The 144,179-nt window shown below is 42.9% G+C and overlaps 2 protein-coding genes and 1 pseudogene across 6 annotated transcripts; 2 read left to right on the plus strand and 1 right to left on the minus strand.

Moving 5' to 3' along the window:
* The first annotated feature begins 10,620 nt into the window (after window positions 1-10,620).
* On the plus strand, window positions 10,621-29,163 carry LOC133903023 (uncharacterized). 3 transcript variants are annotated; one of them, XM_062344358.1, is made up of 32 exons: window positions 10,625-10,949; window positions 11,867-11,954; window positions 13,487-13,595; window positions 13,684-13,782; window positions 15,385-15,427; window positions 15,817-15,888; window positions 15,998-16,093; window positions 16,191-16,424; window positions 16,491-16,674; window positions 17,192-17,303; window positions 17,391-17,477; window positions 19,824-19,962; window positions 20,927-21,017; window positions 21,158-21,220; window positions 21,301-21,410; window positions 21,559-21,663; window positions 21,943-22,016; window positions 22,281-22,356; window positions 22,548-22,784; window positions 23,208-23,279; window positions 23,841-23,912; window positions 24,002-24,066; window positions 24,152-24,254; window positions 24,325-24,456; window positions 24,550-24,693; window positions 25,926-26,033; window positions 26,118-26,168; window positions 26,692-26,769; window positions 26,859-26,972; window positions 27,842-28,035; window positions 28,179-28,260; window positions 28,469-29,163. In XM_062344358.1, exons 1-32 carry the CDS (start codon window positions 10,863-10,865, stop codon window positions 28,655-28,657), a joined length of 3,510 nt encoding a protein of 1,169 aa, XP_062200342.1. In that variant the 5' UTR covers window positions 10,625-10,862; the 3' UTR covers window positions 28,658-29,163. The 3 variants fall into 3 exon arrangements, with proteins under 3 accessions (XP_062200344.1, XP_062200342.1, XP_062200343.1); XM_062344359.1 differs by having other exon boundaries at window positions 10,626-10,949; window positions 28,191-28,260; XM_062344360.1 differs by lacking the exons at window positions 17,192-17,303; window positions 17,391-17,477; window positions 19,824-19,962; ... (18 more) ...; window positions 28,179-28,260; window positions 28,469-29,163 and having other exon boundaries at window positions 10,621-10,949; window positions 16,495-16,668.
* A 1,576-nt stretch (window positions 29,164-30,739) lies between these two features.
* LOC133903364 (probable methyltransferase PMT3) lies at window positions 30,740-36,200 on the plus strand. 3 transcript variants are annotated; one of them, XM_062344707.1, is made up of 9 exons: window positions 31,266-31,546; window positions 31,711-31,796; window positions 31,925-32,260; window positions 32,341-32,505; window positions 32,893-33,075; window positions 33,195-33,789; window positions 34,220-34,332; window positions 34,447-34,667; window positions 35,593-36,200. In XM_062344707.1, the coding sequence occupies exons 3-9, from the start codon at window positions 32,009-32,011 to the stop codon at window positions 35,915-35,917; spliced, it is 1,854 nt and encodes a 617-aa protein (XP_062200691.1). In that variant the 5' UTR covers window positions 31,266-31,546; window positions 31,711-31,796; window positions 31,925-32,008; the 3' UTR covers window positions 35,918-36,200. The 3 variants fall into 3 exon arrangements, with proteins under 3 accessions (XP_062200692.1, XP_062200691.1, XP_062200690.1); XM_062344708.1 differs by lacking the exons at window positions 31,266-31,546; window positions 31,711-31,796 and adding an exon at window positions 30,740-30,896; XM_062344706.1 differs by having other exon boundaries at window positions 31,266-31,796.
* A 1,641-nt stretch (window positions 36,201-37,841) lies between these two features.
* On the minus strand, window positions 37,842-75,922 carry LOC133903106 (pentatricopeptide repeat-containing protein At3g63370, chloroplastic-like; annotated as a pseudogene).
* Window positions 75,923-144,179: the final 68,257 nt, after the last annotated feature.

The following is a 144,179-nucleotide window of genomic DNA, read 5'->3' on the forward strand; positions in this document are numbered from 1 at the left end:
GGTCACTTACCGCCGTCTTCACTTCAGAACTTGAACCACCAAAGTAAGTGTCTTCCTGTCCCCATAAAAGCTCCTTACTTCTACTCCATACTAAGTTGAGGGGTTAACAAGCTTGAACTACCAATGCTCACGGTATCGACGAGTCACCAAGACTCTAAGATGTCGATGTACCACTTGATACAAGGTAGGATCACTCATTTATTTTCTCTCTATGCAACAATACCTAACAACAACTCTCTCTCTAGAGCTAATAGCACTAATCATTTTCTAATCTTGTGCTAATTATCTTAGATGATAACTTTTAGCATTTTATGGATTGGATGTCTTCTCAGATGTATGAGTCTTAGATGATAACTTTTAGCATTGTATGGTTTGGATGTATTCTCAGGTGTATGTGAGCATCTCTGGACTTTAGCACACACAAATGATCGAGTGGCGGATATTTATAGCCTTAACGCCACGAACTAGCCGTTGCTCTAATAGTCATATTTTGTTATACTCACCGGATGATCTGGTATGTGTAACATTACAAACACTGGACCATTTAATGTGTACTCTCCAAAAACTAAATATTAGAACTCCACTTTCTTTTTTTTTAACACCGGATGGTCCTCTAAGTTTATTTTTGAACACTGGATCATCTTATGTGCATGTGGTGTCAACCGAGCTATTTTGGAGTCCCTTTGGAAGATTTGTGGTCCAAACAGTATTTGAATTAATCATTAAGTCGATCATTTACTTAATCACAACTTTAACGATTAACCCGAATACCGCTCCGGTAATCCCGGCACGTGTTTTGTGCCCAAGATCGAAACACATGCCTTTCAACATGATACATCACAACATAGCTTAATAAAGAGTGAATAATTAACATTATATTACAAGTTATTTAAACATGCAAAGGTTTCCAATAATTTACAGCAAAAGGAAAACAACAACTACACAGCGGAAGAAACTTATACAACAAAAGAGAGAGCGATGCCACATGCCCTTAGGCACCATCCCAAAAGCACGACCTTCTAGAGTAGGATGAACTACTCTTGCCAGTCACCCTGATCGGTAGGCACGAAGTAGCCAAAGACAGTCTCTTCCTCGGCAGCAGCAATACTTATATCAACTTAAGGGCAGCACCCTGAAGGTACTCGCAAGACTTACACAATATGTGTATATAATATTCTGACTCCAAGGATTATGCATTGAGCTATTAGCAATGACAGGTCATAAGGTTAACTAAAACATATGCGGTAAGCAACCTAGACATATATATGTGAGCACCTATACTTAACCAAACATGTCATTCTACCCTGCAATAACCAACTGAACATAAATGAACTGTAATATAAATGTAACATAAGTACTTGAACATATAAGTAAATTGAACCAACTCATCCACCACCATAATAACCGAACCATCAACCACAAATCTGAACCATCACCCACAAATAAGAACTCTATGACCAAGTGCAAATGAACAATACCATGCTCATGACCGAGAGCGCGGCAGTTCGAACGGTTTATACACTCTGCAGGGGATACTCTTGGACCCACACGACACGAGGACCATACGGCTTGTGCCACCCACTAAAGTGCACACAGGGGGTACTCGTGACAACCTTTTTCAACCAGCCCCAATCATGTAGATCGTGCATCGCTCAGCGCGGTGGTACTAAAACTACTCCCGGAGCAAACTAGTACCACTTACAAGCCCGCCCCCCCACACCGTCGATGTTTAGGCCCACAAAGTCACAGCTGCGAAGGTATTCGGCTCGCCTTACCATTAGATCTCGGCATGTGATGAGTAAGGTAAGTGCTAAAGCCAACTACCCCAACGATTGGCCTTAAACGATGCAAGCGGTCTACGGTGCCCGGATTCCTCTCCTGAACTGCCCCTAGGACTGTCCTTCGGGGCAAACATCACCCCTAACACCGCCCACATCTCGTCTCATACTCACCACTCATCCAACCAACATCCACATAACCATATACGTAAACAAGTAGTAAGCCCTAAGCTCGTGAACAACGGTCGAACCATTGCTCGTCTTCTACCGAGGACATATATATTGCTAAGCATTTCGATCGACTCTTAGACATTTACCACGTTACCAAGGCTACAAGGATATAGATGAACAATTCAAGGTAGGGATCATGCAATCAACATAGGTTCTACCCATAAAAACCCGATATTAACTCACTATACATGCAAACCTATACATAAGCGTAGTTTATCAATATTTAGATTTCATTCAATTTGATAAATGTGCAATATAATAGATGATTGCCTGACTGCTCAGGTGGCTGCCTAAAGTTACCCACGCAACACTCACAGAAATCCGAAAGATTGGAGTCGTCTTCGACCACGGTTGTCTCCTGCTCCAGCTCCTTGTTCGCTAAGCAAGAACGCGTGCAATGATGAGCATGAATGAATACAACAAGGTATGCCACAATGCTCAACAACATACTAGAAGTATAAGATATGCGAAATGATGCAATACTAAATGATCTAAACGAAATCCAGAAAATAACAGCCATCCAGAGTATTCGGGTTGGTTCGGAGTATCCGGGTTCGGACCCTCCGGGTGAGCCTCCGGAAGAGGCACTCTGTTACTGTATTTTGCTTGTCTGACCCAGAGTATCCCGGTGAATCTGAAATATCTAGGTTCCGGAGCCTCCAGGCCACCCTCCGGTGAAGGCTCTCGGTTAGCCACTATTCTAACTTAACCCAGAACCTCTGGGTTGGTCCGGACTATCCGAGGTGTGCCGGACACTCCAGGTGAGGCTCCGAGAGAGGCTCTCAGTTATTCGAATTATCCGGGTGATACAAACTTGGGTCCTACCATAACTCCCCCCCGGTGATTCGACTCACTTTACAAATCTGTACTACACAAACGTGTATATGTCGTATTCAAAGGATTCTAAACCCATCTTGCATTCTAAATCCTAACCAATTTTGAACACAATTCGATGGACGATTTTTGCTGAACTCGGAGTATTCGATGGACGATTTTTGCTGAACCCAGAGTATCCGGGCGAGGCCGGAATATCCGGGTCAGCCCAGAAAACTGCTCTCGAGTGGATTTTTGGTCGATTCAAGTTGCGATCTTTTCCAAGCCTAAAGGGGACATGTTAGGGATAGTCCAAAGGTCTTGGAGCTTACTCATCAACTAGCAACACAACTCTATAGCTCATATTAGCTCAAAACTCCATTTTTGCTTAAAAAAGCCCAAGAACACTAAGAACTTCAAGAACTACTTGAATCTTCCACGAAAATGAAAATGAATTGGATAGATGAACAACTCATGAGCTAGAGAATACAATGTTACCACATGCATACCTTAATTCCTCCTCTTGAGCTCGAATTTGAGGGAGGAAGAGAGAGTTTGAGAGAGAGGGGGGGTGAGAGGGGGGAGCTCCCAACTGCTGCACGGGTGGAGAGAGAGCACGGGAGAGTGAGGGAGGAGAGAGAGAGGGCAGGTGGGGCTTCTGCCCATAGAGAGGTGGGGTGGTTGGCCCACATGTGGGGTTCACATTTTAGAGAAAAAGGTCTGTTTTGACTGCGAATTTTCTTCTTTTCCCTCCCAAATTTCTTTTCTCCCATCCAATCGACTTTTAACAAAGTGCATTAGTGTTCCGAATTACAATTATGCAAAATTAAACATAATGCTTAAAAAGTATGATTATGCTTGATTGCGTGATTAAGGATTTGGGACGTAACAAACCTCCCCCCCTTAAAAGAATCTCGTCCCAAGATTTGGTACGAGTCGGAGGAAGAGACATCATGCTATGAGAGATGGAATCCAATGCACACCTTTTTATTCCACATGGTGATGAACACATACATGCGAAATGTTCCAACTGTGCAGAATTTACAACGACTTTTACAAGCCTGCAAAGAGCTCAAGATACTTAGAGCAGATCTTATCCTCACGCTCCCAAGTTGCCTCGTCTTCCGAGTGGTTGCTCCATTGGACTTTGATGAATTTGATGGAACTTTGCTGCGTCTTGCGCTCGATTTCACCCAAAATCCTTATCGGCCGCTCGCAATACGACAAATCTGGCTGCAACTCCTGAGGTGCAATATCAATGACCTCAGTTGGAACTCGGAGGCATTTATTTAGCTGCGACACGTAGAAGACGTTATGCACGGTGGAGAGAGACGGAGGCAAGTCCAGTTGATATGCCACCTCTCCACGTCGAGCAACAATCTGGAATGGTCCCACGTATCGAGGCGCTAACTTGCCTTGGACTTGGAATCGACGAACACCCTTGAGCGGTGAAACCTTGAGGTACACATGATCTCCAATTACGAACTCGAGGTCTTGGCAGTGACGATCAGCATAGCTCTTTTGCCAGGATTGAGCCGTGAGAGGACTCTTGCGGGTATTCAGAACATGATCTTCCGCCTCCTTGACCAAATCTAGACCTAGGAAAGCCCATTCGCCGGATTCAGATCAATTCAACGGTGTTAGGCACCTTCAGCCATATAGAGCTTCAAACGGCGACATCTCCATACTCGCTTGGAAACTATTGTTGTAAGAGAACTCCGTGAAGGGCAAGCATATGTCCCACCTCTTCCCATAAGTGAGAACACAAGCTCGAAGCATGTCTTCCAAAATCTGATTTACTCTCTCGGTTTGGTCGTCGGTCTGAGGATGGTATACCGGCTATGAAAGAGCTCGATTTGCATAGCCTCTTGAAAGCTCCTCCAGAAGTGAGAAGTGAATTGTGTGCCTCGATCAGAAATGGTCTTCCTTGGAACCCCATGTAGGCACACAATCTGAGTGAGATACAACTTTGCATACTGCTTTGCATTGTAATGGGTATTCACGGAAAGAAAATGTGCTGACTTCATGAGTCGGTTCACAATGACCCATATGGAGTCGTACCCATTCGAGGTCTTCGGCAAGACAGTAATGAAATCCATTCCAATTTCCTCCCACTTTCAGGAAGGAATGGGCAAAGGCTGAAGTGTACCGGCTGGCTTGAGGTGCTCGGCCTTCACTCTTCGGCAGATATCACACTCAGCTACATATTGAGCGATCTCTCGCTTTATGCGAGTCCACCAAAATCATGGCTTGAGGTCTTGATACATTTTCGTGCTCCCTAGATGAATGGATAGCAAAGAGTTATGAGCCTTATCAAGAATCTTCTTCCTTAGCGCTTCGACCCTTGGAACCACTATTCAGTTCCCAAACCACAAAATGTCCTGATCATCTTTAGAAAAGCATACGGCCTTGCCGATCTCCATCTTCTCCTGGATTTGGGACATACCCTTATCATCCTTTTGAGCTGCTTTGATATTGTCCAGGAGAGTGGATTTGATCTCTAAATTGGCAAGGAAGCCATCCGGAACCATTTTGAGCCCAAGCCCGCGAAAATCATCACAAAGTGTGGCATTCCCGGGCTCGACTCTAAGGCAATGACAATGAGCCTTCCGGCTTAGTGTATTGACGACCACATTCGTTTTGCCTGGATAATAATGAACCTCCAGTTCGTAATATTTGATCAACTCGAGCCATCTTCGCTGCGCCATGCTCAGATCGGCTTGAGTGAAAATATACTTCAAACTCTTGTGATCCGTATAGATACGAGACAAGTTCCCCATCAGATAATGACGCTAGATCTTCAGAATGTGCACGACTGTAGCCAGCTCTAAGTCATGTGTCGAATAACTCTCCTCGTGGCGCTTCAACTGTCGTGAGGCATAAGCAACAACACTGCCTTCTTGCATAAGGACACATCCAAGGCCTATGCGAGAAGCGTCGCAATAGACATCGAAACCCTTGCTCATATCTGGCTGAGTGAGAACTAGAGCGGCCGTGAGCAACTTCTTTAAAGTCTAAAAAGCGGACTCACACTCACTTAACCACTCGAACTTGTTGCCTTGCTTCAATAACTCGGTCATTGGCTTGGCAATCTTAGAGGAATTTTTGATGAACCGGTGGTAATAGCCAGCAAGTTTGAGAAAACTCCAAATGTTCGTGACATTCTTGGGTTGTACCCATTTAATTGCACCTTGCTTGGGTCAACTGCAACACTGTTTTCTGACAAAACATGACCCGAAAAGCTACCTCCCTAAGCCAGAACTCACACTTGCTGAACTTGGCATAAAGCTGATGATCTCTGAGTCGGCCAAGAATAATACGGAGGTGCTCAACATGCTCTTCATCAGTCTTGGAGTATATGAGGATGTCATTGATGAAAATCACGACAAACTTATCCAATTCCTCCATGAATACCGTGTTCATCAAATACATGAAAAATCCCGACGCATTCGTCAATCCGAAGGACATGACGCTGAATTCATATAGCCCATAGCGGGTTGAGAAAGCCGTCTTTGGAATATCCTCCGGTCGGACCTTAATCTGATGATAGTCCAGTCTCAAGTCAATCTTCGAGAAGACCTTGGCTCTAGTTAGCTGATCGAACAAGATGTCAATCCTAGGGAGAGTATACTTGTTCTTCACTGTGACTTCATTCAGCGGGCGGTAATCAACACACATCCGCAGAGTGTCATCCTTCTTCTTCACAAAGAGTGCTAAACATCCCCAGGATGAGGAGCTCGGACGAATGAATTCCTTTACAAGCAACTTTTGTAATTGCTTCTTCAACTCAGCTAGCTCAACTGGCGACATCTTATATGACTTCTTCGAAATTGGGGCCGCACCAGGCATGAGATCAATCGAGAACTCCACTGCACGGTCAGGCGACATCCCTAGCAATTCATCCGAGAAGACATTCGGGAATTCCCACACCACAGGAATACTCAACAGATCTATAGTGGGGACAACCTTCAAAGCAAAAAGACAAGAATCTAGCAACCTCCAAACAAAAGGACAGATGGTCACTTAACTGCTCGCTGCTCTCAGCCTCCTAGTATGATGCCTAACTCAGTCCGGTGAAAGAAAGTCAAGTCTTGCCCATTCAGGATGCAGGATTGCATGGGGGTTGCTAAGGCATGACTGTGAAATGACTCGGTCCTTAAACGGCCAAGACAAGTATCTTCCAGCAATGAATACCATAAAGCTAACTCAAGCTCTCAAGAGCATCCTCATTCAGAGTACTACTCTATATGCCTGCCCCTGTCAAAGCAGTTTTCACCCTTTTTACACATCTCTCACCATATCCCACATGACATCAAGGATTTCACAACCATCACAGTATTTATAAACATCAAGGATCCATGGTATATGAATTATCATTGATAAAAATAAATCTTATCCCTGAGGAGAGATGTTTTAAAAGCGATGTCTCCGAGGAAACTTATTTAATCCTAAACGTGCTAGACATCAAGACGTTGTGTGTCATTAATATAGATAACAACAAGTAATCCTAACGTGATATGTATTTTAGATGATAACATTTATAGCATAGTAAGTGTTCATAGGATTAACTACTACAAGTAGTTTGTAAAGGCGCAATACATAGCACATACGATATAAGTCCAATTTTAAATTGATCATATAGATTATTTGAAAATATAGGTTCAATATGATCAAGAAAATATGACTTGCCTTCTTTGGAGTTTTTTTTTTCAAATTCTTGGTTGTAGTCGTGATCTTTCTCTCTCTTGACACTTCGCGCGCAGAACTCACAAAAATCGTGTGCTTCTGTAATTACAGCTACGATCAACAACTAGCTATACTAGAGAAGAATCAAATAACACCAAATAAAAACCTAAATGAGCCTTAAATATCACAATATGATAGATTAGTAGATCTTGATTTTAGATGAATTTTGGTGAAAGAATCGCCGAAATCAAAGCCAGAACGGAGAAGTTATGGCTCTTGAAAGATTTAATCTAAAATTAAATTAGAAAATTACAAAATTATACTATTTATAGGTGGGACCCACAGGTGGGGCCCACTGAACAGTAGCCTGGACCCCCATGAACGGTGATTTAGTGGGACCCACATGAACAATGCTGGATTGGGCTTAGATGGGCTGGGTCCGGGCCTGGATGGACCGGGTTGGGCTTTGAGCTGCACAGTGCTGGCTTAGCGGGATGTAGAGCTAGGTCGGCCCACTGGGGCGCGGCCTTTGGCAGTTGGGCCGACCTAGCTGGCCAATGACGCGCTGGGCTGAGCCATAGCCCACTCGGCTAGGCTGAGCTATGGCCCGTGGTTGTTTTCATGTGCGTGCGCTAGCACGGAGCAAGGCTACGCTAGTATAAAATAGGCCGGCAATGAGTGATCCTGGTGGAGCCACACTAGAAGGCTCACCAGAGACGCACTCCCGCCAGAGTTCCTCGATTGGAAGCTCATGCCGGGTACCTAGGCACTACGGGGAACACAACTAGGGGCTCATCGACGGCCAGTGATGGTCGGAACAGTGCCAGACGGCGATCGAAGAGGGCGGTGGCGACAGAGAAAGCTCAAGCAACACCTCCCCAATACAACGAGCTACCTCCTTGCAAAGAAAAGATGCCAAAGGCAACCTGGACGTCACGACATGAAGGTTGTCCTCACACACAACGCATATGCACGCCGGCGACGAGCGATTGCACGGTGGTGGAAACAAGAGCACGGCGGCCCACGGCTACGTGCTAAGAGGTAGAGCTCAGGCAGCTATACACTACCTAGGTGAACACGCGAGGGGATTGGAAGGCTCACCGAGCGCAAAAACGGTGACAGGCGGGACAACGGCTGGTGGCTCATCGCAGAGGCAATGACGGCGCTGCTCGACTACTGGCTTGGGCGGGCTCCCTTTGGGCTTCCGGTGAACGGACGATGGCATAGGGACGGCGTTAAGGGCCTGAGGCTTCACGACAGCACATGGTCGGTGGATTGACGACGGGGAACTACGGTGGCGTACAATGGCGGCGGTGGCAGTGGAATGGGGGAAAATGGAAGAAGAGAGGCCGGGGCTGCGCTATTTATAGCGGGGAAGGGAGCTGCAGAGAGGCAGTGCACGCACGTGACGTTAGGCGCAGGTCGGCGGATGACGCCCACCATTTTCCCCGCGGTATGGGTGGCCTGCGTCATCCATGCGTGTGTGCGGTCGCGAAAGTCGAGGGCACCAGGGGCTTTGGGTTGTGGGGGGGGGGGAGAGAGAGAGAGAGAGAGAGAGAGAGAGAGAGAGAGAGAGAGAGAGAGAGAGAGAGAGAGAGAGAGAGAGAGAGAGGGAGGGAAGGGAGCGGGAGCGTGCGACGGGACGGTGAGAGAGGCAAGTGGCTCGCCGGCCGTCACGGTGGTGAGAGACAGCGAGACGCGGTGTGGGCTCGCGTTGGAGGAGAGGGAGGAAAAGCGCGGGTGCGCTCGTCGGATGGCCAACACGTGGATGGCCATGCAACGCACTACGTGGGAGCGCGCGGGAGCAGGTCGGCGCAGCGCGGTGCAGGCGAGGCCAGAAACACAGATTTAACTCATTTATTGGTCAGGGATCTTACATTTCTCAAGTCTGACTTTAGAGGGTTGATTTCATTTTTTATGCTTGATTGTTTGATCAATTACAAGCAACTATTTCTATAGACAATTTCGTTAATTTGTTTGATAGAAGCTACATCGGTTCACTAATTATATAAACTTAGAGAAGCCAATGTTAAGTCATGCTTTTTTTTTCAAGTTTCCCCCTACTTTGGGAGATATTACAAAACACCATGTTTTTCATTTGCGAGTTTGCCTATTTTTTTATAGTAAAAGATACCCTAATATGCTGCTCATCATCGTCTTCTTTGACCCCCTCCCTCTTACCGTGTCGTCGCTACACGTGTACACTCGTTGGCTTCTCTCGTCACTGTGGACTGGCCTCTCTCTCGATTTCTTTAGCAAAGCAGAAAAACTATATACCCCTTTAGACCTAAACCATAACAAGCTTAGTAAGTGTCACTTTGAGATCATATGAGCCGATAGTGTAATTTGATTCTTCAATAGTGCTACTAACGAGATTGAAGAAAAAACCCCTAAGTTTTTATACTTCTATAAAATATACGAGTTACGGCAGATCCGATCGATCCCCACTGTCCACTCAAGTTGATCAAACGATCATCATGCAAAGTTGGATTCCGTTTGCCCATCTAAAAACACGTTCAATCTTCTATTATTTGCTTTCCATATCTATATATCTAATATTTACCTTCTATATATTTTAAAAATACATTTAATATCTCATTATTTGTCCTATATACCTACACATTTAATATTTAACTCCTATATATTCATCGTCGGGTTTCTCCAGAGGGTGTGTCATATCCCGCATATCGCATACAACGTCGATTTCTCCAGAGGCTACGTCACCTCCTGCATTTTGCCTACTATGCCAGTTTTCTGGAGATGGTATGTCGTTGTCCGCATGTCGCCTCCACCGACGTCTACCACGGAGATCGTCTCCATCACACTATTTTTATACTAATATACTATACATGAATTATTTTCATCTCCTCACACATCGGTCACCATCTAGATCTTACTCACAACATTTTTTTTACCTTTTCAAATTACTATATCCTAAATCGATTCTATATAAGTGTGCTATTACTAGTAACAAATAAGAGAGTACAACTTTTCTCTTCTGAAAATTCGCCAACATTCAGTTTTTTTTAAAAGAAAATCGCGAACACTCCGTAAAAAAAAGAAATTCACGAACACTCCGCTAAAAAAAAATCGCTAACACTTGGATCGATGACTACACAGAACTCGGAGTGCCAGCAAAGCACGCCGGCTGCGTCTCTTCCATCCCAACTCCGCACTCCGGCCCAAAGCCGAAGCGAAACCATCCAGCTACTCATCCAGCCCCACCGCTGCCTCACTCCCCTCGCCAACTCCTCCAGTCCTCCACGCCCGGCGGGGTGGCCGCGCGCCGGCGGCCGAACCCTAGGCGATCGCGGAGACCCAACCACCCGCCAGGCGCGATCGGGAGCCGCCGCCATGCAGGGCTTCCCCGGCGGCGCCCCCGACCCGCAGCAGCTCCAGGCCACCATGCTCGCCATCGAGCAGGCCTGCTCCCTCATCCAGGTCTGGTTCCGCAGCCCGCACCCTCGTCGGCGGCTTAATTCCGTGTATTCCGTGCCCTTGTGCGTGGTTTAGGGCAGTGCTCTTCGGTGCGCGCGTGGGCGTTTCTGCTCGACTTGATTGTGCTCTTACGCCATTTCACGTTTGGTTGGTGATGATTTGCTTGTGCTATGCTGAGTTTGCGGCACTTTGTTTATTTAGTCATCGCTTGCTGGGCTGATTCGTTGTGCGTCTCATGCGCTGCTGACCAGTGCTTCTGTGTGGATTTGGTGACAGGATTCAGTTTGATGTGGTTGGGATGAGGTTTAAGCGAGGATAGGGTGTTTTTTTGGGACTTTGAATTGATTACTTAATTTTAGGTGGTTTTGGGTTCCTCAATTGGTTTCTTAGGGTGAGTTTTTGGTACCTCAATCAGTTCGAACACATTTTAATTTGTTCTGAATATTAAACTCGTCATTAGTGATGATTTTTTAGTTTGATTTTGTGTTTCTCAAGTATGCGATCTCTGTGCTAGGAAATACTGATTCAATTTGGTGTGGGGAGGCTTCAACGATATTTTGATCCAATTCGCTGGGTAGCCAGAAGCTCTTCAATTCAGATGTTGTGGAATCTCCATGTAGTGATTGTTAGGAGTTCTAAACACCACCAGGATAGCATGTGCTAAACACATTAATCTGCACCTGAGCCATGTTAAACACTTACTGCTTCTCACTGAAACATATTCTTTTGTTGTGATTTTGGATGCTTAATCTATTCCATGTCATTGAACAAGTTCTCTGAATTATGTGAAAATTTGTGAACAGGGGGTGTTATGGTACTTTACGTGCTTAGCATAATATGGCACTGGTGTTAATGAACTTGCCACCTTTCTGGTTATTGACTGCCATTCAATGCTTCAACGTTCATTTACCATTTTGCAGCTGCATATGAATCCATCTGAAGCAGAGAAAGTGATAAGTTCGTTGCATTCATCTCTGATGCCCTATCAAGCATGCAGATTCATTCTCGGTATGTGATCTATAGTTGTGCCTCTATGAAGAACTGGAATTGTTTCAAAATAGCAGATATTCACATTTTTCTGCTGACTGCCGAGTTAAATTTAGGACTTACTAGCAGAAACAATGACAAACATGTATTGAATATGTTCTTGCTATGTATATATATCTAACACTTTGCACTATACTGTAAAGTTTATTCTCTCTGATGCTACGCTGATTTCCTTTTCGGTGAGAAATGCATTTTTATTTGTTTGCATCTGCATTGTTGTTCTGCAGACTGCAAGTAATAAGTTTCATCCTTTTAGTTTCCCCCCCTATCTGGGGGTGTTTTCCGGCTATTTCAAGCAAAATGAGCTTAGTTTGGCAGACTTCTCGTAAGATCAATGCAAGAATCAATTGAAACCACTGCCACAAGCGCCCTTCGAAATACACAAGCTGTTTTCCCCCATCTTCAATTGGCCTATACTATTGCTTCTGTTCACATAATTTGTGATTGTGCTCTGTTTTGCATTGTGGTAGCTTTTCAGAGCACTTGTTTTCCACTTTCGGATGCAATAATTGGTTGAGACATCTTTGGATCCATAGCAGAAAATATCTTATAACGATTGGTGAAATTTCCATGATGAACTAGATTCCAAAGCAACACAGCACAGAAACTGCATACTGGCCCTTCGTAGTGTTAAATTTGTCAGTTGTAATTGTGAATGGTGATTGTTTTTGTTCACTTATTGTGAGCTTGTTCTCCAATCGTTGATTGTTTTTGTTTTTATCTGATACAAATGAGAACCATACTTATAGTGACAGGGGGGCTAAATGTCTTGAACTTGGAATGGTATAATCAATTAATCATGGTGAAAGTGTTTACCTGGATCAAAGCCATCATCTTCTGTATTTTTTCTCCTTATCCATCTCCCTTTGTGTGCATACTTCGTGGCTGTTTTCACAAAAGACCATTTTGAGAGGATGCTACAACCTTTTTTTCAGCCTTTCGGATATTTGTTCCGATTTTTGTACCTGTAGTGCCCTAAGAAGATCTTTTTGATGCCACAAGCATAAGCCTCAAAATTAGCAGGCCAGCAACCATCTACCTGGCATGTAGTTTCTAAATGAGCTTTAAGCTAAAAGACCTAAGCTTATTATTTGATATTTGAACTGCTGACTAACTATTGATATATCAATTGCTAAAAAAGGCTCAAATCAAGTTATTACTAATAGCCTACTAGCGTTTTATCAACTAAATGCTAGCATGGAACTAAAATGAGCTATCTGGAGTGTCATTATATTCATGTGCTGCAAAACTTACATCCACAATGAAGGTTGTCGATATGCTGTATGTTGTTCCATTCTACAAACTAACCATTCTATCCATTTCTTATCCGAATCGAGAAGCTTTGCTTAGCTAGCTTCATGGAGCTAGTCTTACAGATTTGCTTGAGAACTAAGTATTCTGTTCATTTCTCATCCTAATAATTAAGCCTTGCTCTTCTGTTGTGTAAAGTACTCAAGTTACTTGAAAAGAGCTGAAACATTGTTTTCTCCCAGAGAAATCCCAAATGCCGAATGCAAGATTCCAAGCTGCCGGTACAATTGGTGATGCGGCAGTAAGGGAATGGGGAATCCTTACAGACGACAACAAAAGAAGCTTAATACTGTGAGTTCTCAATTCGAGGGTGAAAGCTTGCATTTATTGTGAGAGCATCACATTTTTAGCGCTTACTACAATTCTCCTAACATTGTAGATATTGCTTGAGCTACATTATGGAGCATGCAAGTTCCCCTGATGGCTATGTGCAATCAAAAGTTTCTGCTGTGGCGGCTAGACTATTGAAAAGAGGGTGGTAAGTTTATATGTTTCTGCTTATTTTAGCAGTGTAATTTCAAATGAATCTCTTGTGTCTGGTGCTGTGTGTCTTCATAAAATGTCTTCAAATAGGTACAATAATCATGGGCATGCTGTGGATAATCGTCTTCACATATTTTTTTCACACATTGGTCTGTTGGGTTGGACGTGATTTTGTTCATGGGGTGGTTTGCGATTCATGCACACAATCCTTCCTGGAGATAGATTCACAGAATAAGGGCTGATTAGTTATCTTAGCTTATCCCTTCTCCACCCTGTACTGGAAAAAGGTTGGATATGGTGTTTGGGTGGGTAGTTCACACACACACACCCAAACACACATGGCGAGTCTATTATGCGCTTAGATGCACTGCAATTCACTGTTGCACCATCCCTAGTTACAACTCAAAAACTATCAGTTATGACTAAGAAAATAGTTAGTTACGACATCACAAATAGTTGAGTTACGATCACATGACAAAAAGGTATATAATTACGACTAGAGAAGGTATCCAAGTTACGACTATATATATTTGTAGTAACTGACATTTCTTGTGGATCACAACTATACTGCATTTGGGATCGTAACTAGGGGTGTGCACAGAGGTAAACAAGTTACGATCACATGACAAAAAGTACATAATTACAGCTAGAGAAAGTATCTGAGTTACAACTATATATATTTGTAGTAACTGATATATCTTGTAGATTGCAATTATATTGCTTTTGGGATCGTAACTGGGGGTGTGCGCAAAGGTGAACTACGTTGTGCCTAGGCAGCTCAACTCTAGTTACTGTTGCGTCACCCCTAGTTATAATCCAAAAAATAGTAGAGTTACAATTCGCAAGACAGGAAGTTATAACCAGATGTAAATAAAAAAATGAGTTGCAATTGCGTTATGGATGAACATAACTCCTAACGAATTTCTTGCCTAATGATGTACAACCTAAGGAACACGATTGTAATTATAGTACTCTAAAATGTAACTCTGATTCTTATATATATATATTAATTATAACTGATTGTAACTTGTTAGCTTCTCATGTTGCAATTATGTACTTCTGGACGCGTAGTTGTAACTGACAATTTTTTCAGTTGTAACTGGGGGTGTGCGCAGCGGTAAACTATTTTTACGGTTGTTGACGTGTGTTTGCTTGGTTTGGTGGTCAGCGTGCTAAATAGCTTATTCAACACGTTGGGAGTTAAATAGTAGTTATATATATTATTAAATAAAGTGATCCCTTATATTTTATTAAATAAAGTGATCCCTTTTATATCTTGCTCTTGTCAAGTATTTACTATGTGTGAAGTTAAAAGGGGAATATCGTATACATCTTTTGGGTGGCTCATCAACATTGTAATTTTAGCCTAGGTTCCTTGTCCAACTTGTAGTAGTGCCTAGATGCTATATAAATGCCTTTATTATATATGGCGATGCTTAAACGGCAGTGACATCATGAGGGTTACACAATACGGTCACCATGTTAGAAGTGTCCTTACAAAAGGGATTGTGATGAAGTAGAGATCTTTCTCCAAACCTACATCAACTAATCTTTTGGGATCCAAGTATATTTGTTTTGACATGGAACATATCTGCAGGGTTGAGTTTCCAGACCAAGACAAAGCAACTATCTTCTTTGAGGTACATACTTTTCTGGATGTTGACAGCTACGACCTGACCAATCAGGATTGACCTAAGATTTTTGTGCTTATGGATCTATATATAACAGAGATATACGTCATCTGAATTGGCTGCTAGACAAAAAAAGATATGTAACAGGAACAAATCCAAGCTGTTATTACTTTAAGTGGATCAGCTAGATGGATGAGATGATTTATCATTTTTGTGAATTTGTGGGACCTTTCCACCCGTGAGCAAACACAGAGCCTCCAATCTAAACACTCATTTTATTTTGATAATCATTTTTATTTTTATTGTGTCTTTCTTATCTGAATTTTAATCACTTCAATGTCACAGTGAAATTCTTTTTAAAACGCTTCTGTAAGTGCACTGTTTGATATCCTTTTCAGGTTGAGCAATCCATCCGTGGTATCCATGGGCCTAATCGACAGTTTGCTGGGATCAATTTCTTGGAAAACTTGGTATACCAAATTTCGTTAGGATGATATGATTGCTTGATTTGCTTCTTCATTTTTTGTATCCTTTCCCAAGTCCCAACTACTCCCTAATTGCATTTCATATCTGGTCTAGGTTTCAGAATTTTCCCCTTCGACTGCTTCTGCTATGGGCCTTCCTAAGGAATTCCACGAACAATGCGAATGGTCACTTGAAGTGCACTTTTTGAAGGTGGTTAACTTCCTTCCCAAATAATTAGGAGTTTCTGCAGGCATACTCTTTTACATGATAATATTTGTAGTTTTGACATGCCACTTCCTTTTGCAAGGACTTCTATTGCTGGGCACAAGCTGCTGTATTTAGCACCTTGGACAAAATTGTGAATTCAAATGTAAGTATACCGGAGGAGAGAGCATGTTCAGTGGCACTGCGCCTCATGTTTCAGATATTAAGCTGGAATTTCAAGCATACTGTGGAGCATGAGAATTCAGATGTGAAGATAAATTCTGGCTTGAGGAGCGATACCATAAATCTGAAGAAATTTGAACGTTCATTGGTGAAGGTAAATCCTTTGTTACTTGCATATTTGCTTGGTCCGCCTTATAAAGGTTTGCATTTTCCATTGTAGCCAGGGTCTGCGTGGAGAGATATTCTAATATCAAGTGGGCACACAACCTGGGTTTTGAACTTCTATACCACCCTGCGCCAAAAGTACTCATATGATACACTATGGGGTGATTCTCCTCTTGCTGTCTCCTGCAGACAGGTCATAGTGCAGTTATGCTCCTTGGCAGGCTCTGTGTTTCCTAATGGTATACTCTTATTTCAAACAGTTATTGTTTGTTTAAGAATTGGAAGAAGTCCACTTTTCAACCTTGAACTCGTCGGTTTGATTTTCAACCATGAACTATGAAACTGTCCACTTTACAACCTTGAACTCTCAAGACCGTCTAAAACACAACCCTGACCTAAACCTCAGTGGTTTTCGATGACAGATGGCATAAGTTAGCCCACAACAGCCCATCTCAGTGCTACACTACCAAGTCAGGTAAAACCACTCTTGTTTAGGTTAGAGTGGGGTAAAGTGGGCGGTTTGGATAGTTATGGTTTGAGAGTTCAAGGTTTAAAGCCAAACTGAGGCTAGAGTTCAAGCTTCAGAACTGAACTTTTTTCCTTAATAATTTACAAATTCGATATCCATGAAAACCTGTTGATGTTTTTTTAATTAAATGAAAACCTGCTTAATACTATCTCAACCTGGAAAGCATGTTAATATTTGCTTATGTGATCTATCTTAGCTAACCTTTTCAACTTGATTTCTATTCTCAGATAATGGAGATTCACAGGTTAAACACCTTATGCACATATTATCTGCTACCGTTCTATGGATCGAACCTCCTGATGCCATTGCAGCATCAATCCGAAATGGAGGAAGTGAAAGGTCCTCTTAGGATCCATATTTGCAATCTTTCTAAAAATTGAGCGAAACTTGAGAAATGCTGATGTACGGGATTCACTATTTTTGCAGTGAGTTCATAGATGGTTGCCATGTGCTGCTTTCAATGGCATCTTTGACTACTACCTTACTTTTTGATAACCTACTAAAGTCAATAAGGTCAGTTGTATTAAAGGTTTAGTCATTTTTTGGTAGTTTAGTGTTTAGTCCCACATTGCAGCTTAGGTCATGTTTGGGTAGCTTAGACCATTTGTTGTACTCCTATATATTAGCCAATTAGGCCTCGATACAACACTAGTCTATGTTTCGGTAGCTTAGACCATTTATTGTACTAATATATATTAGTCAATTGGGCCTCGATACAACACTAGTCTATCTGATCTGTAAGATGTTATCATAGCCAAGATCCCATAGTTACACCTCTCTTTTAAGGTTTGGCACACGACATCATAAGTTCAACAACTATATTTAATAACAAATGCATAATGACTGTTAAGGGTATAATAGTCAAGGGTATTATGATAATTTACTGGTCCTAGGGTTTCCTGACCAGCCTATGAAAGAAGCGGAAATGCGACTCTATATATTGCCCCTATGAGGCTATCATTGAATACAAGTTGCTACTCCTAATAGGATATTAGGGCTAGGTTTTCTTCTCCGGGGACGTCGCAACTCATCTCGATCTAGCCCACCCGCCCGCCGGCTCTCTCTTCCCGTCGACCTACCTTTTGTCTGTCAAATTACATGTCTTGCTAACTGGCTACCTCCCGCCCACCCGCTCGGTTTATTGGCTCCTCTCCCTTTGCCGCTGCTCCCGACGCTGCTCAGAGTCGGGCTCCTCTTCAGCGTGGATCTACAATTCGGCACCCGGATCTGCCACGCTAACACGTCATCGCATATGGATTTGCATGGGCGACCGATGTTGCGCATGGCCGCCACAGGCTGATCAGACCTCCCCTCAGAGCTCCTCACTAACATCGCGCGCTTTCGTTCGGCTTGCTCCTCCTGGCATCCACCATGCCCTCGCCGCTCGGCCCAACGTTCCGCTGGTCCCAGCCACCTTCTTCGACGTCTCCACCTCCCGCCCCCCCCCCCCGGTGGGATTCACTCTGCGCTGCCCTCGTGTGCTTGCTGCGTCGTCCGATGCTCTGCCGGCTAGCCTGCTCGCCGTCCGACACTCCGCCGGAGTCTGTGTCTACTGCTGGCTTCGCCCGTCTGTTGCCTTGGATGTCTGCTCTACACCGCGGTCTCCTTCGGCCACGACGCCTCCTCCTCTTCCCCGCTCTGTGCCGCGGCCTCCTTCGACCATGACACCTCCTCTTCCCCACCCCTGATGGCCATGCTCGAGGGCGGCGGTGGGGAGGGCTGTAACGGTGTGCTTTGCGCCTTCTCCAACGGTCTGTTGTTGTTTCCAAGGATGGAGGTGCTATGGGTGTTGATGCCTTGCGCTGGGCTCTGCAATGCTTGTGGTGCTCCAAAGTGCTTGCTGGTGGGCCTCATGTGCACTGCTACTGCTTGTGCTACTGGTGCATCACTGCGTAGTGCAAGGCCTTTCTTCCAGTTTGGTTTGCTAGACCATGCTTGCTATTTGGCCTACTTTGAAGATGGCTGATGCTCGCTACTTTTGTCTCTACTGCTCGTATCCCACTGCTGCCTGTTAGTGTCTTAGTCTTGTATTAGAGTCTTGCAATTTTGCTGCGTCCATCCAAGTCCGTTCGTCTTTCTTTGTGTTTGTCTATGCTGTGCGAGTTCACATATTTCTTCGTCAATTAGTTGATTTTTTTTTTTGTGTTTAGCCAATCTTTTCCGTCTTTATTGATGCAACAATGCAATCTAGATTTCTCCGTAGCTTTAGTGACAACTTTGTTTGTTGTCTTGCTACTTGTCATTGCTTTTGTTTGCAATTCTTGATCTAGGGCATCCTTACGTCATCTTGATCTTTTCGAATCTCTAATGACGATTTCGTTTGTCGTCTTGCTACTCATCGTTGTTTTGTTGTGATTTTTGACCAATGGCATTCTTTTGTCATCATCACGACTCTACTCATGTGCTTCGCTTTGCGCTCATTCGGTTTGATTTGATAGGGTTACCAAGGCTCCACTCTACAACGGCTTTGAAGAGACAGATTTTAGATGTGTCAGTTTTGTATTGTGTCTAACTTTATTACTTAGTATTACCTCTTTCAAATGCAACATTATTGCATACGCTTTGCATTTGAAGGGGATGTTAAGGGTATAATAGTTAAGGGTATTATGGTAATATCCTAGTCCTAGGGTTTCCTTCATGTACTCTATATATTGCCCCCTTGGGGCTACCATTGAATACAAGTTGTTATTCCTAACAATGACAAATTTCAAAAAGCTATAAATGTATATGACAAATTTGAAGAAGCTACTACTGTGAGTATATTCAGAACTTTGTGCACACTTTGCACCATTTATTCTTGCAATATCAGCTAGATTTGGCTTGCTATTTTCTTTTGTTGTAACACGGACATGCTTGCAGGCACTATGGGACAGTTAACCTGCTTTCTGCTTTGACGTCAGAAGCTGTCAAGTCGGTTCTGGATAACCAGAGTGAAGAGGAAACCTGGGGCTCAGATGCTCTTGATATTTTGTTAGAAACATGGAATGTTATTCTGGAGGTACTGCCCCTGATCTTTGCATCAAATTTAATATATATTTATGTGTGTTTTCCTTTTATGTAGTTTCCTTAACCAAATGCTTATTGTAGTACCAGTACAAGATTCCAGTGTGATACGATTGTTGGGTTTGGGTTTTCCCTCTTAGATTTGGGTAATACTTATCAGATAATAACTTTTGGGCATACTTTATTATTAATATTATTCTAATCGAGTACCAATGCTCATTCTTGTGCTCTTCTCTTGGATTACACCAGATATTTTGATTGTTCTAATACCATTTTGCCCAGTGTCTCCCTAAGTTAAAGAAATTTATGCGTGCTAAATTTTAATTGAAATCCATTGATCAACTAGCATTTAAGACCACAGTAGGGGCCTCCCCTACTGTTTTTCCTGTAAAAAAAAAACTAGCACTTAAGACAAGGATTTTAACTCTACGATAACTGTATCGTAGCAATATTGAGTTTACATGGATGAATTGTACAACAATAACATTTCCTTTTCTATATGCATGTTTACATGCTAATTACATTATTTATATTGCTGTGTCCTTTATTCCATTACAACTATAGCATCTCCCATCCTTTCAAAAAATTTAGTAATTAGATGTGCTTGACAGTTTACTTCACTTTCTAGAGAATGTATCGGAATACATACAAGATAAACATAAATCCTCTACATTAATGTTGCAGTAAATATTAGCTTCAGAAAGGGAAACATAAATTGTCTGATTATTTATTTCTTGAGCCATATGCGTCTGGAATGTTTTGGTACAGTTTTGCTTGTTGATAAAGACATGTTTCTGCATGGAAAGCTCAATTTACTGTCAAATAATTTAGATTGCACTTTGTCCATTGGGTGTAGCCAGCTTAGGCTTCTTAAGTTGGTTTATAAAGCTCATTCTACACTTCGTTTATTACACTACCATTAGCTACAGCTTAGAAGTTTGTTTTCCTGTTTTTCGCAGGACATTGATGCTGATAAAAGTCCTATCTCAGTTGATGGAGCACTTGCAGCTTCAAGTTTGTTTAAGATCATTGTGGAGTCGCATTTGAAGGGTACAAAATCTCTTTATGTTCTTGTTTAAATGTACCCTTGGACTCGAAGAATGTTGTACTTTATGGCATTCACATGTAAAATATTTTCCCTTCTTTTTTCATGTGCTGCATACTGATTACCTTTATTTTCTTTGACATAGCTGCTGCTGATTCTGCATGCGAGGATGCTGATGATACCGAATACTTTCATGTTTCTGTTTCAAGTAAAAATTCCATTGAGAATATACTGTTCACCCCCGCCCCTTTTGGATTCAATATACTAATGAAATACTTCTTGTTCCAGAGCGTGATGAGCAGTTGGCCTTGTATGCTCTGATTGCACGTGCAGCTGCTGACACTACTATTCCATATCTTGCACAATTATTTTCAGAACGATTTGCACGGCTAAGTCAGGTATTCTCGTTAGCTTCATCTTGTGATTTACCTCAGTTATTAAAAAAGGAGAAGCTATTACACGTCCATGCTACAGTAGCCTTCTATGCATTGTACTGTTGTAAAATTGTGCTATTTTTATATCTAATTTTTAATATACTTTTCGCAGAAAAATTGTGAAAGTGATCCTACTCAAACACTGGAAGAGCTGTATTGGCTGTTGTTGATTACCAGTCATGTCCTAACTGACTCAGGTGAAGGAGAAACACTGCTTGTAAGTACACTTCTCTTTCTTTCCTAGCATTATAGTCTTATCATGAGTATTGTTATCACACTTCATATAGCTGTTCATATTTTTCTGCAATTCTCAATTTGAATTCTTGCACATATTGGGATGCACTCACTATTATCATCTAATATTGCAAACAACATCAAATGTTGCCCTGAAAGCATGGCGTTCTTGTATGCTTTGTGTTGTATTTATAACTTTTAGCAGCTAAGATACTTGTCCTGATACTCAAAATTGTGCCTGTTATTAATTGATTTTGAACAGATTCCTGAAGCATTACAAGCTGGATTCCCCAGTGTGGTTGAAGCAGCACAACATCCTGTAGCTACACTCTCCTGGTAAGAATATTTGCCCCAAAGTTTCTTTATTTTTGTTTCCTGGATAGCCAGGAAACTGGCTGTTGTTTTTGGAGTTTTTCAGCGAAAAATAGAACCACCTGCCCTACAGTTTTTTTAAGCGAAAAAATAGAACCACCCAGCCTTAGACTCTCTTGACATTGTTGACCATATTGTAGCAAGCTCTATCCTCTACTGGGCACCGTATGATCGTGTTGATGCTATTATGGCAAGACAACATGATCAGCTTTTCTCTTTGTAATGCAGGTCTATAATAAATTTTTCCAGGCAGTGTCTAGATCCAGGAATTAGGGCGAAGTTCTTCAGTCCCCGTCTCATGGAGGTACTTTTCTGTCTTCGTCATCTTCTTTACTTAAAAGATTCCCTTTTGTTCTGGACCCAAGTTCACCAATATATTTTATGTGCATGGTTCTTCCGACCGTCATTTCTGTTTTGAAATCAAGGCTTATTTTCTTGTAGACTATGCTTTATACTTCCTTTTGGACTTATCCTAATTTCTGTATGGGTTGGCAGGCTGTGATTTGGTTCTTAGCCAGATGGGTTGCAACCTATTTAGTACCACTTGACGTGAGCAGAGCACAAGTAAACAGAGCAGAGATTGATGGTGTGGGTACAAATGGAACCCAACATTCTAGAAAAGTGCTTAACAGTTTTGCTTGGGAGAACAACCAAGGAGAGCTCATTCTTGATTTTGTTGTTCTCATTTCGATGTTAGCACTTACTACATATCAGGGCGAAAATGAGCTGCAGGTAAGCTTTGCTTTTACTTTTTAATCCGCGATGATTCATAAGTGTGTGCCCACACATGCTTGCCTATGTCATTTTGCAGTGCCAAATGTGAGAACACTGCTAGGCCATCTAGTAAAACATTATTAACGTCTTGACTTCACAATCTTCGAGATGCAACTTTGACCTCTATCACACTATATTTCTAAAAGTATATGAAAGTATATTGCATAAGTCTCCAGATTTTTTTCATGTGACTGATCCAAAATACCAAATATTGTATAATTGACAAAATATCAATAGTGATGATTGTTGAGTGCACGCTTCCCACGTTTTCAATAATTCCTTAGTAGTATTTGTTATTGACAGTTAACATTCAAAAAGCTTCTTTCTGGCTTTCCAATTTGGAAGTTATCCCTAATCTTTTGCTTTGATTCCTGTTGCCAGACACTGACATGCCAAAATCTACTTGCTACGGTTGTTCGACGGAAACACACATGTACTTATCTTGTTCAGTTGGTAAGCCAAATCAGCTGCTATAACCCATGTTTTTTTTAAAAAAAATTCTTGCATGTTGCATATATTAACATGCACACACTAAAAATATTTGTAGCATATATATTATCTTGTGTATGGTAATTGCCTGTTTCAGCAAACACACACCAGTTCATATTATAGATTCTTATCCTAATTGCTAGAAGTTGAAATATTAATGACGAAAAAGATATTAATTGTAAAAAATTATGCTGGTAATGATTCAGGATGATTTGAATTTCAAATTTTCAGATGCACTACATTAAAAGTGCCATTTGGAGTACCTTCGTGTTTACGCTGTTCTCTTTTCCACTCAGTCATTTATGTACTTGCCTCACAAGTTTAGTATTGGCACTGCTTATGCACGTTGAGACAAATTTGTTTTCTTGTGGCACGCCAAACAAAACAAAATTGGTGGATACTCTTAACAAAAGCTACCTGTGATATTCATCGAATGAAACATACTGTGCTGTAATCATTGTAGAACTTCTGTGTTTTTTCTTAGTTTGTCTCGTAATCATTGTGGTACTCTATGTACCATTCTAGGATTCATGGCGTGACCTTATTAGAGCTTTTGCAAGTGGACGCTCTTTACTTTCATTGAGTGGACGTTTACAAGTAAGTGATGTAGCTTGTACATATCATGCTGTTTTAATCTATGCCTTCATACTGTAAAGATCTTTGCTTTTGTTGCCACTTCTTCACAGAGATCTCTAGCAGAAACACTTGCCTGTGCAGCTTCCTGCATCAAAGATCCTGAAGCATCTGCGCAGTAAGCCTATTATTAACTGCTGGTTGTGTTATTCTAAGAAATAAATACGAGACGTTTAACAATGCCTGCATTGGTTGCTTCAAAGGTATCTGAGGGACCTCATGGGTCCAGTTGCAGGGTGCCTAGTAGAGAATGCTAGTAGGAGTGATCTCAAATCCGTGGCGCAGCAAGCAGATTTTGTTTACATGGTAAGTCTGCATGATCTTTGCTTTGTGTTCTTTTAGGCAAGAATAATAGGAAATAAGTAAATAACTGTAGGTATGTTGCCTATTGGAACGACTAAGAGGAGCTGCTAGAGCTGCTCAACCCCGTACTCAAAAGGTTCTATTTGAAATGGGTCATACTGTGATGAACTCACTCTTGACTCTTCTGGAGGTCTACAAAAATCAGGTAATGTAACTCCTCTATTTTTCAAGCATCCTACTATGACTATACAAGTGAACCTTGAAGATCATACAGTGATGTTTTTGTTTTGTTCTTTAGTCTACAGTTGTGTACATGATACTCAAGTTTGTGGTTGACTTTGTTGATGGCCAAGCTGTATTCCTGGATGCTAAAGAAACATCAGCTTTGGTGAGCTTTTGCCTGCGATTGCTTCAGATATACTCCTCTCATAATATTGGAAGGGTAAGAGTGTGAGTTCCTACTATTTTGTTATTGTGTCAGAATAGTTTTCTCCTATATCATTGTGTAATGATTATGTCTCTCACACGTGTGTGTGTGTTTTTCTCACATGCCTTTGCTTAAGTGTTTGTCACAACTGCATGGTGCATAAGTGCATCACTATGTTAGGTGTAAGTGCTGATGGTCTGATGGTGTTTTCTGTCAGGATAACACTTGCGTGCTGTTACTTCTGGCTAGTTAGTAGTTTGTGTCAGTTCAGTGTATAAGCAACCTCTGGTTGTATGCAAGTTGTGCTCTGACATGTGCATGTTCACATGGGTGAACATCAGTAGTGGTAGTGTAAGTCAAATAGCATGTCACGGTCATTAAGTTGTTATCAGTAGTTGGCTGGATATTTGTTGTAATGGGCTGCAGGTTGGACAAAGACGTTTTGCTTTCTCTGGCCACTAAGGCCATATCTTTGTAATCTCTTTTGCTATAAATAGAAGAGCACACCAGAAAAGCTACAGGCAGTTTTGGCAGCGCAAAACTCTCCAGAGTTCCACTTCGTGTGTGTGTGTTCTTGTCCCTGTGTCTCCAACATTTTCCTTAAGAAAGGCAGTTGCTAGAGCTCCGTTATGAAAGGGAATCATCTAATGTTGCAAGTTCAAAGCTCTAATAGAAATGTGGAGGAGTTGAATTACTGAATTAGATTACCAGTCGGCATTAGATATCTTATGGTTTCAGATCAACTGGGAACTGAAAAGGTTCATAAAGAAAAGATTGTGACCATTGTACTAAAACCTGTAGCAGTGATCTCATGATACTAATTATATTTCCCCCCTCTTTGCTGGTGTTACCCCTGTTCATTTATGACAGCTTCCCTATGCCAAATTTGTTTTCTAATTTTTTTTGTTGCTTTTGGTGCTTCTGTTTTAATTTCTGCAGAAATGCTAATCTCATTAGGATCTCCCTGTTCATAGAAAAGATGCAATTGGAGTTGTCCAGTAAATGGAACAAACTATTGCATATAATTTGCTGTGTGGTGATAATAAGTGAAACTACTGCAGGTTTAGATACTCTTATCAAATGTAGATTACTTAAATAAAGTCAGTTAACAAAATTAACATGAGTGATATAATATGGTAAAAAATGGTAAATGCTGCTTGCAGTTTGTGTGAGTGATCTCCCAACAGTAATGTTTGCAGAAAATTTTCTCTGAGGCTGAATCTTTTGTGTGTCTCGCTTTCTTGTAGGTAATGCTCTCACTTTCTTCAAGTCTGCGTAGTGAGTCACAAGCAGAAAAATATAAGGATTTGCGTGCTTTGCTTCGGCTTCTAACAAATATATGCTCAAAGGATTTGGTAACTTTTGTTCCCTTACACTATGTTATGTGTTGTTTGACCAAAGGTTCCCACATAACTAAGAGACACTATTAACAAGTGCAGGTTGGCTTTCTGTCTGATAGCAGTGTTGAAGGTTCACCAGATATTGCAGAGGTATACAGCTGATGTTTTTGCAATATTGTTTCTTACAGAAAATTGAAGTGCAGTACCTCGAGTTCTATCTTTCCTGTTGAGTGCTGGATTGTTATGACTTATAATCACCAACAGAAAGCTCCAGAACTTTGATAGTGCACATCTACCATCAGTAGCCTGAACTCTTCTGTACTTATGTGTCATTATCATAAAACCACTAGGATAAAGGTCAACCAACCAATTAAGGGAATCAGGTTCTTATATGACCTTGTATGTCAACACACACAAAAAGTTTGTTCAGATAGGTAGCTAGCCTTGGGATTTGACCTATGTAATTGGAGTTTCTCCAGTTCTTCAACATCATAAAGTGCCACACTAAAACTGAACTATCTGCCTGGCTGATCGGCTGGGGGGAAACTTAATGAGCTTTCTGGTCGAAGGACATTTATCATTTATTTGTGCAGCCACATACATTTCATTTATTCTCATAATGAGCTAGCTGTAATTAGTTTGAGACTTGATAATGGAGATGTTACTTTCACAGGTTATCTATGTTGGTCTTGACATTGTGACTCCGTTGATATCTTTGGACCTTCTGAAGTACCCTAAACTCAGTCGTGATGTGAGTCATTCTGAGTTTTTTTGTTCTTATTTGCTGTAACAGAAGATAATGGCGATCAAATGCTAATAGCAAATCGGATTTCTTTGCAGTATTTTGTACTTGTGTCACACTTGTTGGAAGTGTATCCGGAAAAGGTCGCTCACTTAAATAGGGATGCTTTTGCAAGGATTATTGGAAGTCTTGAGTTCGGGCTGCGCAATCAGGCATGCATATTTTCTAGAGTTGCATTTACCCCTCTACCGTATTGTTCATGTTTTAAGTTGATTGTTAGAGACTGGTTTTGGGCTAAACAAGCATCAGTAAGTTCGGGACAATTGCTGCGTGAAATGACCGAATCTGATTCTATTTTTGCTTGAAGTTTCAAATAGCAGCAGCATTGATAGCAGTAAGTACGGGACTGCTTCTTTGATTGGAACTACTGAGGAGTTGGTAGCACCGGATCCTTTCTTTTACTTCAAAAATTAACTGTTGTGCATAGGAAAGGCCAGACAGTTTCTGCAAGACATAGCTTGGGTGGTCATTTATCTGGATCCGTGCAGGCAAAATGGCTGACGTTGACCTTGTCAGTGCATTTTAGGGTGCCAGGCTATCAAGGGGAAAATAGACATCTGATAGAAATTCACTTTCATTAATAATGTCACAGTCTCACAGCCAGGGCATAATTGTACTTAGTTGTTTTAAACAGGTTTTGAGCTTGGATAAACTACAATTATCGTGGTTTATAATTGGTGACACAATTAGTGCTCAATGGGTACTACGTGTCTACGTCCCAAAGACACAGCTGTACCATAATGCTCATAAGTTGGTCAAAATCCACCTTCAGAAAACTCACTGAACAAGTGTGACCTTAAAAGAAAGGTGTAATTTGCATGTGGGGTGGTGTTGTGTTCTATACGTTTTATGGTCATTGCCCATACTCTTTCAGTTTTTACGGAAACAGGGTTTTGTGCTCTCCAACGCTAATTATGAACAGTTGTAAATTCCCTTTATGTGCTCTCCAACAGAAACACCCTTTATGTGCAAATTTATATTCTTCGAGCTGATATAGCTAGGATTGTTTGCCATGTTGCAGGATATCGATGTTGTTGAGAGGTGCCTGGCAGCTGTAAATGCCCTTGCTTCTTATCATTTCAAAGAAATACTGGGGGGCAGAGGACTCAACTCACAGCTTATGGAATCTGAAGGACCAAATGGCAAACTGCAGGAAAGCATACCAGGTCACTTCTTGAGGGTTCTTCTGCAACTACTCTTGTTTGAAGATTTCAGGTGAGTTATGCAAATTGTATTTCTACATTGACTAGCTTTAAAGTACTACGGAGTAAGTGATGTCAATTTTGTTTGGCGTACTTCGTCAATCTTTTCTTTGGTAGTTTCAGTGCTATGCAAAGTACACTTCTAAGCCCTTGCAGTACTGTTTGCAGAATGGAACTAGCAGGTTCTGCTGCAGATGCTTTGCTTCCATTACTTTTCTGCGAACAGGAATTATATCAGGTCTCTCTCCCTCCCCCCCTCTCTCTCTGCATTTTGTCTTACAGATGATAGAAGGACAAATTGTTAGATACATGGACCATATACTGAATCCATAACCATCAGGTCCTTTTTGTTTTGTAATAGACCAATTATTATCAGATCAAGCACAAAACCGATACTTATTTTGATATTTCGCTATATTTTATTCTCATTTTGTTTCTCTCTGCAGAGACTGGTCCATGAGTTGATTGAGAAACAGCAGAATCCGACAGTGAAATCAAGGCTGGCAACTGCATTCCATAATCTCACTAGTTCAAACAATCTCTCAAGCTCGCTTGATCGACCAAACAGGCAGAAGTTTAGAAAAAATCTCCAGACTTTTCTGGCCGATGTCTCAAGCTTCATGCAGATCAAGTAGATGCTGTGTCATAGAACCAGCGACATTTTGTCTGTCAATTAAACCCGGAAGTTCTGGTACCATTCTGGCAGGAGTGAGGAGTGTATGTGGGCATAGCGGGGTGGAGTGATGAGCAAGGACGCTGACATGAAGACATCTGTATCCAGTAATCTTGAAGGGGTCGTGTCACCAGAAAGGATAGGAAGACGCCAAAGCGTTTGAGGATCGCCATTCGTTGCTGCGTTTCCTGGAAAAGAGCGAGACATCCGCCCTTGAGATCGCCATGTAAATGGTTTCGTTAGACACGCTATACAGAAATGTGAGAAATGGTGGGAATTTTGTTGCGATAGAACTTCATGTGCTTAATCTTGCAGTTTCCCACAAGTAGAAAAGGATAGGATTGGTTTTAGCTGGTTAGCGCGAGATGGTCAGCTGGTGTAAATTGTGCCCGTCATACTGTACTTAATCATGCCTCATCACTTGAAAGACGAAGCGTCACGGCTTGCTGTGACCAGATGGGTTCATTATTCTTTCTCGTGGCCTAGGATCCCCAAAGAAGACTTTGGCTGGACACTTCCAGCCACATGATGGAACAGCATCATCGCGAGAGGTCTTCAGCCTTTCGCAGTTTTCACCAGATTTTGCCTGCACTTTTGACGAGTTAGCCATCCTATCCTCAGGCTTTCAGCAGCGGGGGCACTGGCTCGTGTGAGAATCTCTAGGCTTTCAGCATCACTCGTGTCACCACTGGGCAGCGTTGCCGCTGCGTGTCGGTGGCTGCATGCCCAAAGGGGTTGTAGCCAGATCTCGGATCGAACATTCCGTGTGCAAGCAGAAACGGGGCCAATCGGTTCACGTGAACAGTGCGAATGCAGACGAGCGATGTAGGAAGACCCTACCACCTCTCTTCTTCCTTTCTTCATCCATGACAAAAAAAAAATTATTGGAGGTGCTCGCTGGCATCTATTGACTGGTGAAGCATTAGGGCGCTGGAGCGTTTTTTTAAGTACAAATACACACGCACGTCTTAACACATAAACCTGTGTGCACCCTGGCTCCTCTAAAACCCGAACCCGGGGCGGGTAGGGTGTTTGCCACTCACACCCCACCACGGCGCTTTCTCGGTACCGAACGGAAGACTTCCCACGAGAGTCGAGCGTGTTCGCAGGGGGCTGGAGCGGCTTGATCCGCACCTGAATGCATGTGAACGACACTGCTTTAAACTCGACGGGATCCAGCTCGTTGCCCATTCCCATGAAGGCGTATGGTATGGTCGGCCGGTATTTACTTCTTAAACGCTAATATTGCTGATTTAGTTATTTGCTACGATATTATGTGCAAATCTATAGTAAATTTCCGTATGTCCTTATCGATTCTAGTAAATCTAAAATTTCCGTAAAGGAAAATGTCCATTCTGGTAAAATTTTGCTTCCGGCCACGTAACAGCTGATGCCAACATATCAAAGTGACTAACATAATTGCTTTTTAGAATGCCATAGCAACATCAAACGAGTCTAAAATTGGACCATAAATAAATAGGATGGAATCGGAGCCTCCTCACGAGACGAAGCACTGAACCACGGGATGACACGCCGGGAAGCAGTAGCGCTACTATTCAATGGAGTGGATCCCACTGGATGGACGCCGACACAGATCATTCCCCGTCTAATCTAGATTTGTTCCGTTCCTCCCCTCGCACACGGGCGCACCACATTCCTTCCCCATGACAGCAGCAAGCAACGCGGCGCCTCCTCTCCAGTGTTACTGCACACCATGTTTATTTTTTATTTTTTATCAAATTGGACATTTTAAATATGAGTCGAGTTCCGACAAAAATTTTAGTTGCATTTTGCGTATCTATATTTTTTTATCGAATCAAATACCTAAATTCGAATCGGACTTTACACCCATATCCGTGTTAGATAACACCGCTCCTCTCGTAAATTGTAACCCGGCCCGGCCCGCCCAGCCCAGCCCGGGCTATTAGTTTAATCAGCGGCAGTAAAATTTGTTGCGCTCGGTTAATTACTCGATTATTATCTTAACTCGCCCACCGTAGTCAGGCTTACCCAATAGGCCAATGCCCACAGCCCACCTCTCTCTCTCTCTCTCTCTCTCCGCGTTCGCTCGCTCGCTTTACCCCGCAAGTCGAGGCCTTCCGCTCCCTCGCTCTCGCTCGCTACGCGCCTCTGCCCCGCACTGCGACCGGAGACAAGCGCCGCGGCGGCACCGGAACCCGCGCCCCGGATCTGCGAGCACGGTGCGTTGCTTCCCCCCTCCCTTTCGCCGCACGCAGCAATGCAGCCCCACCTCGGCCTCGACGGCGGCGGTGCCGCCCTTGCTCGATCTGGTGCCGCCGTTTGTTCGAGCCCGGAGGTGTCCCGGGCGCCGCCGGAGGTCGCCCAGCGCAGAAGCGGGGGCGCTGCTCCGTTGGAGCGCGTGCATTCGCGGGATGCTATCCGTGGTTGTGTGTGCGCTTGCGGCGATTTGACTTCGGTCTCAGCGTAGCGGCAGCGGCTGCGGCTGCGGCTGGCCCTCCCGCCTCGCGATTGCGTGTGTTGGGTTCGTTTCTTAGGTTAGGGCTCTGTTGGTTTCGTCAGTGTTGGGATTAGGCCTGCCGCGCGTCCGCGATTTGGTGGTTGCAAAGTTCGCGATTTTTAATCTGCTTCCGCCCTCGCGCCAGACGCACTTCGCTCGCCCCTCGCAGTCGGTGGCAGACTCTGCAGCGGTGGTGCCCCGTCGCTGTCGCGCATTTGAACAGCGTCAAATCGAAGACTTCTCTTTGCGTTTATGTTTGGCTGCCTAACCCAATTTCGTAATCCGTTAAAAAACAATTTCTCAAGCTTTCGTGCTGATGAACCGAATTCCAAGCCCGCCTGGTTGAATGGGAGGCCCCCAGATCGGAATCCGGTAGTAAAATAGCCCGGAGAAGGGAGCTTTATTTAAAGTGGTGGCGGTCTTGGCTTTCCTCTTTGTGATCTGTCCCCCACTTCACTCCTGCTTCAGTGCAGCTACTGTTTCTTTTACCTTTGGGCACAGAACGTTTGCTTACTTATATGGGAATTTTCATCCAGAGACGCTCTGTTTAATTGCATCTTGTACAAGTCTTTGGGGGTTTGGTGGGAGCATTCAATTCCTCCCGACGATTTCCATTCTTAGGGTACTTCCATCTTGGTTTCACTTTTGCAGCCTATGTTTTTTCGGTTTGGCTTCTTGAATTGTCTTTGTGGTAGCTTCATGATAACATCAGATTGGTTTCTATCTAATGACTGGTGTTTATCTCTGTAGATCCGAGCATCGAAGAATTGCCTCAGTCCTTTATGAATCCTGAGGGCTGTGCTTGCTAGAGGGCAGTACGAGTTGGGAACCGAGATGAGGGGGAGAAATGATGGGGGGCAGAACAAGAGGTCCATCGTGCTGTTCTGCGTGCTGATTGTGTGCTTATGCCTTCTCATCCTGTATTTCTCGGGCTCCAACGGGCAGGCTGGGAGTGCCGCGTTCGAGTATGGGACCAAATTTTCGCGGTCTCTTGGGTGGGGCAGTGATGGAGATGGCGAAGAGGGCTCAGAAGAGTCCATTTTTGGCACTGGGGATGCAGATGATGTTAAGTCCAAGAGCTTCCCTGTGAGTTTCCAACAAGTGACCAGTTTTCTTTTTGTGGATTGTCTGTGTGATTTTAATTGTTTGTTTTCTTGGGTGTGAAGGTGTGTGATGACCAGCACTCTGAGCTGATTCCCTGCTTGGATAGGAACTTGATATATCAGATGAGGCTGAAGCTGGATTTAAACCTGATGGAGCACTATGAGAGGCATTGCCCTCCTCCTGAAAGGCGCTTTAATTGCTTGATTCCTCCACCACATGACTATAAGGTCACAAGCTGATCTACTCTTCTCTCAAAGTTTTCTTTTATCCAATGCAGATCCTAGCTCTGAGTATAGCTTGCTTGACTTGAGTTCATATATTAACCATTTCAAGTTTTCAACCTATCCTTTTAAGGTGAACTGTAGCAACTGCTTAATCTTGTATATAGAATGACATGTACTTCATGTGATCAAGAATATGATTTCTTTTGCACGTAGACTTAAATGATCTGGCCACAGGAATTGGTTAGATTTTTGTCCTTATATTTTTCATGTAGCTTGTTTATTCATGTTAACATGTGCCCTGACCTTTTCAATCTATACTTCTCTGAAAATAGTTATGTTTGATTGGATCTATTCTGAGCTGTACCGGACTCACAAAACTTGGTTTTTCAGGTTCCTATAAAATGGCCGAAAAGTCGCGATGTAGTGTGGAAAGCAAATATTCCACACACTCACCTTGCAAAAGAAAAGTCAGACCAGAACTGGATGGTTGATGCAGGTGAAAAGATCAAGTTTCCAGGTGGCGGAACCCATTTTCATCATGGAGCTGACAAATATATAGCAAACATTGCAAATGTAAGCCTGTTGTCTCGACTCCTCTACAATATTGTCCGGGAACTAAAAATATATGAAACATATTTGAGCATTATGCATTATGAAACTTTGTTATCTGATCCATCTCTACTGTTTGACAGATGCTAAACTTCAAGGATAACAATATAAACAATGAGGGAATGCTTCGTACAGTTCTTGATGTTGGTTGTGGAGTTGCTAGTTTTGGAGGATATCTTCTTTCTTCTAATGTGATAGCAATGTCTTTGGCACCGAATGATGTACATCAGAACCAGATTCAATTTGCACTTGAAAGAGGGATCCCCGCATATCTTGGTGTTTTGGGAACAAAAAGGCTTCCGTACCCAAGTAGATCATTTGAATTAGCTCATTGTTCACGTTGTAGGATCGATTGGCTTCAAAGAGACGGGATTCTTCTTCTTGAACTAGACAGATTGCTCAGGCCTGGAGGTTATTTCGCTTACTCGTCTCCTGAAGCATATGCACAGGATGAGGAGGATCGTAGAATCTGGAAAAAAATGAGTGCCCTTATAGAAAGGATGTGCTGGGAAATTGCAGAGAAAAGAAACCAAACTGTTATTTGGGTCAAGCCTCTGAACAATGATTGCTACAGGAGCCGAGCGTCTGGTACAAAGCCACCTCTATGCAAAAGTGGTGATGATCCAGATTCGGTATGGGGTGTGCCGATGGAACCTTGCATTACGCCATATCCAGAACGTGAGTGTTTATCCTGTTCCCACTGTAGTCCGTTGATGCTAAAAAGGTGTACCCTCCTGGTTTTATTTTTTGTGAAAAAAAACTTCCGTACTTGTCACTAATGGTAAACAAAGGAACAACACTTTTGCTTCTCTCTTTTCTCATACATGACGATTTTGAAATTCAGGATGTAAATATAACAATTAAGTAGTTTCTGTATTAGTTCATGGTCTAGTGGCGATTTTTCTTACGTTGAGTAACATGATGTTCTGTAGATAATCAATGCTGAAATAATTGTATCCTTCTGTTTTTTCATTATAATTATCATGTTTGTCAGTGATAGTTAGCGGCAGGGTAGAAATTCCCTCCTTTTCCATTCTTTTCTTCACTTCACTTTCCAGGTAATTTGGGGGTCTAAGGAAAAAATGACCAAGTGATTTTATGTTTTCAGAAATGCACAGAGATGGTGGAACTGGGCTGGCTCCCTGGCCTGCTCGATTAACGACCCCGCCTCCCCGTCTTGCTGATTTGTATGTTACTGCTGACACATTTGAAAAGGATACGGTTAGTTGACCTTGCAATGCCTTTATGCATATTATATACCGTTTACATTCAGAAATTTCTTATTGGAGTCTTAAGAACTGCATAGAGATTGCTGATATAATTCTTGCTGTGTAGGAAATGTGGCAGCAAAGAGTAGAAAATTATTGGAGTTTGTTGGCCCCAAAGGTGAAACCAAACACTATTAGAAACATCATGGACATGAAAGCAAACTTTGGGTCGTTTGCTGCCGCACTCAAGGAAAAAGATGTATGGGTGATGAATGTTGTGCCACATGATGGACCAAGCACCCTCAAGATAATCTACGATAGAGGGCTGATAGGCAGCAATCACGACTGGTATGTGTCAACTAACGTGAAAGGCTTGCACTTATAGCTTTCTTATAATTGAATTTATACAGCTAGGAGATATCAGCACGGTGGCACTTTGCCATGCCATATGTTTTCATAGTAATTAAGTGTGGAGATTACAACTTCATGAAAGATATTTGAAGCCGTATGCTGTATCTTGCGACTATAGTCTGATCAGATTTTAGCACTAGTTGCAACTTGCAAGTGCACTGATGAAATTTTATGATGAAACACTGTTGAAGCAGCTACACTTGTTTGTTGTCATTGGCCGTACTGACCTGTGCAACTGGAACTTAGGAGATGAATTCTTTCATTCCTTTGTAAGGAGTGTTTCCTTTAGGGCGAACCTCTTTAGAACCATTCTGCTACTGTTCCAGCCCTGGTCTATCTAAAACTAATGTGCAGTTTTTGTTAAAGGAAGTCAGTTTGGATTACTGCGATGGTATTTGACCAATAGTGCTAATATGTCTTGTTTATTGGTCTATCCATCTAATAATGGTGGTACGCCATATGTGTCTATTTTTTAGCTTCTCAAAAGTCCTAAGTGTTGGACTATGCTTTGTATGTTGCACTCTTTGTTGTGGCATAGTAACTTAATATACGAAGTTTAGCCATGTGACCATGGACCTCAAGCTTGAAGTCCTTCTCTAGGCTTTGAAAAAAATAGTCAGCTCTTGAGTAATGGGTAATGGAGACTATATCCTTGAGTTGCATTCTCCATGTTTCTTGTTTGAGTGAAGGCTTTGTAACATTGCCATTGCAAATGTTACTTGTCAGGCCCTCATCTGGTGACATTTAGACTTGTTGGATCTGTTGTTTGCAGTTAACATTATTACCGGCAAGTTTTCCTAGAAGCAGGAAGACTGAGTTCTTGCCGTTATAATTTTACTCAAATCCAATAATGTGTTTGCAGGTGTGAAGCCTTCTCAACCTATCCTCGAACGTATGATCTTCTCCATGCATGGACAGTCTTCTCTGACCTTGACAAAAGAGGTTGCAGTGCTGAAGACCTTCTCCTTGAAATGGACCGTATCCTTAGGCCGACTGGATTTATCATCATGAGGGACAAGAGCCCTGTCATTGAGTTCGTCAAGAAGTACATCAATGCGCTTCACTGGGAAGCAATAACCGTTGTAGATGCTGAGCCCGGCCCGGAATCAGAGGAGAACGAAATGATCTTCATAATCCGGAAGAAGTTGTGGCTACCAGAAGTTGGCTCACAGGATTCCACCACATAATCTTTTCGTTCGAGTTCCTTCTGGCTCCCAGCATCTGCAGCTCAGAAGCTGAGAAGCGAGGCTCGGCTGCGCCCTCTGATGCGATTCAACACCATGCTCCTGAGATAGAGTTCGGTTCTTGATTTCAAGCCCTACTACCCACGTGAAAATAGATTATTTATCAACATATGGCAAATATGTAGCAGGCTTTAGATAAAAAAGCCTTTTTTTGGTCTCAACAGATACTGCAATTGATGTTTGTTCTCTACTCTGGTTAGGAAATAAACATTCGTTTTTACTTTAATCTTGAGCTTCGTTTATTTGTTTCACTTCTATTTATTGAAGTCTGCTGTGGTAAGCAGATTTGGTGTTTACTGTAAGGAACTTCAGCTGTACACATATTTTGGTTATGAGCTTTGTCCAGGGGGGCCTCAAGGCTGCCAGTTGTCTCACCAGAACTACCCACGGACGAACTTCTACCGGAAGAGTGTGCATCCATGTGTAATGTCTTCGGATAAAGCTAGTGACCGGTAACTGAAGTAGGGGCTGAAAGCCGAGGATACAAAGCTTAGCCGTTCTAGCTCATGAATCAGTTGTGCATCAACGAGTTTCGACAAAGATAAGGATGGTTTAGTCTGTGCAACAGCAGTGACAATAATCTGTCATTTGTAACGACCTATTTAGTATTTAGTGTGATCAAACTGACGGTAGGTGTTCTAGTACAATTTTATATTGGACAGGCCAATGCAAATGTAACAAGTTAAAGGCCAATTGGCTGGATAAAAGCAGCTATTTTTGACATCCACACTACTCGCAACTGTAGATGAACAGCTTAAAAAAAGAACAACTGAATTGTAAGACTGCCTGAAGTCTCAACCATGATAATATCTACACTATGAACCCTCCATAGTCCATGTGATGCAGCCCCATTCTCCGTTTCAGAATAATTGACAAATTTAATTTTACTATTCAAACTTTGACTGGTCGTCTTTTCTACAAATATTTATGCAGATAGCTTGACCTACATAACATGTTTAAAATACATTGATAACATATCTACTGATACTATTTTCGCTTTACTTAACTAAGTATTTAAACAAATATTGTTAGTCAAAGTTCCAATAATAAAAATCAAAGTTGTCAATTATTCTAAAACAGAGGTTAGTACGAAGTTTGGAATTAACAGAAGGGGCTGCAGAATTATAGCCAGTCTTCAGCATAACCACTAAGGTATTCTTTGCACCTTGTCCCTTCATAGCAAAGAGGTCCAGCTTTTTTTTCTCGATCACGAGAAGAGACTCCCCCGAGTGTTTTTTTAAATTTAAGGTAGAAGAGTACCGAAGCTTGGTTGGCTAGAAAACTCGCTGAAACCAATTTCTCAGAAAGGTACCCATAAACTGGTGTGCCCCAAATTTGAGCCCGGGTGACCGTCCACTCTACCAGAGGCACGAACCAACTAGCTGCTCGGTTCGCAAAGCGCTCCAGCTTCAAATGAAGCTTCAAGATGGTGACATTGACTCTTGATATCAGCCATAACAGATAGGGCAAATATCAACATCATCAGACATTGCTGTCCCCAAATGCAATCAGCATGATACACAAGAGCCACTTTTTTTTTCTTGTTAATCCCCCTCTTCATTTAACACATATCTCCACAGCTGCACGTTCCATCCTTGAAATGGTGGTAGGTGCAACCATCTGAAACAAAGTATTTCCCGGTTCTTGTCCCTTGAGATAAACTTGATTGATGAATGGCATTCCATGCACATTCTAAAATTCTTTGATATGCATATTGGGTCATGATCACACGTGGAGACATTGCACACCGCGATCTTCTCTGTGTGGTGGCATGACAATGGATCAACTCCTACATTGCAGTAAGGCTCAATCTCTCGAGCAGGATATCCAGATTGTTCCATCCTAATAGTTAAGTCCTTCCATGTGCTCAAAATTTTATCAAATGCAGGATGTGACAAAACTCTAGCCTAGAAAGAATGCACTGTTCTACTGTGGTATAACCACCTGCATTGTCTCGGCCATATAAATCTTCCATACTGTACAGATAGCTCTGAGCTTCCTCCAACAGGCCTTCTTGCTTACAAGCTGAAAGAAGTAAAATGAAAGTAATTGGGTTTGGTTGAATGCCAGATTGTTCAATATAACTGAACAACTCTATAGCATCCCTAGGCACCCTATGAAGCAAGTAGCAACTCACCATTGCATTCCATACTGCTATGTCCTTTTGAACAGTACACTCAAAAACCGACCTAGCATCCTCAATATCACCGCATTTCCCATACATATCTACCAAAGCACTTGCAAGAGTAGCTGGATAACCACCAGGCCAGATTTTTTGGATGTAACTGTGCAGTTCTCTGCCATATCTCAATGACATTGTCATACCACACAACAAAAGAGCTATCTGTACTAAAATCAAGTTGGGATGCAAATTGGAATCAAGCATTTCGACGAACAGCTTCAATGCAATTTCTGGCTTCCTGTTATGCTTGTAAGCTGCCAATATACTGTTCCATGTGACAACATTCTTGTTCCTTATTCCTTGGAAGACATTAGCAGCGGATGTCATATCGCCAGTCTTACCATAAATGTCGACCAGTTTGCTTGAAACAAAGATGTTCGATGTCAAACCATTCCTCAAAGCATAGCAGTGTACTTCCTTACGGAGACGATCTAACTTGAGGTCTGTCAACAATGAGAGCACACCAGTAATGGTTGTGCCACTTGGTTGAATTTGGTTGCTATTAACAAGAAATGTCCAAGCCTTTGCTTTTCCATCACTGGAACACTGCATGTATCTGAAAGCTTCCAGTGCATCTGTGTAAATGCCATGTTGATGCAAACCACAAATTAACGCATTCATTGAGACCACATTAGGCTTCAAGCCAACGTCAACCATGCGTGAAAACAGTTCATATGCTTGCTCTTTCTGACCCGCTCTAGCATATGCAGCAATGAAGCTGTTATTATAGGTGACAATGTCAGGCTCCAATCCATCCTCTGCATCAAGTTAAAAGCCTCCCAAGCCTTGTCCATTCTCCCCTCTATGATATACGATTGAATTAACTCAATTCCACACAGTGACATTCTTCTCCTCAATGGTGGAAAAGATATCTGTCGCATAATCAAATTCTCCGCACTGAGAGTACAAGCTAATCAAAGATGCTCCAATGTAAACATTGAGCTTGATTCTGTCACGGCGCCGGCTACCATGGACGGCAACCCAGCGGACGAGCTCTGGGCGGGAAGAAACGCAAGTGGGCCGCAGGGTTCAGGCGGCGAGAACGAGACAGAGGCGCGAGGAGCTGGCAAGCGGGTACTTCAGGCCCAACACGATGTACCAGACTGCCAGCTACGTATGAAAACGGATGAGGATAGTTTGGGAAAATCTTTTTACTTTCATATTTTTTTGACTGGACAGAAACAGAAATAGAATAGTGAGAGCAAAAATAGCCGCAATATAATAAGAGAGTTGAAAATGAATCAATCCGATGGACAAAATATCGATATCGATCAGGATTCGAAAACACAAAACGAAAAAACCAACACACAAAACTGTCAATGACATATCAACGTGTATGGGTTTAACATAATCTTTAGACAATACTAAAGTTATAAGTTTAACGAATCAACCAATCAGCAAGTCACATGAAAATAAAAAATCTCATATAATTTTTTGGTTCATATGATATATTATTTTTTATTAATGATTTACAAAGAAAAGTAAATAACCGTGGAGAAAAAACTTAACAAAAAGAATAGAAAAAGGTGGGCCCGGTAAGACGTTCTTATCCTTTACTGCCTCTCGTCGAGGTTCTTCTTTCTCTGTCTCACACTGCCTGCCTCGCTTCTTTTTTGATCTTTTCCCAAAATCGAGTGTAGCAGCGAGAGGTGTTGGAGGCATCAGTAGTGGCACTCGGCTTTCGCTCCTCCTTCGTGGCAGCTCATCCGCTGTCTCAAGTTAATTTTTAATAAATATTTTAAAAATTTATCTCTTATAACACTATTATATTATCTTCTAATGTTATTATATTATTATTTATTTTGATATCTTTAACAACTACTCTATTTTCTATCTTTTTATTACTCTCCTTATTCTTTTAGGCTCACAGTCATGCACTATAAATAGTATTGTGGATCCTCGTAACCATCACAAATATGGCATTCACCGCTGCTACAGTGTCGCGAACGCAACACTGTAGCACCAGAAGCAGGATCTACTGGAGGACAATATAGCGAGCGGCGAGCAGCAAAGCGAGTGACACGGTGATGCCGCTACATTTTGCGGGCGCTGCTGGAGCTAGCCTAACCTAGAAGGAGATTGTCCAGTGGGGCATCTTTAGCTTGGTCGTGACTACTGGTCCGAGAGGTGAGGGCCTCGGACGAGGGCGATGTCAACGGTGTTGGAGAAGATCGGTGGGGTGAAGGGCACGCCGTGCACGTGTAGATGGGGGCGCCGGGGTGGCACTAGCTTGGGGCACCGTGTGCGTGTAGAAGGGGGTCGGGGCGATGCTGGCCTAGGGCGCCGCACGCGTATGAGGACATGCGGCCAAGGGTTGGAGGCTAGAGGAGAGAAGAGCAACAGGCGGGTGGACTGTGGTAGTGCAAGCTGAGCGAGGTCAGTGGGCGGCAGGTGGAGGCTTTCCCACAATCCTTAGAAACGGGATTAAAAACGGAAAACCATGCAGATGTTCCAGGTCTTTTGGCAATGGGTTAAAGATGACATCTTGGAGATGTTCCAGGATCTCCATGCAGGTAGGCTGGATTTAAAAAGGCTTAACTATGAAGTCGTCACCCTAATTCCTAAGGTCAAGAAGGCCAACAACATTAAGCAGTACAGACCCATCTGCCTTCTGAATATAGATTATAAGGGGTTTACTAAAGCTTTCAACAACAGAATTACCTCAGTAGCCAAGGAGGTTATTGGTTCTAGTCAAACAATCTTTATTAAGGGAAGAAATATTTGTGAAGGGGTTGTTATCCTACATGAGGTAATTCATGAGATGAAAAGGACCAAACAGAAAAGTGTGTTGGTAAAAATTGATTTTGAGAAAGCTTATGATAAGGTTAAGTGTGTTTTCCTTGAAAAAAATGATGAATGGAAAGGTTTTTCTTCAATTTGGACCAATTAGGTCATGCAATCTATCAGGGGAGAGCAGAGTTTGCATAAACATAAATGATCAAAGGGGGCCATACTTCAGAACCTTTCAAGGCTTGAGGCAAGGGGATCACTTGTCCCCTGTTCTCTTTAATATTGCAGCAAATGTTCTTAATGCTTTAATGACTAAAGCAAAAAAAATAAGGGCCACATCCAGGGAGTGGTTGGACATCTGCTATATTGGGGATCACCCGCATTCAATATGCTAATGACACTATTCTAATGACTAATGGATATGATAGCTCAATCCTCAATCTAAAAATCATTCTATACTGTTTTGAGTGACTATCTGGGCTAAAGATCAACTTCCAAAGAGTGAGGTCTATGCTTTTGGAATGGATCAAGGAGATCAGGAAAAAGTGGCAAATATGCTGAACTCTCAGCTGGGCCACCTCCTTCTCAAGCATCTGGGCATTCCTATTTCTAACCATTAGCTGGGGATGGTTGCTTGCTCTGGGATTCTCACCAAAATAGTTAATAGACTGGATCCTTGGAGAGGCAAAAATCTAACTTCTAGGGGCAGATTGATCATGACAAATTCTTGTCTAACCAGCCTCCCCATGTATACTATAGGTTTTTTACCATTTGCCTACTGGTGCTCACAGCAAGATGGACACAATTAGATCAAGGTTTTTTGGAGAGGGGCTGAAAATGGGAACAAGTATCATATGGTCAAATGGGAGGCCATCTATCGGTCGAAAGACTATAGGGTCTTGGCATTCCGAACACTATGATCATGAATAAGTGCTTACTTGTCAAATAGATCTAGAAAATATGTTCTAGATTTGAGGACACTTGGTGTCAGCTGCTTAGGGCCAAATATATGCCAAAGGGTAATTTCTTCACCTCAAAACAACAAGGCACCTCTCTTTTTCGGCAAGGATTGCACAAGATCAAGCATCTGTTCCAATGGGGGCCACTTACATAGTGAACAATGGAAGGAGTGTTTTCTTCTGGAAGGATGTGTGGCTAGGAGATACACCTTTGAAAAATCCAATATCCTAGTCTTTTCTGCATAAGTGCTCATCAACATGTTTTAGTTTCTGAATGCTAGTCTAATGAAAATTGGGACATTCAGTTCAAAAGAAACCTTGTTGAGAGGGACATGTCTCAGTGGGGAGATCTGATGAATATATTACAAAGTGTTCAGCTTAGTGAGGGGCATGATGAGGTCCTCTAGGCTTTAGATAAATCAAAGAGATTCACCACTAAATCCTTGTATAGGTTTCTCACCTTTGAGGGTGTTTCTAGCAGGGGGCTCAGGACATTTGGAGTTGTCAACTCCCCCTAGAATTAAAGTGTTCCTTTGGCAAATGATATATAATAAGCTTCATGTAGCCACCTCTCTTAAGAAAAGTGAGTGGAAAGGGAGTGAGAGATGTAACCTATGCGGTAAACCAGAAAATATCAACCACATTTTCTTCGGTTGTGTCATTGCTCAGTGCATCTGGGGCGCCTTACGTGAGATTCTTGGATGGAATGGTTACCCGTGTTCGGTGGCTGCCTTATGGGCGAGTTGCCTACATGGCCTTTTAAAAAATTCTCAAAAACAAGGCGTCTTCCTTTTTGCAGGTCTTGCATGGGCGCTATGGCGATCTAGAAACAAAATGATGATCAAGATGAAGTTTCCAAACAAGCCTCGTGAAGTCTTATACCTCGCTGTCTCCTTCGTGTAGAGTTGGAGCTCCCTGCTTAAAGAAGATGACAAGCTCAAAGTGAACGATGCTACGATGAGGATAAGAGAGTGAATGCATGAATTCACTCTGGTTGAGAGCCCACCTTCAGAAGTTTATGAGATTTAGGGCCCCTGGACTCTTGTTGTAATAGGATAGGTTCTATCCGATGTTTTTTCTGCTTTTGGTGCGCTAGCACACTTTGGTAGCTTGATCCAGGTCTGGCAAGCTGGAGTCCCCAACTTCTTTTGTTTCTGTGTTATGTTTCCTGATACCCTTATTGGCTTTCAATATAAGTCAAGGTCTTGCTCCTTAAAAAAATGGAAAACCAAGAATTCAGTCAAAAGGAGGCCCAAACCGATTTCGACCTGCATCCCGGCTAGCTACTCCTCCTGTTTTCGTCCTGCTCCCATGTAAGACCTGAGGAAATGAAAAGGACCTGAAGAAATAGGGAAATGGTTGCTGGACAGGATGAGATTTTTTCCTTCCATTTTCATCCCTACTACCAGCTGGGCCCAGTGAGGATACAGGCTGGCGAGCACACCTATGTAATGAGCGAGAGAGAGAGGGAGGGCAAGCAAGGTCAGACACCTAGAACCTCTCCTGTCTTCCTCGAAACCCTCTCTACTTCCTTTGAACCTCCTATGCTTTCTTAGAACCCTCTCTAAACTCTCAATTCGAACTATCTATAGAAGCAATTGAGCCCCAACATCCTCTGGACTACCTCGCGCGACCGCAGTACGTGACGGGGGAGCAGAAGAAGACGACGGAGATGGAGCAGCAAGTGTAACAGCCCAAGTTCATAAAATCATGAAAGTCAAAAACTTTTCCCAAAAGAAAATAAAAGAATTTGCAAAATTTAAATAAAACCCTAAGTGTGTATATGTGCTTTATACATGTATATACATATATGCAAGTATGTGTGTTATGTGTATAAATAAATATATACATTGAGGGCTATTTTTCTTAAAAAAGAATATTTATAGATATATATGTGTGTATATTGATTGCTTGTTTGAGTGCTTGATTTTGTGAGCTAGAATAAACTATATGTCGTATATACATTGCATGTATAAGTATACATGTGTATATACATAAGAGAAAAAGAAAAAAAAAAGAGCTTTTAGAATGAAATGGACAGAAGCCCACCTCTCTTCCCTATCTTCTTTTTGTTTGGCCCAGCTCCAACCAGCCCAGCCCACCTCTCTCTCTTCCCTCCTTCTCCTCCGCTTCAGCTCGCAGAGCAGCAGCCGGCCGATGCCCGCGCCAGCGCCGTCATTGCCGAGTCCAAATCGGAGATCGACCGCCCAATCGCTAGACGGGATCTCTCGAGCTTCTAGAAGCTAGAGCCCACATCGGATTGACCAAAGCCCGAGCCAATCACGTGTTGTGTGCTTGAGTTCATCTGCTGGCCGTTGGAAATCCATCCAAATCTACAAGATAGAGATAGAGGCGAGCTATGGATCAAAGGAAGGAAGAATCCATAAGCTATGCGTGATCTTTTGCCCAAGAGACAGAGACCCAAGCACGTTTGAACTGCCGGATTCGAGTTCCAACCGCTACCGCCGCCTTTTTTCAGAATCCGAAATCCGAATCGAACTCGAGATAAGAGAGCCACCCGCCTATATATTTGCGACCCTAGAGACTCCCCAGATCATCCCGAGCCTTTTTCCCATCTTCTCGTCGACAAATCATCGCCAGAGCTCATTGCTGTCGAGAGCTGAAGCTCCAAGCCATCGTGCGCCATTGCCAGCCTATCTGGAACCTCTCTGACGTCGACACATGCCCTAGGTGAGTTCCCCGTGCCTCCCCGACCATGTTCCGCCACTCGCCGGAGTAGATAGGTCGCCGAAGCGCTATTTCGGCGAGCTTCCAGCCATGCGCCGTCGCGGGAGAGATGCCGCCGCCCTCTGTTCTGCCGGAGCCGAGCACCAGTGCATCTGAACCGTATGATCTTGATTTGACGGTGAGGATTAGATCCCCTCGTACCCCTTCATTGACCAATAGCCGAAGGCCACGTGTCCTCCATAATCCTAGTCACCCTGCTTGTCAAGCCACCTCAGCAAGGAGTGCCTAGTCAACATTTTCTTTTCTTTTAATTTTTAATTGCTTTTATGGTGTCATAATAGTTATATATTGCGCAATTAATAGTTTTTAGTATAAAAATAAATCTAAATAATAATAATCAATAGGAAATTAATTTATGAAATTTTTTATAATGTTTTATAGATTTATTTAATTCTATTTAATGGTTTTAAATAGTTTTATAATTCAAATAAATGATAGAAAATTTCAGAAAAATCCTAGAAAAATCCTAGATGGCTTTTGAAAATCCTAGAAAATTCCTAGAAACATAAATTCATTTATAGATAATCTTTTCAGTTCTATTCTAATCTTTGAAAAATCATAATTTGTAAACCGTATCTCCGTTTTAACCTGTTCTTTCGCTGAATTGTCCGGAATAGTATAATCTTGTGATGATGATGTTTGTTGTGTGATGTTTGGTTCTTTTTGGATCTTGATGTTTATGTGTTGTTGTTTTTCTGCGTATGTTGCGAGTAGACGCCAACGTTTCGGAGGAACTAGGAGGTCTGCAGGATCAAGATTTTGAAGACCCAACTGAGTTTAGTGAAGAAAAGTTGTGTTCTTGATCATTTTTATCCCAATTTTTACATGTTTTATTTTATAAACATGCATGATAATAGTTTGTTGGGAATCCCAAGAGTTAGGCTTTACCCTAGTTTTCCCTTATCGTCCTTGTCGCCTTAGTATGGTTTTGGGTTATGGAAGGGTACATGATGCTTAGCCTTGCTTTGGGATGGTAATCATGATTAATGCTCTACGAAATTGATAATGGTCCTATGCAACAATGATAAAATGTGATGGAATAACTTTTGTAGCAACATGGTACAGGGATTTGAGCATGTGGTATGATGGGATGTATGGTTTGGAAAGTGGAAATCTTGCTCAAATCTAAGGACCGGTTCATGGGGCGACCTTTCTGTGTTTATAGTACAACCACAAGCCTAGAATGGGATCGGTCTAGCCAAGTAATTTGCTTAATCTCAGCATAGTGTAGACTAGGCAGAAGAGTAGTGAATGGACGATATCTTGGGATCCAAAAGGCACGAGAGGGGGCTTTCGTTGTTGAGGTGAAATCACGCGGCAGTGAAACCTTAGCGGGTAGACATGTGCTGAGAGAGGGTATTGTAAAGGCTTTGTAGTGAATTCCTAGTGCACACCTTGGTAGTGTGTAAGAGTTATCCGTTGGCCAACGGATGCTCGGTAAAATGGGATGATACGTCTTGTGGGTAAAGTATAACCTCTGCAGAGTTAAAACTGAATATTCAGCCGTGCTCACGGTTATGAGCGGCACTGAAAACCTACCATGATTATAACATAATGTTTTGGTTAGTTAGATCAACTGTGATGGTGGGAATCATAGTTGAGAGTGGTCAATCATAGTGGTGGGAATTATGATTGAGGGTTCAACCTTAGTGGATGGAACTTTGGTTGAGGTGTTGGTTAGTAGGTTAAGTCAAGATGGATGGAAATCTTGAGGTGATTGGTTATTCACTTAATTATATTTGCTTTTCAAATATTTTTACTTAAACGCTAATTTATGCAAGTGAGCCATATAGCCTTATTCTTGTCAAGCCTTCATATGTATACTATTCCTTCATAATTTGCTGAGTACGATAAGTGCTCACTCTTGCTATCATTAAACACTCAGTTGGAGAAGGTATCGAGGAGTATGCTGAAGGTGGATCGTTCTAAGATGCTTTCTACGTCGATGATGCCTGTGGGAGAGCCGTAAAGAATTAGAGTTTTCGTAGTTTGTTTAGTTCCACTGCAGTTTATTTGGTTCTTCGGCCCTTGAAGGTCACTTTAGTATGACGGTTAATTCGATTAAGTATGGATATTATAATGATTATCATCAATGAAGTCACTATATCTTGGCATTGATTTCTAGACTCAGCACATAGATGATATTGGTTTGTTTCTTGAACCGGTCTTGATAGCAAGTGGAGGAGATCATGAAGGCATTGGCGCCGTTGTTAGGACTCATCAAGACGGTGGCAGAGTTATCAGTGTCAAACTCGATGATCCTCAACATGGTGGAAGAGATGGGGCTTGCGGCAAAGCTGCTCATGGGCTGGAAGCTAGAGATGGAGGCGATGATGAAGGACCTACGCGGTGAGGTATGGATCTACGCACATAGGTGGATCAGTTGAGCATCAGTGCGCAGGGAGGAGCATTAACTGACCACCTACACTCTCTACTTCCATTGCCTCAGCTCCGGAAGAAATTGGGAGATCAACGACCTCTGATGGAGGGCCGCGATCTCAGGCCTATTGGCCGCGACGTGGAACATATGAAACGGGGAAAGGAAATTAGGGAATTTTTTTCCCCAGTTCCAACCCTAGTCAAGGGTACGTAACACTCGTTCGACCTCCTTACTCCTGTTTGCTATGATTCCACACGTTCATTTGGGGGTGTCGACAATGTATTGCCACAATTGGATTTTCCACCAAGGGACATAAGTTGTGGAAATCGAAGTGTGAACTTGTCATGTCCCAAAATGATAACTATGTAATTAAGCATGCATGATTATCATCGCATGTACTTATACATATTTGTTTATCGAGTTGAGTCAAAATGTGTTTCAAGTACTGTAGAGATGGTTTTGAGAACATTCGAGAAGCCCCGAATACTTAGAAAAAGGTGGAGAGTGAAGATAAGGGGACACTTAGAAAAATTCAGTAAAAACCGCCATCACGGTTTGACCTAGCTTACCTGCGGTCTGACTGCTAGGTGTGCAGCCATGTGGGATTGCCACGTGGACTTACCATGGTCTGACTGCCAGAGCGCAAGGCTCGACTTAAGTGATTTGATCACTCTCTCTTGCTCTCTCTCTCACACTCACTCCCTCACTCTCTTCCCCACTCCACCTTAGAGAGAGAATGAGAGCTCCACCTTGACATCCACGACAACCGGAGATCGATGGTGGGAACCTCCCCAAGCTTTCGGAGGACTTCCCCGAGCTCCTCCCCTCTTCTCCCTCACCGGAGGCACGCTTATCCAACCTCAAGCCCACACGTCACCCCAGAGCCCGATCTCCAAACCGGTGTTCTCCAGAGTGGATTGATCCGCTAGGAAGCTGCCATACACTAAGGTGAGGCACATCCTACCATTTTCCCGTTGTTTTCTAGCTCGATTAGACCCTCATGTCGTTTAGCCCCAAGTTCAACCTAGCCTAAATCCAATTCATCAGGTATGTTGAGTTTAGCTTGGTGAATATTGTCTAAATCACTTTAAAAGCACTCCACTACTCCCATAGAGCATTTTAGTACCCTTCGATCGAAGGTTTCACTAGAGTCCTCACCCGTGACCCCGTAATGCCGCTACCGGCAATGTCTGGTGGTCTAACCGCTGATAGGACCGGTCTGACCGCCAGCTAGGGTCGAAGAACCTGAGTTGAAAACCCTATACAGGGGTCAGACCGCCATACAATAGTCTGACCGCCATCATGCTTGTGGTCTGGCCGCTAGAGGCCGATACTCTCTGCAAGGTGGCGGTCTGACTGCCACCTCTACGTCGTCGGTGTTACTGCCAGCCATGCAAGGCTATGTGCACTTAAGTTAGCTTGTCTGGGGTTTCAAATTTTGTACCCCTAATCACTTAGCGACCTTTTACAAATATTTTCGAAGCATGATGCTCTAGTATTATTCAAGCATGCATCATGTGCACACTTTTCTGTCATTTATTATTTATGCAATGCATTCTTATTCCATTTGAAGAGCGTTGCGTCGACAATCTAAGTGAGTGAAGGTGACGCCAACCTCTTGGAGTTTAGCGAGTAATGTGCGGGAAGTATCAGGCAAGCATCTAAGCATATTGCACCTTTTGATTGAATTGTCAAGTCTAAATTGATAAGTTATGTTTTATGTAAGTTTGTATGAATAGTGAGTCGATGTCGGGTGTCTATGGGTAGAACCTATGTTCATGTATTATCTTTATCTTGAGTTATTGATTATACATATCCTTTTAGCCTTGATAATATTGTCGATGTCTAACTTATGAGTCGTTCAAAATACTTAGCGATGCATAGGTCCTCGGTACAAGTTGAGCAATGGTTCATCAGTTGTTTGCGAGCTTAGAGCTTACTTATTGTTCACAAACATTGATTATGATATTGACAGTTGGATGAGTAGTGAGGTTGAGGCGTGATGTGGGCGGTGCTAGAGGTGTCCTCTACCCCGGAGGAGTTTCTAGGGGTAGTTCGGAAGAGGAGCCCAGGCACCATAGACCGCTTGCATCGTTTAAGCACCGTTCGTTGGTGCAGTTGGTTTTAGCACTTTCCATACTAACCACATGCTGATCTAATGGTAAGGTAAGCCGAATATTATACGCCGTGCCAACACTTGTCTTATGGCCATATGACGTGTAAGAGAAAAAGAAAAGGAGAAGCAAGGTGGCGGGGAGCTGAAGGTGTCCGGGACACACTCACGGTAACCCCAGTGCCATAGGGACATTGCAAGTGGGTGGTTTCGAGTATGAGAAAGGTTGACACGAGTACCCCCTTGGGTGGGCCTGTATGGTCACTCAAGCTATACGGTCCTCGTGTCGTGTGGGTAAAGTTGTACTCCCCTGTAGGGTGTAAAAACAATTCGAATTGTTGCGCTCTCGGTCATGAGCATGCTCCTATCTATTTGCATCAGTCGTAGAGTCACGAATGTGGGATGGTTGGTATGGTTTTATTGGGCATGGTTGTCATTGGTCATTGATTACATGAGATGATTCCATTTACATTTACGTTCATGTTATTTACAGGTTTGGAAATGTTTGTTTGGTTAAGTATAGGTGCTCACACATACGTTTCTAGGTTGCTTACGCATATGAATTTTCATAACCTTATGTCCTTCTCCTTGCTAATGGCTCAATGCATAATCCTTAGAGTCGGGTTATCTATATGTACACTATATGGATTAAGTCTTGCTAGTACCTTCGTACTCACGCTGCTCTTTCAGGTACTTCTGGTGAGGAGGAGCTCATTTTTGGCTACTTCACGCCCGCCGATATTGGTGGCGGGCCTGAGTAGGCAACTACTCTCGAGTGGCGAAGCTTTTGGGGTGGAGACTAAGGGCATGTGGTTCCACTCTTCTTTTGTTGTCTATAGTTTTATTTCCTCTGTGTAGTTGATCTAATATTTTGTGTAAATTGTTGTAAATAGTTGAATGCTTAAGAACTTGTAATCTATGGTAATTACTCGCTCTTCCTTAAGCTTTGTTGTGATGTTATATGTTGGAAAGACATGTGTTTCGATGTTAGACACAAAACACATGCTGGGACTACCGAGATGATATTTTGGTTAATCATTGAGGTTGTGATTAAGAAAATGATTCTCCTGATAATTAATTAGAATACTATTTGGATGATTCCTCATAGGGTGGCATCAGAGCTTAGTTTAATGAAGTAGCCTAAACATGCTTAGGATGTGGGTTAGTAAATGTGTCAATATCACTAAGCAACCCATTAAAGTTCTTTTTGTGCCACTCTTGCTAATATGTATGAGCTTGCTATATTATGCCCCTAAGTGTAATACGTTGTTGTGTGCGACACTTATGTCATTTAGTTTCACACTGTGATGTTCCTTTTTATGAATCATGTTGCATTGAAAAAAAAGGTAAGGAATGCATTTCGATGGCAGTAAATCTCGGGGGCTCAACCAGTGCGAGGCAGAGGCCTGGTGTGTCTCGTACGGTGATGGTACAAGAAGTGAATACATTAGAAATAACATATGAACATCCACCATACGATGGTATATATGGTCATCTACCCATGTGGCGATTACATAGGGTGTCCCGTAAGGTGACGGTATGGGAAGTGAATACATTTGCAATAACGTATGAAATATCGCTTGTGTGGTGAGATGTACAAGCATCGTTCAGGCAAGAAATAATAGGTAGCACGAAATATGATGATTGATAATTATTGTATATATGAATGACTATGATCTTGATGTTTGTTGCAGAGAGACGCATTCGAGAAAGAAATGTGTAGATAAGAATCGAGCATGCCTTCATTTTTCTATCGCCCATATGCATGTGTTTTTCCAAATATACGATATTATGGGATCCAATGAAATGATATCTGGCTAATGCTGCTATGCTATGTCAGAGTTTGACCTTTCCCTCTTCCATCTTATCGTCACAACAGGATGAGGACCCATAAGAATCTTGGGAATGATCTTCTTAAGGGTTCCAATGAGAACAACCCTCCACCGCCTCCACTTTCGAGTATGGCAGATGTGCTTATGCAAATTGAACAGAATGGTAAATCTAAGACGCCGTTCCTTGAAGCTCTCATGTGTAACACATCCCCTCATGGAGGAGGTGGGGCCAGACGCTGTGACGACTTCTTGGATTTTCTCCAGACTCAGCAACACCCACCTTCACGCGTGCCGAGGATCCTATTGACGTCGATCATTGGCTGCGAACTATCAAGCAGAAGCTCACTCTCCTTCGATGCGAGGACCATGAGAAGGCGCTCTTCACCGCCCATCAGCTCCAAGGCGCGGTCGGTGCATGGTGGATCGACTATTTGGCCATGCACACCTCCAATCACTGCGTCTCTTGGGCGGAGTTCCGCCAAGACTTTTGTGATTTTCACATCCCTAAGGGGATCATGGAGATCAATAGATCGGAGTTCCTAGATTTCAAGCAAGGAGGTAGATTAGTGATGGAGTATGTATAGGTGTTCAACCACCTTACACAGTATGCTCAAGATGAGGTCAACACCGACGAGCGAAAACAATACCGCTTTGTGAACGGCCTAAATTCCAAGATGCAAGACCGGCTGTCGGCGCATGAGTTCATCGACTTCAACAATCTAGTGATCACCTTTCTCACAATGGAGTTCAAGCTGAAGAACCACCAGGAGGAGAAGAAGCACAAGAGGGTTCCGTCACCTTCCATGGGTGGGAGCTCTCAACGTATACAGACAGAGAGTCATCCTCCTTCGTCTCACATGTTGGCCTCGGCTGCTCCACGACCAATATGGATGGTGCGATGCCCGACTTTATTCACTCCACAAGGACATACTTCAAGACCTACCAGTTCTCATGGGAGTGTTACAGGTGGCCCTAGCAGGCCGTGTTACAACTGTGGGCACATCAGCCACTTTGCACGGGATTACCCTTATCCGAAGCTGGGAGCCATGGTGACTACTCCAATGCCACCACCCGCTCAACCCACTCCTCAAGCCTCACAGGCTACGCACATCCCCAAACGTAATCGAGTGAGTCACATCACCAACGAAGAGGCTCGAGAGGACGATAGTGTGCTTGTTGGTACGCTACTTGTGAACTCTCATCCCATAGTTGTTCTTTTTGATTCAGGAGCATCTCATTCTTTTATCAAGGGTAGTTATGTTTTGAGTCACAATTTGGTCACTGAGACCATACCCTCTGCTTATCGAATTGATGCACTCGATACTAAGTTGACAACCAACTGAGTTGTCCCTAAGGTTAAGATCCTAATTGAGGGAGTTTAGTTTTCTGCAAATTTGATCCTGCTGAATACTAGAGGAATGGATATCATATTAGGAATGAATTGGTTGGCCAAGTATGAGGCTCGACTTGTATTGTGCCAGGAGAGTCGTTTCTCTCAAGAATCCCAAAGGTGATCGGGTTTCTCTTCATCTTTGGGAGTGTGGTCTCCCCTTGTACACTCTGAAGGTTGTCACAACCATGGATATCCTGGATATTCCTATGGTCTGTGAACTTTTTGGTGTCTTTCCAAAAGAATTGCCAGGAATGCCACCCGATAGACCAGTGGAATTCTTTATTGATCTCTTGCCTGGTACGGCCTCAATTTCAAAGAAGTCTTATAAGATGCCACCAAATGAGTTGGCAGAGTTGAAGAAGCAGATTCAGGAGTTGCTATCGAAGGGTTTCATTCGTCCGAGCTTCTCACCCTGGGGATGCCTGACGCTCTTTGTGAAGAAGAAGGATGGTACTCTGTGGATGTGTGTTGATTACCATTCACTGAATGAGGTCACTGTCAAGAATAAGTATCCATTTTCTAGGATCGATATTCTATTTGATCCGCTAATCGGTGCTCATATTTTCTCAAAGATTGACTTAAGATTGGGCTACCACCAAATAAAAGTCTAACTGGATGATATTCCAAAGACGACTTTCTCCATCCGCTACAGGCTTTATGAGTTCACCATCATATCCTTCGACTTGACGAATGCTCCGGCGTTCTTCATGTATTTGATGAACACGATGTTGATGGAGGAATTCAACAAATTTTTCGTGGTTTTCATCGATGACATTCTTATAAGCTCCAAGACTAAAGAAGAACATTTTGAGCATCTCCGAGTTGTTCTTGGCTGACTTCGAGATCACCAACTCTATGCCAAGTTTAGCAAGTGTGAGTTCTAGCTCAAGGAAGTCGCTTTTCTGAGTCACGTGTTATCTGAGAACGGAGTTGTCGTTGACCCAAGAAAAGTTTAAGAGGTTCTCAATTGAGTTCATCCCAAGAATGTCACTGCCATCCGGAGTTATCTCAGACTTGCGGGTTATTACCGCTAGTTCGTCAAGAACTTCTCCAAGATTGCTAAGCCCATGACTGAGCTGTTCAAGCAAGGAAACATGTTCGAGTGGTTGAGTGAATGTGAGTCAACTTTCTAGATTTTTAAGAAACTGCTCATGACCGTTCTCGTTCTCGCTTAGCCTGAGGTGGACAAGGGTTTCAACGTCTATTGCGATGCTTCCCGCATAGGCCTCGGATGTGTCCTTATGCAAGAGAGTAGAGTTGTGGCTTATGCCTTGCGCCAATTGAAGCACCACGAAGAGAACTACTCAACCCACAATTTAGAGCTTGCGGTAGTTGTGTATGCCTTGAAGATTTAGCGCCATTACATGCTAAGAAATCTATGTCGTATCTATACAGATCACAAAAGTCTCAAATACATATTCACTCAAGCCGATCTGAACTTGAGACAGAGAAGGTGGCTCGAGTTGATCAACGATTATGAACTGGAAGTTCATTATCATCCCAGCAAGGCAAATGTTGTTGCTGATGCACTGAGTAGGAATGCTCGATGCAATTGCCTTATGGTCGAGTCTAGAAATACCACACTTTGTGATGAATTTCGGAGGCTCAAAATGGTTTCGGAGGGATTTCTGGCAAATCTGGAGATTAAATCCACCCTCCTGGATGAAATTAGGTAGCTCAAAAGGATGATAAGGGCATGACTCGAATCTGAGATAAAATGAAGGAAGGCAAGGCTATCTATTTTTCTGAGGATGACTAAGGTGTCTTGTGGTTTGGGAACCGGCTAGTGGTTCCAAAAGTCAAGGCATTGAGGAAGAAAGTTATGGATGAAGCTCATGATTCATTGCTATCCATCCATCCCATGAGCACGAAGATGTACCAAGACCTCAAGCTCAGATTTTGGTGGACTCACATGAAGCAAGAAATTTCTTGATATGTTTCTAAGTGTGATGTCTTCTAAAGAGTGAAGGCCGAACATCTCAAACCGGCCGGTACACTCCAACCTTTACCCATTCCCTCCTGAAAGTGAGAGGAGATCGATATGTATTTCATTACAGGGTCGCTGAAGACCTCACATGGATGACTTGATTTGGGTCATTATGGACCGATTGACAAAGTCCTCTCATTTCCTTCCTGTCGAGACAACGTATTCGATCAAGCAATATGTGGAGCTATACCTCACTCAAATTATTTTCCTTCATGGGTTTCTAAAGAAGATCATTTCTGATCAAGGCACTTAGTTCACTTCTCATTTTTGGAGAAGCCTGCATGAGGCCATGGGAACTGAGCTCTTCCACAACTAAAGCATCTAGGCCCCTAATTCGTGCTTTTGTAATTAATGACAATAAGAAATTTATAGACTAACATGTTTATTTGAGTTATGAAAAGGTTAGTCACAAAGGTGTTGCGAAGCTAGAAGAAGCATGTGTGGAAAATATGAAAATGGGTAGCTCAAGGTAGATATATAATTGTAGGGCATTTTCTTTTGCCGGTCAAAGGAGATTAGAGAAGAAAATTGACCATATTGATAGGATAAGTGATGTACTATTAAGAGGGGTTATGTGCGTTTACTTGAGACATCTAAAGTGCCAAAATTGCTCAAACTTGAATTTCATATAGAGTGCGAAATTTAGTTTGAGAGAAACCAAAGAAATATGACATTTTAGTGTTTCTGAGTTGTGGTGGTTTGACCGCCGGAATGGCCGGTCTGACTGCTGTATAGAAAAGGCGGTTATGTCCAAGTTTCAAGTGTCGCAGTCTGACCGAAGGGCCTTACCGGTTTGACCACTGTATAACCATGTTTGATATGTGTTTGAACCTCAGTCCCGGTTTGATCATGGCGTGACTTGGTCTGATCGCTAAGGAACAGAGGGGTTCAGACCCTCTGCTCCGGCTGGCTGTCTGACCACTGAACATGGCTGGTCTGACCGCTTCCCAATAGAGAGTTTTGACACTTTGTTCTCTGCTCACGGTTTGACCGAGAGTGCTCGTGGTTTGACCTCTAGCCTATGTCAGAAGTAATCATCATGACTTTATAGCCATTGAATGGCTGGCGGCCTGACCGCTAGTTGACCTACGGTCTGACCGCCAGTGTCACAGAAGTGTCAAATTAACAAAAATGGTCACATTTTGGAGTGTGACCTATATATAGTCGCTTGGCTGGTTCAAGAAAAAAAACTAGCACTTCAGTACAACTCATTTAAGCTCTTGCCTTCCTCCTCCTCCTCTCTTGACTTAGAGGTTGCATTTTTGAGAGTATGAGAGTATCTAGTGCATAACTTTGAAGAGTTTGAGCATTGGGGCACTAGTGATCCTTGAAGGTTGCCGCCTCCTAGACGGCTTGGAGGTTGTTACGCTGTTGAGCCTTTCAAAGAAGATTGTGAAGGAGCCACGGTGGTGATTGTGAGAAGTTTTGAGCACGTCTTGCCAGAGAGGCAAAGTGCTACTCTAGTGAAATCGAGGTATTGAGTAGTTTTTGTTCTATTCCGGATTAAGATCAAGTTGCTCGATGTGAGCCCTTTCCTGTGTGAGAATTGGATGCTTGATAGAGAAGCGGTTAGAAGTTTGAACTCTCCTCAATGTGGATTATGGGTGATCGGAAAATCATCGATACCATGAGATAAATTCCGTGTGTCATCCTTTGAGCTATTTACTTTCATGCAATTTACTTTATCCAATTTATCTTCCTAGAATATAAATTGTTGCATGTCACCCTAAGATTGGAAACCTTGACATATCTCTTAGCTGTTTCCATATTACTCTAGTGATCTTTAGTTTGTTTCCGCAAGTTTGCTTGATCGTTTAGCAATTAGTTTTAAAACCGCCTATTCAACCCCCCTCTAGTCGGTATCCTAGATACTACAAGTAGTATCAGAGCTTAGGACTCCTTTTTATAGCGAATTTAATCATCCTGGAGTAGGATTATGGCTAGTGACACTTATGTCAATGTGGGGAAGCCTCCATTCTTTGAGGAGTCAAACTATGCCTATTGAAAGGTTAGAATGACCGTCTATCTTAAGGCTATGAGCGGTAAATTATAGGATATAGTGGATAAGAATTATGTAATTCTTGATACTACTAATCTTACTGTTGAATATAGGGATAATGCTCATGCAAATGCTCAAGCTATGAATGTTCTTTATGGTGCTTTAGATCTAATGAGTTTAATCGTATTTGCAAACTTGAGATCGCTCATGAGATTTGGGAAAGGCTTAAAGAAATTCATGAAGGCACAACCATGGTTAAGGATGTAAAGCTTTTTGTTTACATAGGGTAATTTGAGAAATTTACTATGTTGCCAAATGAAAGCATTGAAAAAATATTCAATCATTTAAACAACATAATAAATGAGCTCAAGGGGCTTGGTATGGATGTTTCCGATGTTGGTTTCTCTCATCAATTTCTTAGAGCTTTGCCTAACAAATATGACACTATTGTGACTTTGCTTGTGAGGTCAAATTTGAAGGATACACTCCAACGCAAATTTTGAGTGAAATTCTCACTCATGACATTTTAAAGAAGTCATAATAAGATCTTCATGATGATACTACCGATGCCAAGAAGAAAAATATTGCATTCAGGGCTCAATCATCTAGAGACAAAGATGATCATGAAGAGAGTGATAATGAAGATCAAGATGATGAAGAAATGACTCTCTTTGTGAGAATATTCGATAAATTCATTAAGAAGAAGAGATATCAATGTGGATATAGTAAGAAGAGACAATCTTCCAAAGGGAATCCCTTCAAAGAAAGAAGATGCTTTGAATGTGGCGAAAATGGACATATTGCCACAAATTGCAAGAACAAGGAAGAAAAGTATACCGATAAGAAAAAGGAGAGTGATGACAAGAAGGTTTTCAAGAAATACTATAAGAATAAGAAAGATGGTCAAGCATTCTATGTTGAGTGGGATTCGGATGCAAGCTCAAGCTCCGACTCCGATGATGAGAAGCCATCTCAAAAGAGTCTTGCCGATGTAGCCATCAAGAAGGCGTCTTCCCTCTTCTCCACACCTTATTGCCTCATGGCAAAATGAGACTCTAATGTATTATGTGATGAAGATGAGTATTCATATGATGATCTAGTTGAGTTAATAAATTGTTTTGATAACTTCATAAGCAAAGAAAGAGCAAAGTTTAAGAAATTGAAGAGAAGACACACCTCTCTTCAAGAATCCTATGAAAAGCTAAAGACATCTCATGAGGGTCTAAAAGAAACTCATGAGATGCTGAAGGAAACTCATGACTCTCTTATTACTTATGAAACAACAAAACAAAAGTAGATATGAGCATATCTTGCAATATTCTTGATGATTTATCTACTCAATACATGACCAGAAATCAAAGTATATTCATTTCTATGAGCAATGATGGATCAGAATATGACAAAATCGCATTTGTAGATAATAGCAAAGGAAAGGTAAAGGATTAGGTAAAATTGCTATCTCAAATATTTTACTAGTTGATAATTTTTGTAGATATACTTGGGTATTCTTTTTACATAATAAGACTATTGTATTTAACACCTTCAAAAGCTTTGCTAAAAGGGCCGAAAATGAATTTGAGTTCAAGGTCAAGAAAGTGAGAAGTGACAATGGCTCCGAATTCAAGAACACAAAGGTTGAGGATTTTTGTGAAGAAAAGGGTATCAAACATGAATTCTTGGTCAAATACACTCCGGAGCAAAATGGAGTAGTTGAAAGGAAGAATCGAACTCTTATTGTTATGGCAAGATCAATGCTTTCGGAATATGATGTCTCGGATAATTTTTGGGCCGAAGCTATCAATACCGCTTGCCATTCATCAAATAGATTATATTGTCACCGATTGTTGAAAAAGACTCCATATGAGCTCCTTACTGGAAGAAAACTAAACATTTCATATTTTTGGATATTTGGATTCAAATGCTACATTCTAAAGAATGGTACTCGTTTATCAAAATTCCAAAGAAAATGTGATAAATGTTTCTTACTTGGGTATTCTTCTCAAAGTAAAGCTTATCGTGTCTACAACCAAAATTTTAGTTTGGTTGAAGAGACACATGATGTTAAATTTGATGAAACTAATGGCTCTCAAGAAGAGCAAGAAAATTTGGATGATGTAGGTAATGATGGTTTAAGAAGTGCTATTAAGAATATGTAAATAGGTGATATTAAGCCAAAAGAGGAAGATGAACAAGAGAATTATCTATCTACCTTAATTCAAGCTATTTCATCTAATTCCACTACAAATGATCAAGCTGAAGCGCATAATGTGGAAGACATGAATGATAAATCACAACAAGCTACCACTTCATCAACTCCATCACAAGTGCCGGTAGCTCATCCAAAAGTTCACCATGTTATTGCCAAGGATCATCCCATTGATCAAATTTTTTGTGACCTTAGTAAGGGTGTTCAAACTCGTTCTTGTATTGCTTCATTTTGTGAACACTATTCTTTTATATCTTCTATTGAGCCTAACTATATAGAAGAAGCTCTAAATGATCCGGATTGGATGAATGCAATGCATGAAGAGTTAAATAACTTCACCTGCAATAATATATGAATTGGCACAAAATGGGTTTTTCGGAACAAGCAAGATGAAGAAGGAATTGTTGTGAGAATCAAAGCAAGATTGGTTGCAGAAGGATATACTCAACTCGAATGTTTGGCTTTTGGTGAAACTTTTGCTCCCGTAGCTAGACATGAGGCTATTAGAATCTTACTTAATTTTTCTTCATCTCATAATATCAAGTTATATCAAATGGATGTAAAAAGTGTCTTTTTTAAATGGTAAAATTAGTGAACTTGTCTTTGTTGAGTAACCTCCCAGTTTTGAAGATCCTAAAAAGCCAAATCATGTATATAAACTCTCTAAATCTCTCTTTGGCCTTAAACAAGCCCCACGTGCGTGGTATGTGAGACTTAGAGATTTTGTTGTTTCAAAAGGCTTAGTTTGTTCACTAAATTTATTGCAAATTTTTTCTTTGTATGTCAGATTTATGTTGATGATATCAATTTTGGATCTACTAACAAAATTTTTTGTGAGGAATTCCAAGAAATGTCTAGAGAATTTGAAATGTCTATGATTGGATAATTGAGTTTTTTCTTAACTTTAAATCAAGCAACTCAAAGATGGGATTTTTATTAGCCAATCAAAATATTTGAAGGATCTATTGAAAAAATTTGGTATGGAAGATGCGAAGCCTATCAAGACTCCTATGGTGATAAATGACCATCTTGATCTTGATAAGGGAGGTAAATCGGTAGATTTAAAGCTTTATAGATCCATGATAGGTAGTTTGCTCTTATCTTACCGCATCTAAGCTCGGTATCATGTTTAGTGTGTGTATGTGTGCAAGATTTCAAGCATCACCTAAATAATGTCATTTGATGGTCGTTAAGCGTATTTTGAGATATTTGAAATACTCTCCTAGTATAGGGCTTTGGTATCCAAAAGGTGCTGAGTTCGAGCTAATTAGATATTCAGATTCTAATTATGCGGGTCGTAAAGTAGATAGAAAGAGCACCTCCGGAAGTTACCAATTTTTAGGTAGATCGCTAGTTTCATGGTCTTCCAAGAAACAAAATTCTGTAACACTCTCTACCGCCGAAGTGGGATATGTTTCCGCGGGTAGTTGTTGTTCTCAATTGCTATGGATGAGGTAAACTTTGTTAGATTATAAAGTTAAGTTCAAAATAGTGCCTCTTTTGTGTGATAATGGAAGTGCCGTGAAAATAGCCACAAATCCAGTTCAACACTCAAGAACCAAGAATATAGATATTTGCCATCATTTTCTTAAAGATCATGTAAGCAAAGGCGATATCCTAGTAGATAGTGTGAGGACCGAGGACCAATTGGCGGATATCTTCACCAAACCTTTAGATGAGAGTCGTTTTTGCAAATTGAGAAATGAGCTCAACGTCATTGACTTCTCAAATGTTACTTGAAACAATGGGCATATAATGTTTGTGCATTTACATGTTCTAGTAATAATACAATATTTCAATTTAAGTTTTTCATCTAAGTTTATGGTTGAATTATGTTGCATATGGTTCTATCTCATATCTTATCTCTAAAGATCATATGTTATCTCAATATCTCTCTTCCTAGCTCAATTCCAAGAAGTTCTGAGTTTTTGGTTCCAGCGGTCCGACTGTTAGAAGCCCGGTTTGACCGCTAGATCTATACAGAGAGTTTTCCAACCTCTAGATTCTAGCGGTCTGACCGCCCCTAGTCGCGGTCTGATCGCCAGCGCATGATATGGCGAATCATTTTCTCTCTTTATCTTCTCCTTCGGTCCCCATCTCACCAAATTGAGTTTTTTCTCTCTCTCACGGACACGTAATCTCGGTGCCAACTCAAGAAAAACTCAAATCCTTTGTCCCTGGTCGATCCTAGACCATCCCCGGTCCAACCGTAGACTCCTCCGACATGTCTTGTCGGTATTTCCTTGATTACTTCCCTTTTTACCATGGATTTCAAAGCTTTTGAAGCTTAAGTATTAAAGGGTATGACCATCATGTGAGGCATGGATTTGAGATGAAACTTGTTGGAATAAGTTGCTAGCATCTATATTAAGTTATTCTCAAAATTTGATCAGTTAGAACTTCATTTTTCATCAAAATCCACCGTTTGGATCTGTCTGCACGCTTGCGGTCAGACCATGGCTTATGCCGGACTGACCGCTAGCAGCGGCAGAATCTGTTTATCTCACTGTTTCATCATGTGTTGTTCCTTTTCTTTGATCTAATTCCTTGTGACATCTCTGATGATCAGTGAAAGTGGAAGTGGCCTTGGGAGGAGGTTGAAAAAGATTGTGGACGGTCGGGGTACGGCTAAAAAAGATTGATGAAACCAGATTCCGAGGATGATGTCAGGACTACGATTGGATATCTTATCAGGATATTGGTGAGGAAACCTCGTCTTTTGTTGGTAATATTGATCATGACATGGAAGATGCCAGTGATGAGGATCTTGAAATTAATCATGAAGCTTATGTTGGGTATAGAAAATCTTGAACTTTAACTGAATATACTAGAGCTAGAAACACTTATCAGTATGCTCTAGATAATGATGCTATTCAACCACATTTTTACACTATGGTTCAACAAGATGTTTTCTATGTTCATCTTCTGAATAAGAAAATCTATGAACAAAAGTGGATTGATTTGGCGTATGTGAGAAGTCAGCCTAGCATGGATGGTTTAGCAGATATCTTTAAGAGCTAGGTCTTCATGAGTTTGTGAGCTTAAAATACTATCATCAGACAATTCTATGCAACAGTTGAGATTTCTCATGAATCTCAGAAAACTGAGTGGATGACAGGGTCCAAAAAATTTGAAGCTTCCTTCAGGGATTTTGCAAGTGCTGTGAGAATAACTTATGAGGTGGTTTATGGCTCTATTGATATAAATGATGAAGAGTGCTTGCCATAGAATGTTTGGAGCACTTTTTATGAGCCTTTGGGTGTTGTCTCCAAAGTCACCATTGGGACAGTGACTGGGTTAAAAGTGCTACCTACAACTATCAATAAAATAGTGAGAGCCACTTTTGCTCCAAAAAGTGAAAACAGTGATGCTATTCAGGTTCATTATTGGAATATCATCAATCATATCATGAACATGAGGAAAATTGATGTGATCAAGTATATATTGAGGGCTATTGATGATATCACAGTGAGCATAACTCCAAATCTCTACTTTGCTTCATATATCATGTCTCTCATTCTTTTGAAGTCAAATTTCCACCAAACATCTTGTGATATAAAACATATGGGATACAAGTCTTTCAAAGTGAATCCCCACATTCTTCATAGAGGTCATGGGAGTCAGGGTTTTCCTGCAGCTCATGGAGGTTAGGATGAGGAATCTCAACATTATGTTCCTCCTCAGGCTCAGCCAGCTCCAGAGCCAGTTCCTCCTCAGTGGACACCTCCAACTGGTTTCTTTGATCTATATATGACATCTATTCAGCAGAGTTTTCAACAGAGTTTGGATACTTTTCAAGCGAACTTTGAGCAGACCTAGTTTTAGCCTACTCAGCAGGCCATAGCTCCCGCTCGTGAAGACATTGCAACTTTGTATGCTCAGAACCAAGAATTGAATGAAATGTTTACTACTCTATCTCTTGGATAGCAAAGTCTTCAGCAACAGTTCAACACTTTCTCTGATCACTTCTGCAGTATCTATTCGAGGCCTCCTCCACCTCCTCCTCAGGATGATTAGATCTTTTTGGTACTTGATGTCAAAGGGGGAGAAGTTGGAAGAAGTGAGAAAGAGGGAGAGCGAGAGATAATCTATCGTAATCTATCTTTTCATCATTTCTATGCATAAGACTCTATCATGCATATAATGTGATGAACTATGTTGCATCTTTTTTGTTGTTGCAAGAGAACTATGTGATGGACTATGTTTAAGTATTGTAATATGATGAATTATGTTTATTTGCTTATCTCCATATTATTCTCTATCTATATGTTCTAACCTTATTGGATGTCTTGAGGAAAATGTTTTGATGATATATTTTTATTGGAAATCTTAGTGATTATATCGTTTTCCTTGGATCCAAGAAATCAAGGTAAACTCTGTCAAATTTTTTATTAAAATCTATAACTTGTGCAATGTATCTTCTCTTTAATCTTAGACACATATGTAGGGGGAGCTTACCTTAACATGAGTTTTTGATAGCCTTTATATCCTTTAATTTCATATTGTTGAAATTCTTGCTATGGAAACTCACCATCGAGTATTCTTTATGCCATGTGCTAAAAGTGGTCTCAAAATTTAATTCACATGACTTCTTAGTATTATTGTCATCAATAACCAAAAAGGGGGAGATTGAAGCATCTAGGATCCTATTTCGTATTTAGGTAATTAATGACAATAAGAAATTTATGGACTAACATGTTTATTTGAGTTATGAAACGGTTAGTCACAAAGGTGTTGCGAAGCTAGAAGAAGCATGTGTGGAAAATACGAAAATGGCTATCTCAAGGCAAAGGTATAATTGTAGGGCATTTTCTTTTGCTGGTCAAAGGAGATTAGAGAAGAAAATTGACTGGATTGATATGATAAGTGTCGTACTATTAAGAGGGGTTGATGTGTACTTGAGACATCTAAAGTGTCAAAATTGTTCAAACCTGCATTTCACATAGAGTGAGAAATTTAGTTTGAGAGAAACCAAAGAAGGATGACCTTTTAGTGTTTCTGAGTTGTGGCGGTCTGACCGCCAGAACTGCCGATCTGACCGCTGTATAGAAAAGGCTATTCTGTTTGAGTTTCAAGTGTCGCGGTTTGACCGAAGGCCTTACCGGTCTGACCGCTGTATAACCATGTTTGAGATGTGTTCGGACCTCAGTTTTGGTCTGACCGCGGCGCGGCCCGGTCTGACCGCCAAGGAACAGAGGGGTTCAGACCCTCTGCTCTTGCTGGCTATTTGACAACTGGGCATGACCAGTCTGACCGCCCCAGAACAGAGAGTTTTGACACTCTGTTCCCTGCTCACGGTCTGAAAGAAAGGGTTGGCGATCTGACCGCCAGCCTATGTCAGAAGTAATCATCACGACTTTATAGCCGTTGAACGGCTGTCGATCTGACCGCTAGTTGACCTACGGTTTGACCGCCAATGTCGCAGAAGTGTCAAATCAATAGAAACGGTCACATTTTGGAGTGTGGCCTATATATAGTTGCTTGGATGGTTCAAGAAAAAAAGCTAGCACTTCACTACAACTCATTTGAGCTCTTGCCTTTCTCCTCTACCTCTCCTAGCTTAGTGGTTACATTTTTGAGAGTGTGAACGCATCTAGTACATAATTTTGAAGAGTTTGAGCATTGGAACACTAGTGATCCTTCAAGCAAGCGTCATCAACTTGTTACTCTAGGAGGTTGCTGTCTCCTAAACGGTTTGGAGGTTGTTACACTGTTGAGCCTTCAAAGAAGATTGTGAAGGAGCCACAATGGTGATTGTGAGAGGCTTTGAGCACGCCTTGCAGGAGAGGTAAAGTGCTCATCTAGTGAAATCGAGATATTGAGTAGTTCTTGTTCTATTCTAGTTTAAGATCAAGTTGCTCGATGTGAGCCATTTCTTGTGTGAGAATTGGACACTTGATAGAGAAGCGGTTAGAAACTTGAACTCACCTCAATGTGGATTAGGGGTGATCGGCAAATCACCGATACCACGAGATAAATTTTGTGTGTCATCCTTTGAGCTATTACTTTCATACAAATTGCTGCATATCACCCTAGGATTGCAAACCTTGACATAGCTCTTAGTTGTTTTCATATTGTTCTAGTGATCTTTAGTTTGTTTCCACAAGTTTGGTTGATCGCTTAGTAGTTAGTTTTAAAACCGCCTATTCACCCCCTCTAGTCAGTATCCTAGATCCTACAACAACACCGCATATCACCCCTAGACTGATGGTCAAACTGAGAGGGTGAATGAGATTCTAGAGGACATGCTTCGAGCTTGTGCTCCCACATATGGGAAGAAGTGAGAGATATGCTTGCCATTTGTCGAGTTCTCTTACAATAACAGTACCAAGCATGAAATGTTATCGTTTGAAGCTCTCTATGGCTGTAGATGCTGAATGTCGTTGAATTGGTCTGAATCCGGCGAAAGGGATTTCCTAGGTCCGGATTTGGTCACAGAGGCAGAAGGGCATGTTCTGACTATTCAGAAGTGTCTTCTCATGACTCAATCACAATAAAAGAGCTATATGGATCGCTGCCAGAGAGAACTTGTGTTTGAGATTGGAGACTTTGTGTATCTCAAGGTTTCTCCACTCAAAGGAGTTCGACACTTTCAAGTTAGAGGAAAACTAGCACCCCGATACATGGGACCATTCCATTTTTTTGCTCAGCATGGAGATATGGCCTATCAATTGGACTTTCCTTTGTCCCTCTCCGCTATCCACAACATGTTCCACGTGTCGCAACTGAAGAAATGCCTTCAAGTTCCAACCGAAGTGATCGAAGTTGCAAACCAAGAGTGGCAGTCGGATCATTCATATTGTGAGCGACCAATCCGAATCTTGGACGAAGCGGAATGTGATAAGATTCGACGAAGCGGAATGTGAGACTCGACGGCATTCCATAAAGTTCATCAAATCACAATATAGCAACCACACCGAAGGCGAGGTGACATGGGAGCGTGAGGATAAAATCCAGACTGAGTATCCTAAGCTTTTTGAGAACTTGTAATATCATTGTAATTTTGCACAATTTGAACAACTCCCATGTCTATATTCATCACCGTGTTGAATGAAAATTTTGTTCCAAAGAGTGCACTTAGAAACCTTTCAACCGAAAGAAACCTGCTCCTGGCAATTTGATCACCACAAGACTTACGGTCTGATCGTTAGAGCCCAAAACTCTCTGTATAGATTTCGGTCTAACCACCATTTTCGCGGGTCTAATCGAGCCACGGTCTGACCGAGCTTAGCTGCGGTCTGACCGCTTGTTCACAGGGAGGTCCAATGATTATATTTTCTTTCCATTGATGAAAGTCAACGTGATTCTTTCCAATTGAGAAGAAATCTTTCCCATTCCACCATCGTCACCTTCTCCCTAAGTCTACCGAATCTCGGGACAGGATTCTTCTTAGGGGCGGGGAGATTTGTCACGGTTTAAAATGCTAATTACATAATTAAGCATGCATGATCATCATCGCATGTAATTATACGTATTTGTTTATTGAGTTGAGTCGAAATGAGTTTCAAGTACTTTAGAGATGGTTCAGATCAAGGTTTCACTACTAGCTCTAGCCACGAGCCGGCAGTGATAATCAAGTTTCACTACCGGTTCTTTTTGAATGGCTTTTTAGTGTCGGTCTTTGATACAAACCGACAGTGATACTCCATCACCGTCAGCTCGTAAGGAATCGGCAATGATGGGCCAGCATATAAGTCTATTTCTGTAGTAGTGAGAGCACTTTGGAGAAGCTCTAAATACTTAGAAAAAGGTGGAGAGTGAAGATAAAGGGACACCTAGGAAAATTCAGCAAAAACCGCTCTCACGGTCTGACCAGGCTTGACGTCCACGATGAGCGAAGATCAACGGTGGGAACCTCCCCAAGCTTCTAAGGACTTCCCTTAGCTCCTCCCCTCTTCTCCCTTATCGGAGGCACGCTCATCCAACCTCAAGCCCGCACGCCACCCTAGAGCTCGATCTCCAAACAAGAGCTTCTCCAGAGTGGATTGATCCACCAAGAAGCTCCCATACTCTAAGTTGAGGCATCCCCTACCATTTCCTCGTTGTTTCTGAGCTCGATTCGACCCTTATGTTGTTTAGAACCAAGTTCAACCTAGCCTAGATCCAATCCATAGGGTATTTTGAGTTTAGTGGGGTGAATGTTGTCCAAATCACTTTAGAAGCACTCTACTAGTCTCATAGAGCATTTTAGTACCCTTCGTTGTTGAAGATTTCATCGGAGTCCTCGCCCACGACCCCACAAAAGTGCTGCCAACAAGGTCTGGCGGTCTGACCATTGGTAGGTCTGGCCTGATCACCAGTTAGGGCCAGAGAATTCTAGTTGAAAACACTATACAGGGGTCAAACCGCCATTAGGGCTGGTCTAACTGTCATGCAGCTGTCTGACCGCTAGCATGCTTGCGGTCTAGCCGCCTGAGGCTGAAACTCTCTGCAAGCCAATGGTCTGACCACCACTTCTATGTCGGTCTGACCGTTAGCTATGCTAGGCTATGTGCACTTAGGTTAGCTTGTCTGGGGTTTGAAACTTCAAAACCCTAATCACTTAGCGATCTTTTGCAAATATTTTCAAAGCACGACACTCTAGTATTATTCAAGCATGCATCATGTGTACACTTTTCTATCATTTATTATTTATACAATGTATTCTTATTTCGTTTAGAGAGCGTTGCACCGATAATCCAAGCTTCTGAAGGCGACGCCAACCTCCTAGAGTTTGGCGAGTGTTGTGCGGGAAGTATCAGGCAAACCCCATAGCAGTAAGGAAATCATGTAAGCATATTACACCCTTTGATTGAATTATGGAGTCTAAATTGATAAGTTATGCTTTATGTAAGTTTTCATGTACAATGAGTCAATGTCAAGCGTCTATGGGTAGAACCTATGTTGATGCATTACTCTATCTTGAGTTGTTTATTATTTATATCCTTGTAGCCTTGATAACATTTTTGATGTCTAACTGAAGAGTCATTCAAAATGCTTAGCGATGTATAGGTCCTCGGTAGAAGTCGAGCAATGATTCATCTGTTGTTCGCGAGCTTAGGACTTACTTACTATTCACAAACATTGATTATGATATTGACGGTTGGATGAGTGGTGAGGTTGAGGCAAGATGTAGGCGGTGCTAGAGGTGTCTTCTACCTCCGAGGGGTTCCTCGGGGTAGTTTAGGAGAGGATCCTGGGCATCATAGACCGCCTGCATCATTTAAACATCGTCCATCGGTACCCTTGACTATAGCACTTTACGTTCTAACCACATGCTGATCTAATGGAAAGGTAAACCAAATATCATACGATGTGCTGACGCTTACCTTGCGGCCCTATGACACATAAGGAAAAAAGAAAAAGAGAAGCAAGGTGGTGGGGAGCCAAAGGTGTCCAGGATATGCGGTAACCCTGATGCCATAGGGGTATTGCAAGTGGGTGGTTCAGAGTATGAGAAAGGTTGACACGAGTACCCCCTTGGGTAGGCTTGTGTGGTTACTCAAACCATATGGTCCTCGTGTCGTGTGGGTAAAGTTGTACCCTCTGTAGGGTTTAAAAACAATTTAAAAATTGCCATGCTCTCGATCATGAGTATGCTCCTATCCATTTGCATATGTGGTAGAGTCACGAATGTGGGATGGTTGGTATGGTTTTGTTGGGCATGATTGTCGTTGGTCGTTGATTACATGAGATGGTTCCATTTACATTTACGTTCATGTTGTTTACAGGTTTGGAAAGATTTGTTTGGTTACGTATAGGTGCTCACACATATGTCTCTAGGTTGCTTATGTATATAAATTTACATAACCTTTGGCCTTCTCCTTACTAATGGCTCAATGCATAATCCTTGAAGTTGGGTTATCTATATGTACCATATATGGATTAAGTCTTGCGAGGACCTTCGTACTCACACTTCTCTTCCAGGTACTTTTGGTGAGGAGGAGCTTATTTTTGGCTACTTCACGCCTACCGACGTTAGTGGCGGGCCTGAGTAGGCAACTACTCTCGTGTGGCGAAGCTTTTAGGGTGGAGCCTAAGGGCATGTGGCTCAACTCTTCTTTTGTTGTCTATAGTTTTGTTTTCACTACGTAGTTGATCTAATCTTTTGTGTAAATTATTGTAAATGGTTGAATGCTTAAGAACTTGTAATCTAATGTTAATTACTCACTTTTTCTTAAGCTTTGTTGTGATGTTATATATTGGAAAGGCATGTGTTCTGATCTTAGGCACAAAACACATGCCAAGACTACTGGGATGGTATTTCGGTTAATCATTACGGTTGTGATTAAGTAAATGATTCTCTTGATGATTAATTGGAATATTATTTGGACAGGTCCTCACAGAATCATATTTTCACATTTTTCGTGTGCAAACGGAGTTACGGGTGAGCGTTGCTAGCATGCATCTGAGCAGGAGTGCGGCTCTGTGGTTCCAGACTACACAGTTTGCTATTGAATTGCCGAATTGGGAGTGGTTTATGATAGAAATCTTGGACAAATTTGGTAGGGAGGAGTTTCAAGGTGCTCTGCATCAGTTTACGCGTCTGCACCAAGTGAATAGTGTCACGGAGTACACGGGTCGCTTTGAGTCCTTGATCTAGAATCTCATAGTTCATCACGGATCATGGGAACCACTGTTTTTTGTCACGCAATTCTTAGACGGGCTCAAGGATGAGATCCAAGATATTGTTGTTTTACATCATCCTAGTACCCTTGATACTGTTATATCTTTGGCTTCTTTGCAGGAAGAGGTGTTAGAGATGAGCAGACGGAGGGAATGTCGATCGGAGAGCACGAGCGCACATGGACCCCCTCGTTCACTTGTGTTCTCACCTCTGATGGTCAGGAATAAGGCCAAAGCCCTTCCTCTAGAGAAGTCTGACAACCGGAGAGGCCTTGACGCCTCTCGAGCAGAAGTTCCAGATGATCGATCGGCATCTTTGAGGGCATATTGTCACGCATGGGGGTTGTGTTATCACTATCGTGAGAAATGGTCTTCGGACCATAAGTGCGCTAACACTGTCCAACTTCATATTGTGAAGGAGCTCTTGGAGTACTTGGAGCCAAATGCTAGTTCAGTTGAAGTCTATGTGTCAAACGAAAGAGTTATGGATCATGACTTGGACACTTTGATGACCATCTCAAAGCAAGCTGTTACAGGGGCTAACTTGCAGACAACACTTCGATTATAGGGCTAGATTCAAGGTACTGAAGTGTTGATGCTTGTTGATTCTAGGAGCTCACACTTCTTTGTTAGCGAGTTGCTTGCCACCAGATTGTCCGGTGTGGTCTGAGCTGCTCATCTAGTTAAGGTATGCATTGCGAATGGTGGTCTATTAAACTGTAATTTTGAAATTCTTGCTTGTTAGTGGTGGATTCAGAATTCTACTTTCTTTTGTACCATGAAAGTTCTACCATTAGGTTGTTATGATGTTATACTCAGGATGGATTGGTTAGAGCCATTGGGTCCCATGAGTATTCACCGGGCTCAGAAGACTCTAAATTTTGCTTATGAAGGGAGAACAATCACATTGCAGGGTGTTCAGCCTTAGCTATCTGAATGTGCTATGGTTTCAGCATTTCATCTTCAGAGTTGGTCCAACAAAGGCATTGTGCAATCTTTGATTCATCTTTGTCAGACTAAACAGACACAAGAGTCTTCAGATATACAAGTAGTTATTCTTTAGTTACTGCACTCTTTTGGTATTTGTTTGTAGAACCTCAGGGATTACCACCTTCTCAACAATTTGACCATTATATTCCCTTGTTACCTGGAGCCAAGCTAGTCAATGTTAGACCTTATCATTATAATTCTGCGTAGAAGGATGAAATTGAGAAACAAGTGAAAGAAATGTTGGCTCAAGGTGTTATTCAGCCGCAGTCCATTCGCATCTCCTGTTTCGTTGGTTGTCAATAAGGATGGATCATGGTAATTTTGTGTTGATTATCGTCAGCTTTATGCTCTCACAATCAAGAATTGCTATCCATTACCCATCATTGATGAACTTTTGGACGAACTCGCTGGCTCCTGCTAGTTTTCTATCATGGATTTGTGGGCAGGCTATCATTAGATACGGATGAACCCAGTGGATGAATCAAAAACAACGTTTAAAACACACAATGGTCATTTCAAGTTTAAGGTCATGGCTTATGGACTCACAGGTGCACCTGCAACCTTTCATAACTTGATGAATACAATTCTAAGTCCTCTCTTACGCAAGGGAGTCCTTGTGTTTATTGATGATATTCTGATATATAACAGTACACTGGAAGCACATATGTGGACACTTGAACAGGTGTTTGTCATCTTGGATACTCATCAACTCCGAATCAAATGGTCCAAATGCTTGTTTGGCAGACAACAACTCACTTACTTAGGCCATGTAATCAGCATGGCTGGTGTGGCTACTAATGGTAAAAATATTGAGGCTATCCGACAATGGCCGTGACTGACGTCAGTAAAAGAGGTATGCGGATTTCTGGGGCTTGTCGGGTATTACCAAAAGTTTGTTCGCCATTTCGGTGTTAGTAGTATCCCATTGACTGATCTTCTTAAGAAGCATGTGGTGATCCTCTGGATTGATCTGGAAGAAGTGTTTGTCACACTAAAACAAGCACTGATATCTGCCCCTGTCTTGGCTCTGCTAGATTTTGCTAATAAGTTTGTGGTGGAGACGATGCTTCAGATAAGGGCATCAGAGCCGTTCTTATGTAGGAGAATCACCCCATAGCATATCTCAGCAGGGATTTGGGACCGTGCAATCAACAACTATCCACCTACGAGAAGGAATGTCTGGCCATTTTAATGGCCGTAGAGACGTGGCAGGCCTATTTGTAGATGGGTGAATTCTTGATCAAAACAGATCAGCGTAGTTTGGCCCATCTGCAGGATCAGTGATTGACTATACCTTGGCTATACAAAGCCTTGACTAAACTACAAGGTTTACAGTATCAGATCATCTACAAGAAGGGCAAGGACAATACTGTTGCGGATGCCTTGTTTCGCTACCCGACAAGTTCTGAACTTTCTGCAATATCTACATGTGTTCCCTCCTGGATAACTGATATTGTGGCAAGTTATAGCATTGATCCTACTACTCAAAGTCTGCTGGCCAAGCTTAGCGTGGATCTAATTGCTTTACCCAATTTTCAGCTCAAAGATGGGGTGATCTGATTCAAGGGTAAAATTTGGGTTTGCCGGAATCCGACAATAAAACATACTATCCTAAAAGCGCTCCATAACAGTGCAATTGAGGGTCACTTTGGGATTCAGGTAATGTATAGCCGAGCACGGAAATTGTTTACATGGCCAGGACTTAAGAAAGATGTCACAGCTTTTGTGGATGCATGTGTGGTATGCAAGCAAGCTAAACCGGAACACGTGTGCTATCCTGGACTCCTACTACCATTGTCGGTTCCTGAACATGTGTGGCAGTTCGTCTCTATAGACTTTATAGAAGGACTGCCGCAATCTGCAACATACAACAATATCCTGGTGGTGGTCGATAAATTCACACGGTATGCGCACTTCATTTCTTTAGCTCACCCATACACTTCGTGGCAGGTGGCCCAAGCATATCTGACCAACATGTACAAGCTCCATGGTCTTCCCCAAGCGCTGATTTCGTATCGCAATTGGATTTTCACAAGTGCGCTCTGGAAAGAGCTGTTGAAGTTGGCGAGCACTTAGCTCAACATGAGCTCAGTGTACCACCCACAAACCGATGGTCAAACAGAGTGGATTAATCAATGCCTTGAAGCCTACTTGCACTGTTTTGTGCATTTTTGTCCAAACAAATGGCATTCTTGGTTGCCATTGGCGGAGTTTTGGTACAACACGTCGCACCAGTTGATTTTGGGCTGCTCTCCGTTTCAGGTACTGTATGGCCATGAACCCAGACACTTTGGTATCTCAACCTTCTCGGTGTGTGCAGACTCCAATTTGCAAGATTGGACCTATGGACATCGTCTGTGCACAACACTGCTCCATCAACACTTGCAGCGGGCATGCCAACAAATGAATCATCAGGCTAATTTGAAGCGGTCGGAGTGAGTGTTCACTGAAGGCGATTGGGTGTATTTGAAACTTCAACCGTATGTACAATCCTCTATTTGATCGTTCTAACCATAAGTTGGCCTTCCAGTTCTTCGGCCCGTTCCCGATTGTGCAGAAAATTAGAGTGGTGGCTTATAAGTTGCAACTGCTGGAGAACAGCCGCATCCATCTAGTGGTGCATGTCTCGCACCTTCGGAAGGTGCTTCCTTCTTCTACATCGAGATCCACTCAACTACCTGAGCTAGCACCTGACGATATCAAGCCACCAGAACCGAAACACATCTTGTAGCGACATCTCTTTAATCAGGGCGCCAAGGTAGTGGAGCAGGCTTTGATCAAGTGGACCGAGCAACCCGAAGCGTTGGCGGTGTGAGAGCGACTTTCGGAGGTGTGTCATCGCTTTCCATCATCACCGGTGTGAGGAACGGTGACATCCTAAGAGGGATAAGGGAGTGAATTAGGACACTAAGAAACTATTAGGCTCTAAAAACTTCACAAGATAAACCTATCTCAAATTTTATCTAAATGTGCTCTAGGTTTATCTAATATGTTTACTCTACCACTTAAGAGGATTGGAACCTACTCTAGTAAGGTAAATTGCAAATAAGGAAATGCGAAAATATAAATAAGGTAGAGAGACAAACTCGGCACAAGAGATTTTTATCATGTGGTATCAATAGCATGAATACCACTCCCTAGTCCACGTTAGAGCTCCACAAAGGATATGCTCTCGGTCAGCACCCAGTCACGGCTCTTGAACTACCAAGTCACCAAGATAAGATCTCAAGCACGATGAGCCACTAAGCTACCGAGACTAGGTCTCACAACTAGCCTCTCTTCCGATCACTTGCTGTCGTGATCACTTCGAAGCTTGAGCCACCATGGCAAGGGTCTCCGCGTCCCTGTACACGTATCTTTCCACCACTCTACACTAAGTCGGAGGGTCAACAAGCTTGAGCCACCAATGCCTAAGATATCGGCGAGTCAGAAAGACTCCAAGTTATCAGCGTACCTTTCAGTACAAGATAGGATCAGTCCTTAATCCCTTCCTCAAGCTGCAGCACCTAGCTACAGCTCACTCTAGGCCTATAAGCACTAAACACTCTCTAATCTTGTGCTTACTCGCCTTAGATTATCACTTTAAACACTTTGGTGGCTTGGATGTCTTCTCAAATATATATGAGCTTCCTCTAAACTCCAGCAGCATGACACACATCAAATGACTAAGTGGAGGGGTATTTATAACCTTAAACCCGTCAACTAGCCGTTTTCCTAACGACTCAGAAAAACTGTTAACACCGGATCATCCGGTGAGTACAAACTCAGAAACTAGCCGTTGGAACTCCACTCAAAGCTTATATGGACACCGGACATTTTGATGTACCTTCAAATCCATCACCGAACCTTTTGGTGAGTTATCTTAAGCCACCCGAGCCTTTGTAGCCTCTCTGTGTAAAATACTATGGTACATTCATCCGGTGTTCATTCTATTCATACCGAACCATCGGTGAGTTGAACATTCTCTATTTTTTTCCTTGAAAATGCTCTGGTGCAACTATCTCTGTGATAATCGGACTATCCGATAAGTTAATATTCATTCTTCAGCACTTGCAGTGGCCTCTGCAAGAAATGCTCCGGTGCTATATTCCGGTGTGCACAAACTAAGCACCGGACCTTTCAGTGGGTTGATTTTCAGTATTCTGCACTTGTATTCTTCTTTGTAAGAAATACTCCGATGCTATCTAGTGCAGATCACCGGACTATCTGGTGAGATCTTCAGCCTTCTCGTCTTTGTCAAAACCGCTCCGGTGAGTTCAACACACAGAGCACCGAACTATCTGGTGAGGCTATCAGTCTCTGTGTATAATGTTCTAGTGAGTACAAACTCTACTGTATTGGACTATTCGGTGAGATCAATTATCTGGAGACTTCTACAATTCAATAAAATTTTATCCCGATTACAATGACTTTTTGATGTATTACATTTATAAGACCTACTAACATATATTTTTAACAAATATATTACTCATATATTATTAATCACTAAAATTACTACTATAGTCTAATAAAATTATTTTCACTGCAACCAGCTTATGGACAAGCCGGACTTGCTAAAGGCGGGAATGTCACAGCGCCGGCTACCATGGACGGCAACCTAGCGAACGAGCTCCGGGCGAGAAGAAACGCAAGCGGGCGGCAGGCTTCAGGCGAGAACGAGACAGAGGCGCGAGGAGCTGGCAAGCCGGTTTGCAGGCCCAACACGTTGTACCCGACTACTAGATAGGCCCAGTGAGGATACAGGCTGGCGAGCGCATCTATGTAACGAGCGAGCCATAGAGAGGGAGGGCAAGCAAGATCAGACACTAGAACTCCTCCTGTCTTCCTCTGAACCCTCTCTGCTTCCTCTGAAGCTTCTATGCTTTCTCAAAACCCTCTCTAAACTCTCGATTCGAACATTATCCAGTGATCTATAGAAGCAATTGAGTCCCAGCATTGAGTGGGATCTTAACATATTCCATACCGTAAAATATAAGAATGCGGCTGCTTTCCAATGTCTAGTTCCTGCAAGCTCAGCGCAAGCAGGGAGAATACTAGCCAGTCACCGCATCAAGCCCCTCACTCTCACACATCTCCTGAAAATCCCCAAAGAAACTATGCATTCTGCACGCATCCGGAGATTATGCAGTTCCAAGAATTGACCCCCGGATAGACACCAGTCAGCCGCATTTCGTCAAACAGATGCAGCGCAGCACCAAGGTCACAATTTCTTGCAAAATCCGGACACCAGCGTGTTCCAAGAAATCACGTCCGGCCGCAGGCCGCTCTCTTGCATCTCTTCAAACAGGTCGAAGGCACCGCCCGGGTCCCCGGCGTCGGCATGGCCGCGAATGCCTCGCACGCCGCGTCCTACCGCCGCGCGCGGGCGCAGGCGGCGATCTTGCGCGCGTAGGACGCGGCCAGGTCGCGCTCCCGCTCCCGCGGGCCCCAGCGCGCGCGTGGCGCGGCGACGCATGCCTCTGCCGCGCCCCGTCGAGCAGGTGACGGTGCGCGTGGGCAGGGGTCTGGAGGGCGGCATAGCGAGGGGAGAAGACGGCGCGCGGGGGAGTAGGCGGGGACGGCGGCGGCGGCATGGTCGCCATGGTTTTTAATGGCGTCAGTTCGGCTTAGCCCAGTGACTGGAGCATCTTTTTTTAATTTTTTATTTCCCTTTCCTTTTCTGGAAGGGTATCGTACACTAGACAAGTGAGTGTGTGGAGCGTGCTAATTGGGCCTTATGGGCTGAGAATTTTGTTTACGAGTGTAGGATAAATGGGTCAGGAAGAGTGGCAGAATCCAAATCTTCACTTGGTTTGGGCCAGTCCAGAAATTAGACCCAATATTGAAACCGAGAATTCTTGGATTTATCTTTGAAACTTCTTTCATATGTTTGAAAGAGGTGTGATCAGATGACCGTCATGGTTAGGACTCCAGGTTAATAGTGGTGGTGGCTTTTTAGCAGGGATTTATCTTTTGCTGGGTTTAGAGGGGGTTGACGGACGGCAGACTGGCTTGATGAAGGAGGTGGGTGTGGGGACGAACTGATGAGCTGGCACCACCGTTTGTGGGCGGTGGAGGACGAATGAATGAATGATGCCAGGGCAGGGGTGAGTGGAGAAGGCCCAATAGAGCGGGTTTAGGAGGGTGGGAGGCGACAGTGAACACACGGAGGGCGGGAGCCGACATGGTGAGAGGCGTGCAAGAGATTGGGAGGTTGAAGAATAGCTGATCGAGGCCATCAGATACTAATTGGACGGCTGAGGATGTTGCCTGAGAAAAAATAGACATATGAAGTATAGCATCGTCTTATGTTTATGTTTAGTGCAACAACAGCTATATTTTTAAGCGAGTTGATCGGTACACGTCAAAGCCGACATCTCTATCGAATTCGATGCATGAACATGTATTATTCTACGATTACGATGGGTCAGGTGAGGTCACATTATGGACACTGTTGCAATGGCAACATCTAGACTGGGACTTCAGTTTTCTAGCTGGAAAAAAAATGCGCCAGTGATCGCCGCTGCGATGCTGCATTTCGTTCCTTCTCACAATGGCCACACTCATGTGACCCCAGGGTCCAGGTGGCGCTTATTTGGTAAGCAGGAACTACTCATTAACCAAGAACATGCATGCATGAAGCAATTGTGATGATCTTGCTCCCTGATGTCACTACTCAAGACAAAGCCAAGTGTCGGGGACATGTGCAAGTTGAGCCAGCATGAGACAATTGTGAGCACGTCCTAGATGATCTTGCTCCCTGATGTCCCGTGTCATTTTTTACTGCAAATTGCACTGGAAACTGTAGTTGAAAAGGAAACGATGGATCGAGTACAAGTTGATGTACCTAGACGAAATGGAAACGATGGATCGAGTACAAGTTGATGTACCTAGACGAATATACTGATAAAAAGAAACAAAATAAGTTCAAGAAAAGGCTAGAGGAAAACTCTAAGGCACAACTATCTCTCCATAGCTACCCAAACTTCAACACCCTAATAAACATGACCATTATGCTAGAAGAGGCAAGGGCAAAGCTGTACAAGAACAAGAAACGTAAGTTTGCTGCTCACAAGAGTCAGCAACAAAAAAAGGTTTCAGAGGTTCAAGCGTCCTACCTTCTCCAAGCAAAAGGCTCAAGCCACCATGCAGTTTAGGACTCCAACCTCTACTTTACACCAACTCAATCCTTCCTACCGTAGCCAAAGCAATGTCAAGACTCATCATAACAACGGTGGCCAAGTGACCAACCCAAAGCAAGGCTTGCTTCAATTGTGGTGAGACCGGACACTTCATCGCCAACTACCTTTGCAAGGCCAAACAGACAGTGTCATGGTGTGCGTACCTTCTTGATGTGTGAGTAAATTGTATGCCCGTGTTTTGGAAGTATCAGCTATGTGTCGTGAGTTAGAGAGGACTGAGTATCTGCCAACTATAAAACTTGAAAACTGACAAGATGGATGTATCTCCCCTGGAATCAACAACCCATAATACTAACTTAACCTTGTTTTCCTATATACTTTAAACCTTTCTTTACAACTAGCCCTTGCATAAAAACCAATTTTCCGCTAAAACTAAGACTTATGGTCTTACCCTTGGTTTACCTTTAAGCATCTATCTATCTATGTTGAGTACCTCATGTATTCACTCGTGCCCTTGTTGAATTCAAATGATGAACCGGAGAACGACTACTCCGATGATTGTGATGAAGAGTAGAAGAATAAGGCTAAGTCTGCACCCAAGTTGACTGTAGGCATTTGGCTTACTCGTTATTCTGTTGTTGTTGTGTTGAACTCTTTTATTTAGACATGTAAGCCTTTTATGTAATGAATTATGTGATGTATGTCCTATGTGAAACTCTATTTATAGTTTTGTAATATAATCGATGTGTGACTATGATGTTATTATGTTCAAAATATTTGTATTAGCTACTAGTCTAGGGACTAACATGAGATGCACAATGAAACCCAAAATAGGGGTTTGGCAGGAGCATAACTAGTTGCTTGCTCATGTCGATCTATCTATCCACCAGTGCGATAGACAAAAATAAAAATAAAAATAAAAAAAATCGATGCAAGTGTTCTCTGATATTAAGAAAGAAAGAAACTAAAACCACAGCTTAATCTGAGCTAGTCATCCAAGGGACTTTTTGCCCCAAGTTAGGGCATGTTTGGAAGAGGGATATTGCTCCGAGAATTTTTCAGAATTTAATTAAATTTGCACTAAATCATAGGGGTTTGATCCCAAAACCTCTTTCCAGACAGACCCTTAAGGTGATTTCTGTCTTTTGTATTACTTATCACTGCTCGCTACTAAGAACAAACTATAGAAGATGGCATGCATATGGTTCCCGGAAAACGTCTATGAAAAAAGTATCCTAGATCATTCAACTACATGAACACCGTTTGAAATATCTGTTAAGAATTGTCTGTGATGACATGTTATAAGATAGTGACTCAATTTGCATGGTTTTTTTAATGTAATTTGCATGGAAATATTGGTTGTATATAACATTAGACCGTTATGCCTGTCACAGAATCTTTTGCCCTTGTCACCTTTCTTGTTTAATTGTGACGCGTTAACCTCAGGTATGCATTAAATAAGCCGGCTATTTATCTCCATCAGATCGTTACTTGTCCATCAGACCGTTACTTGTCCAGTACTCGCTAAACCATATATAATTTTATAACAGATTAAAATCAGAGATGATATCATGCTGTAAATCGTGATAACAACATTTCAGCTTCTTCTTTTGTTTGTGCTCTGTATTTACGAGTAGTCGTTTTCAGAGTTTTTTTCCTTCTGATTTAACATTGACGATGCTTGCAGGATACCTCCTTTTGTGGCCCCACTTGATCATAAGGTATCATTCAGATTATTATATCAGTTGGCCTCCTTTTAATTACACTCTTTTTTTTATGTAAGTACCCAACCTTTATGAATAAATCATGATCCGCAGACACCATATTCAAGTTTTTTAGGGGTGTTTGTTTTTGATGAATCCCCAAAAGGCAAAAGGGCATACTAGGAGTCGCAAGTTGCAACCTTTCCACTGACTGGGAATAGATATCCAGTGATATTCTGCACGAGTCCCTATATATCCCTGGAAAAGTCAGCAAACACAGAAGGAATCGATTGATATTTAATCAACAAGAAAGCCTCTATCTAATTTCTCGATTAGTACTAATAATCTCAACCATCCTCTCATGATTGATTAATTAATTTGCCTGGAGCTGATTAATTAATTTGCCTGTAAAGTCCAGACATGCAGTCAGGGAGCACAAAGATAGCCCGCACTTAGATCCTGTTTGTTTTTTTAATGTGAATTGTTATAATCTGAATTTTATAGAGAAGTTTTTTTTTATCAAATTATGAATTGTAAGATTTCGTACTATAACTTAGGATATGCTTATTTCAACTGGAGATGATAAAAAGTAGCTTGTAGATTTAGATCATAAGAATCTATACTGTAAGAAGTTGGATTGTACAATATACACAAACTAATGTAACCTGAATTGCTGGATTGTTACAATCTGAGAGTTTTATTGTTACAAGTTGAATTATGATGAGAGGATATTGTTTCAGCTTGCAGATGGTGAATCACAATTTACAATCTCTAGCTAAAACAAATATAATCTTAACTTATGGATTGTAAGAATAGGCTTTTAGTTTGAGATGTTTATTTTTTTCTTTTACTTTTAGATTAGAATCCATAATCAAAATAAAAAATAAATATAACCCTTACTCAATCAATCAACGGAGGACAACGCAAGCGAGTTGAATTGTTACAAACTGAATTATGATGAGAGGCTTAATTTACAATCTTCAGTTGAGACAAATACAATCTTAACATGTGGATGGTAAGAATAGGCTTTTAAATTATGATCATCTATTTTTTTTCTTTTGTTTTTAATCTAGAGTCCATAATTAGAATAAAAAATAAATATAACCCTTACTCAACCAATCAATGGAAGACAACGCAGGCACAGGTGCCGCCACATGACACCTTGCAGAAAGAGCAGATCTCCTGGCCGGGGCCCCCCAACCAGCCAGCAGCTCGCGGGGAAGCCTAACACGAGCGGAGCTCCTTGCGGTCCGCGTGGCAGCCATCCATCTGTCGGCGCCCGCGTCGGAGGGGACACAATTATTTATGGGGCCAGGCAGCGGACGGCGACGGTGGGCATCGGCACCACGCAGGCGCGGATGACGGGATGAGTACCTCGCGCACGACTGAGGCGCGTGACCGAGCTGTCGGCTCAACTCATTTGGATTGATCACACGGTACTTTAGGACAAGTTATCATAAATAGATATAGATGTCGTCTTTATAAAAATATCTATAATAACGTGCGATCACGAGATTAGGTTCAAACTAGACAAAATCTCCAAAGTTCTTGAGCAATTTCTCTCTTTCTTTAGACCGGAAATCTTAAACTGCTACTGTTATAACTTCGCAGGCGGTCGTTGTCTGCACTCTGAGCATGAGGGCAAGTCGTTCGTAGCTCAAGAATCTTCCAATCGTGGCCAGGTGCCATGCCACCGTTGGGCTTGACGCGACCATCACTGCTCTCCCAGTGCTGAGTACTCCAAGAAAACCTTAAAAATGATCAGTAGCAACAGAACACCAACCAACCAACTAACCATTCCTCCCTTGTCGAGACAAATCGCTGTCCATCCATCCTAGAGCGGGCATGCTCGAAGATGGTTAAGCCAGCTCGGAGGGGATCGAGCTCTTTCCAAGCACGCAAGTGCTTGGCTCTAATTCTCTCCATCCATCGATCCCGTCCCATCCAACCCCTGACGATTCGATCAATCATGGAGGACGCTAATAATTGCTCTCATATAGTCTCTTGGATGTATGCACAGCAACAGCCGATCGATCTCTTCATGTCTTTGCAAGCTTGCCAGGAGCTCACCGAGTCGATCGGCAGCTAGCAGCGCTGCTCCAGGTTGGAGCAAGGCTGCATTCAGCTTGTGACAGGGACGCCAATGTCCATGTCAGGAGCTAGCATTTCTTGCCGAGAAATTAAGAACACATGAAAGATAAGCTAGGCTAACACATTTCAATTTTACTCCTGTTGATTGTGTTGAGGGTTTTTTCTAATAATATATCCGTAAGAATAACGGAGTTATCTTCGTGATTCCGGAATATAACAGGAGACGAGACACACACGATGTATATAAGTTTGGACTCCTTAATTGGAGTAATACGCTACGCCCTGTGTGGTCGATGATGTATCTGTATTCACTCAAGTACAAGTAAGGTGTCTAAATTTATTCTAAGGAGTAGATGTGATCTAAACTAGACTAATGAGGAAGTCGCTGAGTATCTCCTGTGGCCCTAGTACTTGCGTCGAGTTACAGATGTATTGTCCTCCTCTGAGAAAAGAGAATCTCCTCAGAGGTCTGGGTCCTCTCCTTATATATAGGGTCTTGTACCACCTCCTATCTCGTTGTAGTTGATAAGTAATCCTTCATCTTATCCACTAAGAAATATCAAATAAATTCAGTTGGGATACTAGTTGTTCTCGAGTTAGGTAACCAATCGAGACCTTCCTAGTATACGCCTACTAGATCTTCGGAAGTATCAGGTACCATAGATCTGGTTCTATAATATCTAGAGTTGTTAAACATACATATGATATATCTTATCCGTGTATGGTATACTCTTTATACGTATATACCTCATAGTTAGATATTCGACAATAGCCCTCTAACTCTGCTCGGGAGAAAGGGTTTCTATAATTCCCACTCGAGTACCGCCAAGTCTAAGCCTGGTCGAGTAAAGTTATTCAGGCTTGCAGTCGAGAGAATCGAGTAAGAATGGATCCTATTCCGAGTATCGAGTGGAAATGCAATTAGGTCGAGCATCCTGCTGTTGACCTTACTCGAAGCTCAAGAAAGGACTAAAAGCTCGATTAGTCGACACCCGATTCCGAGTAGAGTAAAAAAAAACCTTTTAAAATTTGAACCGATGGGTATATGCACATTTAATGCCTTGCAGAAGTTGGATGGGCGTGTAGAGATTCGCACGATATCACCACTCCGACTTTCACGCCAATCAAGGCATCACAGAGATGAGAGTGGTTATCGAAAGATAATAAGTTTTGGGCTATTTACCCGTACCAGTCGTAACTGTAGTGGCCGTTCCTTGCCCTCATCGCCAGCTTTTCGCACAAGCCTCCATCTTTCTCCGCCCATACATTCACCACCGTCGGAAAATCATGGATTCCAGTTCTCCTTTGAAGACCCCCTTAGCGCCAAAACAATTCTTAGTTTCCTCAAGATCTATGATCCCAATCTTGACACCTCGATGGTGATGGCAGGTTTCGAATGCCCTATAGAGGAGGCATAAAAAATTATAGAAAATGCTGAACCTCTGATCCGTACTTTTTGTCAAGTCTTTGGGGCTTAACCTCTCTGACAATGAAAGCGAAGGTAGTCCATCCAGTTGATGGTCCGTGGTGCAAGACTCAAAATATTTAGATTTGATCCGTACTCTAGGGATGTCTGTAAATACTACTATTATTTTGCTTGTCTAATATGCTACCGCCTGCTATTTACTTATCAATGAAATAGCGTTAGCATAAGTAGATGCAAAACTGATTAGCAGTTGTTATTATTATCCTCAAAGATCACTTATCGAATATGTGTTAGTTGTTGAAATCTCAACTAAACAAGCCATTAGATGCACAACCCTTGAGTAATTGATCGAGGCGACCAAAAAAGGAATAAGGAAAAGACTAGTATAAAACTAGAAACAGAATACATGATGGACTTTTGCAAACTTTTACTGATTTGCGCATTTGATCAATCATACACATAAGAACTCGTTAGAGAGCACACACGGAACCTACTAGGACTTTCAGAACCTTTGTTGGCCGTTAGGTGTGACATGTCTCACAATCTCGGTGTTGTTATGCCTTATGAGGTGTAATTGTCTGTCATCGACCCAACACATGCCTCCATTGGTTCTATCCAATGCGATCAACGCAGAGCTAGATAAACTTTTGCAAAAAATACTTATAAAAGAATATAGTATTATTATGTAGCCTCCAACTCTTTAGTCGAGGAGAAAATTCTCAAGTAAAGATTAAGAAAGAACATACCTGTACTATTGAAGGAATATAGTGTAGCCCTCGACTTTCTACTAGATGACTGAACAAAATGAAGAGTATAGCCTTGGCATCGAAAGTATGTGATGTAGTCTCTAACTTTCTGTTTGATGTGATAATCGAAATAGAGAGTAGAGCATATGCGCCATACTTGACTTGGCCCATGTCTCTTACTTAATGACTGGATTCGAGTAGATAGTGGAGGATAAGAACTAATATTATATGACGTAGCTCCTAGCCTTCTGAATGGCGTGATAACTAGAGACAAAAAGTAAAGCAAAAGCATTGAAAAAGTATGATGTAGCCCCCCGACTCTACGCTCGATGCGATAATCGAGTGGAGAGTAGAGCGTAAGCATAAAAAATGTGAAAATCAAATAAAGAGTAGAACCTAAGCATCAACACACCGTTCTCAACCGTAAACTCGATGGCCTTAGCCCGCGAGCATTGGGTTACAACTATGATATGGTCATAGAGTAAACTCGATCGGACGGGTAGGAGAGCATTAAAAACCCACTCCTATTCGTGCCCATTTTCACCACAATCTTTGATTTGACGCATCATAATGACTATCCATCCCACTTTGCAGAGATTAGATGGGTCATAACACTCTCATGATGCCTCGACTTCCGCTAGGAGCACAGCAAGATAGAGGCATTCTCGAACACACTATCGTTTTGGATCTTGACGGCTCCATTTACATAGTCCGACCCATTTTTATAGCTATAAATAGAGAGAACCTGAGGCCGTTTATCTTCACTCCATCTCCTCCCTTTCTTCCTTTGCCTTTCTTGGTAGAACTTGTAGAGCTTGAAGTCATGGGCTTCACTCCATCGCCGTCTCCCAAGTCGAGCTTAGAAACTAGAGGAGAGGGAACTCTCTCCCCGAACTCTCTCTCCATAGTTCCACCTGGCGTCATCATAATTTCTTTTGACAAGGAGGAATTGAGTGAGGGGCCTAGAGGAAGAGAGCACAAAGAATCACCTGGGGATGGCCGACCCCTCTCCCGACGGATGCAGCGCTTCATTGCCGCTTATGCCGTGTGGCAAGCGATGCGAATGACACAAGAGAGGGATAAAGCTAGTGGTGATCCTAACGAGATCATCAACCAAGCTACTAATGAAGTTTTCGGTGATGAAGCTCCTGAGCCCACAGCGGCGGAGAAAGTGCGGTTGTCTCTTCCATCGACAACCACCAAATCCCCTCTGGGCTGTCCGTCAGGCTCGCCGACACCGGTCAGCAGCTCTAGTAGGGTCTTCATGTTGGCCATTTATTCTAGTCCTTATGCTGGTCGATGTTTGATTCCCGGAGTTATTAGCTGCCGCCCCAGGGGAGAATATATAAGGTTTCTTGATTCGTCCAAGGGTGAATAGGGACTCTTGGAGGTGGTGGATCTTCACTATTTTCCACATAGGTCGAGAGGAAAAGTATGTAATAGGTTAGTTAATCCGATTGAATGTAATCGACTTACATGTAACTTACCTTATCTGTGAATGGAACTGTCGGAGTTGATTGATGTGCCACGAGTTCTCCAGTATCTCATCGTTTGGAGTAGATAACCGTACTGATCCAGGTTGAGTACCTTCAACTACTATATAGGGTCCTTCCCATTTAGGTGATAACTTAAAGCATCGGTCTTGTTTTTGTACCTTTCGTAGAACAAGATCTCCATTAGCGAGTTTCCTAGGCTAGACCTTCCAATTATGATATCGACGCAATGTTTGTTGATACTTATCCGCTCAAATGAATGCTCAATCACGGAACTCCTCAATTAAATTAATGTCATATGTTTGTAATTGCTTCTGCCCCTCCACCGAGTAGTTTTTCACTCGAGGTGATCTGAACTGTAATTCAGTCAGGAGCACTGCTTCTGCTCCGTAGACTAAAAAGAACAGAGTTTCACCGGTGGCCCTATTAATCGAGGTAAGAATGACCTATAGTACCAAGGAAATCTCTTTCACCCATCGTTTTGAATAGACCTTCAGCCTATTGAAAGCCCGAGTTTTGAGGCCCTGCAAGACTATACCATTGGTGCACTCAATCTAACCATTGCTCTAGGGGTGAGCTACAGAGGCAAAACAAGTTTTAATATCGAATTCTTCATAGAACTCAATAAAAGGTCCTACGTTTGAATTAGCTACCATTATATGTAATTATCTTATGCAAAATTCTGAATCAGGTAATTATGCTCCTCATGATTTTCTTTGCTGCTTCTGCCTCAATAGGTTCGACCTCAATCCACTTAGTGAATGTATCGATAGCCACAAATAGTAACGTGTAACCGCCTTGGGCCCTTGGGAACGGTCCTAGGATATCCAAATCCTAGACAGAGAAAGGCTAAGAAGAATTGTTTGCAAAGCTTAGGCTAGTCGAGTAGTATGCCTTCCAAAAAATTGACAACTCTCGCACTTTTTGACCAGCTCTGAAGCATCCTGGAGGGTAGTCGGACAATAGAATCCCTGGCGAAAAGCTCTTCCAACTAAGGTGTGATAAGTCGCATGATTACCACACATGCTTCCATGGATATCGGGTAATAATTTATTGCCCTCTTCCTGAGTGATGCACTTCATTAGGATTCCATTACTCCCCTTTTGGTAGAGCTTGCCGTCTACTAAAGAGTATAGCTTGGACTTACAAGTAATTTTCTATGTAGACGTGTCATCAGGGATGTCTCGACCTTCAAGATAGGCTTGGTATTCGAGTAGTGTAACTACCGTGTTTGCAGTTTCTGCCTCGCTGACCTGACTAGACTGCTGGTTGGGTTGGGCAGCATCCGTTCGCCGAACTGTCGGGATAGATGGTTTGAGGAGTTTCTCAATGAAGACTCCTATGGGCACCAGTGCTCGAGAAGAAGCAAGTCTAGCAAGTTCATCCGCATCAGAGTTATCACTCCTTTTGATGTGCATTACTTCTAGGCCTTCAAACTTTTCCTCAAGCTTACGCATCTCGTACAAGTAAGCCGACATATTGTTGTCTGAGCACTGGTACTCCTTTTGCACTTTGTTTACGACTAGTTGTGATTCTCCTTTCACGAGAAGTCTCCTGATTCCAAGTGATGCCGCTTTGCGAAGGTTATTTACCAATCCCTCATATTCTGCAACATTGTTGGAAGCTTTAAAATATAATTGAACAACGTGCCTGAGTTCATCGCCTGTTGGAGATTTGAGTATGATACCAGGTCCCGAGCCTTGAAGTGTGAGAGATCCATCAAAGAACAACGTCCAGTGGCCCTCGACCACATTTGGCTTAGTTTCATCAATGCTTGTCCATTCGGCGATGAATTCCGCCAGTACTCCTGACTTCACGCTTGTGTGTGGTGCATAGTGTATGCTGAACTCATTGAGTTCAAGCGCCCAATGGGCGATTCGTCCAGTAGTCTCCCTATTGCGTATGACATCCTTCAGTGGATACGTCATCACGATAATTGTAGAAGAACAAGTCTATGATCCTAGTCTTCAGGGACTTCCTAGCATGTAGGAAACCGTTGGTCCTCTAGACCACTCGTTCTCTGTATATGTACAAACTCCTCATGGTGAATACGATCGAGCACTTCAGTCATTTTGTTGTCTTACATGGTATCAGCCGCTTCCTGCTCCATCCTTCCGCTGCCTCTATCAAAGTCGTCTTCCTCATGGCGTCACCCACCCACTCTTCCTCTCGCAGTGCCGCATCCAACCCCTTCGCCGCTCTTCCCGACACGGACACCCCCACTGCTTCCTCGATCGCCATGATCAACATTCGGGCTCATGTTCTAGTGATCCTCGACATGGACGCCGCCAATTTTCGCCAGTGGCTTACCTTCTTTGAGCTGACGCTCAAGAAGTTCGGCCTGATGGATCATGTGGATGGCACCATTGATGCAGTCCTCATGCAACATGACCCTGAGTGGTGCCAAAACGACTCGAGCATCACCTCTTGGCTCTACACGTCCCTGTCCAAGGAATTGATGGATGCGGTCTATCAGCCCCGCTCCACGGCGCAATCTGCCTGGCAGGCGATCAACAGCCAGTTCCTCGACAACAGCCTCCAGCGTGCTGTCTTCCTGCAACAAGACTTTCACAGTCTCTATCAAGGCGAGATGTCGATCACGGAGTACTGTGGCCGTCTCAAGCAGTTGGCCGACGCTCTCTACGACGTTGGTGCCGCCGTCACCGATCAGGCCCTCGTCATCAACACCCTACGCGACCTCCATCCTGACTACAGTGGCGCCGTCGCCGTCCTCTCCTCCAAGGTGCCGCCGCCCACGTTCCTCTACACTCGGTCCTACCTTGTGCAGGAGGAGCAGCGCCGGTCCCTGACGCGCAAGATGGCGGCAGTCACGGCACTCCTGGCGGCGGGCTCCTCCACCCCCTTTGCGCCACCTCGGCCCGCTCACCATGGCGGCCACGCTCCTTCCTCCACGGGCGGCGATCGCCGTAAAAAGCGCAAGAACGCGGACGGGCGGTTCCGCAATCCCAGCACCGCTCGTCCACAAGGAGGATCCGCTTCTTCCGGGCCTCCGCCATCGTGGGGCCAGACGTACAATCCATGGACCGGCTACGTGCAGGCATGGCCCATGAACCAATGGCGTGCTCCGTCCCAGGGTGCCCTCGGTCCGCGTCCCGGTCCGCCCCAGCCACAGGCGCTGGCTGCGTTCCAGGCGCCCCAGCTCACGCAAGCGCCATAGACCGGTTTCGGCGAGGCCAACCCCTTCGCCATGCAGCACCAGCAGCCTCCCCACGGCCTCCTCTCCACCCTTCACGGTGCGCCGAATCACGCTCTGCTCGGAGGACACGGTGGTGATGATTGGTTTCTCGACACCGGGGCCACTTCTCACATGGCCTCTAATTCCGGTATCCTCTCATCCCCTTCCTCCCTTCCTTCACCCTCTCATATTATTGTTGGCAACGGAGCTCCTCTTTCCGTCCAGTCCCATGGACACGCCCTTTTGCCTACACCATCCTCATCTCTTAAACTGAATAATGTTTTGATCTCCCCTCATTTGATTAAGAACCTTATTTCCGTTCGTTCTCTCACCCGCGACAATTCCGTTTCTGTCGAATTTGACCCGTGTGGTTTTTCCATAAAGGATCTTCGTTCCCAGACGGTTCTGCTCCGCTGTGACTCCTCCAGCGATCTCTATCCCCTCCGATGGCCGACATCCAGTGGTCCAGCGCACGCCCAGGCTCTTCTGGCCTCCCATGACTCCAAGCTGTGGCATGCCCGTCTTGGTCATCCAGGAGAGGACTCCCTGCGCCGCGTCTTAAATTCCTTTGGTTTTTCCTGTAACAAATCCGACAAACATACATGTCATGCATGTCGCTTGGGCAAGCATGTGCGTTTGCCCTTTCCCATCTCCAATAATGTTTCTGCTTCCCCTTTCGATCTTCTTCATTGCGATGTCTGGACCTCACCAATAACAAGCAATTCTGGGTTTCAGTTTTACTTAGTTGTACTTGATGATTATTCTCACTATGTCTGGACATTCCCCCTCCATCATAAGTCGGATGTTCTTCCCACTTTAATTTCTTTCCATGCTTTTGTGCGAACTCAGTTCCAGCGCGACATCAAGTGTTTCCACACTGACAATGGTCGCGAATTTGATAGCACTGCAACTCGCGCTTTCTGCAACACGCATGGCATCTCTCTGCGCCTCACATGTCCGTATACGTCACAGCAAAATGGACGAGCTGAGCGAGTCTTGCGCACGATCAATGACAGTGTGCGTGCACTGCTGTTCCATGCTTCTATCCCACCTCGTTTTTGGCCGGATGCCCTCAACACTGCTACATACTTGATCAACCGCCGACCATGTCGCCCACGCGCAAAGAAAACCCCATATGAGCTGCTCTTCGGCGTGCCACCCACATATGACCACCTACGCACCTTTGGTTGTCTTTGCTATCCTAACACCGCTGCTACCGCACTGCACAAACTCGCCCCACGTTCGATCAAGTGCATCTTCTTGGGTTATCCAACTGAACAACGGGGATATCGCTGCTATGACCCTGAATCTCGTCGTGTACTAACCTCTCGTCATGTATATTTTGACGAGAATGTTTTTCCGTTTGCTCAGGCGCCACCCGTGCGAGCTGCTGCGTCGCCAGCATGTTCTCAGGCTCTTCAGGACGTGCTGGTTTTGCCTCCACCACGTCGTCACCAGGCATCTGCTGCTCCAGCTCCACAACCTGTACTCAGCACTACTAGTGCGCCACAGGTACACCAGCCGAGCACCACATCTTCCACCTCTACGACGGCTGCGGGCGCTAGATCAGGGTCTACACCGGCTCTACCCGACCTCGTCGACGACCATGCTGCTGTCCAGCAACCTTCGGGCGCTGCCACACCTTCGGTGGATTCCACAACAGCAGCAACGACATCTGGTGCAGGGCCAACCGAGCCCACTCGGCATCCCATGATGACTCGAGGCCGCCACAGCATTGTCCTCCCCAACCCAAAGTACGCCCACCTCACCACCGCACCGGCGCCGTATTCTCCACCAGGCTCCGTTCGTGCCGCGCTTCGCGATTCGACATGGCGGCAGGCGATGCAAGAGGAGTATGATGCCCTCGTGTCCAATGGCACCTCGACACTCGTGCCACGGCCAGCTGGTGCGAACGTCATCACAGGAAAGTGGATCTTCAAGAACAAATTGAACCCCGACGGAACTCTAGAGCGCCGCAAGGCTCGATGGGTGGTCTGTGGGTTCAACCAGCGTGCGGGCGTCGACTTCCACCAGACATTCTCGCCGGTCGTCAAACCTGCAACCATTCGGACAGTCCTTCATCTTGCAGCTTCACGTTCGTGGCCCGTCCATCAACTCGACGTCAAGAATGCGTTCTTGCACGGCAACCTTGCAGAACAGGTGTTTTGTCATCAACCTGCAGGCTTCGTCGATCAGAGATACCCGAACCATGTCTGTCGTCTTGTCAAGTCCCTCTATGGACTTAAACAAGCGCCCAGAGCATGGTTTGAGCGTCTTGGTGGCTATCTCCGGCGCATTGGCTTTGTCTCCACCGGTTCTGACGCATCCCTCTTCGTCTTCAGAAAAGCTGGTCAGACAGCTTATTTGCTGGTCTATGTCGATGATATCCTGCTCACTGCCTCGACAAGTGATTTCTTGGGACACATAGTCAAGTTACTTCGCCAAGAATTTGCAATCAAGGATCTTGGGTACATCAAGTTCTTCCTCGGTGTGCAAGTTCGACGTGATGAACATGGCTTCTTCCTCAACCAAGCTCAGTATGCTGCAGACATACTTGAACGAGCTGGCATGCTGAACTGCAAGTCGGCTCCAACGCCGGTCGACACCAAGCCAAAGCTCTCCCTGACGGAAGGTTCCCCATTCAACGACCCGACGTTCTACCGAAGCATAGCAGGTGCACTCCAGTACCTGACCTTGACACGCCCTGATCTTGCATATGTTGTCAATCAGGCGTGCCTGTATATGCACGCGCCATGGGACGTGCACTGGGGACTTGTCAAGCGCATTCTTCGGTACCTGCGTGGAACACTCGACGATGGTTTACGGATCTTGGCATCACCGACAACGCAGTTGACTGCCTACTCCGACGCCGATTGGGCGGGGTGTCCCGACACTAGACGATCCACATCGGGCTACTGTGTATTCCTTGGTGACTCGTTGGTGTCTTGGTCGTCCAAGCGACAGACCACGCTATCTCGGTCAAGCGCTGAAGCCGAATACCGCGGAGTTGCACACGCCACGGCGGAGTGCTGCTGGCTCAGGAACCTTTTGCAAGAACTACACGTTCCAATCCACAAGGCCACAGTAATTTATTGTGACAACATTTCAGCGGTGTATTTATCTGCAAATCCAGTTCACCATCGGCGTACAAAGCATGTCGAGCTGGACCTACACTTTGTGCGCGAGAAGGTTGCACTTGGGCAGCTGCGAGTTGTTCAAGTACCAACTACACACGAGTATGCTGATATTATGACGAAGGGTTTGCCAAGTGCATTGTTTCACCAGTTTAAGTCTAGCTTGTGCATTTCTAACACCGATGATGTAACTGAAGGGGGGTGTAGAAGAACAGGTCTATGATCCTAGTCTTCAGGGACTTCCTAGCATGTAGGAAACCGTTGGTCCTCTAGACCACTCGTTCTCTGTATATGTACAAACTCCTCATGGTGAATACGATCGAGCACTTCAGTCATTTTGTTGTCTTACAATAATGACCTTATGTGCTTAGAAATAGTGTCGTAGCTTCCAGGAAGATATCAAGATTGCATAAAACAATTTTTGCACTTGCAGGTATTGTAGTTTCACATCGTGTAGGACTTTTCTCACGTAGTAAAAAGGTTTATGGACCTTGGCCTTTTTCTTGGGGCATTCCCGTTCAACCACCAGAACCGTACTTACAACTTGTGGGGTAGCTACAATGTACAAAAAGAGCTCCTCTGTTTCATTAGGTAGGGTAAGAATTAACGGAGATGATAAATACATTTTTAAGTCATTGAAGGCATTCTTTGCTTCTTTCGTTCACTCGAACCGGTCGTGTTTATTTAGTAGCTTGAAGAATGGCATCCCTCATTCGCCCATCCTAGAAATGAATCGACTAAGGGCTGCTATGCATCCTGTCAGTTTCTGAACCTCCTTTGGCATTCAAGGTGATCACATCTGGTCGAGAGCCTTAATTTTGCGTGGATTAGCCTCAATGACTCAACTTGACACCAAGAAGCCGAAAAGCTTATCAGACGGCACGCCGAACATGCACTTTTCAGGGTTAAGCATCATGCGATAGTTCCTAAGGTTGTCGAATGTTTCCTTGAGGTTGATAATCAATGCATCTTTGGTCCTAAACTTGACTACAATATAATCGACATAAGCTTTTGCATTGTACCCAATCTGGGGTTGTAGACAATTCTGAATACATCTTTGATATGTAGCATCGACATTCTTCAAACCAAAAGGCATCTTTACATAACAAAATACACCAAAAGGAGTAGTAAAAGCAATTTTCTCCTCATCTTCAACTCCCATGCTAATTTGGTGATACTCCGAATAGGCATCTAGAAAACAAAGTAACTCACAACCTACCATGGAGTCGACTATTTGATCGATGCGCAGGAGAGGAAAAGGATCCTTGGGGCAGGCTTTGTTGAGGTCGGTAAAGTCGATACACATTCTCCACCTGCCATTAGACTTCTTGACAAGGACAGGATTTGCGAGCCACGTAGGATGATGAACTTCTCGAATAAAGCCCACCTTTAGGAGTTTATCGACCTCCTCTTGGATAGCTAGCTTCCTATCCTCAGCATATCTTCGCTGCTTCTGCACCATAGGTTTGGTGTCAGATTTAATAGCTAGTCGATGCTCGATTACTTCCCTAGGGACCCCATACATATTAAGCGGTTGCCATGCAAACACCTCTTGGTTTGTCTGGAGGAAATAAACAAGCTCGAGTTCCTATTTGGGGTCGAGACCAGCCCCAACCTTGACTATCTTGGCTGGTTCAGACGAGTCGAGGGGCATTGCCTTGACACTACCATCAATTCTCTTGTCCTTGGTGCCATCGTTGGTCTCTTCCTTTACGGCATCGTCAGACTGGGATGTTCCTGCAAGGCTTACGAGCTTGGGGTCACTAGTGGCTTGATGCTTCTGATGCTTGGACTCTGCACCTTTTAAAGTAATTAGTGATCGACTAAAGTATTTGACCATATCCAGGCTCTGCTTGTCACACTTGACTGCCGCTCATTGATCTCCTTTGACAGTTATGACCCCTCTAGGACCTGGGATCTTAAGTGTCTAGTACGCATAGTGCACAACAATCATGAACTTACCCAGCATTGGGCGGCTTAGGATCACATTGTATACCATCTCAAAATCCACAATGTTGAACGTAAGCTTCTTTGTGCGGAAGTTGTCGGGTGCGCTAAACATGATTGGCAACTTGATCTAGCAGGGCATCATCGATGAATTGGGACTTATGCCATGGAAAGGCTTGACTCCCTTCTTGAGCTCCGACCTCTCAATCCCCATCTTATCTAAAGTCTTGGCGAAGATGAGGTTAACCGAATTACCCCCATTAACCAGTGTTCGAGAAACTTAGACGTTGAGGATAGTCGGTTGTACCACAACTAGATATCGACCAGGATGTGGGACCGCAGGAGGATGGTTGACTTGGTTGAACTCAATCAGAACTTAGGACAACCTGAGGTACCGAGTAGGCCTGGTGAGAGCTAGGTTGACCTCTCGTTCGACCGCCTTATATTGTCCTTTTGACTCGTACCGTCGTACGTGGCGGATCCTCCGAAGATGTATGCTAAACTTTGGTCAGGCTCATGGAATTCGGGCTCCTCACCTTTAGCATCTGGCTTAGTCTATTTACCGTGGTGCTCGACAGCGGTGGTTTTGAGCTTTTCTTCTACCTTCTTTTTGAGGACATAGCATTTGTCAAAGTCATGCTAATTGGTCCCATGAATGGGGCACCACTTCTTGCCACCTCGAATAAGGCCTTTACTATCCCTAATGTTGCGCGACTTGCTCCTATCGATCGCGACTATGCTCGTGTCGGGACCCTTGCGCTTGTCACCAGGCTTGCCCTTTTTCCCCTCATTCTTCGAGGACTCGGGATTGTCCTTGCTAGACTGATGGGTTTTGGCATGTGCCTAAGCTTCGGCTTTCTTTGCAGATTTATCGGCTAACTCAAAGAGCTTTTTGACTGTCTGGATCTTCCGGGTAGCAAGCTTCCCGACTAGATATTTGTTCTTGACGCCCCTCTTGAAGGCGATGATGACCGATTCGTCGAAAATATCCGGGATCGTGTTTTGCCTTTCACTGAATCATCGGATGAAGTCTCGAAGGGACTCATCCTTTCCTTGGTTCAGTTGATGGAGATCGTTCTCTGTTCCTGAGTGCTCAAAAGTACCCCGAAAGTTGGCTATGAACTGAGCCTTCAACTCGGCCCATGATTGAATCGAGTTGGGAGGCAGGTTCAAAAACCAGGACCTCGCCGGTCCATCAAGAACGGTTAGCAGGTAATTGGCTATTACCTTGTTATTTCCACCCATTGCTCGGATAACTGTACTATAGATCTGTAACCACTCTTTAGGGTTGATCTTCCCGTTGTACTTCTGGATCGGGCCCGTCTTAAATTTCTAGAGCCACCGCATCGAGCGGAGCTCTGGGACGAAGGATTTGCAACCTCCATCAAATTCCTCAGGAGGCGGAGGAGAAGGACTATCATGCCTGTCCCTTCAAATAGGGGAGTCATGTCGATTATTCTGTTCTGGAGATCTGTGATCGTTGTAGCGTCGATCATCCTCATGGCACTACTCACGGTTGTTGTTAATAACCTCCTACAAGTCACGTCTGTTGTGAGGGATGAGGTTCCTTAGGTCTCCCTGATTCCTGTGCTCGTGGATAGGGTAGTTGCAGGTCAACCTGCAGGGTTGTACTCGGGATCGACCTCCCGAGGTGCCTACATGTGACCCTTCTACTCGAGAGCGTCCACATCCGTGGCTCCTTAAACTAGCACCTTGCTGGCTAGGGGCCTAGAGGTGCTAGGATTGTTTGCTCGAGCAACATGGATCTGAGCCACATCGAGTAGAGTCCTGACCTAATTAACCATAGGGGAAAAAGGATTCGTCGAATCCAACTTCTGAAGGAATCTAAGGATCATATGATCATCTTGGACATTAGCATCTGGAGTGCTAAAAATGCCACTGCCAAGGCTCGGCTATAGTCGAGTTGGTGAAGCTTCATGATGGCTACCCTGAGGGAGTTCGTCCCTTGATCTTGGGGCCGATGCTGGTAGAGGCATGCCCACTAGAAGCTGTCGTTGAAGACTAGGAGGCACCGGTTCTCCTACGGTATGTTGATGATCGATGGTATTAGGAGCGTATAGAACTCCAGCTGTAGATGTCCCCCGGTGGTATGTCTCCAACGCATCACCGGTGTTGGCGGCCGCTGCTGTTGGATCCTCAAAGATTTCCATATCGTTATTCACCATGGCGTTTGGATCTACCACCATCGGATCGACAGATGGGATCCCGGTTCCTCCAGCTATAAACAAGAATCGATCTGTTTGACTGCTCTAGCTGTCGATGGAACCATCGTCACCACTCGCATCGCTGTCGGTGTCCATGAACTACAGAACATTAGGCTCCTTGGGATCCCATTCAAGGTGTCCTACCTCATGGTACGCGTCCAATGGGCTAGACTCGAGAATACCAGTGTGGATCAGTCCACCCTGACCGTTCTAGCGGAAAACCATAGTTTTGAACGTGATCTCCGATCCAGCTAGAGGTTATATAAAAGCAATCATTGGCGACTTGAAGCAGTCATAGAAGCTGGTGTCGGAGAATCCAGTGCGAATGTGCACTCGAGATATAGTCAATCCTAAAAAGCAGAAGACCCCTACCTGGCGTGCCAACTATCGAGGGTTTTTCCCTGACAATATATCCGTAAGAATAATGGGGTTGTCATCTTGATTCAGGATTGAACATGAGACGAGGCACACACGATGTATACAAGTTTGGAACCCAATTGGAGTAATACCCTACGTCCTGTGTGATCAATGATGTATTTGTATTCACTCGAGTATAAGCAAGGTGTCTAGATCTATTATAAGGAGCAGATGTGATCTAAACTAGACTAACGAGAAAGTCGTCAAGTATCTCCTATGACCCTAGTGCTTGCGTTGAGTTACAGATGAGTTGTCCTCCTCCGGAAAAAGAGATTCTCTCTCTGGGGTCTAGGTCCCCGTCTTATCTATAGGAGTCTTGTACCACCTCCTATCTTATCGTGGTCAATAAGGAATCATTCATCTTGTCCATTAAGAAAGATGAGATAAATCCGGTTAGGATACTAGTTGTTCTTGAGTTGAGTAACCAATCGAGATCTTTTTAGTATATGCCTACTAGATCTCCGGAAGTATCAGGTACCGTAGATCCGGTTATATAATATCCGGAGTTGTTAAATATGCACGCAATATATCTTATTCGTATATGATATATTTTTTATATGTATATAATTTATAGCTAGATATTCGACATATTGCTTGCTTGGCTAGCTGGGAGATGAATGAGTGTGGATGGGTGTTACAGAGCTGAGCTGGGACATTTCAATTTTACTGCTGTTGATTGCTTGCTTGCTTCTTCGTCCAGCTTATCAGCTCGCTTGTGCAAGCCTGCACTCAATGTGTCAATGGTGATTGGAGGTGTAGATAGGTATGTATGAGCTAGCCATCTACAGGGTGCGTGACACTGAGATTAGGTGCTGGATTAATATGCTTGCGTTGTATCAAGGGGCTCTATGACTATATTCGAGTTCTCTATGGGGAACTTGATCGAGGTTCAAATCGCCCCTACCTACGTGCAGGGAAATTAAAATGGGAGCGAAATCGAGTCAATGTGAATTTTCCTACTTCGAAATCGGGTCACTGTGAAAGAAATTCAAGTTCGAAAAATGCACATCAACTAAGTTACATTAGGAATTTGAAGATATGCCTGAAACACCGACTAATTATGGAGTGCCGTATGAATATATTTCTCTTATACATTTATGTATATAAATGAATTGCTTGCATTGAAATCTTTGTCATGATGGAATTATATCCTTGCTCTCAGGGGAAAAATATTGATTTTCTTCGAGCAAATAGGAAAAATATGGATCCTAGCTAACAATATTTCTAATAACCCAATACTACTATGCGGTGTAAATGGAGTTGTAAAATAGGAAAAACTGCAGGATGAAGCCATCCATAGTTTGGATGAATTTTATTCCTGTTGATATGGTATATTCTAATTAGTTAAAGTAAATATATATTTTTTAGCATATTTGAAATAAATTTATCTCCTAAATTATTTATCTAATTTACATCCGATTATATCATTGTAATTAAATCAACAAAATAAGATCTCACATGATTATTTATATTTTAATGAAAAATTAAATATATGACAAGTGGGTCCTACCGAATTTTAGCTAACTCCATTCAAATTATTTCGGTCTAACAAAATAAGAAATTAGATATTTTTATTCATATTACTAAATAAGAAATTACATCACCCCATTAAAAAACATAAATAATCATATCTTATTTGATATTTTCCTCTAACTAAACGTACCCACAGTTTTATTTTAAGGTTTAGACTTCGTATATGTTCGTGGATGAAGAGTATTAAATTCTTGACCCGTCCCATGCCGGCCTGGAGCATCGTCGTCAACAACTTTTCCCACTGCACTGCCGTTTTAAATGCGTTGGCTCGATCGACATCAGCTTCAAGATGCATTCAGACATGTGTGCTCTTTCTAGAGGCTCCAACTCTCCAAATTCTTCACCTTTTTTTCGAACTACGAGTACATGTTATTGGATGATAATATCTTGTAGCTTTTTTTATGAAAGAGCTGGAAGCTACTCATTCATTATTATTAGAAGAAACAAAGAAAAAAAAATGAAAAAAGCCAGTAGGAAGCGAAATAAAGTACAACATCACAGACGAGAAGACTCACTTGGACCGGCCTTTGCCTCGATATCTCTTCACCTCACATGCACGATCCTCAAAGAACAAGCCCACTCTATATCATCATTGTCAAGCTCATCGCGCGCTCGAGATGTAGCAGCTTCGACTTCACCAAAGCATGACCGTTTGTTGTGTGACCCACTGTGGAGCACAAATCTAACGAGACAAAAACCTTGACATGTGATCCGAATGGACCACCGTCTCCCACAACGAGGCCCGCATACCCCAAGCACCAATATAGCATCACAGCTAGACGGAAGCTCAGGCTTCACCGAAAGGTATCATCGTTGCCGCCAATCTACACCAACACCGCTAGACATCCAACACTGGAAAAGAACTCCAAAGCCATGCCTCCAAGGAAGACATAACGTCAAAGACGTCGCCGTCACCTAATCCAACTAGCCATGTATAGGTTCTCACCCAGAGAACCTTCCAGAAGGGTGGGCTAAGCAGGGGCACTTCGACAGCACCTCAAACGAGGGGAACAATGCCCAAGGGCATCATTGTTGCATGAATGATTTCACTTGGAGCCCCCGCACCTCCCCACCACATGTGTTGTATGCACGCAAGACATCAGTGTCAGCAGGCACTCACTCGGGGAGGCTCTGGTCCTCAGTGTGCGGATCCAAGGGGGTGCAACCACCCATCTGCCTCCTCCGCGCAATCTGGCCACCGCACGCGACCGTCTCCTCCGGCGCCGTCTAGCGCGTGCAGCCGCTACATGCGCATGTCCGATGCCTGCTATGAGGAACCGTCAAAATAGTATTCTAATTAATTATCAGTACCATCATTTGCTTAATCACGACCATAATGATTAACAATAATATCATCCCGATAGTTCCGACCCATGTTTTGGGTCCAAGATCGGAACGCATGCCTTTCTAACATATAGCATTACAACAAAGCTTAAGAAAGAACGAGTAATTAAATTATATTACAAGTTCTTAAGCATTCAACCATTTACAATAATTTACAATAAAAGATTAGAGGAACTACGTAGCGAAAAAATAACATCTATCAACACCAAAAGCTAGGTGAAACCATATACCCTTAGGCTACACCCAAAAGCACGCCACATGAGTAGTTTGTACTACTCATTCTTGCCAACTACATCGACGGGCGTGAAGTAGCCAAACATGAGCTCCTCCTCACCGGTAGAACATGTGAGTGTAGCGTGAGTACGAAGGTACTCGCAAAACTTAATCCATAATGGGTACATATAATAGTTCCACTCCAAAGAGAATGCATATAGGTATTAGGAAGGAATCGGTTATATGGTTAAGTAAATTTCATAAGCGAAATGCAACTTGACATACACATACAAACTTCTATATTTAACCACATGTATTATTCTATCCCATAATTATTATAAGAACAAATGTAACTTGAACCATAATAAGCATATATGTAAATAGAACTAGCTCAACCATAACCCAACATGTCATACCATAACATCCCACATTCGTGACTCTACGACCGATATGGATAGACAAAAGCATGCTCATGACCGGGAGTATGTCAATTCAAATTATTCTTACACCCTGCAGGGGGTACAACTTTACCCACACTACCTAAGTCCATCCTCTTGACCCCCGAGACAACCTTTCTCTTGCCTAGAACTATCCACTTACACATGCCCCTATGGTACCAGGGTTACCGCGCCCTAGACACCTCTGTCGAATATTAGTTCCTGACAATGTGTCCGTAAATAGACTGGGTACCGTCGAGTGCAGGGATTAATCATGAGACAGGACAATTGATGTATACAAGTTCGGGCCTCCGATTGGAGTAATACCCTACGTCTTGTGGGGGTGTTGCTGTCGTATATTGATAATCTCGAGTACAAGCAATGGGGCTAAATCTATTACAGAGAGTATATCAGATCTGATCTAACCTAAAGCTAAGGTCGCCGAGTACCTTCTCTGCTAGGATCTTGATGCTTGGCTCGAGTTCTCTCTTCCTATGTTTTCTTTGTGTGTTGTTCTCGTGTCTCCTCTCTCCCCCTCCCCCCCCCCCCCCAACTTTTCGCTTTATATAGGGGTGGGAGTATCGACTCCTATCAGCCGTGGTCGATAGAGAGTTGTTTTTCTTGACGTCCAAGTAGATAGGTCTGTTTTGAGTACTAACCGCATCGAGTCAGGTAACTAATCAAAACCTTCCTGATATGTACTTCCATGATTTCGGGTGTATGAGGTACCGTTGATTCAGTTTTGTGATATCTAAAACTTCTTAATACGAGTTGTACATACCCTGTTCGTCTATGATATATTCTTTATGCGCATATACCCCATAATTAGATATTCGACAGCAGCCCCCTAACTCTACTCAGGAGGAGAGGTTTCCATAAGCGCCCACTCGAGTACCGCCAAGTTTAAGATTGGTCGAGTAAAGTGGATCAGTCTCATTGTCGAAGGAATCGAGCATAGGCGGGTCCTTCCTTGAGTATCGAGTGGAAGCTCAGTTGGGTCGAGCGCCCTGCGGCTAACTGCACTTGAGACTTGAAGGAAAAGACTAAAGAACTCAACTGATCGACACTCGACTCCGAGTAGAGTTAAAAAAACCTTTCGAAATTTGAAACGACGGGTGTAGGCGCATTTAATGCAGGCAGATGGGCATGCAGAGATCCGCACATCATCATCATACCGCTTTTCATGCCAGTCAAAGCATGGTAAAAACGGGCGTTGTTGTCGAAGAGATGGTAAATCCTCCTTTTCCGAAGCGAAAATGTCTTCCGTGTCATACCTTGAGGCAGAGCCTATTTATCTGAGTAGAAAGCTCTATCGTCCTACTCTCGTGACGTCCATTGCAACCCTGCCCTTTGATCTCATCCACCATTGTTCGCGTTCTACTCGGAGACCTTCATCTTTAATGCCTTTGCCAAAACCTTGCCTTTAGATCTCCTCTCCAAAGTTTTTTGGCATCATCCACTTTTGCTCAAGGATTTCTGTTGCCTTCCCTTAGTCTCATGGCCGAGAATCTCGATTGGGTTGCTCTGCCATTAGGAGTACTAGATATCATCTCCAACAAGCTGCTGCACCCGGAGGATTTTGCTTTCTTCCGTTGTGTCTGCACTTCTTGGAATGAAGTGCATAGGGTGGCAAAGTTTTCGCTATGGATGATGAAAGGACCATTTGTGCACAATGATGGCTTGATTAGGGTGCTTTGTCTGGGGAGGAAAGCAATTTTCGATATTCGTTTTCGAGGTTTAGTCGGTGACAGCTGGGAGATAGTTGGGGCCTCAAGCGGGCTCTTGATCGTCATCGAGCGAGGGCGCCAGATCAAGTGCAGAGTGATACACCCAATGACAGGATGGTTCTTCGACCTTCTGCCACTTTCTTATGATGCTTTTTGGGTAAATCTGGAGGGATGTGTGGTGCGAAAGGACGGGAAACTATTCATCATTGTTTGCCCAAGGATGCCATGTTTCCATCTTCAAATGACAAGGGGTGTGCATGTGTTTCTTGTCGATGGTCCCCTGCGCTGGTTCCAAATCTCCAGTAGCAAATTCTGGTGGTGCATTGCTAATTTCCTAGATGGGGTTGCTTCAGAGGATCCATTTGGAGTCATTGCGGCATTGGAAAAGTCGATGCTGGAGTTCGATCTCTGGCAGCCTGGTTTGGAGGGCACTCGACTTATCTTGGACGAGACTCACGTGTTTTTCTTGAAACCTTGGGGTGACCAAATTGATGATCCTACTGAACACAATGCACAAATGCCAGTTTCTATTCATGCTTTTAATGATGACATTTGGGAGCCTCTCGACTGGAAAGCTATCCCTTGGATGAAGGACAAAACAGTTCTGTTGGGCTTGACTTCTGAGGTCATCCCTCTGGTACCAGGAATTACCAACCCTGGTCGAACTCTAGGCTTTCGTCGGACAAGTCCAGCTTACGACCGAGATGAATACTTGGCGCTCGAGATTTCGCACCCCGACGCTGTTTCCAGGACGGTCAAATCCCTTGAAGGGAATTTTAAGTGGCGTTCTTGTAGGTGGATATCTCCTAAGCTTTTCCCTTAAATATGTAATAGGCTTCTTCTTGTTTGATAATTGTACTGGCTGGAGGCGCTGCTGATATTTTGCTTGTCTAATATGCTGCTGCTACTATTTCCTTGTCTATGAAATAGTGTTTAGCATGAATAGATGCAAAATCGATCAGAGCGTGCTATCGTTATTCTTGAGATTGATCAATGGTATATATGTGATACCTAAAATCATAGCTAGACAAGTCATTAGATGCGCGACCCTCGAGTACCCGAGAAGACCGTAATAGTAAGGAAAAAAGACTAATACCGAGCTTAGAACATATCGGATTTTCTGTGAACTTTTATCAACTTGCGCATTCAATCAGCACATAAACATGAACTCGATAGAGAGCACACGCGAGGTAGACTAGGGCTTCAGAACCCTTTTGGCCGTTAGGCGTGAGATGTCTCACAATCTCCGTGCTGTTATACCTCCCGAGGTATAATCGTCCGTCATCGACCCAACACATGTCTTCGTTGGTTCTATTCAATGTGATCGATGCAGAGCCAGATAAAATTTTTCAAAAAAACATGGTATTATGATGTAGCCCCTGAATCTACGGCCGAGGAAGAAATTACTCGATCGGAGAGTAAAAAAGGACATACCTGTATTGTTGGTCGATAATGTAGTTGAACAAAGAGTAAAGTTCTAGCATCGAAGGTATGCGATGTAGCCCCTGACTCTCTGTTTGTTATAGCAATCAAAACAAAGAGTAGAGCATATGCATCGACACAACGTCGTCGATTGAATACTCGAGAGTGCAAGCCTCCGAGCACTATTGTTTTAACTACGATGTGAATATCAAGTGAGCTCAAACCGCCTGGCAGGTGGACATTAAAAACCCACTCCCATTTGTGCTCATTTTCACTGCAATCTTGATTTGACGCGCCATAATGACCTCCCATCCCTCTTTGCAGAGACGAGACAAGCCATAAAGACGTCTTGACTTGGCCGAACGCGCTATGGGCCCGAGGCGACGCCATCATTTTGGATCCTGGCGACTACATTTACACAGTAAGACCTGTCCCCCCTGCTATAAATAGAGAGGACTCGAAGCCGTCTGTCCTTCATATTGTCCCCCTTTGTTCCTTTGCCCATTGCCTTCTAGGATTTGTAGAGCTTGAAGCCATGGCCTCCACTCCATCTCCTCCTCGTGAACTAATCCCAGAAGTCCTTTCCCCTAGGCCTCTCGCCATGGTCCCTCCTGAAATCATCATTGTTTCCTCCAACAACGAGGACTCGAGTGGTAGGCCTAAGAAAAAGAGGGAAGAAGCACCCACTGCAGATAATTGCCTCCCCCCATTCAGCTCATTCGCCATTACATCAAGGCTTATGCTTTGAGCCAGACAGCGTAGCGCTCCGCATGGGGAGGATTGAGGTTGGTGGTGATCTCGACTGGATCATCGACCAAGCCGCCATCGAGGTCTTTGGTGGTGGGGCCTTCAAATCATCATCGGCTAGGGAGGCACGGTCATCTTCTCCATCAACAACCGCTAGATCACCCTCGCACCAGGCAGAAGACCACTCGGCATCACCGGCGTCGGTCATCAGCTCCAGTAGGGCCTTCGTCTCGACCACTTTTCTTGGCCCTTATGCTGGTTGGTGGCCGATTCCTCGGGTGATCAGCTGCCACCCGAGGGAGGAGTATAAAAGGTTCCTCGACTGGTTCAAGGGTGAAGTTTTTTGAAAGATCTAAGCTAATCCTTTTTGTAAATTTTGCACTAGCCACACGGATTAGCATGAACGAGAAAAACTATGTAATCAAGTAGCCAACCGAATCGAATGTAATCGACTTATCTATAACCTATCTTTTCTATGAATAAAACTTTTAGAGTTTGTCGATGTTCCACGAGTGCTTGAGTATCTTGCTGTTTGTAGTAAATAGCCTTACCAACCCAGGTCGAGTGACCTCGACTACTATGTAAGGTCCTTCCCACTTAGGCGATAAATTATGGCGTTGGACCTGTTTCTGCACCTTCCGTAGGATGAGGTCCCCGTCAGCGAGTTGCCTGGGTTGAATTTTCTAGCCTTGATATCTATGAAACGCCTGCTGATACTTGCCCGCTCGAATAGACGCTCGATCTCGGTACTCCTCGAGTAGATTTATGTCATCCGCTCGTAAGTGCTCCTGCCCTTCTTCAGAGTAATTTTCCACTTGAGGTGATCTGAATTGCAACTCAGTTGGGAGCACCGCTTCCGCTCCATAAACCAAGAAGAAAGGAGTTTCACCGGTGACCCTATTAGTCGACGTACAAATGGCCCATAGTACCAAGGGAAGCTCTTTTACCCAACATTTCGAGTAAGCCTTTAGCCTATCGAAGACCCGAGTTTTGATACCCTGCAAGACTATACCATTAGCGCGCTCAACTTGACCATTACTCTGCGGGTGAGCTATTAAGGCGAAACAAGTCTTAATGCCAAATTCTTCGCAGAACGCAATAAAGGTTCCACTTCTGAACTGGCTACCATTATTCGTAATTATCCGATGCAGAATGCTGAATCGAGTAATTATGCTCCTCATGAATTTCTTGACCACTTTTGCGGTTATTTTTCCTATGGGTTCGGCCTCTATCCACTTGGTGAACGTGTCAATAGCCACGAATAGGAACTTGTAACCACATTGGGCGCTTGGAACGGTCCCAAGATATCCAAGCCCCAGAAAGAGAAAGACCAAGAAAGAGGGATTGTTTGCAAAGCTTGGGCTGGTCGAGTGGTCTGCCTTCCAAAAAATTGGCAGCTTTCACACTTTTTGAACAGCTCGAAGGCATCCTGGAAGGCAGTCGACCAATAGAATCCCTGGCGGAATTTTTTCCAACCAAGGTGCAAGAAGACAGATGATTACCACACGTGCCTCCATGGATATCGAGTAATATTTTATTGCCCTCTTCCTGAGTGATGCACTTCATCAAGATTCTGTTACTCCCCTTTTGGTAGAGCTTACCGTCTACCAAAACATAGAGCTTGGATTTACGAGAAATTTTCTCTACAAACGCATAATCATAATCATCAGGGATGTCTCGACCCTTGAGGTAGGCTTGGTATGGAGTCATCCAAGTCGGGTTGCGTTCGAGTAGTGCAGTATCCGTGTCTGCGGGTTCTACCTCACTGACCTGACCAGACTGCTGGTCGGGTTGGGCAGCATCCATTCGTTGAACTATTGGGATAGATGGTTTAAGGAGTTTCTCAATGAAGACACCTATGGGTACTGGTGCTTGAGAAGAAGCAAGACTAGCAAGTTCATTCGCACCAGCGTTATCACTCCTTGTGATGTGCATCACTTCTAATCCTTCGAACTTTTGCTTGAGCTTTCGCACCTCGAGTAAGTAAGCCGCCATGTTATTGTCCAAGCACTGGTACTCCTTTTGAACTTGGTTTACAACTAGCAGTGAGTCCCCTTTCACAAGAAGTCATTTAATCCCAAGCGATGTAGCTATGCGGAGCCCGTTTACCAGTCCTTCATATTCTGCAACATTATTAGAGGCTTTAAAGTTTAACTGAACAACGTACCTGAGTTCATCACCTGTTGGAGACTTGAGCACAATGCCAGCCCCCGAGCTATGGAGCGTGAGCGATCCATCAAAAAAGAGCGTCGAGTGATCTTCGACCATGTTTGGCCTTTTTTCCTCAACGCTTGTCCATTCGGTGATGAAATCTGCTAACACTCCGGATTTAAAGCTTGTGCGTGGTGCATAGCTTATGTCGAACTCATTTAGTTCTACCACCCATTGCACGATTCATCTAGTAGCTTCCCGATTGTATATTACATCTTTCAGCGGATATGTCGTTAAAACCGTCATCTTGTGCGCTTGGAATTAGTGCCAAAATTTTCGGGAAGACATCAAGACTGCATATATCAGCTTCTGTACTTGTGGGTATCGTATCTTAGCATCGTGTAGAACCTCACTCACGTAATAAATAGGTTTTTTGACTTTGGCCTTTTTCTCGTGACATTCCCATTCAACCGCCAGTACCGTGCTTATGACTTGTGGGGTAGCTGCAATATACAAAAGAGCTCCTCTTCCTCGTTAGGCGGTGTAAGAATCAATGGGGAAGATAAGCACCTTTTTAAGTCCTGGAAGCCGCGTTCCGCTTCCACTATCCACTTGAATCAGTCTTGTTTCTTCAACAACCTGAAGAAAGGCATTCCTCACTTGCCCATCCTAGAGATAAACCGACTAAGAGCAGTGATGCAACCTGTCAGTTTCTGAACCTCTTTCAGTGTTCGAGGTGACCGCATTTGGTCGAGAGCCTCAATTTTGCACGGGTTGACCTCAATGCCTCGATTTGACACCAGGAAGCCAAGAAGCTTGCTGGACGGCACACCGAGTGTGCACTTTTTGGGGTTGAGCATCATGCGATACTTCTTGAGATTGTCGAATGTTTCTGTGAGATCGTTAACCAATGTGTTTCTGGTTTTCGACTTGACTACAACATCATCGACGTATGCTTCTACATTACGCCCGATTTGGGGTTGTATACAGTTTTAAATACACCTTTGATATGTAGCACCAGCGTTTTTTAAACCGAAAGGCATCTTTTCATAACAAAATACACCGAAGGTAGTAGTAAAAGTTGTTTTTTCCGCATCCTCTAATCCCATGCTAATTTGGTGATACCCTGAATAAGCATATAGAAAATATAGCAATTCGCAGCCTACCATAGAGTTGACGATCTGGTCGATGCACGGGAGAGGAAAATGATCCTTGGGGCAAGCTTTGTTGAGGTCAGTGAAGTTGACGCACATTCTCCATCTGCCATTAGCATTCTTGACGAGGACGGGGTTCGCGAGTCACGTAGGATGACACACTTCTCGAATGAAGCCCGCCTTTAGGAGTTTATCGACCTCCTCCTGGATGGCCCGCTTCCTATCTTTCGTAAATCTTCGCTCCTTCTGCACCACAGGTTTGGCGCCGGGTTTAATAGCTAGTCGATGCTCGATCACCTCCCTCGCGACCCCGGGCATATCGGATGGTTGCCATGCAAACACGTCTTGGTTTGCCTTGAGGAAGGTGACAAGCTCAAGTTCCTATTTGGGGTCAAGATTGGCCCCAATCTTAATCATCTTCGATGGTTCAGATGGGTCGAGGGGCACTGCCTTGACGCAACCACCGGTCTTTTTATCGTTGACGCCATCGTTGATCTAGCCTTCGGCGTCGTCGGACTCAGAGGTGCTAGCAAGACTTACGAGCATGGAGTTTTGGCCTCGACGACATATCAGTGCCTTTGACGCTTAGAATTCGCGTCCTTAGGGATGATAGCCACTCGACTGGAGTGTTCGACCATATCCAAGCTTTGCTTGTCACAATTGACCGCTGCGCGCTAATCTCCTTTAACTATAATGGCCCCTTTAGGACCTGGGATCTTGAGCATTTGGTAAGCATAGTGAACCAACGCCATGAACTTGCCCAGCATTGGGCGGCCTAGAATCACATTGTATACCGTCTCGAAGTCTGTGACATCAAGGGTCAACTTTTCTGTGCAGAAATTATTGAGCGTGCCAAACGTGACTGACAGCTCAATCCGGCTGAGAGGCATGGTCGATGAGTTGGGAGTTATGCCGTGGAAAGGCTCGACTCCTATTTTAAGCCCTGATCTCTGAATCCCCATCTTATCCAAGGTTTGGAGAAAATGAGGTTGAGTGAACTGCCACCATCGACCAGAGTTCTGGAAACTTTGACATTGAGTATGATCGGCTGAACCACAACTGGGTATTGACTAGGATGTGGTATTGCGACTGGATGATCGGTTTGACCAAAGGTGATCGATTGTTCCGACCACCTGAGATACCGAGTAGGCCCAGTTAGGGCCAAGTTGACTTCTCGCTCGACCGCCTTGTACTGCATTTTGGACTCGTATGTGGCAGATCCTCTAAAGATGTGCGCCAAGCTATGGTCTGCCTCATGGCACTGGGGTTCACCGCCCTCAACATTCGACTTAGTCTGCTTATTACCACGCTCAGCATTCGCCTTGATCTTTTCGTCAAGCTTTTTCTTGAGCACATAGCACTCGTTGAAGTCGTGCTGGTTGCTCCAATGGATGGGACACCACTTACCGCCACCTCGACTAAGGCCTTTGTTGTCCCCGGTGTTACGCGATTTGTTCCTGTCGATTGCAGCTATAGTCGTATCTGGTCCCTTGCGCTTGTCACCGGGTTTTGTTTTCTTTCCTCCACTCTTCGAGGACTCGGGTTTGTCCTTGCTAGATTGAAGGTTCTTACCACGCACCTGCGCTTCTGCTCGTTTTGCACACTTGTCGGCTAACTCGAAAAGCTGTTTGACCGCACGGATCTTCCGAGTAGCCATCTTTCCACGTAAATCTGTCGGGGATCGTGTTACGCTTGTCGCTGAACCGGCGGATAAAATCTCAAAGAGATTCACTGTCACCTTGGTGTAGCTGGTGGAGATCGTTCTCCATTCCTGGTCGCTCGAATGTGCCTTGAAAATTAGCTATGAACTGAGCCTTGAGTTCCGCCCATGAACTAATTGAGTTGGGAGGCAAATTTAGCAACCGGGACCTTGCGGGTGCATCGAGGGCGGTTAACAAGTAATTGGCCATTACTCGATTGTCACCACTGGCTACTCGAATAATAGTGGTATAGATCTGCAACCACTCGTTGGGATTGATTTTCCCATCATATTTCTGGATCGGGCCCGCTTTGAACTTCTCGGGCCACTGAATTGACCGAAGTTCGTGTACGAAAGCCTCACAGCCTCCATCGAACTCATCAGGAGGAGGTGGTGGGGGACTTTCACGCCTGCCTCTTCGAGCAGGGGAGTCATGTTGACCATCCCATCCCGTAGACCTGCGGTCATAGTAGCGGCGATCATCTTCACGACATTCTTCACAGTGCTTTTAGATCACCATCCGTAGATCATGCCGATTGTGGGGAATATGATTCCTCAGGTCTTCCTGATTTCCACGCCTATGGACGGGGCAGTTACAGTTTGACCCACATTGTCGTGTTCGGGCTCGACCACCTGAGCTTCCCGTCTAAGATTCCCCTACTCGAGAGTGTTCCCGCGCGTGACTCCTCGAGCCAGGATCGTACCGACGGAGGTGCCTAGAATTGCTGGGATTATTTGCTCGAGCAACTTGGATTTGAGCTGCATCGAGTAAGGTCTTGACTTGATTGACCATAGGGGTTAACGGATTCACTGGATCTAACTCCGGAAGGGATCGAAGGATCAGATGTGCTCCTCGTATGTTAGCATCCGGAGTATTGAACACGTCGTTACCAAGGCTCGGTGGTGATCGAGCCGATGAAGCCTCATGGTGACTGTTCGGAGGGAGCTTCTCCCTCGAGCCATGAGTCGTCACAGGCAGAGGCATACCCATCGGAAGTCACCGGGAGAGGTCAGGAGGCATCTGTTCTCCCATAGTCCACCAGTGAAGGATCGTGTCGGGTGCACGCAAGGCTCCAGCTACAGATGTTTCTGGTGGTAACTCAGCGCTGGTACCGTTGGGGTGATAGCTATCACCGGATCTTTGGGAATTTTCATGCCGTGATCGACTACGGCCTCTGGATCTATCACCATTGGGTCAATCGATGGGGGGTCATTGCTTCTAGCCATATACACGAATCGATCTATTCGGCTACTCTGGCTAGTGTTAGAATCACAGTTGCCACCCTCATCGCTCTCGGTGTCTATACAGCGGAGAACATTAGGCTTCGCAGGATCCCACTCGAGATGTCCCACTTCACAGTATGCATCCACTGGTCTAGATTCGAGGGTACCGGTATGGATCAGTCCACCTTGGCTGTCCCAACAGAAAACCATGGGTCCGAAGATGATCTCTGAGTTGACGAGAGGGGACCCGCATGGTTCCAAAGATGATCTCCTTGTTGACGAGAGGGGACCCGAAGTTGTCCACCGTCGACTCGAAGTGGTCGTAGAAGCCGTCATTGGAGAATCCGATGTAAACATGAGTCCGAGACATGATTAATCTTGCAAAGCAGAAAAAGGGCCCTACCTGGCGCGCCAACTGTCGAAGATTAGTTCCTGACAATGTGTCCGTAAACAGACTAGGTACCTTCGAGTGCAGGGATTAATCACGAGACTGGGTACCTCCTATTGGAGTAATACCCTACGTCTTGTGGGGGTGTTGCTGCCATATATTGATGATCTCGAGTACAAGCAAAGGGGCTAAATCTATTACAGAGAGTATATCAGATCTGATCTAACCTAAAGCTAAGGTCGCCGAGTACCTTCTCTACTAGGATCTTGATGCTTGCCTCGAGTTCTCTCTTCCTATGTTTTCCTTGTGTGTTGTTCTTGTGTCCCCTCTCTCCCCCTCCCCCTAGCCTTTTCGCCTTATATAGGGGTAGGAGTATCGACTCCTATCAGACGTGGTCGATAGGGAGTTGTTTTCCTTGACGTCCAAGTAGATAGATCTGTTTTGAGTATTAACTGCATCGAGTTAGGTAACTAATCGAAACCTTCTTGATATGTACTTTCGTGATTCCGGGTGTATCAGGTACCGCTGATTCGGTTCTGAGATATCTAAAACTTCTTAATACGTGTTGTACATACCCTGTTTGTATATGATATATTTCTTATGCGCACATACCTATAATTAGATATTCGACAACCTCCGGCTTCCCACCACCTTGCTTCTCCTTTATTTTTCTTATGCGTATAGGGCCGCAGGGCAAACGTCAGCACGATGTATGATACTTAACTCATTCGTCCATTATCCGAATCTGTAGTTGTACGGGAAGTGCTAAAGCCAACAACCCCAACGGACGGTGCTTAAATGATGCAAGCGTTCTATGGCATCCGGGCTCCTCAACCGATCTAACGAATTCTATGAGTGTTGCGCAGGTAGCATTAGGCGATCACCTGAGCAGCAAGGCAAGCATCTAAGCATACTTCTCCCAATAATTTCGATCGCGTATGATATAAATTGGTAAATATGCTTTATGTATGTTGTGCATAAGTTCGAGTTGTTGGGTTTGGTATGGGTAGAACCTATGTTGATGCATTACTTTCCCCGTCTTGAGAATTGGAATTCCATATCCTTATAGTTGGGCTTTAACTTGATGATGTCTAATTTAAAGGTTAATCGAATTGCTTAGCCATGCTTAGGTTCTTCGGTAGAAGTCGAGCGGTGAAATGTTTCATCGTTCGCGAGCATAGGCCTAGTTACTTACACTATGATCACAATGATGGGTTGATGGTGTTGGATGGATGAGTGGTGAGGATGAGTCGAGATGTGGGCGGTGTTAGGGGTGTTTCTCCTGCCCGGATGTGGAGGTCCCATGGGTAGGTCGGGAGAGGAACCCGGACACTGTAAACCGCTTGCATTGTTTAAGCACCGATCGTTGTTGCAGTTAGCTTTAGCACTTTTCGTGCTTACTACATAGCGCATATGGGAAAGATAAGCTGATTACCCTTGTAGTTGTGGCTTTTTGGCGTGTGGATCGATGGTGTCAGGCATGAGGCCGGTTGGGGTATCCAATTTGCTCCGGCAATAGTTCTGGATGACCCCCGCACCTATCGACGCATGATCAAACGGTCGGGGCTTATTGGTAAAGGTTGACATGAGAACCCCCTTGTATGGACCTGTGTGGTCATGCAAGCCATATGGTCCTCAAGTCGTGTAGGTAAAGGAATACCCCCCTGCAAAGTGTAAAACATTTCGAAATGTTGCGCTCTCGGTCATGAGCATGCTTTTGTCTATTTACAGCTGTCGTAGAGTTACGAATGTGGATTGGTATGATTGAGATGTTGAGTTGGTTTGTCACAGATGTTACTACCATGGTTCCGTTTCTGTAATGTTCAGTCGATGTTTATGGGCTTGTTTATTACTTTGGTCTAGTATCGATGCTCACACATGTTTATGTCAAATTTCACTTTTGCCTGTAAATTTAATTAACCATGTGGCCGTATTCTTGCTAACATCCAAATGCATAATCCTTGGATTCGGGCTATTTATGCATTTCCATTATGGAGTAAGTCTTGCAAGTACCTTCGTACTCATGCTGCTTTTCAAGTGTTGCCGTCGAGGAGGAGTTAGCATTTGGTTACTTCACGCCCGTTGATGCGAGTGGCGGGAATGAGTAATGCATCGTACTCTCGGAGGTCGTGTTTTTGTGATGGATCCTAAGGGCAAATGGATCTATCCTTCTTTGGTTGTATAGTTTTTAGTCTTCCGCTGCGTAGTTTCTTTTGTTGGTTAGGAGTTGAGCAGGTTTTAGTCTCCTCCTATCTCTCTTTTGCCGTAATCTGTAATAACTTTGTGCATGCTTAAGAACTTAATGTTAATTACTCGCTCTTTCTTAAGTTTTGTTGTGATGTTTCATGTTGGAAAGGCATGTGTTCCGATCTTGGGCACAAAATACGTGCTGAGACTATCAGAGCAGTATTATGATTAATCATTGAAGTCGTGATTAAGAAAATGATCGACTTAATGATTAATTAGAATATTATTTGGATGGTTCCTCATATAGGGTGATGTCACATGAGGTTTGGGGTGCCGCCCGAGTCACCCTAGGAGCGACCACTACTGGAAAAATCATTTTTAAAGACGGTTCGGAAACCCCGCGTGTGACAATTTTTTGAAACATCTATGGAAAAGAGTCTATATAAATCAGATTTGTACATACAGGTTTTGAACCGTATGTACAAAACTTTAGTACAGACGGTTCCAATCACTTGCCATCTGTACTATAGAATATCACAGATGGCTCAGAGTCACGAGTCGTTTGTGATATAGTAATAATACAAACGGCTCCAAACAAGAGCCGTCTGTACTATGTAATATCACATACGGCTCAATATTTCAAGCCGTCTGTGATATAGTAACATTATAGATGGCTCGTTATTGGAGCCATCTGTACTATTGGACAGTATAGATGATTCCAATTCGAGCCGTCTGTACTATATAATAGAGACCGTTATAAAAAAGATTTGTACAGACGGTTATATTCCTAAAACCGTTTGTATTATCGTATATACAGTGCATAATCCATATATTACTGAATATAACTAACATATAAACAACAAAATACACACAACAGTATGTCATACACACAGCATATCATTTGCATTCAAACTCCATACACTTGTAGATCGAACATCTTGATTCAATATCACAAAGTCAATATTACAAAGCCTCGCAACATTACAACACAAAATCACACATAAACATAAGTAAAATGTCAATATTACAAAGGCTCACAACATTTGCAAAGCATTCTTCATTCTTCATTCTTGAGTCAACCCCGTGCCTGACAATATATAAACCAACAAATTAGCTTTAGTACACTGGATTAAAAGGAAGTAATGAGTTCATTTGCTTCATTTTCTATATCATTAGCCATAAAGGTATAATACATCAATAGACTACAAGTTGCAAGCGTATTCAATATATTGAAATGGCCTGATTCTGTTGAGATTACAAATCTTGGCTCCTAAAGTTTTCGGGATCATAAATTTGCCAGTCTCCTTTATGATCTCTGCAAGTATGAAATGGATGAGCCATTTTTTAATATAAATTAGAATGTCCTTCACGAGATTACCTGTAGGAAATTTATACGTCTGTAGAAGAAAATTTAAGTAGTTAGGCACAACAATGAAAAATACATTTTAATATAAAATAATTACACTAACCGGCGGATATACTGGTGGACTAGAGCCAACGATTTGCAGCATATACTAGGCAACATAGAACCCACAGAGGTTGGTGCCCTATTGCTGCTTGTGACACTGCAAAAATTCGTGCACGGTACATTTAGTTCTATGGAATGCATATTGTAACGGTAAATTGATGTGCGACAGAGGAATTATTACCTGAAACTTATGTTGGTGGGTCACCGAGGGTTTATCTGTCCGTACAATCCTGCTCATCAAAACATACTTCATGAACGCCCTTGTCAACAAATCTATTAGATCTAAATACCTCTCTGGGTCATAATACATCGAGTCGAAGTATATGCAGTGTTGATTGTGTATATAGATACAAACTAGCATCCAATGGTCTCGGTAGTTGTACGGTAGAAGAATAAGGTCCTTCAATCCACAGAGAAAGACCATATCCTCCGCGATGTATTTCTCAACCTCCCCCAGAGACCAAGTGATCATTGACCCATATACAACCTATGGGTCGAGGAATCCGATTCTTGGATTATCTCTCCTAGTTTCTTGAATCATAAGTCTACACATAAGAGTAATGTATATGAATGAGCATATCAATGAGTTAGGTAGTTCATTAAGCATAGACCACGATTAATAACACTTACAATGTCTAGCATCTCAGTAGACCGACATCCAGTTTGTCAAGATGGTAGAGGAGGAATAAATCCTCGAAGGTCACGAGAAAGGTTCCAGCTGATTGCAGAAAATGTTGCCACTGGTACTTGGCGCTGAAACAAGGAGAAAGATGTTTCTCCTCATGGAACCTCTTCATGTGTAGGTCGTGGAGAATCATACTTGCCTAGCCTAATTGCTCTATTGCTTTCTTGCTCAGTAAAGGCTGGCCTGCCACGTAGGTGTTTGATAGAGGTTCTTCTTCTACCTCCTTCTTGTCCTTCTATTTGCTGGCTCTATGCTTTCCAGGAGGTGCTGTTTTGGCGGACTGTTGGCCAGTTTTGCTAGACAATTGTTGTTACTCATGTGGTGCAGAAAGAGATTTGACCTTCGGTGGAGCACGACAAAAAGAGAAGTCGTTGTCGTCACGTACTAGAGACAGAGACTACGGAGACGGTGGAGGGACAACCAGTGTTATGAACTTTTTCGACCATTGGATGAAGGAGTGGACGACCTCCTCAAGTATCCTAATGTCGCCTGCTGGGAGAATAGAAACTGGGAGGGACGTGCAATTCCTATGTACCATGTCCACTGACACCCTAGCGTAACCAGGCTGCAGCGGGACTCCGTGAATCGTTTGATCCTTGCCACATGGGAACGTCAAGCCCGTGCCAACCTCAATGATGTTATCGGAGCCAACAGTGGTGGGAAGTACGAGCTTGCACTTGGTGGCCGCCTCTATGTCGTCGATGGGGTATCTCTCGCCAGGGACCTCTTTTGGAATGTCATCACCAAGGGGGTCTCCTTCAAATCCGCCTGATAGGGAAGTCCTGTTGATCGAGCATGCTATCTAAATCATTATCTGGTGCATATGCGTAGCTGCTACGATGTCGAGCCAATGGAGATTCAAGTGTTGTGGCTGCATCCTGCTGCCTTATTGCCTGTACTCGCTCCTCGACTCGTTGTTCCATCCTTTCTGCAAGCATATCCATCTGTTCTTTCAACCTTGCTTTGACCTCAGCGACAATCTGCATTCTCATCCGTTCACACTTGGCTGCTTGCTCAGCCTTGTTTCTCCTTTGGCTCCTATATGAATCGGCGTCATCAGGGAATCCCAACTTCCATGGAACGGAAACACCTATGCCACGCGTGCGACCTGGGTGCTCTTTGTTCCCTAGAGCCGAGGTTAGTATGTCTTTTTCCTGGGATGGCTGGAATGATCCTTGGGTGGATTCTTTCAAAAGTTACAGGATCCTTCAAGCCACTTCCTCGGATTATGGCTTCCTGAAGACGATAGAACCATCGGCCGAGCATACGGCCCTTCCTCGGAACCAGTTTTGCCCGCCTCTCCGGGATCTGGGAAAATGGTGTGGAGCGGTTCTCCTGAGCTACCTGCTAGTCCTCCTTGTCCTAGTCCAACTCCTTGGGTGTTATGTGACTGGTGCACCTTGTTAGTCTGACTCAGCTGCTAAAATTCCTCAAACTGGCACCTCACCACAAACTCTATCAATTGATCCGCCAAGTACCCATAAGCAATATTATTGGGGACGAAATCCTGCTTCACATATGTATTATACAACTAGCTTTTAAAGGTCTTCCATGCCTTGCCCATCTTGTGTATTGCCTGTCTTTCCACGTCCTCCAAGGAGCATCCTTCAGGGAATTTAAATTGGGTTTTAATTGTTTCCCACAAGAAACTTTTCTTGCTCTGCGGCATGGCCTTCCAATTTGGATAGGTTATCCTGACCCTTGTCTGTCCAAGTGAGGCGCATGCTCTATGAAATGCTGTCTGAGCTTGCTGAGGTTGTGTTGGCACGCCTGTCTCATTGACGTGAGTTATGTCCTTGGCATTTGGTTTTTGCCTCGGTCACCTCACTTTCGCTTCAGCGACTGAGTTTCTTCTGTTTGCTCCTGAGAAGTGGCCTCCGTATCTTATTGAGCAATGACCATCTCTTGTTGTTGAGGGGAAGAGACCGGAGGCAGTTCAAGTTCATCTCCAGTCACCATCTTCAAAATAGGAAAATGGTAGAAGATTATTCACAGAAATAGAGAAAAGAAAAAGAATCAAAGTATGTGTTTTAAACTTTCAATTAAATTGAACATGTGTATTAGATTTTGCACTAGTTAAAGCTAACTTCGATGTAAAGCCATCTTATCTCAAAAGATTAACAAATCCATAACTTAAGCTCTAGACATTGAATGGTACAAATGAATTCCCTAGCAAATTTGCTCGGAAGAAAGGATTTTTCTGAACATTTAGTTAAGAGAGATGTCATACATACAAAAGCATACAACATAAATGCTACAATTTTATATGCATATTTGAAAAGAAATTTAGACCAAGATCACTTTATATCACTGTATTACTCAAGTCCTTTTCTTAATCTCTTGTTTTATTTTTGCCATTCAAAAAAGATAAAAGAATCATCTTAGCAGAGATTCTGTGTCAATCCGTCTAGTGACAGAAATATACAGGATCATTGATATTATTCCATATATATAAAAACAAGAGCATAATACCCAAATCCAAATATACATGATCTTTGAAGCAAACAACAAGAATGCATGACCAGCAGCATTCAACATCATACATATTCCAAATGCAGGATAGCAGGTATATAAAATGAATAAATGTGCTCTTAGAATTAATATAACAATTGACCCTAGGACTTTCACGATCTTGCTCCCTAATTATCCTAATAAGAATATCATCAATTGGGTAATATTTCTAAGATCTCAACTAGAAAAATAACTTGTACTTGATTCTCAACTTCTAGAGGCTAATTAAAACAATAACAATGTGCTGCTCTTGTATATTAGGGTCAGATAACCAGCATAGAGAACAAAATAGACAAACAAAGATGAAATTGAACTGCAAGTTGCAATGACAGATAAACCTCTCATGTCCCTTAAAATATGCGGTTCTACAAAGCACAATATTTCCTCTAGATTGAAATCAGTATCATCATCTATCATAACATCAGTATCGCCTTCGACTCCCTCATCATCACCATCCACTTAATCAGCAGCGTATCGTCATTCGGTTTGCTTGTACATTGTTCGCTGTGATTGGACCAACATGTGTAATCCTCGACAAAAACTCTCAAGATCAAGTGTTATTTGATTATGCTTGATTTGTCCCATAATTTATGGTTCTTGCGGTCAAAACATGGATAATATATTTCCTTTGTCTTCTTTGTCAAAGCGTCATTCTCGAGAGCTTCAGTAAAAGCAAAGAGTCCTTTGATGTATATTTCTCTATGTCTCCATGTCTTGATGCATCGTACATCCATGCTCTGTCCATCTTTAACTTCAACCACAAAATTAGATTAATTAATTAGAAAAACATAATAAAAAGATATTTTAAAAAAGGGAAAATAGGCTTGTTATGATTATAATATGTCTAAGCAATTGAATCCACTTTGGAACAAATTTATGACTGAAAATAATATGGATTCATTACTCTCTCTCTTCCTCTCCCTCTAGATCTAGATAAAAAAAATTCCCATTCATGATAAAACCTCCTAGAGGCCAAAAAAAACATTAAATTTTAGCTACAGTTTTGAAATATAATGCTAGAATCATGTGAATCTACATAATTGAATCAATATTGGCCACAAATTTTAGCTAATTCGATGATCTAAATGGCTAGAACTATGAGCATCTCTAGATCACATCTAAACCCTAATTAAGCCTTAAATCTCAATCTAAACTTCAAAAAGATGCTACCTATGGATGAGATATCCTTACCTTAGATGGCTCCTCTAAGGAATTAAAAAAAAAACATTTTCCCTTTGTTTTCAAAATCCGTAGCCACCTTTGAGCTCTACTGTTCCGACATAGCGAGCTCTCTGTTGAATGGAGCTCCCCGCTGGGAGACACTGTTAATAGAGAGATTATCATAAGTGGTTCACATAACGAACCACCTGTGAAACTAATTTTCACAGGAAGTTTCTTATGTGAACCGTCTATGATAATGAAGTACATTATCATAGGTGATTCACCTATAAAAATATTTTATTTTCACATACAGTTTATTATGTGAACTGTTTGTAGAAATTGAACTATTTTCACAGACGGTTCACATAAAGAACCAGCTAATTTTCACAAGTGTCTCAGAACTATACAGGACCATAACCTACTACTTAGACAGTTTGTCATATTAACCGCATGTAGAAATAAAATATAGCTGTCTCAAAAAATAGCTTTAAAGTGACATTAGCGTGTGCACATAGTGATTCATGGTGATATGCAGAAGGTGACTGGACCACAAGAGTCCTTTGCCTCTACGTGGAAGGCTGTGACGCCGGATGATCAAATAATCCTCTTTTTTTATTTTATGGTTGTTACTTGTGCGAGGATATTTGCATGCATGCGACACTACAAGCCAGCAAGTCACGGGGGGAGAAAATTATTGAATAGTTTCGATAAATTAGCTATTCTTGACAATGACTTCGTATGACCTTGAATTGTTCCCAGTCAATCTCAACAAGTAGTTTCGACTTTCGAGAGGATCTATTCTGAGATATGCAAACTATTAACCAGCCACAATTGGTAGTATATATGAAAATCCATCTAGGATCATAGGGGACTAATATAATCCCTGACATCTAACGGGAGGAAGCCTCAAACAGTAACTGCGACAAATTTTCAGATATACTAATTATGGTAGGTCAGCAATTTGCATGAAAGTGCATGGATCCTCTTCGAAACCAAATGTATTGACCGGGAACAGTTCAATGTCCTATAGTCAGGAATATGTAACAAATAACCACACGCAGCCAAGTGTACATATTTGTTTTCACATCAAACAAAACCAACCACTCAGAGGACGTTCAGCAGGGATAAAGAAACAAAACCAACTCGATGGTAATTTGTATTTGGCCCGCACTTCATTCTCATGTTATCATGGCTTCTAGAAGTAGTAGGGTATGTGGTGCTTCAGTGAGAAACTGATTACTAAGTTGTAGGTCCATCTCGATTATTTTTTGTTGTTGTCATGATTTTGTTAACTTTTCTTTCTAATAAACAGTGTGGTTATAATATTTTTAAAACTATTTTTTTCTTACAAACTAGATTAACTTTATTCTTCTTTAGTGAAATGTAGGAACTCTAATTGATTTTTTATATGTAACCTGTTGCGCTTCAAATCCCACAGGTTACCACACAAAGTAAGATCCAAACCCTAGCTATATATAACTAAACGCAAACAAAAGCAAAATATCTTAGCTACCTTAATAACCAAAACGCACGCACATGACAAGCTAAACTACAGATCAGTTCCTCTAATCCAGCATATGTCACTATCCACCAGCTGTGAAGAGTTATATTACCGCATGGCGTGGTGCACCGATTGCGACTCGGCCATTCAGGAAAGCTAGCTAGCGAGCTGCATGCATGACTCCAACGATCCCGCGTGCGAAATGGAACGGAACGTGCGCGAGCGGCAGCAGGTGAGCTGCCCGGACATGTACTGGAGGTGCAGAGCATCGGTCGATCGATCGATCCACGCGTAAGCACAACCGAATAATTAATCGAGGGCCCGATCGATTGCATGCGAGGCAGAAGTTGCGTCGGGAATCTCGCGGGGAGTAGAGAGCTGCTACAGCCGCGTCACAACCAGTCTAGTAGGGGCTGTTTGATTGCCCGAATGTTCTTAGTTTTGTTCGTACGAGTCATACAGGCTGAGTTGAGTCAGGCTGAGTTGATGCATAAGAATCTGTTTGGTTGGCTGTATGTGCTGAGTCTGGTTGAGAAAAGATTATGTTTAGTTGTCCGCATGAGTATACGTTGTATTACAAAGAAACTTACTTTTTCACCAAACAACCTAGGTTGAAAATATTTGTGTAAATTAATACATCACAGGATAAGAATATTAGTGAATTTTTTATAATTTTTGAAGAATTTTAATTAAATATTGACTTAGATTTTTTGGATCAAATTAATTAAAATGGGTTGCTAATGAGCTCTAGTTTGCTCATGAAAATATTTAGAATTTTTGGATCACTCTTGTACCACTAAATAAAATCTAAAATTAAATAAAAAAAATTTACGCACAGTATTTTTTTGCACCTGGCGAGCCAGCCCCGGCGCGTACGCCCGATTCCGGTGTACGCACGGAGCCAAACTCGCTCAATGCGTTTGCACGTGCGGATGCAGGTGACAGAACTGGCCCAAACAACCAAACACGCGCTGAGCACAAATGACTACACGCGCTGATGCAAGCATGAGGGGGTGGGGGGGGGGGGGAGCCGACCATCAAACACGCCAGTAGTGTATCATCACAGCATGTATTGAACAACACGGCACGTGAATATCTATCAGAAAAATCTTATGTACTGTCGCTACTAGAAATCCCCAGTTTTCCTACTACTTCGAATTGCTTCCTAGTAGTGGTCTGAAAATTGTAGGAAAAGAAAATATACTTTTACCATGAGTCCTTAGATTTGTATGGAAACAAAATTTCCCCTGAAGATACCCTACCAGGCGTAGGAGTTGGCGTAGCGGAATTTGGGTTTTCTAGTAGTGTGTGAGAAGTCGATTGACGAGAGCTTAATTTGGAAACTGTTCTGTTTTGGGATCCTTATCCTTTGATTTTTGCTCAAAATCAGGGATACTACAGTAATATGACTTTGTCAGCTCATGATAGTGCTGAGTGCTACAGAATTTCGCTACAGGGTCTCTACAGTACTAGTGCTACAGTGAAAACTACACTGACATTCTACGTCCACCTTCTACGCGAATTACTGTAGCAAAGTCAGGGAACATGGATCCTCCGTTTTGAGGGGGCCTGGCTGCCAAAACGGAAAATTTCAACAGGGAGAATACGCAAATAAGGCCACTCCTAATGTAAGCTTTCAATGTGTGTATATATATATTGTGTTTATTTTTTAAATTTTTTAAAATAATTTATTATCTCTTAATTATTTAGGATTGTTTATAAAGTTAGTTTTTTTAAGAAATAAGCTTATCTCTTCTCTTTAAATAATTTATCACATCATTTTTTTCTTATGTAGACATCTAATTAATATTATAAAATCAGTTATGTTGAAGCAATAAAAGAGACCTAACGATTGCGAAGCAACCACGATCGCGACACATGGAGATCTAATTATTTCTGGAGCTCGATCGGGCTTCACCACCGATCTTAAATTAATTTAACTCATGGCGTGCCTGTACTCGTATTTCTGTTCACATGCATATATATAGCTGATAAACTTAATTAATAATTCACCTAACTTATAGTTAGTCTGATTCACCATCTGGCATTGAACTAGACAATACAGGAGAACTTTTTTCTACGATTTTATCATACACTTAATTCAAATGAACCACGTCATGAAACGAATCTCCTACGGTTGAAAGCGAATCAGCATTAGATGATCATGGAAAGCTAACTAGCTAATTTTCACCTAGTGAAGTTAGCTTTCACCTAGTGAAGTTAACTTCAAAGGGACGCCGGCCTGTAGGTCGCGGACGAAGCGCGCGAAGGCGGAGCATGGAATCAGATATATAGAAGACGACCCGGAACCCCACGTCCACTCCTATAAAAATAATTTAGTATGACGTCCCTTAAGACGATTTCCTGAAGCTATCTGTACAGAAATTATCATAGACGGCTCTAAACAAGAACCGTCTGTGATAACGACAAAACATCTTCAGAAGTGGTGCGATGCTTTTAATACAGACGATTCCAAAATGAGTTGTCTGTATTAATATTACAGACGACTCTAATTACGAGTCGTCTATAATAAAATCAGTATCACATACGGCTTTAAATTGGAGTTGTCTGTAAAAAAAAAGAATATCACAAATAACTCTAAAAAGAAACCGCCTGTATAATGAATACATATGGCTCCAAATATGAACCATCTGAGAAAATGATCAGGAGGAGGTGGGACGTTTTATTACAGACAACTCCGAACATGAAGCCATCTGTACTATTAGAACAATACATCATCCCCTACCTCCATATTCAAGCAGAGCAGTGTCGCCCGAACAGTAAACAACAGCGCGTAGTTTTTGGAGGGAGAGGGCAATTTTGACTAAAAATTTTGTTAGATTTCGGTGAAAGCTTAAAGATTCATTGGCATTTATTTCTCCAAGATAAGCATTATGGTCCGGATTTTGGTTTAGATGGTCTAGATTTTGGTTTGGAGGCTAGCTAGATCTAGATCTAGATTTTTCCATAATGACATAGTTTTATTTTATTCATTAGATGATGTAGATTTGTGTTCTAATTTAGTTTTAAGAGATCAACTATATCTACATCTAGGCTTAAATTTTTTTCATGATGATCTAGAAAATATTAGTTGTTCTAGGTATATATAAAGCTTTAATTATGTGATACTATAAATGACTAGCTTTAATCTAGTGTTGTAGATAAATTTTGGATTTTTAGTATATAAATATAAAATTATCAATAACTATAGTATTTAACAACAAGTTTTGAATTAATGTTTGCCCTAACTTTTAAGTATTCATGTATATAATATAATGGTAATCATTAATTAATTTTGAATTAATTATCATTTGTATGGTTTATTCATGCATGCATGCATGGTAGCTTCATTTTTTTGCCGAAAAGCTTGGTTGCTCTCTTTTATTAGGTTGATTTGATATTAATTTACTTTATACATTGTAGATGGATCGTGGCTGGATGTAACAGTTTTTCTGGTAGCTGCCGAGGAGTATTGATTGGAGAAGGGTGTTGAATTTATATATTTTCTTTGTTGCGATCGTAGAAACGAAAGATCATTTCTTAGACAGAACACAGCCATATAGATCCAAACACACTTAATTATCAGGGGCTTCAAACCGGACTACACGTGTTGGACCAAACATGGTGAAGACCAGAATGTGTTACATGAAGACATTGGTATTGTAGAAGAACCCGAAGTTGAAGTAAGAAGAGAAGATGATGAGGAATTTTGTACAGATGATGATGACTGTAGTGCTGCAGGCGACGATAATAGGTTGGATCAGATGTTGTGCGATCCAGACGTGAACTTGAGTACTCAGAGAGACTTTAACAAATTCATGTGCTTGATCGAGAACTCAGAGAAGCCATTGTTCCATGGATGCAAACCGGAATACACAAAGTTTTTATCCGTGCTTGAACTGCTTAAATTGAAAGCAAGCGATGGTTGGTCAGACAAGAGTTTCACGGCGCTATTAGAACTCTTATCGGACATACTTCCAGATAGAAATGAGCTGCTCAAAAGCACATACAAAGCAAAGTAGGTTCTTTGTCCATTAGGGATGGATGTATAAAGGATACATGCATGTTCGAACGATAGTATCATCTACTGTGAAGATCTATCAGACTTGCATTCATGTTCAATGTGCAAAGCATCTCGATACAAGCATAAGAGTCAATCAAATAATGGTGAGGTAAAGAAAGAAATTCCTGCTAAGGTGGTGTGGTATCTGCCTATAATTCAATGTCTTAAGCGTTTGTTTGCAAGTTAAAAAGAGTTCAAATTGTTGTGCTGGCGCTCGGAGGGTTGCAAGCAAGATGGAAAACTAAGGCACCCTGCTAATTCTCTATAGTGGAGAAACATCGACACGATCTTCATTGACTTTGGTGCAAAACCGAGGAATATAACGTTTGCTTTGAGCACGGACGTGATGAATTCTTTTGGGAACATAAGCAGAAGGCACAACACTTGGCCAGTTGTTCTTAGTATTTACAACCTACCTCCTTAGCTGTGTATGAAGTGGAAGTTTTTGATGATGTCATTACTTATCCAAGGCCCGAAACAACCTGGGAATGATTTTGATGTATACTTAAGACCATTGGTGGAAGATCTAAAAACATTGTGGAATGAAAGGGCACAAGTATGGGATGCGTACAAAAGGGAGAATTCCACGCTACGTGCCCTGCTATTCTGCACGATCAATGATTTACCTACACTACGTCACCTTTCAGGCCAGAGTAAACAAGTAGACACGGCATGCCCTCATTGCTTAGATGGTACCGTGAGTATGTGGCTGCCCTACTCGCACAAAACGGTGTTCATGCGCCACCGTAGGTTCCTTAACATGTATCACCCGTACCGTAACATGAAGGAACAATTCGACGGAACGAGATTCACAATATGGTTTATGTCCAGTGGTCAAGAGATTCACAATATGGTTAATGATCTCGATGTTGTGTTTGGAAAGGTGAGTAAAAAATCTAAGGATACCGGTGGCATGTGGAAGAAGAGATCGATATTGTGGGAGCTACCATATTGGAAGCATCTTGAAGTTTGCCACTATATAAACATCATGCATGTAGAGAAGAACGTGTGTGAAAGCTTGGTTGGTCTTTTACTTAATATTCCAGGGAAGACGAAGGGCGGGCTCAACGCAAGGCTTGACCTGGTTGATTTAAATATCAAGCCCGAGTTGGCACTTGAGCCCTCCAAAAAAGGTAGAACGAGGCTTCCTCCCACCTGCTATAATCTGAAAAAGGTCAAGAGAACCGAACTGTGCTGGTACTTGCATGGTGTGAAAGTTCCGTCCGAGTACTCTACCAACATCTCGAAACTTGTTTCGATGCAAGATTTGAAATTAGTTGGCATGAAGTCCCATGATTTCTATGTGTTGATGACACAGATGCTTCTTGTTGCAATCCAAAATATCCAGTTGACCTATCTCCAAGATATAATCACCAAGCTGTGTTACTTCTTTAACACAATTTCTCAGAAGGTCATCGATCCCGAAGTACTTGATGTTTTACAGACCAATGTGGTGAAGACACTATATCATCTTGGTATGTACTTTCCTTTGTCATTTTTTGATATCATCGTACATGTTATCGTTCACCTCGTGAGAGAGATAAAGATATGCGACCCGGTATTCCTACGTCAGATGTACCCGTTTGAGAGGTACATGAGAATTCTCAAGAAGTATGTTCGGAATCGATTTCGTTCAGAGGGCAGCATTGTCCAAGGTTACACAACCGAAGAGGTAGTCGAGTTCTACATCAATTACATGGAGCAGCTCAAACCAATAGGTTTGCCCATGTCTCACCATGAGGGGAGGTTGGATGGGAAGGGGACCATAGGTAGAAAATCAATCATTGCTGACTTTGTCACGTTATCTAAAGCCCATTTCACGATCTTACAATATATGACTAAAGTGTCCCCGTATATCGATATGCATAAGGACGTGCTATGCAGAGAGAATCTAAGCCGTATGTAGGATTGGATCACAAAACAGCACAATCGGAGCTTCAACAACTGGTTGGCAACGCGAGTCAGTAAAAATAGTTCAACAGAGGACAATATTGGCTGGTTGGCAAGATGGCCAAGTCACACAGTCATGACATTTGAAGCATACGATATAAATGGGTATACCTTTTAAGTAAGAGCATGATACAGAAAAATGGTGTGTGCATAGATGCTTTCCAGGACAAATGTGGGGTCTGTGCGTCTATGGGTACATAGAGGAGATTTGGGAACTCGACTATGTACATTTCAAGATCTCCCTCTTTCGGTGTTGTTGGGTCGCACTCACAAGTGTTAAGGTAGATAAGTACGGAATGACTACTGTCGACCTCGAACGTGCCGCATACAAAGACGAACCATTTGTACTCGTCAAGCAAGTTGTCCAGGTCTTTTATGTGCAAGACCCAGCAAATCCAAAGCTTCATGTAGTCCTTCAGGGAAAAAGAAGAATTGTCGGAATTGAGAATGTCGTGGATGAAGAAGAGTACAATCAATTTGATGAGGACTCTTTTGGAGATGGCATCGCCCTTAACAAAGAACAACTTCCAACCAGGGCCGCTTGCTATCTGCGCATTGATCATCAAGAAGGGCTGATTGTTAAAGATGTATGATGTTACTCAATTGTTATGTACCTACGTATTGCAATGTAATATGTTAAAATGAATTAGTTATGAATTTACTTAACAATTTGATATCATTAATTTGGACTTTGTATGTATTAGTTATGAATTTTGCTAGTTTTAATTCAATGTAAATATTTAGGTTTAATGATACCCGCACCATGTGATAGTAAAGATTTAATCATAAATTTACATACAAATTTCTTCTCATTTGGAGTTTATATATATTATTTATGAATTTTGCAAGTTTTAATGTTTTGCTGGAAAATCAATAGTACAAACGACTTTTACCAAAAAGCCATATGTACTAATGGTATTAGTACAGACAGCTCGGAGTTATAACTTGTCTGTAATATTTGTACAGACGATTTTTTACTAAAAAGCCGTCTGTACTAATAATATTAGTACAGATGGCTAGGAGTTATGACTTGTCTATACTAATGCTCTATAAATACCGTTTTGTCCAACCCGCATCGCACCAAGTGCTAACCCTAGTTGCCTCGTCTCCCTCACGACCCCAACGACCTCCCTGATGACTCCACCCCGATGGCCCCACTCCCAATGACCTCCATCCACGGTGGATCCTCCATCCCCAACGCAGGCGACCTCCCCGGTGGCCCTCATCCATCCCCGGCGACCTCCCTCCCTGACGGCTCCTCCATGGCAGGCGACCTCCCTGGTGGCCCTCGTCCCTCCCTGGTGACATCCCTCCCCGGTGGCTCCTCCATCCCCGACGGCCCTCATCCCTCCCTGGCGGCTCCTCCATCCCCGGTGATCTCCCTCCTCAGCCAGCCACCGGTATGACCTCCTCCCCGACGGATCTGTGATGAGATGCTTTGTGGGCCGTGTGTGATGGCTTTGTGATGATGATGGTAGTATGCTTGTGAGGGTTACTTTGTGAGTATGAGATTGGTTATGCTGTGATACTCAATGATAAACACTCGATGATGAACAAGTGTTTAATGAGTCAGGTTGGTTATGTTGTGATACTCGATGATGAACACTTGATATAAGATTGGGCATGTTTTACTAAGTACAATGGTTTAGGCCTCTTTACTCTCTAGTTTTTCAATTGGTTTTGATAATCCCCGGAGATCAACTGTTATTCCCTTGATATGTATCTATACATTGAGAATATCCTGTTGAGTTGTTTCTCTTGAGGACTGTCAATGTTTTGATCCCTGCTTTGTTGCGGCAGCTAGCTTAGAGTGTGAATATCAATTTTGATTCTTGATTTAGCATCTGATATCACTTCTCAGTTCTTGATTTAGCTCTCGATGATGAACACTTGAATTTTGAATACTCTGCTTGCTCTGCTGCTTTGTCTATGATGATTTATTTATAGAAAGTTATGTTCATGTTCTAATACTAGATGAGAACTTAGATACATGCTCAATCAATGATATGTTCATGGAATAGCTAGGGAGTAGGATCTCAATGTCTCAGGGCTAGCTGTAGTTGTGTATCCAAGAGCAATACCTTCTGCAATATTAGACTGCTGCTCAATACTATTTAGTGTCACGTCCCAATTTTTTAATCATGTCTTGAAGCATAATTATACATCATAAGCAACATAAGCATCATGTTATTTGTTAAGCTTTTTGGATTTACTTATTTCTAATGGTGATTTGTAATTGCTATGTGTTCTCAAAATAGTTGATGTTAGAGTTTTCGCTTAGTTTAAGTCTCGCCTAGGCTTTTGGATAAATCCAATTTAAATTGGGTTCTTCTCATTTTTTTTATAGAGGAAAAAGCTCCTAGAAATTTTTGGGCGCTAGAGCAAACCTTGTGGGGTTGATAAAAGAGAGAAAGAATAGGGGAGAGAAGAAATAGATTTCAGCTGCACTTTTCTTATCCCTCTAACATGTGGGATCCACTTGGTCGGCCCAAACTTTACCTCTCTCTCTTGGGCAGCAGCATCCCCACCCCTCCACCTCTCTCACACTCTCACACTCCCTCTCACCCTCTCCAACCGGCCAGCAAAGCAGCAGAGCTGCTGCTCCCTTTCCCTCTCTCAAACTTTCTCACATTCTCCTCAAATCTTCCCCTCAAGAACTCAGATTCAAGGTATGCATGTTATACCACTGCTTTCCCCTCCTCCTTAGCTTCAAATCCATCTAAGATTTTCTCACATGCACGAAGATTTGAAGGTATTACAAATCGATTTTGTCACCTCTCTTTTATGCAATTTCAGCAGCTTGCCTCTCTTCTCCAAGCATTTCTCCCATCGATTTCTCCTTCAACCGGCGGTCAGCACCCTCCAACAAGACCTTGGGTAAGTCCCTAGGTTATCCATGGTAGCAATGCACGTTTTTAGCTCGGCCTTACGTGGATTTATGAGCTGCAAATGAAGTATGGTGAAATATGTCATGTTCTTGAGGCATTATAGCTAATAGAGAGTTTAGAGGGAGTTAAGCTAATGATTCGAGTGTGTAGAGTGAGTAAATGAGATCTAGAACCAATGTTTTAGTGCCATTACATGTTTATAGGGGCTAGAAATTCAACATGCAAATTGAAACGACATAAGTTATTCGCAAAACTTTGTATTCAGGAAGGTATCAGAAGTTCCGATTTTCATATCGGAAGTTCTGAATTTAACTCGAGTTAACCCAACCCAAAAGCCTCGTCTGAGCCGGAGTTTTTGACCCAATCAAAAGTTCTGACCTTGGGACCGTAACTTCCAATTGAACAGAGTTGCAACCAGAGAGCCCATTTTTGAGAGTGCCGGATGTTCCGACCAACACCGGAAGTTCCGACCTTGGTACCGAAACTTTCAATTAAACCTTTTTCTAACCGAGAACCCCATTTTCATAAAGTGCCGGATCTTCTAACCTGATCGAAATTTCCAACCCTTGTACCAGAACTTCCGATTAAACATTTTTCTAACCGAGCATCCATAATTTCAAAGGTTCGGAAGGTCCAACTGATCGGAAGTTTCGATTTCCAAGCAGGAAGTTCCGATTCCAAACGGAAGTCCCGACATTAAGTCGAAAGTTCCGATGTTACCCAGATTGCAAAACTTCTTTGTTCCTTCGTGTGTCATTATATTCTTAACTTGTACTACATCCTCATTCATTGTGCATCTTGTAGCATACATCTTAACACCTCATTCATGCTCGTCGTATTGCACATGTTCTTCTTTAGTGAACGAAGGACCGGAGGGTGACGTGGGCGTGATCGAGGACGATCCGGAAGTTATTTCCCTTTCTTGTGATCAAGCTGAGCACTAAGGAAAGCATCTAAGCATTTTCATCCCATTACTTTGGATCATATATTGTATCAATTGATAAATTACGCTTATGTACGTTTGCATGTGAATAAGTCAAGTGTTGGGTTGATGCAAGTAGATCCTAATTATTGCATTGCCCTCCCTTGATGTCATTTATTACTAATCCTTTGTAACCTGGGTTGTTCATATCACGTAAGGGTCTAACTTAAAATGAATACGTTATGCTTAGCAAGGCTTAGGACATCGGTAGAAGTCGAGCGGTGGTTTGACCATCATTCGTGAGCTTAGAGCTTACTTTGATTTCACAAGGACAATAGTGATGATGGAGGATGGTGGTTCGACCATCATTCGTGAGCTTAGGACTTCGACCATCATTCGGTAGAAGTTAGTGAGGATGACCTGAGATTCAGGCGGGCAATAGGGATGGCTCGAGAAGGGAGACTCGGATGCTATAGGCCCGCTTGAATCGATTAAGCACTATCTGTTGTTGCAGTTGGTTTTAGTACTTGTTCATACTTACCACGTATCCGTATATGGAAAGGATGAGTCGAATACCTTATGTAGCTGTGATCTTTTGGCGTGCTAGTCTCAGGTGTTATCGGCATAATGGTCTTAGAAAGGGTATCTAATTTGATCTGAGAGTAGTTCTAGATGACCCCCGCATGCCGAGGTGCATGTTCAAACAGTTGGGGCTTATTTGACAAAAGTTAACATGAGTACCCCTTGTGTGGACCTATGTGGTCATGCAAGCCGTATGGTTCTCAAATCGTGTGGGTAAAGATATACTCCCCTGTAGGCTGTAGAATAATTCGAATTGTTGCGCTCTCGGTTATGAGCACGTTTCTATCCATGTGCATCAATCGTAGAGTTCCGGTTGTGGTTGTGATGGTATGTTGGGAAATGTATAGTGATGTTGTTGAAGTTTTGATATGGTTCAAGTTATAATTATGGTATAGTAATGATCTCAGGATAGAAGGTTGTTTATGGTTAGGTGTAGATTCTTACATTTGAGTCGAAATTGCTCTTGCATATGAAATTCACTTAACTTTGTGGATGAGTCCTTGCTAATTATCCAAATTGCATTCTCCTTGAAGTCAGGCTATTTATAAGTGCCCACTATGGATTAAGTTTTGCGAATACTTTCGTACTCACGTGCCTTGTTTGCTTTTTAGGTGAGGAAGAATTAGTTTTTAGCTAATTTACATCCGCCGATGTTGGCGATGGGCATGAGTAGTGCTTACTACTCGTGTGTGGATATTTTGGGGTGGCGCCTTAGGGAAAACGGCGCTACCCACCTTTTGTAGTTATGAACTTTCCACTGCATAGATACTCTATCGGTGTTTGAATCACGTATTTTGTTGTAAAGCTTAATTTGCTTAAAGGTTTGTAACTTATTTTTAATTACTTTCTCTTTATTATATCTTATGATGATGTGCTTGTTGTAAAGGCATGTGTTCCGATCCTGGAAGAAAAACACATACCGGGACTACCAAGGTGATATTTCGGTTAGTCATGAGAGTTGTGATTACACAAATGATGGACTTAATGACTAATTAGAATTGTATATGGACGGTTCCCCCACATTTAGACATGATGTACGATATTCCTGCTTAACTAATGATGTTATCTTCATATCAGACCAGTATTTTGATAGCATTCCAATTGCTAGTTGATTGAAGCATATTTGGCTCTATTTCTGTTTTTTCAAAAAAGAAAGGGAACATGTTTCCCTTCCTATGACTGCACATATGCTCTCTCTGTGGGTATTTCCCTTCCTGTGATCTGGACAATAGGTATTCATACATGCTGCTCGTTGATGTGCTCTAAATCTGAAATTGGGCGTGTTCGATAATTTTGAGGCGTTACAGAAGGCATAGAAGGAACCTTTGTGTGAGGAATTGAAAGGCTGTGATAAGGAGTTTACGGTGTTGCATTCAGTGCATGAACTTCTAAGGTTGAAGGCTAGCAATGAATGGTCCAACAAGAGTTTCACACATCTATTGAGTCTCTTGGCAAACATACTTCTGAAGCCTAACTCCTTGCCCACCACCACTTATCAAGCGAAAAATCTTATCTATCTGTTTCCATTGGATGTGCAAAAAATACATGGGTGTCCAAATCACTTTATCCTCTACCGTAAAGAGTACGAACCTTAGGTAGATACCCAGTGTGCAATGCGAGTCGGTACAAGGGGAATGATGATTGTGAGGACGAAGATGCTTCCGCCAATGCGAAGAAGAAGAGTAATGCTGGTCCTGACAAAGAAGACACTTATTCCAATGCGAAGAAGAGAAGAAGTCATGCCATGGTGATGTGGTACCTGCCAGTGATCTCCCATTTGCAGCATTTGTACTCGAACCCTAGGGACTCTAAACTGATGCGTTGGCATTTCGATAGGCACAAGAAAGATGGAACTAAGCTTTGACACCCCGCTGATGCTAGCCAATGAAGAAAGTTTGATGCCATGTATCTAGATTTCACTGAAGAACCAAGGAATGTAAGGTTCGCGTTGAGTACCGATGGAATGAATCCTTTCAGTCACATAAGCACCTCACATAACACTTGGCCAGTGGTCCTGGCCATCTACAACATTCCTCCATGGCTATGAATGAAGCGGAAGTACCTTATGCTATCCATTCTTATTCAAGGACCGAAACAACTTGGCAATGATATATCTGTGTTTTTGGAACTATTGATGGAAGATATGGTGAAACTATGGAACGATGGGGTCCGGGTGTGGATGAGTTCCGACGACAGTACTTCACGCTGAAAACCATGATTTTTATTACCATCAGTGATTATCCCGCCCTTTTTTCACTATCAAGACATGTTAAAGGGAAGCAAGGATGTGTAGTGTGCTTGGATGAAAATTCGGCTGTGTACCTTCCATACTCACATAAGGTAGTGTACATGCAACACCGACGATTCTTACTCAAAACTCACAAATACCACAAGATGAAGGAACATTTTGACAACACGACTGAGAAAGGTACTGGCCCAAAACCTCGCAGCGGAGCACTTGTGTTTGAAATGGTCAAGAGCATCAAGGTTGTTTTTGGGAAGCTGCCGAAAGGTAAAAAGAGGAAGAAAAGTGAGACACCGACTGACATGTTGTGGAAGAAGATGCTGATTTTTTTTAAGTATTTGCCGTACTAGAAGTACTTGGACATTCGCAACAACATCGATGCCATGCATGTTGAGAAGAATGTGTGTGATAGCATCATTGGCCTCTTACTAGATATATCGAGCAAGACAAAGGATGAAATCAAGTCACGTAAGGACTTGGTGCATTTTAAAATCGGGCCAGAGCTACACCCTGAAGACAGACCAAATGGAAAACATTATCTTCCCCCGGTTAGCTACTCTCTGACACCTGAGGAGAAAAAGACATTGTGCAAGTGCTTACGTGGAGTGAGAGTTCCAACTTTTTACTCTTCTAACATCAAGAAACTAGTCTCGATGAAAGATTTGAAGCTAATAGGTATGAAGTCTAACGATTTGTCATGTGATGATGACGCAGATGCTTCCTATTGCAATCAGGGGTATCAAGCCAGGATACATAAAGGTGGTCATCACACGGTTATGTTACTTCTTCAATGCAATTACTCAGAAGGTAATTGATGCTGAAAACTGGTTGCTCTACATAGTTACTTGGTAGAGACTCTATGCTAACTTGAGATGTGCTTCCCTCCATCCTTTTTCGATGTCATGGTACACCTCTTGGTTTACATTGTGAATAAGATAATTACATTGGGCCCTATATTCTTATATCAGATGTATGCATTTGAGCAGTAAATGAGCATTTTCAAGGGCTATGCACGGAATCGTGCTCACCCAAAGGATTCCATGATCGAGGGCTATAGTACCTAGGAAGTTATTGAGTGTTACATCGATTACATAAAAGATGCTAAATCGATTGGTGCACCTGTATCTCTACATAAGGGGAGGTTGTCTGGGAGAAAGACCAAAGGAAAAAAAAAGATTCATCGATCATGATAACAAAGCAGTGGAAAATGCACATTTCACCATCTTGCAGCAGCTCCAGATAGTGGCATCGTACATCAAGCAATACCTAAATGAGCTTCACACAAAAAAATCAAGGTCGCTCATATGATTAGATCTTGAAAGAGCACAAACGTCGCTTCACCATATGGTTCAAGAACCGAAACCTTCCAGATGGTAAATCCATAGAGAAAAAAATGTGAAAATATTGGCTTGTGGCCCATCAAATTTAGTTACATCATGGCAAGTGTATGACATTAATGGGTACACGTTTTATACCAAAGCAAAGGATAAGAAGAGCATGGTCCAAAACAGAGGCGTTCAGATAGAAGCCTATGACGCAACAGGGGAAAAGATCACCTACTATGAGTTCATAGATGAAATCTGGAAAATTGACTATGGAGTGAATCTGTAGATCCCCATTTTTCGGTGCAAATGGGTCAAACACCCAAATGGTGTGGCAGTGGATAACTGTAGGTTCACAACTATCGACCTCAGTATTGTAGGCCACAAAGATGACCCGTGGGTACTCGTTGATCACGTCACATAGGTTTTCTATATATTCAAATCCGCGAATGAAAAGAAGAATGTAATTGTTGCTAGAAAACAAAGAATTATCAGAGTTGAGAATGTGGAGGATGAGGAAGAATACAATCAGTTCGACGACATGCCACCTTTCGGAGATCTAGAAAAGATCAAATTTGTAGAAGCAACCCTCGATAGATATGTGATGCTCTACATGCGTCTTGATTGTGTAGGAAAAATAGTTCAAGATAAATAGTGTCATGTTATGTAACTTAGTTTTCAACGTGACATTCATATTATGTAACTTAATTTCCAATGTGACATTCTTGTTATGTAACTTAATTTTCAATGTGACATTCGTGTTATGTAACTTAATTTTCAATGTGATTATTGATTTCCAAAAGTGACAAAAAATGATAATGATTAATAAAATTGTTTAAAACATTTCATTTAAAATCATTTTCATATAAGTCAACCACATGTGAAAATTATTTCCACGGGCGGTTTGTCAAGTCAACCTATATATAGAAATCATTTTTCATAGGCGGTTCGTTAAGTCAACCGCCTATGAAAATAGATTTCCACAGGTTGTTTACTTAACGAGCCGCATGTGGAAACATTTTCTATATATAGGTTGGCGTGTGGCCCTGAAAACCTAGCCCATTGACGAACACCCACAGCGTCGTTTGGCTGCCTCAAAACCCTAGCACCTGCTTCCTTTGACTCCGACCGCCTCCTCCCCCGACTTCGGCCGCCTCCTCAATGTCTGGCGCTCCTCCCCGACGACGACCGCCGAAGCCCCGGCCTGTGCTCCTACCCGACACCAGCCCCCTCCTCCCCCAACTCCGATCGCCTCCTCCCCAACTCGCGCTCCTCCTGACTCTGACCACCTCCTACCTGGCCCGCGCTCCTACTGACTCCAGCCGCCTCCTCCTCGGTCCACACTCCCTAGCCCGCACTCCTTCACGACTCCGGCTGCCTCCTCCCCAACTCCAATCACCCCCTTCCCAACTCTGACTACCTCCTCCCCGAGGACGATCGTCAAAACCATGGTGAGTAGCCATCTCCCTCTACACTACTTTACCTGGTCAACAGGAAAATGATCGTTTCGGCAAAGAAACAAAAAAAAGTTAATTGTTTCTTGCATGTCCTCGCCCTGCTGGCGGCAGGCAGTGCGTGATGGTCGTTAGCTATTTGTTGGTCACTGTGGGAAGGTAAAGCGATGACTAGCAAGGAGACGAACAAGGGAACAACAGCCGTGCGTCAGTGCATGGGTTATCACAAAAAATTCAGAGGCAAACGGTGATGAGAAAGAATGGGAATTATTTTTACCACATCATTTTCGCGTAATTTCACGTTAGCTCAATACAATGGTAACATATTATTATTTCTAGCTCAATCCATTTTCGCTTAATTTTTCACATTTGCTCAATCCTTTTTCACTTAATTTTACATAATGGATTGCGATAATAAAAGGTAGACATTTAAAAAAATTTAGTGTGAATATTTGAGGGGACTGAACTAATGGACATTGGAGTTTAGGGGAGTGAAGAAACAAATGGCATTTCTCATCCATAAATGTAACATGGTTTTCTACCTCATCTTTTAATTTTTTGTAGGATCTAGGCACAAATTTTTTAACCATGAAGATCCGTTGTCTTGAGATGAGGCTATCTTTTAGTTTCTTGCGCATGGCTTGCCGGCAACATCTTTCGTTTATATATTAAGCCAACAATTGCTATAGCTCACCCTCAATCATAGAGAGCGAATATATGGACATATGAATGACTATGATTTTTCAAGAAAAAATAAAACTAGCTATTTCATTATTTGGGTAGGAGGCATCCAATAACTATGTATCGCATATATATATATATATATATATATATATATATATATATATATATATATATATATATATATATATATATATATATATATATATGTCGAAAGTAAGTATAGGATAAATAATTCTGGTGTCTGTCTTCATGGTTAATTGTCTCGACTCTACGATTGTTAAGTGTGCATACCTGATTGTTGAGTACATGTTGTCGGTACTTGCTAGTGACATTTTGAAGCTTTTTTATAAGCGTGTAGGGTGCACAAATAGATGCAATCCATACTATTAAACAAAATGCAATCTAAATTATTTTAATATCGTGTGAATCACCAATACTACTAAAAAGGGAAAACCCAGTCTATTCTGAAATCCTTATCCCAGTCAATTTCAAAAAATTGATTGTGTAAAGTTTTGTCTAGTCAGTTCTTTGCTCCACGGGCAAATTCTACAATTGATTTTTAAGCACATATATCACAGTCGGTTTGGGTGTAAAACCAACTATGATAACTATTATCATAATCGGTTCAAGACCTGACTATGATAACTCCCGATTATCGCAATCGCTTGGTTACATATGGTTTGGAACCAACTACGATAATGGTTCCAAACCTCTTCGGGTGCTCGTGCATTGAAAAATATATTTTCTCTATTTAAAGTACATTTTTTTACCGAATAATTGTCCCATAGACATGGTGGAGTCCTATTGGCATTAGGACACATTGAGTCCCACATAAACACTAACCAGGAAACTAGAAACACCATAGTTTGTACATACTCCAGTCGTATTGAAAAGGAGCAAAAGGCTGCTATGACTGTATATCTGTACACTTTTTCCCCGTTATCTCTGGTTCATTTGTGATTTGGGGTGAGCTTAAATAAATATCTGTAATATAAAAAGAAAATCTGTTATAAAATAACAAAAAGAAAATGTATTTGAACCTATTTCAAGCTCATGTCTTGTGAATTCGGAAAAGCAAAATTTCTAACTGCAATATCTAAGTTTGCATTAACTAAGAAAAATAACAAAACTGAAAAAAATGCCCATTATCGGCAATATAAACTTGACAGTACCGCATAAGCATCAGTAGCTAAGGATGGTCTCTAGTTTATTGCTTTCTATGTTTTATTTGTTTCGAAATGCAACGAGAATGACATGTAGATATAGAATTACTGATTTGGAGTTGTCCTAGGCACAACTATTTGGATTACCAAACTTGTCTTTATCCTGTTTGGATTTCTTTGATGGAATCCACATTATTCTAGATACACAGTAATTGTATGCATGCAGCAGTGCACTGCTCATGTTACTTTGGATCAAACACTTGCAATTTGGCAAAGTTCATTATTTGTAAAAGGAAAAAAATAGCTTACATCCTTTCATTTTGCAATTCATATTCAAGCAATACCTTGGCAATTTATATACATAGGCAGATTGAAGTTAAAACCTTTTCATCGCTGGCACAAAGATTGTTTTTTAGATCAAATTCATCGTTGGCACAAAGATTAATTATTGGGTTTAGTTAGTGGATCTCCATTTAGATGTGCTCATGAAAAGTTTAAAACGCATACCTTGATTCTTTTTCTTTCCTCTAAAATAATATTACCCATTGTAATTTGATCTTTACTGCATTTTACTTCACAATGGCATATTTGAACGAGAAATTTCATTAATGAACCATTTGCATACTTGTCAGTTTTTTCTAGGCAACAATAGTCCACTAGTCGATTAAGTAGCATGGTGCATAAGACGATAGTAACCCCTAAGAAACTAGAAGCAAGCAGAAGGTCAGATGGCAGCTCAAGCCCCCCTAAAAACCTGAAGCACAGAAGATACTCACAATAGAGCCCTCCCCGGCACAGAGGCTACTCACAATAAAGGGCGCCCCGGTACAGAGGACGCTCGCAATAGAGGCCTCCCTGGCACGGAGGTCGCTCGCAATAGAGGGCGCCCCAGTATAAGATGGGGCGGATGCAAGCAAGAGGTCAAATAGGAGCCCAAACCCGCACCAGTCGTCCTCCTCTAACAGCAACGAAAGCTCGAGCTCGTATCACAGCCTGAGCCTTGTTCCGTATGATCGGGAGAGCCGATGTCGGGAAAGTGACAATGACTATGATCCCGTCGAAGAGGTATTTAGTTGAGTCAATGCATTTTATACTTCTTAAATGGAGAAATTTTTTTTATTTATATCAACTCACCTATTTTTCTCTCTAAAGGGTGAGGGTGCAAAGATCTTATGGTCGATCATCTGCACCACAACCTTCTGCTCCCTCTGTGCCTGAATCTTCGTGTCCCTCTACGAGTACGCTGAAACGAAGATGAGGCGAGCGAAGAAGAAACAAGTTATCGTCCAACACTTATAAAATAACGCAAGTCGGTGTTGAAGGGAAGCCTATTGCACCTCGTGAGACCGCACCAAATTCTGTAATAGTTGCGGATTCCTTGTGAATGAGTACATCCTAATCACTATAACTGATTGGTTGTTGCTACCAGATGAGATGAAGGAATTCCTATGGGCAACATTGCAGAGAACCATCCGATTTCCCTTGGGAACAAAGGTAGTCGCCAAACAGAATGCATTGAGAACTATGGGAAAGAGCTTCCAGGGCTGGAAGAGTGAGCTAAATAAGGACTTTGTGAAGAAGAACTTGGTACCCTTTAATAAATATGGAAAGATTACACTAGACCAATGGGTATAGTTTTTTAGGTAGAAGACCACACCTAAGGCCATCAAACTGGGTGAATCGTTCAAGCACCTTGTGAAGAAGAACAAGTACCACCATCATCTAGGATCGTCTAGGTACGCCCCCAAAATTTCTGAATGGAGGAGGCAAGAAGAAAAGACTGCCCGAGATAGGAAACCCAACCCTTTGGATAATTGTGACGAGTGAAGCAGGAACACGGTCAACAAATCGAGTCTGGGAACTTAGCCTTCAAAAGCCCCGAGACCATGGAAGTGACCCAGACCATTCAAGGGATTGCTAACAAAGGGTCTCTAGAGCTCGGCAGGGAGAATGACTTGCTTACCAAAGACCTAGGGAACAAGGATCACCCGGGTCGCACTCGAGGCATCGAATAAAAAGTGGGCTAGAGGCATGGGTTCCTAGATGCCGCGGGCCAGTACAAGACCCATAATAGATATAAGAAGACCCTAGCAGAAGAGATACAAGTTAAGGTCCAATTCATGAAAATGTGGAATGAAAAGGAGAAAGAAAGGGCGGTATTAATGATGATAGACCAACCAACCAGGCTAGGCTTTTGGAGCAACGTCGGATCCACGTAGGTCGATAACCAGAGATATCCACGTTGGATCCCTTACATGCTACATGTTCCAGTCGGCAAGGGAGACTTCACTGTCGAGCCTGCCATGAGCCAGGCCATTCCAGACCGTGTGTTTCACAATCAAGACATTCCGGTCGGTTACGCCAAGGTACAAGTAGACTCGGTACAACCACTTTTCATGAAATACAAGATAGACATCACCACATCTGAGGGTATCGAGATTCTCGATGAGGCAGCTAGCAACTTCATTTTGTGGCCTAGACAGGATATCATCTTTAGCCATCAGTAGTCACAATCATCGATGCCATGACCACCCCCGCGCCCAACATCTCTGCCTCAGGAACCTTCGTCCCAGAACCAGCCTCTCCACCTTAGGCACCTTCACCCCCGCGCCCATTATCTTTGTCTCAGGCATCTTCGCATCATGCTTCACCGTCTGCGACTCCGGCACCTCTGCCTCCAGCGTTTGCGACTCCAGCATCTCCGCCTCCAGCGTCTATGCCTTCGGCACATTCACCTGAGCATCGGAGAGTCCCTATCATGGTTACCCCATACGAAAAGATTCTAACATCACCGGTGAAGAGGTGGCTTTTGTCCTCAAAAGTAAAGGCATCATCCGCTCACGAATCTCCAGCGAAGAGCGATCTCGCGAAAGAGACCAGCAAAACATTAAGTACCCATCAGTTGGATTTCTTACCTACACCGGATGTTCCTAAGAAATATGAGAATGCCAAGCCATTTATGCCATTGTTTCAACTCCAAGAAGGTCCATGGGAGATGAGGAGAATTCACGAATGGTATATGAGGGCATGTCACACGGGGTTCTCCATAATCACTGATTCGGTCCCCGCTAACATTTTTCTAAGTGGAGACTCCTATCTTATGGTGAATTTTAAGGACATGCATGCTTTGTTTCACCTCGACAAACTCGACATCAATCTCAAAAGCGTGTGATGCATGTAAGCACCTACAATCTACCCCTACATTCATATATCTATCAATGTATGCTATAGAAGCTAATGACTAGTGAGTTGTTCTGTATGATGCAATTTAATGATGCGGAAAAGTTAAAGAGTTACCAGTTGGTTTCATTAATCTGCAACAAATTTTTCATCCCAACTTGGTCATGAAGTTGAGGACTGATGACCCCCAGATTAAGGGAAAGTGTAACAAGGAGGAAGCAAGGGTCATAAGAGAAATGACCAAAATATGCAGGCTTGAAATGTCAAGCTACATAGGAAGAGCTATGCTAGAAATGCAAAACAAAAACTATATCATGGCTCCCTACAACTTTAAGTAAGTGTGATACGTCAAGAACCTAACATAAGTATTCAACATAATTGGTTGATCAAGAATCTAATATAAAGATTCATGAAGTGACCACTTTAGTTGTATAATGTTGATGCCGAAGTCGAGCAGACTCGTGATTCTTGACTCAGCTGATCTCCCCCAAAAATCCTACTAAGATCTTATCGATGTTATATAGAGGTAAAGAAAATTACTATATATAAAATTCTTATAAATCATTTATGAATTGATAGTTACTTATTGGAATTCGAATAGGGCCTACAAGTGGTACGTAACGAAAGGTGGGATACACGATACAGCCAAGTCGGATGTGATGGCCGTCCATACACACTTTCCGATAATAACACACCTATAATGCTTGTATCTTACTATTTATGACGAGGAGTCTTATACATTCACCGCTATTATAGGCGTTTAGACGAATGAATTTCTAAACAAAATTTCTATATGCTTCTTTTTGTTTTGAACGGCACTCCCTACCTGTGCGGTCTTCTAGGAGACTGCGGGTGCGGGATGGGAGGTTTGTGTTGGGTAACGGGCAGACTATACTAGTCTAAAATAAAAAAAATCTAACGCATTCACTCAGGAAATCATGCTAGTAGGAGATCATAGATCGTTACCGCTCAACGCGCAATACAGCAAAAGAAGAGTTGGACTAGACCAATCCAACGTCGTGCGCGTCAAACTACTCGAGCAGCTTCTCGATCAAATCCGCGACTAGCCCAGTGTAGGTGGTCACGCTTCCCAACCAACTCTGAGTAAATGGTCATGCTCCTCGACCAATTCCTCGACCAACTCCCGATCAGATCTGTCGTGTCCTCGACCAGTTTTGAGTGGTCGTATTGTGCTGTTCGACCAGATTCGAATGGTCGCGTTGTTCTCCGCGATCAGACGAGCAAGTACGTCGACCAGTTCGTCATGACCGACGACCAATCCCGAGCACGTCGCGATCAACTCACCGAGAAGATCAGTGCCGCAATAGCAGCAGCATCTCTACGGTATCCACATGTACTAGGTAGAAACGTTGAGCACCGATGTGCTAGCACCGCACGCACGGCTAGGGTTTTGGGAGATTTTGTAGAAGTCTACGGCTAGGGTTTTGGAGTGGCTCAACCTTTGCACGCCCTACACACACCTCTCCTTATATAGAGCTCACCAATTGGCTCCCAAGTTGGAAGCCCTTTAGGATTCTAATGTCTCATAGATCACAATCCAATCAAAACTCATATACGAATCCAATTCGCATGTTTTGTTCCAACCCTTTAAGTGTGTGACCCGTTAGATTCATATACAAACGGCTACGACTCGGAAACCCTTTCCAAACCAAAATCAATAGTGGTCTCTAGCAAGGCATGTTGACTCCCGAGTATACACAAAAGATCATATCGGCTGAACCTTGATATACACATGAACCGATCCCTTCGCCTCACGATACCAGTCAAGCTCAAAGAGAGATACGTACCACCCTTGTAATAGCTCGACCATTCACTCGATCAAGTAGTGGATTCATCATGACTAACTCTTTAATCATATTGGCATGGCCATGCACTTTCTCAATCCAACTACCTCGAGGGGCCCAGAGATATCTCTCCTATTATCAAGAAGGGACAAATTCCATCTTGATTACTCACACCCCATGACATGTTTCATAACAAGCTCGAAAACTACCTTTATGACTAACTAGTTACGGAATAGCGTTTGGTAGCCTCAAAGTATGCCACTACATATTCTGAGAATCAATGACGATCTCAGGTCTAAGAATTCTGCAGGTACACTATTTGAGATAAAAACTGATGGCACATCATAAATAACAATCCTAGCAATATCCCAAGGTGGGTCCATCCAACATCATATTCTCTAACATAAATATCCATATTATTGACTTGGTATCTCTATATCTATGATCTATGAAACGTGATCATCAATCAATACATGTATTGGTTTTATGTATCATCACAATAATATGCGATTAGGGATCGACTAAAAATAACATCATGATATAAATAAAGAGTTTCATAAACAAGTCACATACTTGCCAATCAATGTAAAAGGAAGTCATTCTTGTAATAACATATTATTCAAAAGTACATTAACATAGACATGTGATATAATCATCTTTATGATTTCCTCTTGTGCATATCACCTTCAGTTTGAACCCCCACCGGCTTAACTCCCACCATGGAGCATTGCCACCGTGCTCCATGCATGTCTGCATTGCTATAGATTTTTGGAATATATTGTTTAAATTCCAATGGACATTAAAACCCTATCATTGTTGGCTCTAAAACCCCTTTACTGTCGGTTTTGGAGTGACGGTGGGTAATAGATAGTGATAGCCTTCGAGTATCACTGCTAGCTTGGGGAACCAACAGTAAAGGAGGTTGTCACTATTGGCTCAAAGTTTGAGCTGACAATGATGCCCTGGGTACCACTGCTCACTCAAGGATTTAGCCGATAGTGATGCTCATGGAACCATTGCCGACTGAATCCTTGAGCCGGTAGTGTTTTGCTTCTTCTCTCTCTGTCCTCTCCTCTCTCCCTCCTCCCCCTCTCTCTCCTCTCTCCGTCCCTCTCCCTCTTAATACATGCATATAGTGAGAGACATATTTAATGTAAATCAATAATAAAGACACATTCATTAATACATACTAATTCATGTCTTTTATTAATACATAGTAATTCATATCCTTCATTAATATGGTGTCATCTGGTGATATATACGCTGTCAAACTCCCTAGTAGACTTCTTTCTTATCGCATACTCTCTACTAGAAGGTATGGTGTCATCGAAAGGTCTCTCATGCGTCGACAACACAATCGGTTCATGAAACTCATCATTTGGATTGATAACATGTTCAATGAAGAACCCGGCGATCTATTCTTGAATGACATGTATTTCTGCAAGGAGTATCGCGCTTATGCATTGTTTTAAGCGTTGTGTTTGAAGAATCAAAACAGTTAGTCCTTGAACATGTATAGAAATTGAAAAGACGGCATCGATATGTAATTTCATACCTCAACATCATTAAACTTGACAACGTCTCCATCTCCATTAAATGCGAGCATAGGTCTCTTGGAAGGCATTGCATAGCCTCGGTAGGCAGTGGCGTCTACACACCTGTAGGCACAGCATGCCTAGGTTACCTGGAAGGCAGAGTATGCCTAAGTCGCCTAGAAGGTATTGCATAGCCTCGGTAGTGTGGATGCCACACATCAGAGGGACATCCTTAGTAGCGAAGATGCATCTCACTCGAGGGACATCCTCAGGTGGCGGATATGCCATGAACCGATAGGCATAGTATGCCTAGGTCACCTGGAAGGCATCGAGCCTTGGTCTCCTAGAATGCATTGCATAGCCTCGGTAGGAATTGGAGCCTACACACGTGTAGGCACAACATTCCTAGGTCACCTGTAAGGCAGAGAGTGCCTACGTCACCTGGAAGGCATTGAATACCCTCTGTAGTGTGGATGCCATGCACCAGAGGGACATCCTCGGTGGCAGAGACGCACCTGCAGTCACAGCATGCCTAGGTCACCTGGAAGGCAGAGTATGCCTAAGTCTCCTGGAAGGCATAGCATAGTCTTGGTAGTGTAGATGCCACGCACCCGAGGGACATCCTCTATGGAGAAGACGCACCTAGAGCCCTCTAAATTACCATCCAATGCCACTAAGCATGACCGAAGGAATTACACCCTCCGACAAACCATCGCCAGGCTCCAGATGGCTCTGCCTCCAGAGCCTCATGATGGCTAAGGGCCAAGGGGGCCGCAGGCTACCTCCCTCAGCCCACTAGTCAGCTAAGGACCGAGGGGATCACAGGCTGCCTCCCTCAGTCCACTTATCAGCTTTTCCTCTGGCAAACCGTCGTCATGCTCTTGATGGCTCAGCCTCCAGAGCCTTATGATGGCTAAGGGGCGAGAGGGTCGCAGGCTGCCTCCCTCAACCCACTCATCGGCTTTACTCTCTGGAAAACCATCGTCAGGCTCTGGATGGTTCTGCCTCTAGAGCCTCATGGCGGATAAGGGCCGAGGGGGTCGCAGGCTGCCTCCCTCGGTCCACTCATTGGCATCATCTGGCAAACCGTCCCCAGGCTTCGGCTCTGCCTCCGGAGCCTCACGGTGGCTAAAGGCTGAGGGGGTCGCAGGCTACCTCCCTCAGCCCACTCGTCGGCTTTGCCTCCATCAAACTGTATCTAGGCTCCATATGGCTCTGCCTCCAGAGCCTCATGGCA

Source organism: Phragmites australis, chromosome 21, assembly GCF_958298935.1.
Source record: "Phragmites australis chromosome 21, lpPhrAust1.1, whole genome shotgun sequence".
In the NCBI taxonomy this organism is placed as follows: domain Eukaryota; kingdom Viridiplantae; phylum Streptophyta; class Magnoliopsida; order Poales; family Poaceae; genus Phragmites; species Phragmites australis.

Excerpts from the sequence above, each read along its gene's own strand:
- LOC133903364 (XM_062344708.1), top strand. The coding sequence starts at position 32,009 with ATGAGGGGGAGAAATGATGGGGGGCAGAACAAGAGGTCCATCGTGCTG. Across the intron at positions 32,261-32,340 it reads TTAAGTCCAAGAGCTTCCCT|GTGTGTGATGACCAGCACTC; the intron begins GTGAGTTTCCAA and ends TTGGGTGTGAAG. Across the intron at positions 33,076-33,194 it reads ATATAGCAAACATTGCAAAT|ATGCTAAACTTCAAGGATAA; the intron begins GTAAGCCTGTTG and ends ACTGTTTGACAG.
- LOC133903023 (XM_062344358.1), top strand. The coding sequence starts at position 10,863 with ATGCAGGGCTTCCCCGGCGGCGCCCCCGACCCGCAGCAGCTCCAGGCC. Across the intron at positions 13,783-15,384 it reads AGACTATTGAAAAGAGGGTG|GGTTGAGTTTCCAGACCAAG; the intron begins GTAAGTTTATAT and ends ACATATCTGCAG. Across the intron at positions 24,694-25,925 it reads CCTCTCATAATATTGGAAGG|GTAATGCTCTCACTTTCTTC; the intron begins GTAAGAGTGTGA and ends GCTTTCTTGTAG.